This window comes from the organism of the source record quoted next, unplaced genomic scaffold, assembly GCF_019419815.1.
Source record: "Pyrus x bretschneideri cultivar Hongxiangsu unplaced genomic scaffold, Pyrus_bretschneideri_v1 Contig41, whole genome shotgun sequence".
Taxonomy (NCBI): domain Eukaryota; kingdom Viridiplantae; phylum Streptophyta; class Magnoliopsida; order Rosales; family Rosaceae; genus Pyrus; species Pyrus x bretschneideri.
This window is the reverse complement of record NW_025999735.1, coordinates 2,261,956-2,402,482: the sequence shown is the minus strand read 5'-3', so window position 1 is coordinate 2,402,482 and position 140,527 is coordinate 2,261,956. Positions and strand designations below refer to the sequence as shown.

General features: G+C 37.1%; 5 protein-coding genes, 2 long non-coding RNA genes and 1 pseudogene across 13 annotated transcripts; 5 read left to right on the top strand and 3 right to left on the bottom strand.

Annotated features, from left to right (window-relative positions):
* Positions 1–9,675: 9,675 nt before the first annotated feature.
* LOC125469246 (cyclin-B2-2-like) lies at positions 9,676–10,449 on the top strand. The gene has a single exon (XM_048566339.1). It carries the CDS (start codon positions 9,676–9,678, stop codon positions 10,447–10,449), a length of 774 nt encoding a protein of 257 aa, XP_048422296.1.
* Positions 10,450–17,995: 7,546 nt separating this feature from the next.
* LOC103961025 (transcription factor MYB8) lies at positions 17,996–19,653 on the top strand. The gene is made up of 3 exons (XM_009373527.3): positions 17,996–18,201; positions 18,321–18,450; positions 18,711–19,653. The coding sequence occupies exons 1-3, from the start codon at positions 18,072–18,074 to the stop codon at positions 19,168–19,170; spliced, it is 720 nt and encodes a 239-aa protein (XP_009371802.2). The 5' UTR covers positions 17,996–18,071; the 3' UTR covers positions 19,171–19,653.
* Positions 19,654–43,189: 23,536 nt separating this feature from the next.
* On the top strand, positions 43,190–45,746 carry LOC103961024 (uncharacterized protein At1g66480). The gene is made up of 2 exons (XM_009373526.3): positions 43,190–43,840; positions 45,524–45,746. The coding sequence occupies exons 1-2, from the start codon at positions 43,244–43,246 to the stop codon at positions 45,584–45,586; spliced, it is 660 nt and encodes a 219-aa protein (XP_009371801.2). The 5' UTR covers positions 43,190–43,243; the 3' UTR covers positions 45,587–45,746.
* A 17,869-nt stretch (positions 45,747–63,615) lies between these two features.
* LOC103961022 lies at positions 63,616–67,420 on the bottom strand. The gene is made up of 2 exons (XM_048566265.1): positions 67,249–67,420; positions 63,616–63,991 (listed from the first exon to the last, which is right to left on the bottom strand). Exon 2 carries the CDS (start codon positions 63,980–63,982, stop codon positions 63,755–63,757), a length of 228 nt encoding a protein of 75 aa, XP_048422222.1. The 5' UTR covers positions 63,983–63,991; positions 67,249–67,420; the 3' UTR covers positions 63,616–63,754.
* LOC103940486 lies at positions 64,209–66,395 on the top strand. Of its 4 annotated transcripts, none has more exons than XR_007251563.1 (6): positions 64,209–64,362; positions 64,989–65,086; positions 65,197–65,240; positions 65,354–65,435; positions 65,534–65,690; positions 66,331–66,395. It is a non-coding gene; the product is annotated as an uncharacterized LOC103940486 (long non-coding RNA). The 4 variants fall into 4 exon arrangements; XR_007251561.1 differs by lacking the exon at positions 64,989–65,086 and adding an exon at positions 66,042–66,124 and having other exon boundaries at positions 64,247–64,362; XR_007251560.1 differs by lacking the exon at positions 64,989–65,086 and having other exon boundaries at positions 64,249–64,362.
* Positions 67,421–85,413: 17,993 nt separating the features above from the next.
* Positions 85,414–89,756, bottom strand: LOC125469245 (annotated as a pseudogene).
* An 11,216-nt stretch (positions 89,757–100,972) lies between these two features.
* LOC125469233 lies at positions 100,973–104,301 on the top strand. Its single transcript, XR_007251579.1, has 8 exons — positions 100,973–101,253; positions 101,412–101,473; positions 101,549–101,633; positions 101,743–101,873; positions 102,842–102,950; positions 103,054–103,124; positions 103,936–104,008; positions 104,103–104,301. It is a non-coding gene; the product is annotated as an uncharacterized LOC125469233 (long non-coding RNA).
* Positions 104,302–106,053: 1,752 nt separating this feature from the next.
* On the bottom strand, positions 106,054–120,963 carry LOC103961021 (phosphatidylinositol 4-kinase beta 1). 4 transcript variants are annotated; one of them, XM_009373523.3, is made up of 17 exons: positions 120,735–120,961; positions 118,693–120,179; positions 116,908–117,099; positions 115,891–115,939; positions 115,030–115,162; positions 114,397–114,865; positions 113,429–113,509; positions 113,219–113,338; positions 112,003–112,072; positions 110,970–111,067; positions 110,778–110,882; positions 108,720–108,773; positions 107,862–108,005; positions 107,678–107,731; positions 107,504–107,578; positions 106,870–106,953; positions 106,054–106,781 (listed from the first exon to the last, which is right to left on the bottom strand). In XM_009373523.3, the coding sequence occupies exons 2-17, from the start codon at positions 120,133–120,135 to the stop codon at positions 106,680–106,682; spliced, it is 3,273 nt and encodes a 1,090-aa protein (XP_009371798.2). In that variant the 5' UTR covers positions 120,136–120,179; positions 120,735–120,961; the 3' UTR covers positions 106,054–106,679. The 4 variants fall into 4 exon arrangements, 3 of the variants coding, with proteins under 3 accessions (XP_009371798.2, XP_048422315.1, XP_048422316.1); XM_048566358.1 differs by lacking the exons at positions 106,054–106,781; positions 106,870–106,953; positions 107,504–107,578 and having other exon boundaries at positions 107,726–107,776; positions 120,735–120,962; XR_007251581.1 differs by lacking the exons at positions 106,054–106,781; positions 106,870–106,953; positions 107,504–107,578; ... (2 more) ...; positions 108,720–108,773; positions 110,778–110,882 and adding an exon at positions 112,570–112,670 and having other exon boundaries at positions 110,995–111,067; positions 120,735–120,963.
* Positions 120,964–140,527: the final 19,564 nt, after the last annotated feature.

The following is a 140,527-nucleotide window of genomic DNA, read 5'->3' as shown; positions in this document are numbered from 1 at the left end:
TGGAGGAGAAGAGGGAGGAGGAGGAGTTGGAGTGGAGGGAGAGGATGGTGGGTTTGCAAATTGAGCATGAGAAGCAAATGATGCAAATGCATGCTGAGGCGTGCCATAATCAAATGCAGATTCTTGGGGTCATGGCTAGGCTAGTTTGTCAATCTTTTGGGTCTGTGAACGATGGGCTGGGAGGCGGTTTAGGGTCATTGCCGCCTCAGGTTTTGCAGAATTTACAGCATCCAGGGGATTTGGGCGACAATGGGAAGCCGGAGGACAATTCCCCTTCTGAGTTCCTCTAAACTGTAATTTAAATACCTTTCCAGATGTTACTACTGTTATAGTTCTGATGAAATGTTAATAAAGTTGATCTTTATCATACGAGTTATCTGTACTGTTGCCAATGTCTATACTGGCAGTGCCTATTGTATGTTTGGAATGATGTATATGCGTTTGTCTTATTTTTATCAATATGATACTCGTTTTCCAAGCAGCAATTACTTAGGGTGTTCATGTTTGCTGAGTTTTCTGTCATATCAGTTCGAACTGAATAATGTTCATGTAACAAGTCATACAACTATGTATTCTCCAGAAAACGGAATCATGTCACCTTTAGGGTGTTGACTTCATAGGCTGTTCCATCTGTTCATACTTGTCTTTTTTAATTGATTATGAAAAGGTTTTAGTTATTTACAGTCCGCTATTGTTACTAGAAAAAACAGTGGTAGCTAATTGTTATTACACCAGAGTGCTGCTTTGCTTCAACTTTTGATTGTTTAGCAGGGTTTTAGGATGGTGTTATGTATTAAGAAAGGGCATTTGGAGAAGAAAACAGAAAGAAGAGAAGTATATTTCGCATGGTAGAAATCATATGCATTTTAAAAGATAATCAAATGCAGTTCTGAACATAGGATTGTCAGTAGCTGCGTATGCTACAAACCACATGCTGACCCCTCAGGTAATTTAAAAAATATTGCAGAAACAATATTTTTTGCCCCTTAATATGGGGCAATAATATTTTGTTGAACATTATATAGGCAAAAATATTGCACAGATTATATTATGTAAGACTAAATTCATCTTCATAAGCTATTAAAAAGGTAAAGCAGGGGGATACTACTAGTCTAATAAATCTTAAATTGCCGGGACCAGGAGCTACCAGATTACAAATCTGTTACAATAGGCTAACCTCCCTTGAATATATTTGAAATATTGCCTGGCCCAACAGGGGTATGGATTATGAGAATGTAAACCTTAGCTATACAACTAGGCTTCCCTTTACTACTGTTCAATCTACTAGATCCACATTTGTCAAAAGAAATGACCAGATAACTTGGAGGGGCGCTGTTGAATCAATCTTAGTAGACAACCAGGCCTTAGGTTTGGATCTCTGGTGGCGTCTGTTCTGGGAGTTTGGAGCATCCACAGCGATGCATTCTCCTTTTTATCTGAGAACATACGATACCAGGGAGGGGGAGGAAGGCCAAATTTTTATGGGGATGCATAGTATTGGCTGTTTTTTAGGCAGTTTGGCTGGAAAGGAACAAGATGATTTTTGTAGATGGTGGGACAGAAATTTTTTTGAACCCAAAAAAAAATTTGTCTGGTCATCTTTATGTCTTCAGTCTCTACAGATTTTAGGGGTTTATATTATTCTAGTCATTGGTTAGATTGGAAAGCTGTTGTATCTTCGTTCTGTGGTCTGTGTTTATGTCAGACTGATTTTGCTTCTATGATTTTTCTTATACTGTTGCTGTCCAATTTTGGCCATCTTGTCCACTCATTGTGTAATTTTTATTGTTTTATGCAATAAAATTTGTTTAATTTTCAAAAAAGAACTAATCCTTCTTTTATGGGTTGTATACCTTTGAAATTAGTCTTTGGAAATTCCAGTGATTCAGGGATTGCGCAAACCACTTTGATCTTCTTTCTTTCAGCGGTGAGAATTCTGAAATTTTAAATTGGCGGTAGTTTGCCCTTCATTGTGACTTGATACGATTAATTTAATACCTGTATTCACTTTGATATTCTTTCTTTCAGCAGTGAGAATTCTGAAATTTTAAATTGGCGGTCGTTTGCCCTTCACTGTGACTTGATACGATTAATTTAATACCTGTATTGCTCCAATGTTTGTAGCTGACAGCATTGGCTTCTTTTTTTCTTTTTTGTTTTTTGACTTTTGCTCCTATTTTGCTTTAGGTGGTTGAAACAGCCTGAGATCACAACCTCCAGTTCAGATGAGAAAGGGAAAGACATTTTGATTGGTTGGTATGCATGTTCTTTCATGTTAGATGAGTATCCTAATTCCAATATGTGAATTATTTTGTATACACCATCTTGAATTTACAATTACATGATTAGCTGTTCAAAGGATGACAGAAATTTAAAAATGTTTGTCTTACCTCACCTATACTGACCGATAATATTGTATCAAGAGTCAAGACACACCTTTGTGGACTATTGAATATGGAACACAATCATATTAACATCTTGTGATCCTTTTCTTTGCCCTCTAATCTTCTGGAGCGTACATTATTTTTTTCATGTCAACTTTATTTGAGTATATATGTTGATGAATGCAAAGATGTTTCTGTTCCTTTGAGTGCACTCGGAAAGAAATTCATATGGCCAGAATCCCACGACAGTTGTTCTTGTCATGGGTTTGAAGGCAATTAATCCAGAAAAATGAGTACTAACATTCAAGTTGGAAGAAGAAGAGTGAATATATGTTTTTCAAACAAAAGGTCTTTTAATGGTTTGTTACCAAAACACATCCACAGTTCACAGTCACACTCATGACGAATAAATGTTACTTAAGAGTTATTCGATGGAATTGGGGATAACTGAAACAATTCTAGAGAGAAGTATATATGTAATGTAAATAAGAAGATATGGATGATCTTTTAGGATTTCTCTGTTGTGCAATTTGTAGTGATCGGAGAGGGACACCGAGGTCATTATTTGTTATATAATTCACTGAGTGCAAATTTTGTTGAATGATCAGATAAGATGACATTACAGACACATGCCCTTTGATCTAGCAAGTTAAAGTTGCATGTTTGTTGAACAATTAGGCAGTCTGTTTCATGATAGGAGATTTGATTTAGAGACAATTTTGAGGAAACACATATCGGGGAAATTAGGTGGAAATTTATAGCCTTACGAACCTTTCCATCCTTGTATATTTAGGTTGACGAGATAAGACACATTGAATCTAGTTTCCGCAACAATGGAAGAACCTTGCTGGTTGCAAAATGTGTACGTGTGACATTTGTTGCTTCTGCTGGGGTAAATCAGGAGCACAGTGGGACTTAGAGCATGCATTAGGTGTTCCTCATTAATTAAAGAGAGAAGAAATTGTCACCATAAGACACAAAAATTGTCATAACTCATGTATCATACGCATGACTGGAAGTCTGGAACTAAGGTTTTACTTACGAACCTCATTAGCTTAACAACTGGTTGAGATTTTGTTTATAGATGATTGGTTGAAATTTCATGCGAGTTGTGATAATGTTTTAGGGAAAAAATCATTTTTCCATTTGTCGTTTGGCCCAATTTCATTCATCAACATCATGATTTCAATTCCACATTTTCCATTCGAACCTTTTCTTTTATTTGCCGCTATATGAAATGAAATGATACGGTTGATGCCGTGCAACCACCGTTTCATTTATTTGCATTTGAGTTATGATTTGTATGAATCTAAGAAATATATAAGGTCAAAACTAATGAACTTGACTTTGTAGCCGTAAATCATAGTTAACTACATCCTATGACTTTTGAACCGAGTTGAGATTTCCATAACCAAAGGCATTTTAGACTGGTTGTTCCCAACTGTTGGTCAAATAGTAAAGGTAGTTACAATGCTACTGGGAATTTCAGGACCTCAGCAAGTTCTATATTGTTTTTCCATGTTAGTGAATGCTAATGTTGTATTCATATGACTATGCAGGTCGTGCAGCGGATAATTGATTGAATTTGATGATTGTTAGTTCTGAATCTGCTTTTGACATCTTGTTGCATAACCGACAAGAAACAACGGAAATTGTCCGTTTTTCTATCTGCAGAAATCTGTGAACGCCTGACTGTTAGATGGAGCTGGTTTCATGACCGACCAGTCCACATGAAAGTGGATCATAGCCTTCTAGATACATTTGACAAGGAGTCATGTTGAAGTAAGCTGCAAGCATGATTAAATGTCTATTATTTCTTGTGCAATTAAATGGTGTTGATTCTCTGCGCTGTCGTTATTTGGAACTTTACATGTTCTGCTGTCAGTAACTAGTTGTTTGTGAAATTCAGGGGTAGGATTCTGAAACATTCTATCGTTGCAGCTCTTCTATCCTCCTTTGAAGGTAAAGCAGCTGGAGCGGCCAGAAACTTTTTTATAGGTAAACATCCCATCAATTCTACAAACAATATTTGGCTGAAGCCGTAATTTTAACTGGTTGGTGAGCTTTCGCATGTTGTATAATTATGGTTGCTTTAAATTTAAAAAGGCAGCATGCTTTTAAATTATATAAGGATTCTTTTATTTAAAAAAGGCAGCTTGGTTTTCGTCTTATCTTTTTCACCCACTGGTCTTTCATTTGCAACTTCAGTGTCGTTGTACCAATTCTAAAAGATTAAGTCCCTACAAAATGCAGGGGTCCTGCTTAAACCTCTGGCTGAAATATCTGTGGATAGGGCTTCGTGGTCATCCTAATCTTATCACTTACCTTTCGCTGCCCCCACCTTGGTGCTCCTCACCCCTCACTCCTCACTCCTCACAGCTTCTTAAAGAGATGGGTATTTTTTTTTTTCAATGTAACTTGGCAATATATTAAGATTTGTGTTTATTTGTAGCCTTGATTTTGTACTTTCATGAGTTCAATCCCTATTAGCAGGCATTAAAACCTTCTCAAGAATATAATAAATCCCCAGCTGTTGAATGAAACCTCTCTGGTACTTGTGTTTTGGATTGTTTCACTGACATTACAATTTCTCTCTTTTGATATGTACATCCATCACCAACAAGTGATGTTGATTAGCCAAGCTCTCTTTCAGTGTAACTTTGCAATCCTTACAAATTATATGACCCCCTTTCCTCATTAGTAAAAAATATATTTGTGTTTTTGACGACCCCATTTAGTAGGAAAAGGCTTTGGTGTTGTGTTTTTGATGACCTGCTCTTATATGGACATGTTCTTCTCTTCCCCAAAACCATGGCCACCATGAAAACCTCCATAGTTGCCTGTCTCCTTGCCCACATGTCCATATAAATCTCCTCCTATAAATATCTTCTCCGTTTTAGCGATTCCTTGCACCATGTCTCTGAATCGCTCAAATAGGAGGAGGTTCCTAGCAATGTTCAACAACTTGTATAAATAACTGACTTCCAGATACAACCAAATACCAATACAAGGGGAAATTCCAAGTTTTGAATTAGAAAAACAAAATAATGTTCTGCATAACAACCTCTTAAAAATACGCACAATAAATCCAACCGACGATTCAAACACTAATGTATAAGTCTTGCAAGACTGATCGCAGATATAAATGTATACGGACATGATACAGACGAACCCAGCTTCGATACTTCATCTCCAATGCACAAAATCAACAGGAGACAAACAAAATACAAAAACTGTCGCCATTGTTCATCCTTGTTTTCAAGTTATTCTATTAGTACAACAACAACAACAACCAAGAATTATCCCACTAAATGGGTCAGTTGTACGAATCCTAAAATGCCATTGCGCTCGGTTTTGTAACATGTCTTCTGTTAGCTTCAAGTACTTCATATTCTCTCTCTATAATATGATCTGTAATTAGTGATTAGCTTAATCACTATTAAAGGTTTTAATCTTGGGATTATTAGGCTTATTCCTATTTTAGTGAAGTTTGTTATAATTAGCCAGCTGGCATGATGAGTTGTGACTTGTATAAGAGCACTAGCTCTCACTATTGTAATCAGATCAGAATTTACAAATAGAAATACAAAACCAAAAAACAATTCAAGAGTTCTGCTCTCTTTCTTTTCCTTCCCTCTCATTCTCTATCCTCTGTGACTTCAGGTTGATTAAGGGGTTAGAGATTTGGATCCTATCAATGGTATCATCCTTCTCGAATCCTGGTTTCCCTATTGTGCATGCCCACCCGACCCGTCTTCCTGCCATGGATGCACGCCTTTCTGCTGCAATTGACTCATTTGAAGCTTCGATGCATGCTGCAATCCGTGATGTGATCTGCGAAGCTATGGATTTTGCACTCACCGTTATTCACAAGGCTGTGAATCCTGTACTCGCAGAAATCCGCAGTGACCTTGCTCAGTTACGTCGTGACTTGGCTCTCGATGTCGAGGGAGATTCTGATCCAGCCTCAATGTGTTCTAAGGAAGCTGAATCGATCGAGGTAGGTCACCAGAAACTTCAAAAACTTGAGACGCACGATGGAGACGGCAACCTATTGCGAATTCCATCAACAATCCACGACCATTCCATTCCGCCATTGCTCTTATCGTCACCGATGTTGAGAGCACTTGCAAGTTCTCCGGTCAAGCCCCAATTAAAAGAGTCTGTGGTAGCCACAATTCCACTGCAACATTTTGAGAAACCCATGCTTATTGCGATGGTGACCATAATGTCGTTCCCATTTTCAGTAATCGTTGGCAAAACTGAGGCCTTATCTCAACTGGCAGACCAGGACGCCAATGTTACCACCCACATTGAGGGGTGTTGTGACATCCCGTCCCAAAATTCATGTTAACGTACGTGTGAAATTACAACTTTGCCCCTAGTTCGTTTTCGTCATGTTTTTGGTTATTTGTCGTTTGTGTGGTGTTGGCATGTGTTGGGCCACACACACTCACACTCTCATTTTCCCTGTCACTCTCTATCTCCCTCTCCTGTGCTGCTATCCCTTCCTTTTCCCTTGAAACTGTATGGACGAACCCAAAACCCCTCAAATCTCAACAGATCGAAGGAACCAACTATACCATTCTGAGAGGAGTACAACTATACCATTTTGAGGTGAGAATCCTAACGTTTTCACGTCGATTCGAGGAGCTCCGTTTGGGGTACTATTCATGCAAACGTGTTTTAGTAAGTTTTTGGGTTTTTGAAGCTCGTAGGTAGCTTGGTGGTGTCCCAAGGAGCCTCAGAGTAGCTCGTTGGACGAAATTGGACGTCGAAATCGTGGGTTTTGAATTTGGCCGATTTTTGGTTTGTGTGGACAGGTATGATCTTGTGGTTTTTAGCCCTCAAAACTTGTTTGGATTTGTTCTACTAGTTCTAGGCTTCAATTTGGTGCAAAAATCACGAAAAACGGTTGAAAAATGAGTGAGAAATCATGATTTACAGGTTTTCCAGTTTTCCGGCGCCGGCGATGGCGTCGGAGCCTTGCCGGAGGTTCGCCGGAGAAGGTGACGGAATATTCCGTCAAGTCTGACGGAATATTCCTAACGCCGTTAACGGAATCTGTCAAAACTGACGGAATATTCCTAACGGCGTCAGTTGACGCCGTCAGCGTGCCAGGCACATGCCTGTGCGTGGCCGGCGCGTGGGGGCGCGTGCGGCGGTGGAAATTTTTTCTAAAAATATGGTTGTGATCCTGAGGTTGTGTAGGTCACGTTGGTATATTCAATTGTCCAATTTGAGCATTGTATGAGAAGTTATTACGAGAAGTTGGTTATGTGCTTTAAAATTGACGTTTTTATAGTTAATTCGCATATAGATGATACGTACCCTAAGGACGAGCGTGCGCACTCGAGGCAGGGGGGCTACGACCCTTCCACATACCAGTGAGTGGGCTTTTGGTTTTCCGTATATACCTATATACTATATTTTCCCATAAATGATTTAAATGTTTATTAGTTATATGCCATGCATACATTATCGTTGGTTGTGCACTGTGAGTACATTATTATTTGCATATATATATACATATGCATATTGGGTGCTGTGGACGCACAGGTAAGTGCTAGGTAAGTGTTATTCACGTTTATGTTTCAGTAGTGGTTTGAGATGCTTTGAGAGCCCATAACCTGCACCCCCGGTGTTAGTGCTCCCGCCCAGAGTAGGGCACAGTCCTTCACGTGATGTTCACCTCCCGCACCACACGCTCATCTTGGATCCAAGTTAGGTGCACAGTCCTGTCGTACAGACCACTATAGGTGGTTCCGACTCGTAGGTGACCCGCGATTATTCGCACAGCCTTCACGTGATCGTAGCACTAGAGCGTATACATGTATTACACCCAGGCCTGTCGTACAGACCACTTTAGGTGGTTCCGACTCGTGGGCAGGTTCAGTTATTGATTTTGAGATTTGAGCTCTAGATGCAGCCGTACAGGTCACGTTAGGTGACTCCGGCTGCCAGATTACTTGATATTGATATGATTATACCTGAGCACTTGCATATCATTATGAGATTTTGGCATGGCATATTATAGAGCACGTTTGGCATATTCTTGAGCATGTTTCGTATATATATACGTATATCTATTTTCTGAGAAGTATACAGGTTTTACGGCGAGGGGTTAGAAAGTATTTATAAATGGTTTTCGAAAAACTTTGTTTTTGCCCACTCACGCTTTTGTTTTGCGCCCCTCCAGGTTCTAGTTGAGTAGCAGGTTCGGTGGTTTCCCAGAGGGTTCTTCCGGCTTTTCTGACAGACAGTCACCAACGTAGGGTCACCTTCGGGTGTACTTTTGTCGAGTCATTCTCTTTTGGACTGCTGTAGACTTGCTCTGAATTTGTGCCTCACACGCTAGCACTTGTTTTTACTACTTTGTATGCTAGTTTTTAATTATTCGTACTTTTTATATTACTATCTTATTAGCTTCCGCACGTGCACATGGTTACGTCACCTTCGTGTGACGGCCAGCACGCCCTGATCTCGGTCGGGGTGTGTCAGGTGTGAAGATCACAAGAGCTTCAAATTGCAAATTCTATGCCTCTGTATGCTGCCCTCAACATATACGAACACCTGACATCCTTGCTTTCCAATTTTACAAAATCGGAAGAACAAATGGTATTGGATTTTGCAGTTTATTCTGGCATATTATACTGGTGTCATTGCGATCATGTGTGAAGACTTTTTTATTGATAAATGTGGATGGGTTAATTGGTATATTGTGGGAAAATTTGTGAAGAAATTTTTTTATGCATTAGAACTGTTCGAGGAAATGTCCAAGAGACCTTTGTGTGAGAAACATCCAATGGCAAAGTTTGTGTGGTCTGTAACTAACAACACTGCTATGGTAGAATGGTACAATGCATGCCAAGAGGCACTGAACAATAAGGGAACTCTCTTCAATTTCATGTTGCCTAAAACCTTTCACTTGACTACTCATGGAAATTTGGAGTTGCACATTGCCACTTCATAGTAGATGCTCAAGTCTTTTTGGAATGCATCAACCATTACAAACTACATACTGGAGATTGAATTCTTGTGGGAAAAGGATATCAAAGTTGTTCTATGGGGAGGCAATGCTACTTCTTTAATTTTTTTCAGCTTTGGAGTCTTGGCTTGTGGTAGAACACAATAAAAGGGACTTTGAGCAACAGTGGCTTTCATTGAATTTTCCTGGGCTACATCAGAGGCTGTTATGGCGGCAAGGTCTCAGTGGTATTTCCCATATCAAAAAACTCAAGTGTCCATTTTAAAAGCTCAAGTGAAGTCAAGCTCTGTCTCCCCAAACTACATGGCTCACCAACCTGACATCAAGAAGAAAATGAGGGAGATTCTCATTGACTGGCTTATTAAGGTCCACTACAAGTTTAAGTTTGTGGTTGAGACACAATTCCTTACCGTAAACCTTATAGACAGGTTCTTAGAGCGCCAAATGGTGATCAGAAAGAAGTTTCAATTGGTTGGTGTGACAGCCATGTTATTAGCTTGCAAGTATAAGGATGTTTATGGAGAAATGCTTGACAAGGGAGTCAATTTGGATGAGTTTACCTATGTTTTGTTGACGGTGAAAAAAATCACTAGGGACATTCCGAGCTATCAGTTTATAATAAAGACGTTGACTGATGCTGGGAAACTCGATAAGGCGCTTAATGTGGTAGATACAATGTTGGATGATGATGGGGTTGAACTCTTTAACAATCCAAATAAGAAGGCTATGTTGTTTTTGAACTTCGCTAGTGAGTCTTCTGATGCTTTCAAATCCACATATCGTGAAGTTGCTAAGAAATATAAGAAAGAAGACATAAGCTTTCTCATTGGAGATCTCAAGGTCGTAGTCACTGACAGCATCCAGGAGGACATCAAGTATGGAAAATATGTGTTGCTGGAGTTCTATGCTCCTTGTTGTGGACATTGCAAGAAGCTTGTTCCAATTTTGGATGAAGTTGTTGTCTCATATGAAAAGGATTCCAATGTCGTTATTGCAAATTTACAGGCCACTGCAAATGGTGTGCCAAGTGACTTCGATGTCAAATATTATCACCTGCCTCAACGCCTGCAGGATTAGATGCTTGCACACTTGTGTCTGAAGTACATAACAGATTCAGAAGATCTGCAGCAACAAGAACCCCTTGATATGGTGTACTTATTTCTTGTCGTTTCCAATGACTTGCTTTTTCAGATGGTCTCTAAGATGAAAGCTGAGTATTTTCCAAAGAAGATGGAGTCTTATCGAAGATAATACCCATAGATTCCTACATATTTGTCACTGATGTTGTGGATTTAGTGGTTTAAAAAAAAATAGAGTTGAACAGTGGAGGGGAGAACATCAACCAAGTGATTTAGAGAATAAAAATATGGAATGCGCCAATTGGTTGTTGTGTGCTAAGCCTCTCGGCATGGAGACTGAGAGAACGATTGTAGAACAAATTCAAGGTTATACTGAACCATACGCAGAGAAGCTTCTTCCAGATTTGCATTCCATGAAGAAACATGTTTTTTCCCCCGTACTAGATTTCCAGAAGGTATTACTGCACTATTTTAGGATGCGAGAAAAGGGCTGGCAGACTATCAAAAAAGATAGAGTTTATGCCTTCTTGGAACATCCTGCTCAGTTTTATGAAATCATTGTTTATTCAGACTACTCATATATGGATGTAGATCCTATAATGCCTATAATGGAGAGATTGGACACTAAGCATTATGTAACATATAAGCTGGGAAAGGCTGCCACTATGTATCAAATCGCAGAAGAGACTTATACCACCCAGACTGCTTCATTGGAAACTGCTATGTCTACACTTGTCTTCGTTCAAGGATCTCTGAATTTTGTGTGCAATCGGTATCAACTGCTCAGGTTGGCAATAATGTATACTGCTGATGAGGATTTGGAGTCCATAACCGACACACAAATTGAATTACAGCTAATGGAGTTAGATGCTCACAATTTTGTCAAATTCAAAGTGCAGAACAATCACTACCCCAATGAACCATTGCAGAAAAAAAGCAAGTTCTTTTTTTAACCTTGAGGACAAGGTTGTTCTTTAAGGGGGGGAGTAATGATATGATCTGTAATTAGTGATTAGCTTAATCACTATTAAAGGTTTTAATCTTGGGATTATTAGGCTTATTCTTGTTTTAGTGAAGTTCATTATAATTAGCCAGCTGGCATGATGAGTTGTGACTTGTATAAGAGCACTAGTTTTCACTATTGTAATCAGATCAGAATTTACAAACAGAAATACAAAACCAAAAAACAATTCAAGAGCTCTGCTCTTTCTTGCTTCCTTCCATCTCCCTCTTTATCCTCTGTGACTTGCAGGTTGATTAAGGGGTTAGAGATTTGGATCCTATCACTTTATTAAACTAAAACATTTGAATATAGCATTCAATTGATCAATGGCACTGACTCTCTTATTTTTATTTATTATTTATTTTGTTCCGACTCTATGATGGTTTTCGATCCTGCACCCTGTAAAGGACTTTCATCATACAGGTGGTGGCCATGAGAAAAAAAATGTATTCCAGGAAACACATCATGAATTATATACTAACTTCCTCATCATAGTGCCATTTTAGTAATACCCATGAGCTAATTTGTGCAATTTCGTTACAAATTCAATGTTTTATGCAAAGATTTTAGCAAATACAGACTAGGAGTGATTCCTTGCACCAAGTTTCTGAATCGCTCAGACAGAGAATGTATTTATAGGAGGAGATTTAAATAGACACGTGGGCAAGGAGACAGGCAACTATGGATGTTTTCATGATGACCATGGTTTTGGGGAGAGAAACGAGGATGGGGAAGCCATCTTGGATATTGCAATGGCATACGATCTCTTTTTAGCCAACACCTTCTTTAAGAAGAGAAAAGAACATGTGATCACCTACAAGAGCGGGTCGTCAAAAACACAAATAGATTTTTTTTCTAATGAGGAAGGGGGATCATATAATTAATAAGGATTGCAAAGTTATATCGGGAGAGAGCTTGGCTAATCAACATCGTTTGTTGGTGATGGATGTACATATCAAAAGAGAGAGAAAAAAGAACAAGACCTTGAAGTGCCTAAGGATTAGATGGTGGAATCTAAAAGGAGAAAAACAAGCCATTTTTAAAGAGAAAGTAATCACCCAATTTGTTTGGGATAGAGAGGGGAAAGCTAGCCAAATGTGGGATTCCATGGCTAGTTGTATTCGAAAAGTAGCAAAAAGGGTATTAGGAGAGTCCAAGGGATTTGCTCCACACCAAAATGAATCTTGGTGGTGAAAGGAGGAGGTACAGACAAAGGTTAAGGCTAAGTGGGAATGTTGTAAAGCCTTATACAAGGATAAGACCGATGAAAACGATGAAAGGTATAGAATAGTGAAGAAGGAGGCGAAGAAAGCGCTGTGAGAGAAGCTAAGCTAGCGACTTTTGACGATATGTATAAGAGACTAGATACCAAAGAAGGAGAGTTGGATATCTATAAACTAGCTAGAGCAAGGGAAAAGAAGACAAGGGACCTAAACCAAGTGAGGTGCATCAAGGATAAGAATGGAAAGGTTCTTATTACAGAGAACGCGGTCAAGGGCAGATGGAGATGTTATTTTCATAATCTTTTCAATGAAGGACATGAAATGAGTACTTCTTTGGGGGAGTTGAGTAACTCAGAAGAGTGTAGAAACTATTCCTTTTACTGCCGAATTAGGAAGGAAGAAGTCTTTATAGCATTGAAAAAGATGAAGCATAGAAAAGTAGTGGGCCCAGATGATATATTGATCGAAGTGTGGAAAGTCTTGGGAGAGACGGGTATAGCATGGCTCACAGACCTTTTCAATAGGATTTTGAAAACGAAGAAGATGCCAAACGAGTGGCGAAAGAGCACTTTGGTGCCTATCTACAAGAATAAGGGCGACGTACAAAATTGCATGAACTATAGGGGTATTAAGTTAATGAGTCACACAATGAAGCTCTGGGAGAGAGTAATTGAGCATAGACTGAGGCAAGAGACACGAGTCTCGGACAACCAATTCGGGTTCATGCTAGGGCACTCAACCATGGAGGCAATCTATCTCTTACGAAGGTTGATGGAAAGACATGAAGATATGAAAAAGGATTTGCGCATGGTCTTTATAAATTTGAAAAAAGCGTATGATAGGGTCCTGAGAGACATTCTTTGGAGGATTTTAAAGAAGAAATGAGTACGAGTAGCATATATCCAAGCTATAAAGGATATGTATGATGGAGTAAGGACTACTGTAAGAACTCTTGAAAGACAAACCGAAAGCTTCCCCATAACTGTAGGGTTACATCAAGGCTCATCTTTAAGTCCTTATCTTTTTGCATTGGTAATGGATGAGTTAACGGGATATATTCAGGATGATATCCCTTGGTGTATGCTTTTCACAGATGATATAGTGTTGATAGATGAAACTCAGGAATGAGTAAATGTGAAGCTTAACCTTTGGAAAGAAGTGTTGGAATTTAAAGGTCTTCGCCTAAGTCGGTCAAAGATAGAGTATATGGAGTGCAAGTTCAATGCAAATGGAGGCTCAAATGAGTTAGGGGTGAGGATTGGAGATCAGGAAGTACCAAAGAGCGACAACTTTCACTACCTAGGATCTATCTTGCAAAAGAATGGAGAGTTAGGATGGAGACCTCAATCATAGAATACAAGCTGGATGGATGAAGTGGAAGAGTGCATCTGGCGTGTTGTGTGACCGTCGTATGCCATTAAAGCTCAAGGAAATCTTTTATAGGACGGCAATAAGGCCAGCAATGCTTTATGGCAGAAAATGTTGGGCGGTGAAGCATCAACACGTACAAAAAATGGGTGTAGCGGAGATGAGAATGCTTCGTTGGATGTGTAGGCACATGAGAAAGGATAATATTAGGAATAAGGATATCCGAGATAAAGTAGGAGTAGCCGAAATTAAAGGAAAGATGAGAGAAAATCGGTTACATTGGTTTGGACATGTGAAACGATGACCTACTGATCCTTCGGTTAGAAGATGTGATTATGGGACAGAGGTTCAGGGTCGAAGGGGTAGAGGAAGACTTTGGAAGAGACTCTAAGAAAAGACTTAGAATACTTGAATCTAATAGAAGACATGACACAGAACCGAGCGCAATGACGTTCTAGGATTCATATAACCAACCCCATTTAGTGAGAAAATGCTTTGTTGTAGTTGGGAGAAAAACGGCCTTAGTCACTCGCTGAGAGAGATAAACTTATGATTATATCCAACCTGTAAAACTGAAATCTCGCTTGGATTGTTTCACTTAAAAATATCTGGCAGGTGTTGGTGTCTTAAATCCTCTTTCGGTTGGATTCTTTCACTTTAAAATATATCTGTATACAACAGTATTCTCTTGTCAGAAACTTATATACCTAGTAAAAGCTAGATCGATATGTCGAAAGGGAAAATTTTCTCTGCTGTCAAATTCTGTGTAGGTGAGCATCGAAAAATAGGAGAAAGTGAACATTTAAAATGGTTGTTGAATTTGTTCGTTGACCCTTGCCTGTGGATGAATATGGGGAATTTGGGAGAATGGTAGGTCTTAAGTTTTACTGAATGTAAAAAGTAGTGACTAAATTGAAAAAGATTGTTGCTTGTAATTGAACCTGAGCAGACTATTTAGTTCTCTATTATTGGCTCACCCGAAACTTCGTCTCGGCTTTCAATAAGACCATGTTTCGAGGCTTGAGAAATTTTCGAGCAAGAGGGCTGGACCACGTGGTGTCCGGCCTAAGACACGGTGGGGATGGTTGCACGGACTCAAGAATCTCTTGTTGTAGTTGACACCCTATTATATTTTCTTTGTACGAGGTACCTTATTCATCATTGACCGTTGTATTGAAGTAAATTTTTTTTAACATTATTGAGGTTTTTATTAACGAATTTAGCAAGTATAATCCTATTTATGAAATTAACGATATATTTTGGGCTAAACTATGGAGGATTTTGGCTAAGTCACACAATGCGTAAGTTATAATAATTTAGTTTGAACTTTCCTATAATCAAATTTAAGACTTCTCGCTTACAAGTAAACAAGAATATTACTAGATCGTAATTTTAAGTGACCAAAAGTATAATCCTATTTCAAGATTTTTACAATATTATTAAAAATGGTTTTTAATTCCGATTATTTATGATTAAAAACTATTTCCATGAGTAAACTTTTGGGTTGAAACAGAGATGACACTTTGCTGGGTTGACAAAAATTAGAAAATATAAAAAGTTGTTGGTATCCTAATGTACTAATGCAAAAAATCGTACACATGTTAAAGAAAAAGACGTGAAAATGTTTAGTTGGTTGTTAATTAAGGAGACACTTCAAACAAGAAAACATCCTGATAGATTTATCAAAGATTTGAATAGTAAATGCGCTTTTTGTGGTATATATATCAGATTAACACCAAAATGATACTTTTATTAAAAAAAAAAAAAAAAAAAAATCAACAATTATGCTAAGTATGTTTGGAGGTTAGCTCCAGATCACCATCAAAATGTAAACTCAAATGTAAGTGCTGCCAAGGATAGTAAGAGGAAGATTGTTAAGTCTAATGAGCTGACCAAATGGCATCCGCCGGAGGCCCCTTTTGTGAAGATTAACTTTGATGGATGTGTGGTAGGGAATAATGCGGCTGCTGGTTTTGTGATAAGAGATGGTATTGGCCAGCTTATCATTGCTGGTGCTTTGAACTTTGGTGAAGTAACTATCCTTGTGGCAAAGGCTTTGGCTTTAATGGAAACTCTTAAGTGTTCTAAACAGAAGGGTTTCCTTCGGATTTGTATGGAGGGTGATTCCAAACTTGATGCGGTTCAGGGCTTTTGTGGTGTTTTTTGGAGACTTAGACCAATCATTGATTCGGTGGCTGACTTCCTCCTTTGTTTATATTCAGTGGAGTTCTAATTTTAGAGAAACTAATTTTGTAGTTGATGTTATCGTGAATGCTAGTCATTCTTACCAAAACATGTATATTTGAAATAGAAGTATTCCAAATATGGCCTCTAATGCTCTTTTATTCGATTATATTGACATTGATTGTCGTAGAGGTTTTTTCCTTTGAAAAAAAAGGGAGACAACCACATACACTCCAATGGATACAATATTAGGGTCACTGAACTGTCAATGACAATGAAGTTTGAGACGAAAATGAAAAAAGGATATTTTACCACTTCTGTTTTAGGTTGTCAAAACTTTACCACTTCAAAGTAGAAGAAAACTAAAGGCACTTGGGCATGCACCGACTCACTTAAGACTCTAGTGGGTTTTGCCCATTTATCGTTGATCAATTTTTGTGCATCGACACCGATGGGTAATGAAGATCTGAATTTGACTAATTGGCTCTGGTCTTTTATATTCAAGTTTTAATCTTTTGAAAGACAGCCTTGCAAAAAAAAAAAAAAATTATGTGCCTCATATAAATGTGGTATACTTTCTAGTTTAAACCCATATTAGAATTTATAAAGAATGGAACTCACATTAATTATCAAACTTATCAATTGTCGAGTTTAAGAGCATCTCCTATTATGCTCTCTATTTTATGCACCCTTTTGTTTTAGGTGTGTCAAGTTCTAGTTTTCGAATTTAGGGTTTTGTGGCTTCATAATGGAGATCATAAATTAAACCAAAGGTATTATTGTACCATTAGCTATATAAAACTCTTATGATAATCAAGGAAAGACAAATAAAGTTCACATTTCTTGAATGGGTAATGCTAGAGAGACTAAATTTGTAAATTAAATGACAAGAAAGTTGACGATTGAGTTATTACTTAAGTGTTGATAAACGTACTCATTCTTATTAGTAACAAATCATTTAGTATGCAAATTTTGTTTACAAATTTTATCTACAAATTTAGTCTCTCCAAAATTATCCTTCTTGAATTGCGGCTTTCTCTTTGCCTTAGTGGGTTGGCTTGCGTCGATTTTTCTTTCCATGTCTAGCAATTTGGCTTGGCTCATTCCCAGCGTATAGCACTCAAGGACGTTCTCAAAATAAGACTATTTCGGAGGCACAATCTAGGATCCAGTTCGCAATATCATTGAGGGATACCAAAATCAGTGAAATAAAAAGGTTCTTATCTGCCTTTTTTTTTATCATCATTTAATGTTCATTATTATTTTTGTATATGTAACATTATATGTATATATAAATAGTATGATATTCAGAGACAATAATTGGATACCTTTTTCCCCTCTATAGACAATAATTGGATACCTTTTTCCCCTCTATAATACCAACAATAATATCCTTAATTATAAGTTCAATCACACATCTGTATCATTGCAGATGAATCTTCTGGACGAACAGAATATATATAATATAATAATCTCGAAGAAAATTTGAAAAGATTGATTAAGAACAAATGCTTTTCGTAAATTAAGATCACTAGGATTTACAGAAACATGTGGAATGGAAAGTGACGTATACTTAACGGTAAACAACTAACTATTAGGTCTACAGGAACACACACACGACCTTATCTTCTTCCAATCCGAATGACTTCGTGAGTGAGACCCACCTAAAAAGCCAAAACCACCAGTCCAAGTCAACCTTTTGTAACTCCCACCTCCCTCATCGATCGACTACTATATCTACGCTCATCTTCTGCCATTACCTGGGCCTTTCTCTCCCTCTTCTCCTCTATCTCTCTCTCTCTCTCTCTCTCTCTCTCTCTCTCTCTCTCTCTCTTGTGCAGAATGAGAAAACCTTGCTGTGAAAAAGAAGGCACAAACAAAGGAGCTTGGTCTAAACAAGAAGACCAAAAACTCATTGATTACATTAAGACTCATGGGGAAGGCTGCTGGCGATCTCTCCCCAAGGCTGCAGGTGGGTTCCCATTTGAACAACCGTCGTGCGATTATGTGCATTTTTATGTCTGTATGTAAAACTACTTTTTCTTCCTAATCATGAACTTATAAATGGCTTTGATATTGTGAATATATTAGGGTTGCACAGGTGTGGCAAAAGTTGCAGGCTAAGATGGATAAACTATTTAAGGCCAGACATCAAACGTGGTAACTTTGAGCAAGATGAAGAAGACCTCATCATCAAACTACATGCCCTCCTTGGCAACCGGTAAGTACCAATCATCTCCATCCTCTCGTTCTCTCTTGCCGGATATCTGACAACACGTGTCTTTATGTTGGTGAGATTGTCTGGCAAGAACATTTCCTGCATATATAATGTATGTATATAGATTGTTCAACTGAAAAAAATTGTGTATATGACTTATATTCGCATGTATTAATTAACTTTTAGCGCGTGATTATAAGGGTCAACTATATATATATGTACACCTAATGGTGTAACGTTACATTTCATGCATGGGCTGTTAGGTGGTCGCTGATTGCTGGAAGGCTGCCCGGTAGGACGGACAATGAGGTTAAGAACTATTGGAATTCTCACATCCGGAAGAAGCTAATAAAAATGGGTATTGATCCAAATAACCATAGGCTAAACCAGATTATTCCTCGTCCAAATCCGCAAAACGATTGCGTTTCACCTGCTGCAACATCATCTGGGTCAATGAGCAATATTAATGCATGTACTAAAATACCATTGAAATCCTCAGATGATCAAATTGATCATAAGGCCTCGGAAGCTGCGAGTATTCTTGAAGATGAAACATCTGGTCCATCACCTCGTGACTTGAATCTTGATCTCACCATTGCATTTCCTGAACCTTCACTTCACGTTGAGGAAGGGATGCCAAAGCTTATCAAGGGGTCGAACACTACTGCTAGAGAAATCGAAACAAAACTCCAGCATTTGCCTACCCTTGTGCTTTTCAGATAATACATATTATAGTGTGATCAAGGAGGTATATATAATTACTCTCTGGCAAGGTAGCTGATCTTTCTGGCCGGGAAAAAATGAGGAATGATTGTCTGGTTGCGGATCAAGAGTTGTGATTTAGTATTGACAAAGAGCTAGCCAGATTATTGACTAATTTATAACATGGAGGTAAAGAAGGACCAAACACTTCATGTAGCTGCTAGAATTCCTCTGTATAATGTAGATAGATAAATTCTTGGATGTAGCATATTCAATAAGTTGGAGACGATCAAGTACTGCAAATTAATCTCTAAGTCAATAAAATGATGAATGAGACAGGTGCACAACAATCATCAATCGTGATTGTAATTTTATCCTGGAAGGCGAAAAAATTGACTTCAGATGACTAGCTAGGGGAGTACATATGATCATATGTTATGTTTATAGTAGTATAGCTATCTATCAAGTTATGAACAATTGAACATACATATTTTTGTTGCTCAATTTAGTCTTTTCATTTCCAAAAATCTCTTTTTATTCTCTTCGCAAAATACTAATTTATAAGTATTTTGTTAATGATAGTTATGATTATGAAATAACCCTAGACGGACATATCAGTATTTTCCTTTGTTAATGATAGTTATGATTATGAATAACCCTAGACGGACATTATCGCTTCTTGTTAGCATGTGTAAATTAGGTACGCGAAGACTATTTGGTGCTTCCAGAAAAAAAAAAAAAAAGAAAAAAAAAAAGAAAAAAAAAAGGGGAATTGGTGAATACCATCTTTAATTAACACCAAATCAGGGTGCTGCTTATTTCCCGTCATACAGCAGTACAATCTGTCAGCCATATAGCAAATATATAGATGATAATATGTAAAGAGATAGAGATAGAAAAGCATACACAAGATGTACATGATTTTCCCTAAGTTGGGCTATACCCAAGGTAGAGGAGCATTAAAAGTGAAGAGTTTACATGATACAATGGTTTAAGCATAATCATCATTAGTGGGTTCTAATAGTGATTTAAGTACAATAATGGCATTAGGGATTAATTGTAGGAGGATGATCTCTTTTTATTGTTGAGGAGAGTCTTCGGCTTTCGTCTGTTGTAGATGTGGACTCTAGGAGCTTTATAATAACATTGACTATGTCTTGTTGTGATTGGCCTCATGCTTGGAGAGAAACCCTTATGCTTTGACATAGGTGCCTCAGTACAAATCCTTAAGTGGGTCTCTGAAGGTATAAAATTGACCGATGCTTGGTAATTTCGCGATTGGTATGATGTTTGCATAGCCTAATTAAGAGTCAATAGCATGCAAGAAAATGTTAAAGAACCGAAGAAAATACACGCCAAGATTTTTGCATAACCTAATTGGGATCTAAATCCAAACTGTCTATTTTGTAGTTTTCATGTAAGAATTACTTCTAAAAAAGAATAAATAAATGGGTTATATTATTTGAACATACAAAACAGACACATTCTCCGATATAAGAAAGACTCATATAATGACATATGACTCTTTTGTATTAGAGAGTGAGTAAATGTGTCAATTTTCTCTGTCTAAATAATTTTAGCATAAATTAAATTGAATTATCATTGTGTTGTTTTGTTTGATCAGAGTTTAATAAAAAATGATTTTCATTATGGTTGATTATTTTGTAAGAGTCATCATTGCATAAGTTACTCAAGAAACATATGAGCGATTTGGATCACAGGAATCTTTGAGGGATGGTCCAAGATGCAATCCTTTTTCATTTTTCTTCCATAAAAATGGAGATGCTTCATATAAAAGGGCTGGGGATTACCTGACCTCTTGTATATGTATTACATCAGTTTTTGTTCATATGGATTTAGCAACAGAATAACTGTAAGAATATGTGCTATGATTCGACAATGTGGCTCTTGCCAATTAATTGACATGACACATAGATATATTCGTTGCTTATTGTGTACTAGATGTTGATAATTTTGTTACATGAGGAGAATCAAATTCTTGACATGTTCAATAAAGATTCATGCAGTGCTCTCTTAGTGGTAATACCGAAGGGGTTACAAACCAAGAACTGTTAATATCTAATTCGTCTTTTTTTGTCGTGTAATGCTAGAAAAATTAAATTTATAAACTATATTTTGTAAACTAAATAACATGAAAGTTAGTGATTGAATTATTATTTAATCGTTGATAAATGTGCTTATTTTCTATTGATAACATCTCATTTAATTTGTTAATTTAATCTACAAATTTAGTTTCTTTAACTTTACCCTTTTTTTTTTTGCCATTTGGGGCATGCAGGTGTTGACCTTTGAAAGTGTGGATTATTATTTATTGGTGTCCTTAATTTTAAGGCTTGACGGGCTGTTGAGAACTTTAGGCAGCGATATCTATATCTATATCTATATCTATATACATATATATACACATACATACATATACATACATACATACATACATATATATATATATATATATTTGTCTTCACACATCTAACGCAATTGTCCATAAAACCCTGTGCTGCATGCAAAAGAAATTAATCCTAACCATCAAACCAACCTAACGGCCTAATTCACCTTTCACAATTGCCACAGGTTTTTTTAACCCAAAGAATGTTGTTTGTTTTGCGTGGTAAATTACTTTAGTGGTTAGGGGCATCTTTTTCAATGCACTACTACGTACGACTCAGGATGCCACGTTTTGTCTTAATTACCAAATTAAGTACATGCAAAATAAAAAAAAAAAAAAAAAAAACCTGTTGTTTGATTACTATCGTTCACATCTTTGTTTTTTAAGGACATGCATGGGAGAAACTGGGGCTTTATGCCCAACTTATGCCACATAATATATTTGGTAGAATATGCAATATACTGCGATTAAAATTTACCCTTCTTTTTTATTTTTCCTTTTACTAGTTCCTTGAATAAAGCCTCAGGGAGAGGACAAGTTTTGATAATTCAGTTCCATGATAACGCGCCCAGCTTGAGAAACTTGAGGAGCGTGATATGACTGCATGAGTTGGGCGGAGATATGAGTGGCGAGGATGCGTCTTATAGAGGGAAACGGATGAGATTTGAGAGTGTGAAACAGAGAGAGAGTAACGAGTGTGGAGGAGAGATAGATATACATAATACATTTATACATGGGTCGATAAGAAAAAGGGAGAGAAAGTGATGGGGAAATTGATCAGATTGTAGAGTGGTTTTAAGTTTTACCACCATTGGTATAAAAATTAGTTCGGGTGGGTTAGGTTTTATATATATATATATATATATATATATTTTTTTTTTTTTTTAATTTATTTATTACAAACAATATTATACAATTCTAATTTACATTAAGGGATAAGATGAGGTTTAAACTCACGATTATTGAAAAGAAAGATATCTTATTCAACGGGGCGTGGGCTAGACTTTGTTGCAGGAAACTGCATGCATATGTTTTAAACTTAGCGAACAAGCTAATGTTGTCTTTAATTGATGATGGACTTTCCTTAACACTTAAAAATGCAAGATTACTAAAAAATTTGTTAAAAATTTACAATTGTAAGGGAGGGTGCATGGCTTATCTACAACACCCCAACCACCAAGTTGGGGCTGACGACAGGGAACGATGGATGGATGTGTGCCTCCAAAAGTCAATCTTTACGGTACACGTCCTTGGCATAACTATCGACGTGTAAGCTCGTATTTGTATAATGTGTTTAATTAGGCCTAGAGATAGGGAGTTTCAACGGGTCAACATCGATTTCTTCATCCCATTCAAGTTTCAATCCTTTTTTCCAAAATGACTAAATACAAAATTATGTACGATAATGATTTAAAAAATCGAATAGATACATGCAAGATCGTACATTGAGCTTGCCTCGTTTTTCATCCTAAATTTTCGTGCGCCGAGCCTGACTCGTTTTGCATGCACAGAAGTCTGTCTTGTTTTCTGTGTGTAGAGAGCCCATCTCGATTGCTCGAGCAGAGTGTGCCTTGTTCTGCAAGTCACATTTTTCGTGCACCGACATCATCTTGTTTAGCATGACCGAACCCGTTTAGTTTTCTATGAGTAGAGTTTGTCTCATTTTCTGTGCGCGCGTAGTCCGTCTCATTTTGCGTGTCGCATTTTTCATGCACCGAACCCGCCTCGTTTTGTATGCTCGGCGATTGCATCTTTTTGCACCCACTGAGCAAGACTTTAGGGAAATATTTTGCATGGGAGTTAAGGAAAATGTTGCAAGACCTTTGGATGTGATCATTGATAACAATTATGCAATTATGCAGAAAACCCAGAAAAGTAGAGAGAAAAACTAAAGAACAATTGAGAGAAAACTAGAGAGAGAAATGAAATCTTTTGTATTGATGAATTTCAGTATTACATTTGCACAGTTTTGGTTGTTATATAGAGCTACGAAAACTTAGCAGCCAAGCTACTAATCTAACTAACACAACCAAATTCTAACAAACTTACTTAACAACCTTGCTGACATGACACTCATCACTAACATGCTGATTCTATTACATTCAATATCCTCCCTCAATCTCAACTAGGGATTTCCTAGCTTGAGATTGTAAAAATGTTTAACAAAAGAAGGATTGTGTAAACCTTTTATCAATATATTTGCTATTTGATCTTCAATGGAAATATACAAGACCTCCAAATCTCCGTGTTGTACATGTTCCCTTACAAAGTGATAGTCAATGTCTAAATGCTTGATTCTTGAATGGAATACTGGATTGGCATTAAGGGTAATAGCAGACATATTATCACAATGAATACTTGGTGAATTAGACAAAAATACTCCCAAATCCTTCAGTATGTTCCTCACCCAAGCTATATCAGCAACAGTGTGAGCTAAGGCTTTATACTCGGCCTCTGTGGAAATTTGCGACACTGATGTTTGCTTTTTAGATTGCCATGAGATAGGGTTGTTGCCTAAAAACACTACATAACTAGTGATTAACCATCTTGTGTTCAAGTTAGCTGCCCAATCAGAATTTGAGAAAACACTTAACTGAGAACATGTATTTGTAGAATACAAAATTGCAGTAGTTATTGTCTCTTGCAAGTATCTTAGAATCCTTTTTACAGCCCCAAAATGAAACTCAATTGGTGATGATATGAATTGACGCACAGTAATGCATATGCAATATTTGGCCTACTAAATGTCAAATATTTCAAAGAGCCTACTATACTCCTATATAAAGTTGAATATGTCAACAAAGTACCTTCTGAAACTAGCAATTGATGATGAGGTTTGCAAAGTGTTGGAGCTGGTTTACATGTCTCCATACCAGCTTTATGTATTAAATCTTTGATGTACTTTGACTGATTGACAAAAATATCCCTATTATCCTTGTACTGAATCTGTAATCCCAAGAAATATGTGAGCTTGCCCATGTCTTTTAAATCAAAAACTTCAGAGAGCTCTGGAATCACCCTTTGTATCTTCACAAACTAGAGCCAATTAATATTATCTCATCAACATATAATAACAGAATTATCATATCAGATCCATCTTGTTTCACAAACAAACTATTATTAGAAGCTGAAGCATAGAATCCCAATGCTCCTAGATAAGTTGTAAACTTTGAATTCCAAGATCTTGGAGCTTGTTTTAAACTATACAATGATTTAACTAGTTTGCAGACATGAGTGGGATGAGATGCATAAACAAATCCATGAGGTTGCGTTACGTATACCTCCTCCTGCAAATCTCTATGAAGAAAGGCATTTTTAATGTTCAATTGCCTAAGATTCCAGTGATTTATAGCAGCCAAAGCCAAGACAATCCTAACTGTAGTATGTCTAACAACAAGACTAAATGTATCTACATAATCAATACCATGTTCTTGAGAAAATTCCTGAGTAACAAGTCATGCTTTATACCTTGAGATAGTACCATCTGGATTCTTCTTTACTTTAAACACCCACTTGCTTCCAACAATAGCTCTATCTTTTAGTGATGGAACCAAAATCAAAGTTCCTTAAGCTCTTAATGAATCATACTCTTCCTGCATTGTTGTTTGCCACTGTGGAATTGTATATGCTTTTCTAAAATATGAAGGTTCTTGCATATCAACTAGCTCAGAGATGAATGAATATCCACCAGCAAATGGATATTCTTCAGTAATTTGCAAAAAATGAAGCTCAGGAAAGGAAGTTATTAAAGCATCATAGTTTTTTTTCTCAATAACATCCTTTTTTAACCTAGTAGTCATGGAATGTGTATTTGAATTTGTAACACATTGATTTGGTTCATATGTAGTGAGATAGGAAAAATTACCTCAAGCTGACTGGATGAATGGATAGGCAACATGGATGTTGTACCAGAGTGATGATTTGGAGAAGAGTGATAATCTGGAGAAAAATGATGACTTGGATAATGATCTTGTAGGCTGTTATCACTTGATTCAATCACTTGTGATCCACTAATCTGAGGAATGATATCACTACTTTCTGAATTTGCAATGTTATGATTGATACTGGAACTAACAGATTGAATGCCTCTTTCACTTGAATTCAAAAATTGACCCCTTTCAGACATTGATACATCACTTCCTTCTTGAACCACATTTTGAATGTTATATGTCTGCTGAGATGTCTCACTTGGTATATTAAACTGCACTATCACTCAAGAAGTTAAGCTTTTCTATGTATCCTTTGAACCATTGGTATCACAGAGATTCTTAAAAGAAAACACTTCCTTATCATGAATTACACTTCTAGAAATGATGAACTTCTTTGTGTGAATATTATACACAAAACTCCTTTATATCCGTTAGTAAAACCCAGAAAAACAAGTTAGATTGATCTTGGTTGAAGCTTGTTTTCATTAAAAGGTTTGAGTAGAGGATATACTGCAGTTCCAAAGACTTTAAGAGAACTAATATCAAGATTACATTTAAACAACACCTGATAATGGTTCTCATATCCAGATTCTTGCAGGACATTCTATTTATCAAAAAAAAGTAGCATGAGAGCAACTATGGTACCAGAACTGAGTTGGTAACTTGGCATATGACATCAAATTAATAGCTATTTCGACAATATGTCTATGCTTTCTTTCAGTTAAATCATTATGTTATGGTGTATGTTGGCAAGAAGTGTGATGTATAATTCCTTTACGGTCTAAAAACGGATGAAAAATGTTGCTTATATATTCACCCCCACCTTCTAATTGAAAAATACTTGATAGTAGCATTGAATTATGTAACAATAAATGCATAGAATTTGCAAAATAATGAAAAGGCATCTGATTTATTCATCATTGGGAAAATCCATACAAATATGGAATAGTCATCAATAAAGCTTATGTAATATCTAAAACCTTTAATAGACTTCACAAGTGAAGGTCTCCAGACATCTGAATGGATATTTTCAAGCATTACAGTTGACTTATCTTGTTTTACATGGAAAGGTAACTTACTTATCTTGCCATGAATATATGCAGAATATAGTGATGGACAAGAATATGAAGCATCATGCAACTCAGCAACATTTAACATTCTATTTAGTATTTCCTCAAATTGATGACCTAGCCTTTTTTGCCATACTAAACTCTTTATCTTCTTTCCAACAAAAGCAACACTATTCCCAAGCTTTGCAACAAAAAACTTTGAAAACACATTGATCGGGATCTTGAACAGCTCTCCATCATCACTCTTTCCTTGGTACAACACCATCCGAGTTGCCTTGTTATCTATAAAGAAAACCAAATAATCACAAATGAACCAACATCCATGATCTCTGCACAATTTCTTGACCATTAGTAAATTCATTGTTATCCTTGGAACCTACAGAACATTATGTAAAATTAGAGCATGCTGAGAAGTTTTAATAATAGATGAGCCAATGTTTGAAATGGGCAAACCTTCTCCACTACCAACATTTATTTTGGCATCACCATTATACAAAACAAGATTGTTCAAGACATCAAGATTTGATGTCATATGGTGAGTAGCACTTGTATCAACTACTCATGTATCAGTTGATGCAAAGTCATGAATACTCTGAACTCCATTTGTTGCATTAGAACCTTGAGCAGTCATTCAAGTAATTAAGGCCAGAGGTGGAGCACCTTGGTATGAAAAATTGTTCTTATGAAAACATTCCAATGCTATGTGACCTTTCTTCCTGTAAATTCGACACATCACAAATCCACTTGTAGGTTGACCACTATCAATTATGTAAACTCAATAAGGACACATCAGTCTTAACCCATACTATGTAAGCATTGGATATTTCATTTGTCACCCCTGTTTCAGGAGTAATACAAAACTTAGGTGGACACTGTGACTCTCAATCAAAGAAATCAAAAAGATCATACCTCGAAGAACTGACTGAAATTGGTAATTACATTTAACAAAATTATCCTCATGTAAATTCATAGTGAGCATACCCAAAAGACTCTTAATTTTGACCACATTAAACACCATATCTTTTTATCAAAACAAAGAAACACACTTCAATCCAATAAAAAAATATTGCTTGTTCTAATCAACACACCCTTGGCAATTGGCCTTTTTGAGTGAACAAAACTCAAATCAATCAAGAATTAATTTTTTCAATAGAGAAGGAATGATATTGGCAATTAGCCTTACCAAACATAAGATCTTGCATAGCATTTTCACTGCGACATGTAAACAAACAGATGGAGTGCACGAAATGAAATCTTTTTTATTGATGAATCTTTAGTATTACATTTGCACAGTTTCAATTGTTATTAGAGCTATGGAAACTTAGCAGCCAAGCTACTAATCTAACTAACACAACCAACTTCTAACAAACTTACTTAACAACTTTGCTGACATGGCACTCCAAACACTAACCACTTATGCTGACATGACACTCATCACTAACAAACTATCTTTTGTTGACATGACACTCATAACGTTTATTAGGTCCTGAAACTATCTTTTGTTGATTTTTTTAAAGTTGAAAAATATAAAAATAATGAAAACTAATAGCGGGCCCCCCCAAGGAGATTTGTATGTGTCCAAAATCTTGGGAATGTCCTAAATTAATTTTAGAAAATATGTTGTGCAAATAGATTGACTTTAACTTTGGCTTATAACAAATGTAATAAAAATTCTCAAAATCGATTGGAAAACTGTGGGTTATAACTCGCAATTTTTGGGAAAAATTTGAAATTTTAACTTTAGGAAATATTTTGCATCAAAGTTAAGGAAAATAGTGCAAGACCTTTGGATGTGATCCTACCGTTCACTAGGCCCCGAAGCTATTTTTTATTGATTTTTAAAGATGCAAAATAGAAAAATATCTATAAATTTAGGTTTCAAATTGTTGATTTCAAGTGTATAAATATGAACTTATAATAGATTTTACACAGAAAAATATATTTTGAAGAACATGAATATGGTAGTTTGTTGTTATGGTAAGAGAAATAAAAGAAAAATTAACCCAAAAAATAAAAAAAAAAAGTTGAAAAGGGAGGATCGATGACACACCTGACCCGAAATGTCCATGTAGACACCAGAATTGCAATGTGCTGGCCAACACCTAGAAAGTGATGAAGCCATAAAGTATAGTGAAGTGGAAAATGTGAATAAATTAAAACATTAAAGTGACTAATTAGAGTGCGCATGTGAGCGGGATTGAATCTATATCACACAAGTGATGTCAGAGCATAGATAAAATGCAGTAAAAGAAGAGTAAGAACATTTATACCGAAAGGAAGGATCATCTTACATGTCAACCCTTGCCATTAAAAATTGTCGACAACATGAGCCTGCTACTAAAACCTTGAGGGGAGAAAGACAAAGGTGAGTGTGCTTGAAAAATAAAGTTTTGTAAGCCGTTTTTGAAAATGTGTAACCCTTGCTATAAAACAAGTACAAAATTTCCTGAATTTTTTTATAATACTAGTATGTAATACAATACACTGCAGCAGAAGTGAGTAAAAGATGTAGGTACAACAACAAGGAATTTCAACATTAAATCTCAAATCGTTATTACAAGAAACCACGTAAACATAAACATGGTAATGAAGCTTTACAGTTTCAAGTGAGATTAACACAAAACTCACAAAACTACTGCTGTTGATCAACGAACAGCAGCAGGCAGTAGTAATATCTTCAACCTCGAGCTTCGACATATATCCAATTATAGAAATGTAAACAAAAGCTACAAAGCTAGCCTAGTACTACTCACTAAATAATTCAGCTGCACATCATCATCAATGTTTCTTTTGCTGCACTTTGCAAAAAATAAGCATAATAATAATACTATTGCAGAACTACTTCTGCTACTTACCATGACATGTGAGATCCAAAGTTTAACTACAACACGCTTTCCCAATCCATAGAAGTTACAAGCCAAATCAAATAGAAGTTAAGTGTACAAACTAAATGGAAATTGGAAATTCGAATAGAAGTTAACATTTCAAACTAAATCAACTTAAAACTTTAAAAAGTAAAAATGAATTGATCAATTCTTCAAGCTTTGAGATGTAGATGCATTTGGAGGAGGCATTGAACTTGTAGAAGATTGAGGTTGAGTTTGTGTCAAGCCTACATTACAAAGTACATATATATGTATATTAATAAGATTTAGAATAAGAATTAAAGTTGAATATTTAATAACAAATTTACTAAATAAATTAAAACATGTCTTACTTGTTTCCACTTCTTCCATTTCTTTGTAGAATTGAAGCATATCTTCCGTTGGTTCTTTGTAGAAGTTTACTTCATCCACCTTTAAGCCAATCACTAGTACACTCTAGTGCCTCTACCATTTTTGGAGTCAAGGATGCCCTAAAAGGGTCCACAACCCTCCTCCTAAGGCTAAATGCACTTTCACTAGCAACAATAAAAGTGGGGATTGCAAAGATATCATTGGCTATTTGTGAAAGGATTGGAAACTCTTTTGTGCTTGATTTCCACCAACTCAAGAGATCAAAGCCACCAACAGTAAAGCTAATATAAGGAGCGGCAAAGTACTTATCCACTTCATTGGATATCTCCAAAAGACATTGCTCCCTCCTTTCTTGTACAAGCTTCTTCATCATTTCAAATTTGTTCTCATCACCCCGACAAGCTTGAATTATGAACTCTTTATTTAGTTCCACATCTTCCAATGGAGCCCCAATGGTAGTAGAAAAACCCCTTCTATACTTGTTATACAAATCAAGCAAGCATTTTTTAATCTCCTTAAGCATCCAATCTACCTCCTATCATCTCATCCAAGTGCTTTGAGGTTGATGGTAATCATTTGAAGTTTATAACTAGGGTCAAGAACTTGGCCAAGAAAAATAAGTGGATTCACATTCTCAAAATTCCCCCAATACTTGTTAAATTTTCGCATCATTGTAGTAGCCACGCTTTGCAATGTAAGATTGGTAGCATCTTTCCTTTTTTTCTCAGTCTCTATTTGTAAAGCAACCACTTGAACCTATAGCAAAGTTGATGTAACCTTTTTAGTTGCACTAAGCTTCAAAGTAGCATCATGTCAGAAAGTGCGTAAAGGCTAGTGCTTTCTCCCAATCTTCCTCTTCCGGAGGCCCCACTCCCTTTACCAAATTCTTCTTTGAATCCATTTCCATTTCTTCAAAGTAATCAAGAAATTGCACATTCTCCTCCACTATCCTAAGAAACACCTTCCTAAACTTGTATGCAACGTCAAGCATTTTATATGTTGCATTCCACTTTATAGACACATCAAAAGACACATTCAACATTTTATCCATCTTGAATAAGATAGCAAAATCCCTAAACTTATCCAATCTAGCTGGCGAAGAATGAATGTACTTGACACAATTTTGAATCCCATCAACCGACTTAGTAAGCTCCTTTAACCCACTCTTGACAACTAAATTTAAGACGTGACAAGCACACCTCATATGCCAGTACTTCCCATCTACCAAAAGAGAATTCATTTCTCGTAGCCTTTTTTTCATATAGTCAACCGCAACATCATTGGCGGAAGCATTATCAACCATGATGCTAAAATCTTCTCTATCCCCCATTTGGTTCAAACACACCTCTAGAACCTTCCCAATGTCATCTCCCTTATGGTATGTGATCTTTATGAAGTTTATGAACCGTTTGTGCAACTTCCATTCACTATCCATGAAGTGGGCGGTAACTACCATGTAGTTGATGTTTTGAATTGATGTCCAAGTATCGGTTGTGATACTTACCCTTTGATTACGCATAACTTCATACAATTTAGACTTCTCTAATACAAACAAATCCCACACACCGGCCGCAATCTTCATCCTATTTGGAATCTTGAAACGAGGTTGAGGCTCTTTCATCATATCAATATATCCAACTCCTTCAACCACCTTAAATGGTTGTTCATCCTTGATGACAAACATCATAACCTTTAACTCAAGTCTCTTTTGGTTAAAGGTGTGGGGGACCAATCCACTACCCATGGACTCATTTGTTAAGATCGGTTGATCTTTATCACCTTTTATATAAAGAGGCGATTTCTTACAAACCTTTCTAAGGTGATACATTATGTTTGATGTCCTATTTTTATTAGGATCGGCCGGACACTCTTTCTTGCAATGTGAGCAAATTGCAAGGTGAATTTTTTGACCTTTATTCCCTTTTCTTACCACCTTAGCATGTGAACACACCACCGATCGCCCCCTATTAATATCATTGTCACCTCTCTTACCACTTCCCACACTTTCATCCACTTGTTCTTGATTTTCTTGTTGATGTTGTGTTTCAAGTGTTCAAAGTTGATGTTGGGGTTGGGGTTGAGTGGTGGAAGGTGTACTAGTAGAGCTATGGCTATTCCTAGACTCCATCTTGACCTATTAATCAAAATAAGACACAATGTTATATTAAAATATAGTAGCCAGCCCTGTAACTCATACATATAAATTGTATGCATAGTCATACGAATAAGCCACATAATTATGCAATCATTCATATAAATTGTATGCATAGTCATATGCAAGTGAATAAGGCATCAATTCCTAATTTTATGCATTAGTATAATTGTTAACTACCTATATATCCCAAATATTAATCTGCTTTAATTAATTACTAATTGATAAATCCCCAGTTTTATCAATTTAGTATAGGATGTAAAAAAATATACATTTTAATGTCCACCCTACCCTGAAACTGGTCTCTCACTCAGTTATAATCAATCCGGCGAGATTTGCATTCGTGGCTCTCAAATCATGAAGGGTATAATTGTTAACTACCTATATATCCTAAATATTAATCTGCTTTAATTAATTACTAATTGATCTCTGATCTTTAATTTTCCCCAAATAAGTAACCATACATTAATCTACCAGGATATTTGAATGATGTTGCGGCTACAGCAACCAAAATAAGATGTAAAAAAGTAGGCAGCAAACATAATAGGTCATATAAAACCAAACCAATTAATAAATCCCCAATTTTATCAATTTAGGGTTTCTGAAAGTTTTTATCTAATTATAGAGAAGGACATCCCATTCTTCAAAATTGATGACAGAGTACGATGAAAAAACTGATAAAAGAGTACAATGGAAAAACTAATGAAAGAGATTCCTAAACTTCATCTCTATATTCTTCAAAATTGTATGTAAATTACCTTGACAGACAGAACCGCAAAGGACAACCAGAGTTGATGAAGAAGATGATGAGATAGACTGCAGAGAAAGACAAAGTCGCCGGAAACAAGGGAAACAAAGATGAATCGACTTGAGAGAGCTGGGACGGCAGAAAAAAGGCCCTAGGTTTATGAGTTCTAAATTTCTGTCCAGCAAAGAGTGAGAAGTCTGAGAGTAGTTTGGAACTTTGGATTCTTTCATTCTTTGGTGATAAATGAGTCAAATGACTAGGAGTCTAGGATATAAAAATATTAATAAAAATTACATAATACATAATTATATATATATATATATAATATGAATAAATACATAATATAATATTAATGGTAGGTACGGTATACCATCGGTATTGATTTTGAATACCAGTACCATACCGAAATAGTATGGTACGGTACAAATACCATACCATTACCAATTGGTACAAATTTTTGGTAAAAATTTGGTATGGTATGGTACGGTATGTTGGTAAAAATTTCCACCCTTAACGAAAAGTCTATTTGTAAAGCTAAACGTGGCGTGTCACATCATAATATATAAAAGCAGCTTTTGGGAAAAATCACACACACACACACACACACACACACACACATATATATATATATACACATTTAAAAATGAAAAAACCCACTCACAAGTACATGCATGTCGTAACCGTCCAACTATTCTACTCGCGGTACACCTTTGGATGGTTCCTTTCCTAAACGGAAAATTACCACACTAATTATTTAAGTAATAATAACTAAAGTAATAAACTTAATTTCTGCTAGTTTGCATAAGAACAGTATTTTCATTGGAAATTTCTAAAATAACATAACAGAGTCATTTCTCAACCATTTTTCGCACAAGAGGTATCAAAATGAAGCTTAAGATGAGAGGAACGGTTTTATACCTCATTGGGGAAGCAAAACTTGGTCGGAGGTGTCGGGAAATTGGCTTGAAAGCCACTGCCATATTCAGGACTTTCTAGATATAGCAGGTTTCGAGCATGCAAGCTCAAATCCATGGTCTAGGGGTTGTGGGAAGTCGTTCAACACCTTTAAACTTGGTAAACTCAACAAGGTTTAGATGGGTTTAGCTTGGAAAAATCTTACAACTCGCTGGAAAACATGGTGCATAAGGAAAAAGCTAAATGATACATCCAAAAGCCATATACATGTTAAGGAAATGTTTGATCAACTTGAGTAAAGCTCAAAAAGTGAAGAAATCGAAGCTTACCAAGCCGGAGATGGATTTCTTTGTTGGGTTCCATTGAGATATGAAACGAAAATATCATATTTTCCCACGTTAGGCACGGCCACGAGATTTTGGATGAGTTGTAGGGCGTCCTTGGTGTTTTGAGAGTTTTTGGATGGCTTTGGAGGAAGCTTGGATGAGATGGTGATGTTTTGAGAATTTTTGGAGGTGGTTATGGTTAGGGGTGGGCACTTGAAATTGAAAACTGAAACCGAAACACAAACCAAATCGAACCGCATCGAACGGTTTGGTTTTGCGGTTTTGAAACTGAATTGCAATGTAGGAAATGGCTGGGTTTCGGTTTTGGCTTTTGAAAACCACACCGAAACCGAAACCGCACCTCAAATTAGATGTCATGTTTTAATTGGTTGTTTGTTGGAGTTCATACATTTAGTATGAACTTAACCACACTAAAATTTCATCCATGTTCACCCCTATTCGACATAATTTCAAATTATCCCTCAATCCTCATCGATCTCTCTCTATCTCAAAATTCATCTAAGATTCGATGACCTCAGTGCACTGCTCTCGCTTACTGCTTGTATCCCTCTCGGTCTTAGTAGAAACTCTAAATATCCTTCCCCTTTATAGAAGCTCTGCAACACCCAAACCCTAACACACAAAATGCTTAATTATATCAATAGATAAGCTTTATGCTGAAGCTAGAAAGCTGATTCATTTAATGAGGATACATTTATATATATGTACATGTTGATTATTTTTCCCAAGTTATAACCCTCATCAAGCATGTCATCTTCAATCTTTCAAATAATAAGCCATAACACTCCATTTGGGGTGCTATTTCCTGCTCACAAAGTTTATCATTTGTGCAATTAGCTAGCTAGGCTAAGATGGTTGATTATATACCATTCTCCTCTACCATTTTCTTGCTGTGATCAAATGTACATGAGAGAGTGGGGAGAGCAATAAAGAAAAGAATTCTCATGTGGTGTGGGTTGGTTAATGTATTGTGTAGAAAATGAGGCCATATTATGCGTAAATAGGTGTACATTTTAAATTATACATTTTTTTCACAAAAACCGAACCGCAACCGTTTGAAATTGCACCGAACCGAACCAAATGTTTTGGTTTCATTTCGATTTTGGCTTCAAAACCGCACCGCAAAAAATTTCCGCTTTGGTTGGGGTTTCACTCAAAACCGCACCAAAACGAACCATGCCCACCCCTAGTTATGGTGATGTTTTGACAATTTTTGGAGGTGGTTATGGTAGTGTTTAGGCGTGTTACCGAAAGGGAGAGAGTTACGAGAGAATGAGAGAGTCTGAGAGGGGTGGGAGAGAGTTGAGAGTTGTGAGGTTGAGTGAATTGTTAGAGAGATAGTAGGCTAAAAATGAGGAAAAGAGAGGGTGTAAGGCGTGAAAGAGCTAGAAATATGTGAGGGAATCGATCAAATGAAAGAAAATGATGAAGTGATGTGTGTAATGGAACAAGTGTGGGTTTCTAAAACCCAAAATAATTATTTGTTTAATGCGACTTGCATGGCCATTCCTCAGCATGAAGCATTTTTTAACGTTGTTTTTTTTTCCCAAGCTAGACCAAGTAGTGATGCACATTGCACAAGATCAGTTTTTAAAATTTGAATTTATCTCAGGTAAATTTACATTGTTTCAAACATAACTTCTTCGTTATACCAAATTGAGTTCCATCTGCAGCCACGTGTTCGTAAAAATGAGTACTATTAAAAAATAGTAAAACAAGAGTGGAAAAGTGAAAGGAAGATTGAGGTCCATGTGCAAGGCCTAGGTGGCATCTCAAGGGTATTTTGATAATTTCACTATTACTAAGAATAAAATACAATAAATTTCGGGATGGGATGTCACAATCGATACGAAGCTAGCAATATTTTTTGGGTACAGTCGTAAGCATTCTAGTGACTTCCCTTAAGAACGATTGGTAGCGAAGTACCGATCTTATCCTTTTCTATTTTTTTAAGTTATTTTCTCATTTTGTCTTCGTATGTTGCTTTATTTAGATTCAAGTATCTTTAGATTTATATCCTTACTTACTATTTTGTTTTCATGTGTTATAAGAAAATTTTCACCGAAAATACATATTTAGAACATAAAGATGATAGTTTGGTGTTGTGGTATGGGAAAATAAAAATTTAACAAAAAATAAATAAATAAAACATAAATGGTTTAGGGGAGACGCAGTCCAAACTCATGCCCTCGGGAAAACCCAAGGCTCAGCTGAAGCAATGAAGGTTCATGAGGTTTAGGGTTTAGAGGCGTGTGAATAAGAATGGATGAATAGTAATAGGCCGTAAAAATAACACCTTGAGTTTGACGCGTTTCAACGGCCCTTGCACTCGAATTTTTCTCTTGCCATGATGCAACGGACAAATCGTTTTTTCTTTTTTCTTTTTCTTTTTTTTTCCTTTTTTAGATAGGCTTACTATGTTAAAATTTATGACTTTAGTGTGGATTATATCATGGTTGATAACGGCTTATAAATGCCCCACCCTTGACAACAATGCTTTGTTCAGCCAACGATGGTTCACCCCTTGGATCCCTTGTTGACACAAGCCTATAAATGCTAACCTTCGCCACCAATGCTTCATACGGCAACTACGGTATACCCATGGGATTAAACTAAATCTACCCTATATAAATGCCTTACCCCTACACCTGTGGTTCGTACGACAAACCATGGCTGACACGTGCGGTTAAAATTAAACCCTAAACCCTATAAATGTCCTACCCATGACAAAAATTGTTTGTACAAGCAACAACGGTTGACCTGTAAGATTAAAACAAAACCTTGCCCCATATTGATATCGGCTTATATATGTTCCACCCTGGCACCAATACTTCGTGCGGGTAACAATGGTTGACCCGATACGCCCATGCCACATTATTTTGCATGCGTCGGCCCGCTTCATTTTGTTTACATAAAGCACACCTAGTTTTGTATGCTAGAAGCCTGTCTCTTTTTGGTCCTCAATTTCCTTACGTCGAGCCTGTCTCGTTTTGCATGTGTGAAAGCCTGTCTCGTTTTTTGTGTGCAGAGAGCCACCTCGATTGCTCACACGGAATGCACCTTGTTTTGCAAGCCGCATTTTTCATGCATCGACTTTGCCTTGTTTAGCATGATAGAAACCCGTATAGTTTTCTATGAGCAGAACCTGCCTTATTTTTTGTGCACTCGGGTTTGCCTCGTTTTGCTTGGGCATAGCCCGTCTCTTTTTGCATGTCACATTTTTTCATGCGCCGAGCCTACCTCGTTTTGGTGCTTCTGGGTTTCGTCGTTCTGCAAACAGAAAGTTCACCTCGATTTATGTGTCGTATTTTTTTGTGAACTGAGTCTTCCTCGTTTTCGCGCCAAAAGCCTGTCTCATTTTCTGTGGGAAGAGCCCTCCTGGCTTTTTTTTGCATCTAGGTTCACTTTGTTCTGCATGCGTAGAGTTCGCCTTGTTTTGCCTGAACCTAGACCGCCTCAGTTTGGGTGCGCGGAGCTCACATCGTTTTGCACCCACTGAGCAAGACTTCAGGGAATTTTTTTGCTAGGAGTTTAGAAAAATGTTGCAAGACCTTTGGGTGTGATCCTAACGTTTATTATGTGACATCCCACATCACCCAGGGGAGTGATCCTTAAATGCATATTCCCATCCTTACCTAGCACGAGGCCTTTTGGGAGCTCACTGGTTTCGGCTTCCGTAGGAACTCCGAAGTTAAGCGAGAAGGGGGCTAGAGCAATCCCATGATGGGTGACCCACTGGGAAGTTGCTCATGAGTTCCCAAAAACAAAACCGTGAGTGAATGGTAAGCCCAAAGTGGACAATATTATGCTACGGTGGTGGAGTGGGCCCGGGAAGTGGTTCCGCCCCGGGCCGGGATGTGACAATTTGGTATCAGAGCCTAACCCTGGCCGTGGTGTGACGAGGATGTCGGGCCCCTAAGGGGGGGTGGATTGTGACATCCCACATCGCCCAGGGGAGTGATCCTTAAATGTATATTCTCATCCTTACCTAGCACGAGGCCTTTTGGGAGCTCACTAGTTTCGGGTTCCGTAGGAACTCCGAAGTTAAGCGAGAAGGGGGCTAGAGCAATCCCATGATGGGTGACCCACTGGGAAGTTGCTCGTGAGTTCCTAAAAACAAAACCGTGAGGGAATGGTAAACCCAAAGCGGACAATATTGTGCTACGGTGGTGGAGTGGGCCCGGGAAGTGGTTCCGCCCTGGGCCGGGATGTGACATATTAGGTCCCGAAACCATTTGTCATTGATTTTTAAAGTTGAAAAATATAAAAAAAAAATGAAAACTAATAGCGGGGCCCCCAAAGAGATTTGTGGGTGTCCAAAATCTTTGGAATGTCCTAAATTAATTTTAGAAAACATGTTGTGCAAATAGAATGACTTTAGCTTTGGCTTATAACGAATGTTGTAAAAATTCTCAAAATTGATTGGAAAACTGTAGGTTATAACTCCTAGTTTTTGTGGAAAAAAATTGAAATTGAAATATTTTGGATCAAAGTTAAGGAAAATATTGCAAGACCTTTGAATGTGATCCTACAGTTTATAAGGTCTTGAAACTATTTTTTCTTGCTTTTTAAAGTTAAAAAAATAGAAAAATAATAAAAACTAATAGCGAGGCCCTTAAAGAGATTTTGTAGGTGTCAAAAATATTTGGAATGTCCTGAATTAATTCTAGAAAACATGCTTGTAAAAGTTCTCAAAATTGATTGGAAAATGCGGGTTTTAACTAAGAATGGGCAAAATATCCACGAGTATGGGTAACCGCACGTGGTTATCCACACAATTAAAATTCATGATTAAGATTATGAGTAACTGTTTAAACAAATAAACGGTTATGGGTATAACCGTTTACCTGTAAAATTTAAATGGGTAGTTATGGGTATTACTCTCAATTGTAAACGGGTACCTGTTAACCGTTTATTGATCCAAATGAACATTTTACTTATGCCTTCGCTCGCTTATATCTTCTTCGTTATAATGCCGATTGGTGAACTGTTTTGCCTACATTTCGTGTGATCGAGCTCTATCCAATTATACTTAGTGTGATCTCGAAAGATTACATGATTTGACAAAACTTAGAGGATCAAATGGACAATGAAACCCGATTTTCCTTGTTAATGGATATGCCATTGAGAGTTACTGGCTTCAAACGGAGCCAAATGTTTTGATCAAAGCTTCACTTGAAGAAGGGCATTAAACCTGGTTATTACAATCCAGACTGCACGCTCTTAGTCCTTCAAATACTTATACCCTTGAAGATGTTGGAAGTTTTGATATCCCTGCTGGTAAGTTATTAGACTTGACAGTCACACCGAAATTTTTTCTAATTAAGAGTAATGCTAAGGAGACTAAATTTTAGAGGAAATGTAAGTTGATAATTGATTTATTATTTAAGTGTTAATAGACGTGCTCATTTTTATTGATGACACATAATTTAGTTTGCAAATTTAATTTCTAAATTTAGTCTCCCTATATATCATTACTCCCTAATTAATATGTGCATGCATGCAACTTCTCGGCCAATAGCATTTGATTTCTTATTAATTCATTTTTCTCAGGTAACTTGCATCAATTAATAAGCTGCTTGAATTGCTTGGACCAAGCGTAAAGGTGCATGAGTTGTAAACTATAATTTTAATTATTGGAATGAGGGAACTTCAAAGATTAAAATACGGAAATCATGTTAAATGTACTTATAAACGGCTAAAAACCATGTAGGTAGGTAAAAAAAAGGATAAATGAGTAAAAATGGTAAATGGGTTAAAAAAAGGATAAACGGGTATGCGTTACGATTAAATAAGTACACTGTTAGGGGTATAGCTTTCAACTTGATGCCATACTTTCTTCCTCCTTTGCCATGCTACTAGGTTTTATTTTGTTTGTCCTTTTCTATGGTTCATCGCACACCCGAGGGTGGTAAAGAATCAGATATTAAAGTATTCATTTTATTCTTTGAAAGAAAAGCAATGCTACAACAAAGTTTGGAGGATAAGCAAAAACGAAATCTCCTCTTATTTTTTTCTTTTATACTAAAATTCCCTTAATATAAATATAAAAAAGAGTGAGATTGCTTAACTAATGCCATGTGTTCCATGAACCTCTCCTTCACAAATACAACCAGATCAAACTGTAGGGAAGTACACTTTGATAAAAATAACAAATCAAATAAAAATAAGAAAAAAAAAAAAAAAAACGGAAACTTTAACGAAAAGCTTTCGGTACTGTTCATTTTAACAAAAAACCACATTTTTATACTAAAAAGTCAATCCTGGTACTATTCATTTTACCCTTTATTTTGTCCTTATTGTTAAAACTCAAAGTTTTTAAACCATTTTCATTAGTTTTTCTAGAAGAAAAAAAAAAAAAAAAAAAACGAGAATTAGCTGGTAGTTTTGCTACACAGTTCACTCTGTTGGGAGTCAAAAAATGTTTCATCTTTTTCTTGGCCACCATCGGCTCCTATTGAGAAATATGATGTTATGCGTTTGAAAAAAAATTCCCTAGCCATAAAGATCACAGATTAATAGATTATTGTCCAAAAAACCCCAAACTTTTAAGTGGAAAAAGAATGACATGAAATATGAAAGGAATATTTGCCAAAAAGAAAAAGAGATATGAAAGGAATATAAGAAAGACAGCCACTAGTATTCTTAATTGTCATCTTCAGAACTCCAAAGCATCATAACAAGGATAGCCTACAACCCAGCAGGTTTTGTCGTTATAAAGCTTGAAATATTCCAATTTCACACACAAATCCAATTTAGATTTCACACACAAATCCAATTTAGGAATCTGATAGATTTTCCACACTTTCAGACTATTAGTATATTCATACATAATTTATGTGTGTTAGATGTCAAATACTAAAATTCAGCACACTAAACGATGTTAGGTTTCTAAACAAACGATATTATCTACATTAGGAGGTGGGGGAGTGGGCTAACTCTCACAATTAGTTAACAATAATGTGGTTCAACTTCGTCTCTGGCAAAAATCGAATCTAAGACCTCTCACTTACAAGTAAAGAGGAATATCATTAGATCGTAGTGAAGTGCCAATTTAGTCCCTGAACTATCAGCTCAGGGAAAATTAGGTCTTTGAATTATTTTTTTTGGTAAAATAAGTCCCTAAAATCATTAAAAATTAAGAATTTCATCCCTACTATTATATTCAAAGCTATTTTATCAAATTTTTCATCAACTTAAACAACTTGACATACAATTTAGAATAATACCGTCAAACAGGTGGCAGCTTCCCATGCAAAGCTTAATTGTTAAGTTTTTTCAACCTTTTCCGTGAGAGATTCTATCTCAGTGGCTTTCCACTTAATCTCCTTTATTTCTCGCCTACGAGCCCTTAACATTTCATATATGTTGCGAATCTAACGTCTAATTTACCCTTAAATTAACTGCACTATACTTTATGAAAAAAATTATCAATCTACCCTCCAATGTGTATCATATGCAAGTAACGTGACTTAAATTTACAAAAAAATGAATATAGTAACTTTGAATCTAATATTAGGGATATAAGCAAATTTTTATAATTCAATGACTAATTTTTCTGAAAAGTTAATTTAGGAATCTAATTTTTACTTAGACGATAATTTAGGAACTAAATTGCTAGTTCACTTGTAATATAGCACCTCTACCATATTAAATGCCGAACAAGCTGTTTTAGCCTCAACTAATTGTTTTTTTTTTTGTTAACATTTTTACAAATGGTATTTTAATTTAACTTTACAAATATCTTCACCTAAAAAATTAAATTCTGACAAAAGATGAAAGATCACAAAGATTTTATTTTCTTAGAACATCTTCAACTTTTGGATTAAAACCTAAAATTTTTAATCCAGAAAATTTAGATTTTAACCTAGAAACGTTTTTTTGGGTTAAATTTTTGCTCGAGATTATTAAAGAAGGAATTTAAGATAATTTTTTTTTCTTAAAGTAACTTTTTTTTCAAAAAAAAAAAAAAAAATGTAAACTATTCTAATTTAATTTTATGAACATTTTAACCTAAAAATATTTAGATTCCGAAAAATATAAAAATCACTAATCCAATACCATGAAGCACACTATGAAAGAATATGAAGCACATGAAAGAATTTTTTTAATTACTTTAATTGTTGGATTTAAAACTTTTTCTTTCATTAGTTTTGATTATGTTAGATCATAGTTGTTAGATTCAATGAATTTATAAATATAAAACTAAAAAAAAATGCACATATATGATGGCCCTAAAAATGATTTTAGGTTAAAACTCATATTTACCCCAAGAATTAGAACAAGTTAGAGAAAATTTCGAACTTAAAATTTAAGTTTTACTTTAAGAGAAGGGGATTCTTATTTGTACAAATGGTACTTCAAACTTGGAACGAGCATGAAAAATTTAACGATACTTCTTTATCTTTTGAGTTGTTTTGCTGGATCAATCGCTCAAGACCTTTGGTGACCCGATGAAGTAAGTCTTACAACAACAAACTACAAACATCAATCAACCAGCCAAGCCTTTTAGCTCTCATAGCTAAAGCTAAAGCAGCAAGTGGCCAACGTGTGGGGCCTGTTGCCAGCATTTTGCGCGCGACTATTTTCCAAGACGCGTCTGTTTGCGCGTTACATGCTAGGTCCAGTTGCACCCAAAAACCAGGTCTGACATCGTGACCCACACCAGGAATAGGAACACAAAATTCATTTCCAAAGGTGGGAACTTTGGCCATCTCCAATTGATCTGGTGAGAGAGTCAGATGGTAGAAAATAACCTTAAATGAATGATAAATTGACATTTGAGCATCAAGTGTTCTTGGGCTTGGAGAGGATTTAGTTACCAGATGTTAAAATTTGGGTTTGAGAGTTAGTTAAGATTTGAAGATACATGTTTTGGCACACATTTTTTACTTTTATGTTGTAGAACTCATTTTGTAATATATTTCATCAATCTTAACTTTATACATTTTGTTCATCCTTCATAGATCATCTTTGTAAAAAATTGACAAAATTCAAAACAATTAAGACATTCATTTATAGTGAATAAAATAAATAAATACGATTCTATAAGGAAACACTAAATATAGTTCAACGGCCCAATGTTTTTGAATTTGGATGATTTTTTATAGACATGCATATTTGAAGCTAAACAAAAAAAAATAAACGGTTAAATTATTAAAATAAATTATGAAGTGAAACTCACAAAAAGTATATAAAAAACATATGTCTTCAAATCCTAATCATATATATAAATATGGGGATGTATATATATTGTCATACTCTAGAATCAATCTTATCCTTTGAAAAGTATGGGGAACACAATTGGAGGAAGAAGGAAAGCAAAGGTAATGAAAATCAGCGGGGAGACCTTCAAAGTAAAGACCCCGATAAGGGCATGGGACGTAGTGAAGGACTACCCAGGTCATGTCCTATTGAACTCGGAAGCTGTGAAACGTTTTGGCGTGAGGGCCAGGCCACTGGAACCAAAACAAGAATTGAAACCCAAGAAAATATATTTTCTTGTCGAACTCCCCAAGTTTCCGGCGGAGGAAGAAGAAAAACAAGTGAAAAGAAGAGTGCGGTCGGGTATTCAAGTGAGTGCCAAGGACAGGCTCGAGTGCTTGATGCTTTCACGGCGGTCGGTGTCGGATCTTACGAGTGTTAGGGAATCGTCGACAACGTCGAGTTCATCATCGGAGGGTCCGGTGCGGATGAAGATGAGGCTGCCGAAGGCTCAAATGTTAAAACTGGTTGAAGAGAGTAAGGATGACGTGGAAATTGCTGAGAGGATAATAGAGCTTTATATGGTTAATAATGGTGGAAAGGTCGAAGGGCAGATGGTGGAGAAGGAAGAAGGCGTTTTGCAGCGGAGGCGTGGTGGTGGCAACCTCAAGCCGCGTCATGAGGTACAAGTCTGACCCTTTTTTTTGTTTTTTGTTTTGAAATATTTTGGAATTGGGTGTGCATCTTTTTCTGGTAGAAAGATAAGATGTTTCATCAATTTTGTTCTTTTTCTTTTGTTTTTAGTGTTATAAACTTTCTTCAATTCCCAATATTCAGGTGACCTATGTTAGGTGTTCATAGTTTTGCACTCTTGAATTTTTTGGTGAAAGTTTTGCACATTTAAAGGGTGGTTATTGAGTTTGTGAATTATTCTTACAAAGTTACACTTCAACAAAGTTGATGTTCTTTTTTCTTTCGTACAAGTGATGTGAATTATTCTTACAAAGTTACATTTAAAGGATGGTTATTGATTATGTTTATTTATTTAATTCGGGTGTATAGAGAAGCTAAAATAATTGGTAGATCGCTTCTCTTTCATTAGTACTTATATATAGAATGAGATAAATAGTCTAAATCAGCTTAATTGAGTACAAGTATTACGAACAATTTTAATTGTTTAATTATGGGCAATTTTAGTTGTTCAATTTACATATGTGCATACGATGACATTGTGCTGTTTGTAGAATGTTTTTTTTTTTTTTCTTGGTCAATTTTAGGCTTCGAATAAGAAATTAGGTCAATGTTAGGCTTGAGAGAAGGAGAGAGAGGGAAAGAGAGGGAGCGCATTTTCTAGATAGTGGACCTTATTGCCTGCCTTGTTTAATAAAGTTAATAGTGGATGCATGCCTCAGGCTTCTTACTGAAGATGTAAATACACAAATAAAAAAGAACACCTCTCAAGTGTCCTCGATTAGTCGATTACCTCACACCATAGATCAATAGCATGTTCCATACTGAATACTTAAACATGAATCTTTTATTGTTAAAGTTACGTTATCACATGGTTTTACCAATTCACTAATGATAATGTGAGACCCGATATGCTTATATCATAAATCTAGTTAAGTTGCACTATTAATCTATAAATACATATGATAATGAGTTGTATGAAGCTTCCGACAACACCATCTTTCAGTATTACAGTCTACATATTCAATATAAAACTTTTGTCAGCGAATTGTAATATTCCTCACATAAAATGGTCAAATGCGTTTCTTAGTTCTTAATTTGGTTGGTAACGTACCGTCGAAGTTTCTACAAAAAAAACAAAGGAAAAAGAAAACCACAATGGTTAATGTAATCCCCTTGCCGCATGACATTTTTTCCGAATTAAGTTCTCTCTTAAGATACAGACAGTCATGAAAGTTGCAAACAAATATAGGGTCCTGGAAGCAAAGTCGCCACAAAAAAGTTTGCTACCTAAAATACTAGTGATATAGAACAGTCTACAAAAAGTTTTATACTGTAAAGTTTCTAGTTGATGAGAAATTTTTTATTGTGGGCGGAACACGATGAGGTACATCACGTGTCATTATACAAATGGTGATATATGTGTGTTAAAAAGTTAATAACATGAAAAATAAAATTTCTCCCCACTTACATAAAAACACGTGATGTATCACCCATGTTCCGGTCACAATGAAAAATTTCTCCTAGTTGAGTGTGGAAGTGGAGTTTACATGTCAAATCTTGAGTGGAGGCGAAAAGAGAAAGGTAGATGGAAATGATAGCTAGCATTCCTCTTTCGGTTAATATCTCCATGTATGAATTGACAATATTCCTTCTTTGATAACATAATTTTGCAGAAGCGAGTGAGTTTTGTCCCTGTGGAAGAAGAAGAAATTCGTTTAGATCTAGCCCCTCAATAGCTAGCGCTAGCGCATGCAGTCAATCATGAAGTATCAAAATTTGCAGACTTCATTTTTGGTGCCTTGATTTGTATATATGTAACATATATATTTGCAATATATACAATATTAGCTCCTGTAATTGTTTTTCTCTTTGTATAATATAGAGACCGTTCTATGATTTTGTATCCTGGAAATTCAAGCTTCTAAAAATCATTTAGCTTTGATGGTGACCGGTGAGTGTCAATTTAGCTTCAAATAATGTAAAAGTTGGGACGTACATTATTTTGTCTTTTCAGTTTTTTATTTTAAATCTCTACTAGGAACCAACCTTTTGTCAGCTGCTCGTACGTTCATCCTAAACATGTTTTGGGATCATCTTGGCCCTCGCAACCGCTTTGCTACTGATCTTGCAATTTAACTTGGCCACAAACTTTACGTCTTTCGACTCGGAGTCAATGATCACTTCCTCCGTTTCTTTTTCCGATTTCTTAGTATTGTGAGAAGCACAAGGGAAGATGAAGATGGAAAATATGGAGAAAAATAAGATGGTGATGACGAAGATAAAATGCCAAGAAAAAAAGGCCGTGGGGAATTTTGGTAAAGGCCTTGCCATGGTTGCAGTGCTAGGATAGGAGCTAGCTTAAAGTCGTCTTTAAAAAAGTTTTCCAATTATCTTCAATTTTTGTGAAATGTTTATTGGGAATGGCCCATAGGTGCTTTTTCTATGCCTCACTTTGCTTGCTTTTGATACGGAGGAGGAAGTTGTTGGAGAGGCTTCTAACCAAAATAATACACTTACAAAATCAAAATTTTGAACAGTGGTGGGCACAATGCACTTACCATATGAGGATGCTGCATATATATGGCACCAACTATTTATCCATGTCCGCACTGCGAACAATTAAAAATATGAGTATGCTAGCTGCACTTGAAGTATTTGATTCATGCTTGTTTGCTTTGCAGTTTTATTTTTGTTCATGTTATTACTGCTAACTACACTGTAATCTAGGGTTTCGGAATGTAACAGAGGAAACGAAGAAGAAGAATTAGAGAAATAACAGGTCTCCATTAACTAAATAATAGAGTACATCAGCTCTATTTATAGTAAGAGCATATTACTTAATGGCTATGAAATACAACCGACTCCAGCTGATGTACGATTTACGATTTACCCAAAACTATAAGATGTTTAATTCAATGTAGTACGTGATATATTTAAAACACTGTATAAGATAAAATAAATATCTTTTTTTTTTGGTCAAACTAAAAACTTTCATTAATTAAAAAAACTATTACATGAACTAGAAAGCTCAATGACAATCCAGGTAAATGCCCTTATACGTAACGGATTTTTTAGTTAGTAGGGCAAAGCCGGTCAACATTTAAGGTTTACTCAAAACCTTTACAAGATGGAAGAGGGTCATATTGTCATAGGGCAAGTTTTTGCGCAAAGGGTAATAAAATGGCGTGTAATACCTTAATGTTTACGCGACAACACTTATGGTCGTTGACTAGGTCACCTTTATCCAACGGACTTCTGCATTGGTCCACTATTTCACGCCGTTGGGCAAAGGCACACAATGACGTGTTAACAAATCCAGCGACAAAGGCTTTGCTCGATGAACTTTGAAAAAGTTCCATCAAGCAAAAGGCTTAATTAGGTACTAGGTTTTCGGGTTTGGGGCGACCAATCTTTCCCGACGATTCTATCAAACTGCCACTACTATTTTCTTTAATTATAGAGATCTAGAGAGTAACACTGGTGGTACAAATAAAAGGAGTAAGTGGAAGAAGAGGAAGGAGTGGTAGCCAATTGTGGGGGTTCGCACAACGTAGCTATAAGATTTCCAATTGTAAAATTAGGACTAGTACTAGCCAACCATCAAATATGTTTGGATATAGTTTGAGATCTTCTATGTAAAAAGTAAGGAGTTGATTCACCTATTTATAGGCTAGAAGAAGTCGATCTAGGCTCTCTGACACTTCTCTAAGTCATCAGAGCAAGTAGGGGCTGGTGGCAGTACTTCTTTACTAGGACATGCCTTTTATTCAGAACAGGGCTGCCTATTCTTTGCACAACATGGGTTGACGTATCAGCTATACCAATCAGTCCTGCATAACACCCCATGTGGCTAAGTGGGTTTTGCTTAGATTAAAAAGGGCAGTCTAGCATGTGAGTGGGAGTTATTGGTATAACTTAGGTGTAAGAGACGCCTCACTCCTTCCAGAATGCCTTAACTCCGCAGGTAAAACGCATAAACATATGCCAATTATGGCAAGAGATGAAGCGGCGTGCTTAAGCAAAGTTGCTGCGCATGACTGAGAATTAGTTCGCATGTACTTTGCTAGGTTAGCCCAATCTTTGTCAGCTTTTGGCATAAGCTTGGGAATACCCAGACCGACCTTCAGGAGCCATTCTCCCAGCCACCTTAGCACCTACCTGAGTAATTTAAGTTTATTTGTTTAATTTTTTCACCATAATTGTACAAACAATTTTATTTTAAATGTTGTTTGTACGATACTTGACCAATCCTGAAACTACCAAGCATCAATCAATTTCATACCTTCAAGGATCCACTGAGGGGTTCATGCTGAGGCACCCCTGCCCAAGCACAAGAGTTTCCCTCCAACCAGGAGGCCAATCACAGCACAACACATGTCAACTTTAGAATAAAGCTCATAGAGTCCCACATCGATCGCGGATGAAAGCTAGAGATTCTCTTCAACTATAAATGAAGACCATTCTCCTACAATGAATCCATAATGTCATTATTGTACTTAAACTAGTCATTAGAACTTGAACCTATGTATTTGTGTAAACCCTTCACTATTAATGAGAACTCCTCTACTCCGTCGACATAGCCAAGCTTAGGGTGAACGATGTAGATCTTGTGTTTGCTTCCCCATCTCTATCTCTTTACATATTTATCCTCACTATACTAGTAGGAAAAACTATTTGCATGACAGATGTTTGGGCAACAAAGCAAAATTCATTGCGCAAGTGTGTTTTTGCAAAAAAAAACAATAGCTTCGTCGCGCAAGAAAGGTGCTACTTTGCGCGACGCACAACTTTGTTGCACAATACAGTTTGCACGATGAAAAAAAAACACTTGTCACACAAAGTTAATCAGACAAATGCGAGTAATTTTTTGTTTTTTTACGAGAAAATAAATGCGCTACAAAGTTTTTCTTGCGGAAACCTTAGGTGACAAAGGATTAGCCGCGCAAAGTTCGTTGAGTTTTTGGGTCAGAGCATTCAATGCATGCGAATCAATGGAATACTTGTGCGACAAAGGCTTCGTCGTGCAAAGTCCAGTCAGTTTTTGAGTTAGGGCATTTAGTGCATGTGAATATGAGGAATCAATATTGTATTTAGTGCAATTGTCTGCTTATTCTTCACAACTTTATTCGTGCTCGAATGAAAGATAAAAACCGAGAGCAGAGCATGTCCTCTGGGCCTTATGATATGAGGCAATATGTGGAGTTTATGTGTGTGATTGGTGTAGCAATGCAGAATAATTGTCCTACTGCTAAGTGGTGTTTTTGGAAATATGTGCCCGAGAATGTGAAGAAGGTGATGGATCAATTATTAGTAAGTGTGACAAATTTTGAAAATAATTAGTTTTGTGAAATTTTTTGTTATATATTGTAATTAATTATCTGCATATATGTGTAATAGTGTAACTATACTCTTGATGATACGAACGAAAAGTTGATGAAGTTGGTGGAGGAGGTGTTGAAGGGAGGTTACAAGCAGTGGCGCTATGACATGAACCGAAATGGAGGACAAGCGAAACAATAGTTTTAAATTTAAGTTTTTGAGGACAATATTTAATTTTAAGGTTTTTTTATAGGTTATGTATTTGAACTTAATTAGGCTTTAATTCATGTTTTGTTGTTTAAATAATTGAATGGATTAATTCAATTTATTTAAGCTTTTAATTATTTTTAGAATAAATATTATAATTGAATAGTTGTTTGTAATTATGACGTTTACGTAAATATAGATACTAAATATCTATGTTTACGTAAACTTCATAATTACAATCAATTACGTTCGTCGCTAAAAGGGCACAAAAAACGTGGTTAACTTTACCACCATATTTCGAATCTATATGTTTTGTGCGACGAACCATTTGTCGTGCAAGGTGGTTAAACCTTGCTCAACAAAGGCTTCATCTCGCAAATGTCGTTCAGTTTTTGGGTCAAAGCATTCAGTGCATGTGAATCAGAGGAATCAATACCGTATTTAGCACAGATGTTTGCATTACAAAGACTTCGTCACGCAAAGTCCGTAACATTCCTATAAATATATGCTTCTGCTTTCCTTATTCTTCACAATTTGTTTCGAAAACACTTTACAATTTTGCAGATTATAATCAATTTGTTCTTTGATTGTTGTACGATGGCCGACTATGGTTCGCGTTCGTCAAAGACAATGGATGGCGAAGGTTCCGGAAAAGGTTTACATTGTAAATTTTGCATTTTGTATAAAGTTTTATTTAGCTTCAGTGTTATGAATATATATTTTGTTGATAGACAAGAAGAAAAAAGCTGCAGTACGGGTCCAACACACTTATGGTGGGGAACTGTTTCTGAATCACTATTGATGAATTAATAAGGGATGTGAAGTCAGATATGTGCATCAACTTTTGGTTTGACATTGGAGTATTGGTGCGTGACAAATGTGCTGCAGATTGGGAGTCTTGGAGAGCCATCCCCGAGGAGCTGAGGATGCACCTGATTGATGAGTTAGCTATATGTGTTAAGTTATCAAGTAAATAATAATTATATTTGTTAAATATACTATAATAGTGAGATTTTAATTTATTAATTTTCACATGACAACCTTATTGGGACATTGACTAAAGTAACCAAAATTTGATGAAGGTTATCGACAACATGTTCAAGTCTCGTTTCTGGGAATGGAAGTTTGATAATCAACATGCGGCAGAACTACAACGAGAACCAGAACTACGAGTGGAGGAGTAGAATAATGTTTTTTATTTAAATTTTATTGCTTATTTAATAATGAGATCTGATTTTGAAGGTTTTTTTTTTATTATGAACGGTTTAATTAAATATGTACTTAATGTTTAATTTGAATAAAATTAATGCATTTTAATAAATATTTATATTAATTAATTATGCACAAATGATTCAATGAAATAAGTTCTTGATTTATTAATTATTTATGTGGTTTGAAAAAAATTGAAGACTGAATGGAAAATTCAATTTTTTTTTTCAAAAAAACGAAATTTATAAAAAAAAATAAAAAAAGGTAAAGTTCGTCGCGTAAAGTGTTATAAAAACGCAGCAAAGTGTAGTTGGATGGCGCCAAAAGTGGAAGCACCATGTTTTGTGCGATGATACTTTCATCACGCAAAGTCTTTTCACTTTTCACTTTACTGAATTTAACTAGAATGCAAGAAGACAGAAGTGCTGGAATTTGCAGCCATTCTAGATGTGCTGCCGTTAATCTCGGAAGTATATTTTCTTAACTAACTTATTTAATTTCCATTCATTTAAATTGTTTTGTATGTAGTTTATAATTGTTGTGAGTTTATGTATTTGTATGCAAACATTTTTGTATGGATGTAAAAAAAATGGTTTGCAATGTTCATATGAGCTTAGTTTCTCATTTGAGAATTAGTTGGATTTAGTGAATGGATGCGAAAGCATGACTGCAGTCCAATTAATTCTTAAATTGTCCAAAATTTTGGACAGTTTGAGAATGCACAGTTACATGTATTTTGTGGTTCACGCATTAGAGTTTGAACATGGGAAATTTTGTAGTATCTCTTTGCGTTCTTCAAGTGCATTGTAGTTTTTTATATCTACATCGTGCACTTGAAGAATTGTAGGTAGATGCTGCCGAAATTTTCTCACGATCGAACTCTCATATGTTGGAACCATCAATTACAGCACATAACTGTGCATTCTCAAATGAGATGAGACCCATACCGGAGGCATAAGGTGGCATGTCATAATTGAAGTTGTTGTAACCCTTGTAAATTTTTTATGTTTGCAGGTGATATGGACAAATAGTGGATACATAATCCTAACAGATGTACTGATGATAATTTGGATGGAATAAATTAGTTCATTGATCTTGCAATTGTAAACAACCGGGGTTCAACTCAAATTTGATGTCCTTGTAGAAAGTGTAACAACTCAATGGTTGATTATTTTGAAACTATTCGATACCATTTAGTCAGAAATGGGATAATGAAGACCTATACTACGTAGAATCATCATGGAGAATAAATACAACATGCTTCATCCTCACGCATTACCCGAGCAGTGGAGACAGTTGAATATGTTGTGGACCCAAATGAACAAATTATGGACATTATCAAAGATGGTTTTCCAAACGCTAGTTCGAGTACTAATGAGGAAGCAGAAGATGACATCCTTCCCACCATGGATAATGAAGCATTTGAAAAATATGAAAAACTATTAAAAATGCCAAGCAAGAATTATACTCCGATTGCGAAGGATTTTCAGTGCTCAAGACCATTGTTAAGTTGATGCATGGCAAAATAAAGTTTCGTATTTTGAATCAGTGTTTTGATTATTTTTTGGTGGTTTTCAAGAGGATGCTTCCAAAGGACAATTGCCTGCCTAAAGATCATAAAAGTGTAAAGAAGGTGTTGAGTGGTCTTGGATTGGGATATGAAACAATTCAATCGTGTAAAAATAATTGCATTTTGTTCTACAAAGAGAATAAAGCGTTCGATAAATGCCCTGTATGTAATGAGTCACAGTTTAAAAGGACCTCTCAGAATAGAACAACAAAGATTCCATGAAAAGTTATGTGTTATCTCCCATTAAAGCCCAGGTTGCAGCGATTGTATATGTCGACACATACTGCATGTGACATTGAGGTGGCATAAAGAAAGACGAGTAGATGATGATGTTATGAGACATCATGTAGATAGAGAGGCATGGAAAAAGTTTGATCAATGTACCCCGATTTCGCACGTGAGCCCCGGAATGTTAGATTGGGACTTGTGATATACGGGTTTAATCTGTTTGGGGTGCTAAACCAAAACCACAGCACTTGGCCAATCTTCGTAATTTCGTATAATTTGCCGCCTTCGAAGTGCATGGAAAAAGAATATATGATGATGACATTGTTGATAACGTTAGATTGGGACTTGCGATAGACGGGTTTAATTCGTTGGTCGATGAACTAAAAGAATTATGGGAAAACGGTGTTCTCATATACGATAAATCTACCGGGAAAATGTTCACTTTGAGAGTAGCAGTCATGTGGACTATAAATGATTTTCTTGCGTACGCTATGATGTTTGGGTGGAGCATTAAAGGTTATTACACATGCCCAGTTTGCAAAAAGAACACAACATCTTGTTGGAACACGGCAAAAGTTTGTTACCTAGGGCATTGTAGATGGTTGTCGTGGGACCACGAGTGGCGTCAAACGAGACAGCCTTATTCAATGGCACTGAGATTTGGCCAAGACCCAGAGAATGGTCCGGAGATGAAAATTTTGGCTCAGGTGAATTGTTTGGATTTTGCTCTGTTGGGCAAATCCGTAAATAGGACAAGACTAGACACACATCTAAACTGTACACACAAAACGAGGTTGTTTGAGCTCCCGTACTGGTCCAAATTAAAATTGAGACACAACATCAATGTAATGCATGTTGAGAAAAATGTGTTTGATACATTGGTCGAAACTATACTAGACATTAAGGGAAAAACAAAGGACATAATAAAAGCAAGGATCAATCTGGAAAAAATGGGCATTAGGCCATGTTTATGGATGGCGAGGGACGGAGACATAGCTAGAAAGAAGCTAGCATCATTTTTGGTGAAACTGGATAAGTGGAAAGAGTTTTTGCAGTTTTTATCTTCTGTACAGTTTTCAGATGGGTATGCTTCAAACATCAGCCATTCCACAAACGTGGATGAAGGCAAATTTTCAATTGACAGCATCGCAATAATGACGGTGGTGTAAGAAGTGAAAAACTTTATATTTTTGCCCAAATTGCATGACCCTTTGGCGAACCAATCAAAAGGGAGTTGTTTAACAAAATGGACATGGAGGTAACACATTGGTTTGTACTTAACAATTGTGATGAGACAATTACCTAACTAGATGAGCATGTGAGCATGAAGAGTTGATGAAGCAGGAACATCCTTCACATTTATATGCCAAGAAGCACCGTGAATTGTTTCTTCGTTGGTTTCGTGAAAATGTAAGTTGTTTGTGTTTTGGGTTATTTGCATAATTGTAAATGGTAAACTAACTAGTCAACTTTTTATCATTAATTTAGGTGAAGAAATTGAAGGATATGAATTCACCCGCTTACACTGAAGAATTGTATAACTTGTCTATTGGGCCCCTAAGCGCAGAATTGTAGTACGGTTGTCATGTAAATGGCATCAAGTTTTTGGCAGCTAATCACAATGATAAGCTATGTAAGCAAAATAATGGGGTACATTTCCCGGGTACAGACGACATTGCAGACATTAATTTCTATGGAAAATTGATAAGTGTTGTGCAATTGCTTTACAAAGACCGTTGTCAAGTTATCATGTTTAAGTGTTGTTGGTTTTATACAAACCCACATAGGGTTGGAGATTTTAAGCGAGACGATAGTTTGCTATCGGTCAACACTAACAGATGTTGGTCTAACGACAACCCCTACATTTTGGCAATGATGGCCAAACAAATTTTTTATATAGATAACCCTAAAGGCGGGAGGGGATGAAAAATAGTTCAGAAGATTGAGCACAGAGGGTTGTATGATATTCTAGATTGAGATCCTGCTAACGATGACTATCATGGTGACATTGCTTACCAACAACTAGAGACTTCAACGGAACTTGGTGCAGATACACTGCGGGATATGACTATTGTACAAGAACCGTATCAGGTAGCCGAAGGTCCTGAAATTGAAATACTGATCTACTCCATTATGACTGACCTCGGGGATTTACCACGATACAATGCACCCGAGCACGCGAACAACAATGTTGATGTGCCTACAGACGAGGAGGAATGGAAGTCTAAATATGACGAAAGTGATGATATTCTAGTTCAAACGAGGATGAATGAAAACTTGTGATGTAAATGTAATGATATTTATTTTGTATACAAACAAAAGTTTCCTTTAAAATTTGTAAAAAATTAATTAAACAAAAAAAAAAAAAAAATTTACAAATATGCACGACGACATTTTGGAAATGTTTGTTGTGAAAATATTTAAAAAATTATTTTTTTTAATATAAAAACTGGTTGCGGGATGAAAATTAGAACAGTCTCGTTGCGCAAACATATAAAAATTTGACTTTCTTTTGGCGAAAATTGGGCGTGTTTTTATTTCAGTGCCTTTCTTCCAGCTTTCCATCTCTAGCTCTCATTCTTTGCATGTGAAACTCAATCATCTTTTTCTCTTGATTATGTCTGAAGCTCACTCTGCTCTCTCTCTCTCTCCATCTCTTGTTCTCATCACTGCCTCTCTCTTTGTTTCTCTGTCTCTATGTCACTCTCATTCTCTCTTTGTTTCTCTGTCTCTCTATCACTCTCCTTCTCTCATCCGCCGCACTCCGATGCCACACCATCTCACCGCCGCCGCAACATTACTAGGTAAACACCCAGTATCCCTTAATTCAATTATTTATTAGTGCAATTTTTCAGTTTTTCTGTTGAATTGTTTTAATTAGAACATTTAGGGATTTAGGGTTCGAATTCGGAATCTTGGGTTAGGGTTTTCGAATTGAGAATACTGGGTTATGGTTTTCGAATTGAGAATTTTGGGTGACGATTTTTGAGTTGGATAGGATGCATGGTAAACCTAGTAACGTCACACCTTCCTTTTGTGAACTTGGAAATTATTAGGAATCACACCTTCCCTTTGTTATACACGAAACTACAATCTACAACCTTGAAATTCAGATATTTAGTAACGTCACTGTGAATCAAAACACGAACCAAAGCTCCGTTGGCCATCATGAAATGTCAAAATATGCAGAGAGGTTGTAAAGAATCAAATTATCAAAACAACATGTAGAACAAACTGAAAGTAAACCTAGTACTTTTAAGCAATCACTTGTCAAAAATATCAGCATTTAAATGTCAGCGTGAATCAGGACACGAACCAAAGCTCTGTTGGCCATCTTTGTTAATGGTAAATCTAGTTGCTTTATATGGAAGTAGGTCTAATATGTAAATCTAGTTGTTTTTGTAGATGTCGAACTTAATTTCAAACTGCCAGGCAGTTAGTAGGGTCAGTTAGACATCTTCTCCAGCAAGTAGTGCTGCTGCCACCTCCCCGCCTGATATAACCACGTAGGGTGTCCCTTCGGTCACGCCTTTTGGTCCAACGGTGTCTACAGGTCCTACGTCATCGACTTCTTTGGTGACGCATCCTCTACTAAGCGCCTGGTAGACTCATCGATGGCCCCATAGTTTTGAGAAGGCTGAGCAGTCTGGTGAGGCTTCTTTTGTCCATGGAGAGGGGTCCCAAACAGGTAATGCATCTTTCTCATACTATAATAGAAATTTTGAAAGTTTTTTTGGTTGTTGTGGAAATCAAACTTTTAAATTATTTGGTTGTTGTGAAATCTGTTGATGGATGACAAAAGAAGACCCCCAATCTTCTTTAGAAAAAGTTGGTTGATAAATTCTTTCATTACACTCCAAAAAACAGCTATCTTTCTTATTCTTTTATTTTCTCATTAGTGAAAATCTTCAGTATATTTTTCAAGTTACGAGTATGGTGTGCCAAAATTTCAAAGAGATGAGACTACTCACATCGATACCATTTTAAGGGGTGGATCCCCATTTTAAAAAATTAGTAAATAATTTTATTTTTTTAGTTTTTAATATTTAATTATTTTTTTAATATTTTAACGAAAAAATTGATAGAAAACTGACAGAAGGTATGAAATTGTAAAAAAATCGTAGATGAGGTATGACATTGAAACTTTTTAAAGATGAGGTATGAAACTGTTAATGACCCAATAGTTGAGGTAGTTTTATGTAATTTATCCTTTAAGCTTTGATTTTTTTACTCTCTATTACACAATTGGTAATATATATATATATATATATATTTTTTTTTTTTTTTTTTTTTTTTTGGGGGAGGTCAAAGTTTCCTGAGATTAACATGTTCAAGGAGGTGTATGTTTAGCCTGGGGATGAGCTGATGGAGCAGCTTCATGTAAGTTATTTCACTTTTTTAATATTCAATTAGTATTAATATAAATTACATGTATATTAAAATTAATTTGTGTGTTTTCATTTTTCTAGTCCACCATGGTGGAGAAGGGCCTGACTGTTTTGGAGGAGGTGGCTTCCCAGCTTCCCCTAAAGACTCCAATTGAGGAGGTGTTTCTTCCTGAGGATGCGGGTTTTCAGATCATGACAGACACACTCGATCAGGCCCTCGGTTGTAAGCAAGAAAATGTTCACCGAAGGCTTGGGAAAGCCCATCTTCGGCACCCGTCTACCTTATCCTCAAGGTAGAGAACATAAGAAGTTGAATCACTGATATCTAAAGTGGCGGACCTAAATGAGCAAATTACTCCCCAGCAGTCTCAGCGTGCGACCCAAAGCAATTCGATGAACCAAATTTGTCTCGCCCTTCAAATCTCTAGCATTCGGTTCCCCGACGTTGAACCACTTCTAGCAACGACCTCCCAGCCCCCAGCCCCAACAGCTACAACCTCCTAGGCCCCCAATGCAGAGGCGATTGTTACATGGACGACTATATATTCTAGGTTTTTTTTTAAATTGTTTTCAAATTTTAAAATATTTTTTTTCGTTGTATGTACACTTTCAATAATTTTTTTAATTCAATATTCTTCAGTACATTTTTTGTTTTTAATTTCATTAAATTAATTTATACATAAAACAATATTATCAACATTTAAACGGAAAAAAATATAATAATAAATAAATAAAAATTATTTTAAAAATTAATTTTAAAATCTTACTGTGACAACCTTATGTCCATTGCGCAAAGGTCTGGTGGTCGAATCCTAGTTTTGTCGCTCTTTGTTTCGCACAACGACCACCAAGTCCGTTACGCAACATTCATTTCGCACGATGAAGCACTTTCCTTTGTCGCCCAATGTCTGACGTCACGAACTTTGTGCAACAAAATTTGCGCAACGGCCTCTTTGCCACCGACTGTTTCCAACGACCGTATTTGCCTTTGCGCAATAGTTGTCCCTTCATCGCCCAAGCAGTTATGCTTAGTAGTGCTAGTGACTGGAGCAACCAAGCAAAGGACACAACCTTGACACTTTACATTGTTCCAAAATCTTCACTTATTTTGTACATCAACAAATGTAAGTAGATAAAAAAAATTGGGTAAATCTCAGTTTACTACCCTCAAGTTTCGTGGTTGCCAACATTTGATACATGAAGTTTTTGTCGTTCTAGAGTCATACCTAAAGTGTTAATTTTGGGATAGTCTCATACATCCATTAGTCTGGTTGTTAAGTCTTTCGTTAACTGATGACGTGGCACCCATGTAGACAATGATTGGGTGCCATGTGTCATTAAGGGGTTCATGTGGAAATTAAAAATTCAAAAAAAAAAATTCCAGCCCAAATTTTTAACCCATAATTGTGTACTGCCTTTTTTTTTCCCGCCAAAATTTTTTGTAAAAAAAAATCAAATTAAATAGGGAAAAAAACCACAACTTTCTATTTCAAATCTGCAAATTCAATTCCAAGCGAACTTTCAATTCTAAATCTGCAAATTCATCCTTTAAACTACCAACTACCAACAAAGTTTCAAGAGTTCACAACAAAGTTCAATTGTCAACAACTTTCAATTCACAACAAAGTTCAATATTCCAAGTTGTACACCCTCCAATTCACATGAAAGTATCAAAAAACCACAACTTTAGCAACTAATGGGTCAAGGTGTTCTTCCAAAATATAAGTACACAACTAAACCAAAATAAGAGTACCAAAAACACGAAAAATCTATCCAAAAGTTGTTTCCGAAAAAACTAAGGGCATATTCAACTATAACAAAATCAACCCTTAAACAACCTAAAGCGTTAAAGCAGCATCATGAAATATTCCTCCTCCTTTTCTAACCTCTTGCAGTAGACTTTGAAGTGGTTTGAGAGGCATGAGTTGGCTGAGATGAAGGTTGTGGAGCTTCCTGAGTGCATGGTTGTGATGACTGAGAAGGTTGTGATGCTAATTAATGAACCTATAAAACATTAGCACTCACATATACTACACTTCACAAATAACAAATTCACTTAAGAAATGAAAAATCAACAAAAAAAATATCAAAATTATACCTCATTTTTCTTGTTTTTTCTTCATTTTCTAGCAGCTGGAGGAGGATAAGTGGTTAGGCATCTAGCCTTGTTGTGTCCCGATCCCTTGCAAACACTACACTTCACACTTTTTTTTTCCCTTTCTTGCTTAACTTGAATTCACTTTCATCACCCTCTTTATTTCTCTTCTTTTTTGGTCTCCCAAGCTGCCTTTCAAAAGTTGGAGGAAGAATGCATTTGATTTTAGATGGCTCCTAATATTTCATGCCTTAGACGGGTTGAATCAAGTTTTCGTAAGCTTCAAAGTACTTCTCCTTCTTGTACCAAGAGGAAACAAATTCCTCAAGCTGTCTCCTTGCATAATAGATGGTCAAGCAACCATGTATTCAAGGAAAGCCTGTCAAATCCCATCTTGTGCATGAGCAAGTGCACCCATTCAAATCTACCATATATTGCCTTAGCCTTCATCCACTTCAAATTTTTCTCCTCTAAACCATGTAGTTATAGTGTATAAGCTTTTTAGCTTGTACTCCTCTAACTTCTTCTGGATTTTTGGGCAAATAGTTGCTTTATCCTTCCTCATTGCATCTTTTCTCAACCATATCCTCTTCATCAATAAAACTCTTATAGTTTCCAGCATGGTAATAACCCTAGCCCTCAAGATAAAAGAATTGAAGCTCTCACATAGGTTGTTTAAGAGAATGTCACACTGAGTGAGTGTCTCAAAGTGTGACCTACCCCAATGCAAGGCTGGTCTCTTCACCAACCATTTATAAGCTTCATTATTCAGCCTATTCACCTCAACCATACTCTCTACAACGATGGTTGTTGACTTGGCAGCATTCCACAAGGCATTTTTTAATCATTTCCCTTTAAACTCATCTGCCTTATAATTGGTGTATAAGTGCCTAACACATAACTGATGATTACAATTAGGCAGCACCTTCTCAAAAGCTGGTATTAAACCCTTTTGTTTGTCATAAATGAAAGTCCAAACCACGCTGGTTCACAATTCCCAAGTTAGCAACTAGCAGTTCCAAAAACTAAACCCAATTGTCCTTGTTCTCAAGCTCTACTATGGCATATGCAATAACCCAAGTTTGGTTATTTGCATCCATTCCTATTGTAGATAGTAACTTGCCATTGAACATTCATTTCAAGTGACAACCATCCAACCCTACAAGCTGCCTACATCCATTCTTAAATCCATTTATGCAAGCCCCCAAACAAATATAAATCTTTTGAAATATCACATGAGCATCATCATAGGGCATCACCTTCATCTTAACTGTACTACCAAGGTTTACCCTCCTAAGCTCATCATAGTACCCCCATAACTTTGTGTACTGATCCACGTTACTCCCCTCAAGGATTTTCAAACACTATGCTCTCACTCTATAGGCTGTCTTCAGGTGGATCCCAACCATTCTTTCCTCCTTCACTGTCTCCATAAATGTAGTGATGGGCATGCTTGGGTTGAGTCTGAACTTGTCCATATACCTTTTCACAAGCCATGCCACTTTGCAGTTAAGATTTTCCCTCCAAATCCTCGGACATTCATGTTTCCCAATATAAGTTTTCACTTGCATTGAATCTTCATTATACATCCTGGAAGCATAGAATTTCCATGGATAGTTTTTCTCACACTTTGCACTAATCTTCCATTTCTCATTCCTTTTTAGCTTAATAAAAAGTGCACCATGCTTAATGGAGTGAGACCACACTGCCTCTCTCAACTGTACAACATCTTTGAACTTTAATCCTTTTTCAAAGTTTAGTTCATCCTTGTTGGCTTCTTCATTGAACTTAAGGTAGATGACCTTCTCATCACATTCTGAACTTGAATCGTTAACATTGTGTAGGCCATCTGAGTCTTCTCTCTCATCATCAAGTGGAACGTCTTCTACATCATTTGCATCAATAATTTCTTCTAGATGTTGTTTCCCAACCCCTTCACCCCTTTCAGCATCTCCAATCACAGTGTCTACAACCATATCATCTACTGCACGACGATCATCATCTTCCAAACTGCAGTCACTATCCACAAACTCACTATCAGTAGTGTCATCCCCTGCATTTACTGCCACAAACTATGCATATTTGTTAAAAACCTAAACTTTGCAAAAATAATTTAATATAGAAATTAAAATTGCAAAAATAAATGTTTCAAAAATTTTACCTTCATTAGCTTCTAGTTTAGCCCCTTCATTAACTTCTTCAGCTTCGTAACCTTCTTCACCTTCATCGCATTCATTATCAGCATTGAGAGGACCATCTTCAGCCTCATCTCCACTTCCCTGTCCTCCCTCAGTTCATCATCACCATTGTAGCCTATGTCATTCAAAAGACATAGCCGTTTTTCTAAGTGATCAACACCCTCTTTTGCTCTACCCTTCTTTAGTTTTAATCCACTTCCCTTTGTAATCGAAATTGACAACCTCAATTCCTCAATATCTTCTATAGTGACACCTTTTTTTAATATGCCACTTTCATCTAGATTCATCAAAAGCTTATGTTTCATGGTAACGTTCTTCAGACTTAGATGTTCTAGGTACATTTCTATTTCCCTAGTCCCTAGAACATACTTATACATTTTACCCACATCTTGGTCCCGTTCAATAAGACTTAATCTCCCTATAAGACATCCCAGGAATCCTATAATGATACAAGATAAACCTGTCGTCATATCCTAACTACTTAACCATTTCATCAATCTCGAAAAAAGACATGAAGTCTTTGTCTATGTAATCAAATCAAGCCTCAAACCCTCCCGTATATGCATTTTTAGACCACTTCCCACCGTAGTTAATTTTAAGGGTAAATAATTCAGGCATGCCTGCAAAGTCAAGGAAAAATGTTATAAAACCCAAAAAGTTAACCCAAATCACTAACTTATAGGACCATGAGGACAAAAGGTGAATAACAAAACCATGGGAACCATGAATATAGGGTTTTTTAAAGGCTGTAATTGAGACCACGAATGAAAACAAAACCACATGCACATTGAAAACAATTAACAATGCAAGAAACCCACTACAAAACACAATTCCAGAAACCATAGGAAAAAAATGGGATTGGAACTCACAAATCCCTAAAATTCAAAATTGAAAAATCGGAAAACCTAAACCCATATTATCTACACTTCAAAAAAGGTAGGTTACTTACAATAAACTGGTGTTTCAGCTACTTCAATCCTCCTTTTTTGCCACCTCATCGCCAGCAATGGCTTCACGATAACCTTGCCCATAAACGTGTGCGCAACGTACAACGGCGTGCGACCGACAGCGAGTTGGACTGACGACGAGGCGGAGTGAAGGCGAGGTTGAGCGACGGCGAATTGGTAGGGTTTCAGACGGAGATAGGGGATCAAGATTTCTGGGGGTGTAGGCTTCAAGTAAAAAGTGGTTTTCACTTTTAACTGATCCCATTCTAAATTTTGAATTTTTAAATTTTGGTCTTTTTTTAAATTTTTTAATTTCCACGTGGACCCCTTAATGACATGTGGCGCCCAGTCATTGTCCACATGGGCACCACATCATCAGTTAACAGGAGACTTACTAGCCAGACTAACGAATGTATGAGACTATCGCAAAATTAACACTTTAGGTATGACTCTGGGACGAAAAAAAATTTATGTACTAAATGTTAAAAACCACGAAACTTAAAGGTAATAAACTGAGATTTATCCTAAAAAAATTTATTATTGTCATCGATTATATTATTTTTTCAACATTATCTAAAAAAAATTTAAAAAATTTACCCAACCAACTGTTTCATCAAGCAAACATTATATCATTTTATAATTTGATTTCATAGAATTGGCCCGACGACTTTTTCGTCGGGTCAAATTTATAACATTATTTAATTTTATGCAGACTGACGAAATATTCTTCTCTGACGAGATAACTTCGTTAGATGAATATAGCCAACACACTCTTACTTGACGAGTTTATTGGTCGGCTCTGTTTCTTCCAATGAACGGGCAAATTACAATTACGTCGGATATGACTTTGAGCGACAGACTTTGCTCTACTAATCTTTTCCGACGAATTTGTGTTGAGCAACGGACTCTGCTCTCCTAATCTTTTCCGACTTTGCTCTCCTAATCTTTTCTGACGAATTTGTGTTGAGCAACGGACACTGCTCTACTAATCTTTTCCAATGAATTTGTGTTAGCTAAAAATTATGACGACGAAAACAGCTTTGACCCGAAAATACCTTTCTGTTTGGCGAGTTTTTTTATTTTTTATTTTTTTTTTCATTTTTTTTTTTTAATTTCTTTCTCTGTAATGCGGGTAAAACGACTAATATATCAACTTGGTGTTTACACGTCAAGTGGTACTAAAATATGAAATATGGTAAGACTAGTTTATTCTTACATCATCGCCAAATAATTCCGCACCGAAAGTTCTGATTGAAGCACTTGTATACGACGGACGTAACAAAAATCAACTTCCCTGTACAATGTGACATGCTTGACGAAAAGAAAAAAAAAAAAATCTTTTTGAATCATGTGCGCTGTGTTACGAATAAGATTGAGTTTGTTTGGTGAACAAAGCAATACACATTCTGGAGCTAATCAAATAGCAGTTTTCTAATACAGTTTTACTTCCCTCGTTATTTCTCATGTGCAATTATTTTAGATTATAGCAGTTTCTCGAAGAGAAGACTACCTATGAAACACAACCTGCAGGTAATGATCATAAAAAGTTTCAGATAGATAGCATTGTGCACAAAATGATAACTCTCAATATAAAATCCAGGAAATACAAATAAACCATACACTGTTTTATTAGATAAGTAAGGAGATTGAAATTGCAGACACAAAATGCTTAATATTACTTATTCAAAGCAAGTTAATCAAGAAACAGCAACACCAAGGCTCTATCTTTTCCAGAAACACTGATCAAACAGGAATGGCCCTATTGACCGATGGGTAAACAACGGTTGCCGGATGAGCCATGATTCTGCGACCCTTCACGTGCCTGAAGCAGTAAACAAGAGCCCCAACAGGCCACTCCACAATGGCAGCTCCAATAAAGGCCAAAAACCCTAGGGTTGGCCCCACCACCTTGCACCTGCACGGGTTGCTCCTAGTCCCACACTGCACGCATATTGGAATTCCACCAGCCATTGCTACAGATTCTATATATACTAAAAGCCGGTGGAAAAGCACTGTTCATTAACAGTGCCATTCCGGTTTCGTCTCATTTTCTTCATGGTTCTTCGGTTTTGGTGGGATTGTGCAGTAAATTATCCATTTTGCCCTTCATGATACGTGCTGCGCGTGCGTGGATGCCGGCTTATCTAGGGAAGATGCTGGAAGCATCTTTCATTTCTCTCTTTCCTCTTCTTTTCTTCTCTCAGCTTTTCCGTCTCTCTTTGTGTTTGTCTGTGTTTCTGTGTGTGTCTCGCTGTTTTCATCGCGATCCGATCGTTTAGAAGGGTGGTTGGACTGTTTTTTTTTCCGCTGTTTTCCGCGGAGGAATCGCAACGGTTTGGCTGCTTTGGTCGGTAAGAAAAATTTTCAATTGGTTGTTGTAAAATTCGATTCTTGCTAAGTGTTCTCTTTATTTTTTTTGCTGATTTGCATGTGGATCTTTTGTCTAATTTCGTTTTTGGCTGCCGCAAACCTATATCTTCCAATTTTAGGGTTTTGTTGTGGGAGTTTGCAAATGCTTTCTGGAGAATATAACTTATCTTTAAGAGTTTTTTTTTTAATACTTTTTGTGTTTTAACTAAAATTGAAAGATTGTCGACGAATGGATATGGCTACGGTTATATTATTTCTCTTTAACCTTTTTATAATATTTTTTGTGTTTTAATTAAAATTTAAAAATTGTTGAGGAAGGGATATGGCTGCTGTTTAAGGTTTAGACTAATTAATTTTATTGTTGTTCAGGTTATTTTTTTGGCAAATTTTTGGGTTTGGTTGTTCTGATTATCTGTGGTTTGATTTTTGTCCGGAATTTAAAAGAAAAATGGCCATGATTAACTTTGGGTTTTCTTTGTCTGTTCTACATTTTAAAGTTTGAATTATGGATTTTTTTTGTATGTCAATCCTTAAATGATCACTGTATGGATTTTTTTGGTGTTTCGGCATATGCCCTTATTGGAATTTTGTGATTTGAGAATTGTAGAAGTTAGTAGCAATTCAAAACCCGTTAAATGGGATGAGAATTAGAGTGATTTGAAATCGGCGAGCAAGGAATTGTAGGTGGTAGTGATACTGATAATGGTGAGGATAGTATGATGATAACACAAATTCGCTATTTTGCACATAGTTGTGAAGATTGCTGTTTTTTTTTGTTCTGCATTTTGATTTTTCATTTTTGTATTTTTGAACAGGTGGTGTTTTGGTTCTTCATTCCTTCTCATCACTTCTACAAGAGGTTAGTTTTCTTTTCTTCATTTAAAGAGTGTTTAAAGAAAAGTTGTATGTAATTGATTTTCAGCTATAATATTTTAAAATTCCTTATTTATATATATAACATGGATTGCTCAGGTTAGGTAGCAGAGGATGGAGGTGAGGAATCCAATTTGGAAAGATGTGCTGAGAGGTTTACAAAACACCTTTGAAGCTGTGGGTGAGGATTGTTCTGTTTAAAAGTAGGAATTTTTTAATTTTTCGTGGAATCGATGTTTTGTTATGACAATTTATAATGGATTGCTTGGACAAGTACAGGGTGTTTGGGATTGAAAAGTTGGGAGAGGCCACAAATGGGTTCAGAGAGAGTAGCTTGATTAAAGGGTCCGTGTATAAAGGTTTCATTAATGGAGATTTCTATGCCATCAAGAAGATGAAGTGGAACGCGTGTGAGGAGCTCAAGATCTTATAAAAGGTATTTTCACCTTCTTCTTCTTCTTTTTTCCCTGTGTGTTTGTTTTTTAACTTTTGGGTATTTGGTAAAGCTTTCATCTTTTGCGTAGTACACCATTTGTGGACTTAATTTTGGCTGTTTGATAATTTCCTTTCCAAAATTCTGATTATGTTTATAGTTCTGGCAGTCATTATATTCTTTATAAGTACACCGAATTCACATTGTATTTCAATAAATTTTAAACGCTTTGTCTACACTCTTAAAAGTTTTTACTTACAAATGTGTTGATATTTGTAATTACTGAATCAAATGATCACCATTCCATTTAGCAGAAAAAAAAAGTCCAACATTAATTATTCTTATCATTCACAGATGTGTGTTTCTCAAGCTTTGTTCTATGCAAATTTAAATGTACTTGACACTCACTTCAGGATCATTGACATTGATCAAATAAGGTGACCAAATTCTTATTATTGGTCATTCAATACCTTTTCTCTTTGCTAAGTTTTTTTTCACCCCTCTTAGAACTTATTAACTTTGATATGCTTCAAATTATTCCTTGCTATAGAACCCACCTCAACTGCTTTCAAAATAATCACATGCTCTTTTACATAATTATTGAATTTTCACAAGAAATTGATTTATTTATTTTTATATTTAGGCAGGCAAGAGAAAAGGGATTGACAAAGCAGAATGTTTTAGAGAAAGTTAGAAAGTGTCAGGTAATAATCGTGAATGTATTTTGGGTTATTCTTCTTTTCATAGGCTCAAAATGCAGTGCTTATTTTGTGGTTGATAATTTTTCTGAAAGGTATTAAGATAGCTTCTTTTGTCAAATTTTCCTTCCTTTTTGGTTAATGGTGGGAATAATACAGGTAAAAAAAAAATTGCATGTTTCAAAGGAAAAAATACACTAGCGCACACTTGGAAATATCTGGAGGTATTGGCAAATCTCACTTTGTATATAAATGCTTCACAACTCATGGAAAACCACATGACTCCTGAAAATGATAGTAGCAAATATGATGTATTGAGACTAATATGTTAATAACATGTTTCTTAGGGTGTAAGAGTTATGCCAGTATGTGTAGTTTACCTTGGGTGTGGGCTGATGGTTGTACGCATGTTACATTTGTGTTACATGTGTAGTTTAAAAATATTTTTTTCTTTCCATTTTTTCTTGCTGAAGTGTTAAGCAATATAAACTAATACAAATTTGGTTTTTTCATCGTTAACCTACTCATGCTAGGGATAATTTGAGCTTTTACATTCTTTTGAACATTTTTCATATTTAACTTGCAGGATCAATGTCACTATACACTTTTCTGCAACTGTTTGTTCTGTCTTTCTCCCTTCCTTTGTGTAATTTTAGACAATTGAACTACTCTTTTTAACTTAAGATTGAACTGAAGTGCTAAGAACTTAGTTAAATAAAAGTTTACATTGGTTTGATGACATTTAGGTGTTCAGTGTGAAGTGCATGATTATTAGCTCCACGACCATTAGATACATGATCTTTCATATGTTTTTACTATAACATATCATAATCCCGCAGCATCGCGCGGGTAGCACTTTCTAGTTAATGTCTAAATTCAAAACAGGAGAATTGTACAAACAAGGACAAAGTGGATCAATTCAAAGCTTCCGAAGATCTATCGGTTTAGTGAATTTTTGAGTTGTGGTTGTTTGGAGGATACTAGGGCTTGGTTTTATAGGGGTCTTGATTTTAATTAAAGTAACTCGAAGGCTTGGTTACCAGGCATTTCGTGACCATGACAAGGTTTGCGGAGATGACAGGAGGAGTTACGTGTTGCTTTAAGCAAATGCATGTCCGACACGTGTTCATGTTGCTTGATGGTTTGGAAACGTGTCAGATCGCTAGAACTGGTTGGTGCGGTCACTTATCCAACTTGGTCTAATGAAACCAAGACAATATGGCGGCGTCGATGAGATTATTTCTGTTAGTAATTTCCTGGGGTATTTTAATCCCCTTCGCTTTGTGTATTATTGTTTAGGAAATTCGGGTGCAATAATAAGAAACAACTCATTGTAACCGAATCCAAATCTGGATAGTGAGGGCTTTAGCCAGTATTTCAAGACAACTCAAGATTGATGGAAACAGTCAAGACAAAGAAGATTGTACAAGGGACATTAATTGAATCTTTAAGGCCATTTGTTATGGTGACTGCACTTTTTATTCTATCGTTCTAGCTTTCCATTCTACACTAGGTAAATTTATCTTTTTATTTGTTTATTGTTCTTATCGTTTAGTTTTTGTTTATTCAGTACCTCAATGTAGTAGTTTAAAATTTAGTTTCTCAGGTAGTTAATTTAGTATTTTAATTCTGTAATTCAGATTTATTTTCAGTTTTTTACTTTAGTTTATAATTATCAAAACCAATCCCCACGAATAGTTCCTTTGGATTGATGCAATTCACCATACACACTCACATTACCCTATCGAACCATCGATAAACAAAAATTCATTTAATATTTATCATATCCATCACATGCAAGTGTCTCAAATTTAACGATTTCTCGTCAATCAAAAGAACATTTGAATTCACCCATCGCGTCAAAAGACTATAGTTGAAGATTAAGAACGTCTTTCAAGGTCCTTACACATAAGTCGCGGAGAAACCTTTGATCAAGACATGTTCCTTTCTTGGTCATATTCGTATTTGAAACAAGTTAGATCAAAGCGCAACTACAGTCCTTACGTGCTTGGCTTGAGGCTGCAAATTGGCATGCCTACAACAAATCAAGGACTGAGAGATCCCCAACTTGATTGCCAGGCCAACAAATATTTCTTTTTGTGTAATGATAGGGAAACTAAATTTGCATACAGAATTTACAAACTAAATAATATGTTACCAATAGAAATGAGCACGTTGAACAATGTTTAAATAATAATCAAATCATCAACTTTCATGTCATTTAGTTTACCAAGTTTTGTCTACAAATTTGATCTAACTAGCATTACTCTCTCTATACATACTAACCTTTGTTAAGTATAACCATATATATACGAAAACATACTACGTATATATGTAGAGAAAAAACAATTGTAAATCGAGGGTATCTCATGAAAAAATAAATCGTACAGGTTTGGTAACAATACAAGAAGTACTCATCAGTAGTACTGCATCACACATGCCCTTGCCGAGCTGAACTAACTCGAGGCATGGACAAGATGAATGTCACAATATTACTAGGGCACGTACAAGCTAGCACATTCACATAACATGTCCTCACTGACGTAACTCAAAGCAAGGACAAGCCGGTGTGGAGCGAAAATAATTCAATTTTTATTTGAAACTGACACGTGAATTTTCATCTGCAATTGACAAGAATGTCCTTATTAAATTAGCAAAGCACACATTCGTTCTGCTTGCAGTTTAGACTTGAATTGCTAACTACAATTTCTTCAAGCTCCTCTGCTCATGCCAAGGAGAAAATTCAAAAGAAGTAAAAGATAAAATTAATTTATAACTAATATCCTATCTTTAAGCTTTCCTTATTGAAGACCAACTCAATGAAGCAAGAAATTACAATCAAATCCAATAAAGAATTCTACGAGATAATCCCAAGACATTATTAATTAAATAATATCATCAGAATAATTTTGTCCTTCATCCAATTGATGACACATCTTGGTCAACTAGATATCGATACATGGCATAGAGAACCTATTGGGTTGTCGATTACTTTAGTCCATGTGTACGGAAGCGTGGCAATATGATGTAAGCATATATAATCCAATTTACATGCATGGTTAATGAAACTTTGGATTCCATTTAATCTTATTAAATTAATCAACGTGGTCTAGGTTAATCAACATGCTTGTTTTCATGTAAAACAATTTACGAACATGTGCATAAACTTAAATTAGTTGAGAATTCCAACATTTAAATTTCATATGAATGAATTATTTATTGTGGCTCTCAAGTGTTAGCCCTCTACTAGTATCCACATGAATAAATCTCCAATTAGTGAAGCATGAAGACGACGAACTGCTAGGTCCTTCTTCTCCAATAAGTGTGGCAGCAAGGGTAGTGTTGTGTGGTGCTTTTTTTTTTTTTTAATTTCTCTAAATTATAAAATATAATTCCCTTCTCTCTAAATTTGGCATTGGACAATTTGATCCTCTTTCCCTTAAGACTAATCTTCTTTATTTTATTTTAGTTCATTAGCCAACAGATAGAAGACCAAACCAGTTAATAGAAAAACAAAAAACATAGTATAAACCATTTATATCAAATTCAACCTTCATCAATTTTATTTTTCGATATCATTCTATTGTGTGTGATCTTATAGGTTCCAACTAAAGCTGGCAGTGGATAATTTGACTAATCAAATTAATCTAGTTTTACATCATTAGAAACCATTCTAATTCAAAGTTGTAGGATTATCCACAAACCGAATAATAACATCTATCAGTGACTTTCGGCTATCCAGATTAGTAAGAATATGTTGAATTCATATAACATATGTTTGAATTCATACAACATATTATATTCCAATCATATTTTTTAGAGAATGGAACATTTGTCAAACTGTAGCATGAATATGATTGCCCTGATGTATATCATGTATTTTGCTTTCAGTAAGGACTTTTGGAAATAAATCGTCAAAAGACTTGTGGAATATCAACTTTCATGATTACCTAAAAAGTGACAAAATTCCTTGTTAAGTGACAAGATTCCTTATTATGCATTCATGTATCTCCATATTAACTCAAAGCAAGGCCAACAGTACTAATGCCCCTGCATAAGTCTACATAAGAAAGTTCATCTGTTTTTTATTCATATATCCGCAGGCATATGAAAAATGGTCCCCTTGAACTCTCAACAACTTTACACTTTTGAGAAAAACCTTTCGAAATCATGACTCAATACTTTAGGAATAATAATAAATTTATTTAATTTATGATGAAAAAAGGGAAGTAAAGAAATTTGTGCTAATTGCATTTTACACGCTACATATTTCAGTTATTTTCAAAATGGACGACAAGGTTTCAATCTCAGCATTTTACATCTAAATATTTTTATTTTTATTTTTAAGACTGGTTCAATGGTTTTAAATCGAACCAAGCAATGCAAGTGGTGGATTATTTACTTTGGTGGTTAGACCTTTCCTTTTTGTGTCTTCGGTTCAAACTCTTCTCATTCCCTTTTAATTTCAAATAAGTGTAGATTATTCCAGATTCAAATTCTTCACATTCTCCTTAATATAGAGTAAGTATTCTTTGTAATAAAAAAACGAAGCAAAAAAATGAAAATAAAAACACATAAAAATTGAACCAAGGATAAGAACACAGATGAAATTGATGTCAATAAACATAGACTCGAAAAAACAAAGGAAGGACGAGGAAAACGATAGAGAAGAAAAAGGAAATAATTCCAACAAATAACAAAAAAGAAAAGAAAAAGGAAAGACATAAAACAGAGTATATTTTGACGTGGCCTTGTAATAAAGGCCATTATTCTGTGGCCTGATTTTCTAAAAGGCAGACATCTGTTTTGGCCCAAAAAACAAAAAGGGATTTTAACTTTAGTCGTCAAAAGAAGAAAGGTATTTAATAAAAATTTGGTATTAGATTACATATTGATTATAATTTTTTAATGTGTTCTTAATTCAAATTAATTAATTTTTATTTTATTCAATATTTCCCATTAAATATTTAAATTTATTAATATACACATTTTATTTTATTTTTTACCAAAAAAAGTTTTAATAATTTATTAAATTTATTAACATTCTTCAAACTTGAAAGAATTTTTTTTTTTTTTTCCGAAAGAAAGACTCAATTAATGTACCTAAATGTTAGTACCAAAATGCATGTACCAAAATGTATTATAGTAAATTAATGTACTTAAATGTTAGTACCGAAATGTGTTATATTGAATTAATGCACATAAATGTGTGTACTGAAACGTATGCACTGAAACATATGTACCGAAATATATTATGTCACATCCCGGTCCGGGGCGGATCACTTCCCGGGCCCGCTCCACCACCGTAGCATGATATTGTCCGCTTTGGGCTTACCATTCCCTCACGGTTTTGTTTTTGGGAACTCACGAGCAACTTCCCAGTGGGTCACCCATCATGGGATTGCTCTAGCCCCCTTCTCGCTTAACTTCGGAGTTCCTACGGAACTCGAAGCCAGTGAGCTCCCAAAATGCCTCGTGCTAGGTAGAGATGTGAATATACATTTAAGGATCACTACCCTGGGCGATGTGGGATGTCACAATCCACCCCCCTTAGGGGCCCGACGTCCTCGTCGGCACACCACGGCCAGGGTTAGGCTCTGATACCAATTTGTCACATCCCGGCCCGGGGCGGATCACTTCCCGGGCCCGCTCCACCACCGTAGCATGATATTGTCCGCTTTGGGCTTACCATTCCCTCACGGTTTTGTTTTTGGGAACTCACGAGCAACTTCCCAGTGGGTCACCCATCATGGGATTGCTCTAGCCCCCTTCTCGCTTAACTTCGGAGTTCCTACGGAACTCGAAGCCAGTGAGCTCCCAAAAGGCCTCGTGCTAGGTAGAGATGTGAATATACATTTAAGGATCACTACCCTGGGCGATGTGGGATGTCACATATTATATTGAATTAATGTACCTAAATGAAGAAAACAATGTATATCGAAATATATTGTATAACAAAAATTAGTTTATCTAACTGTAGCAAAATGTATTACGATGAATGAAATGAAAATTACAATTATAATGAAGTATAATTAATACATTAAAATTAGGAAGAAAAAGAGAAATACTTAAAACATCAAAATATAACTAAAAAATTAGGTGATTAATGTATCAAGTGACTAAAATTAAAGTTTGATCTTACTCATAATTTTAGTCTAAAAATCATCTTTGCCAAGGATTAGAATGAAGTTTCTTAAAAAAAAGAAACAGCATGTCACTAGTATCCTATGTTTTAAATAACTGGCCGAGACTATACCATTTAGTCAAGGGTTAAAAAGCAACTTTTCGTCTTTTCTTCCTTAGGCTTCTATCCTAGTTCGTTCTTTTACCTGCTGCCATGTACATATGCTTGCAAACTAATTTCGGTGTCACTCAAGATTTGGGCCCTGTGCGGCCGTTCTGTTCGCCTTGCCCAGAGTCGGCTATGTTCGGCTCCAATTGGCATATTCGATATGGGTTTGGAGCTATAAGGCGTGAAACCTGTCAGGTAAAGAATTAGCATATAGTAACTATGGTTCTCTTCAGGATACCTATATGGAAAGGTGGCCTTATTTTGTCCTTTTAATTATGACTATATTTAATAATTTCCAGGGACTTGATAGAAGTTTGTTGGTTTGATTGCTCTATTTAGGAGAGTTCAGTTTCGTCTTGGTGTTCAAATCTATGTGAAAAGGGTGGAGTTGTTTGATTTATTGGATCTATTTCACTTGGTGTTATGGAATCATGGCCTTCATTAGGTAATACGGTTAGACCTATGATCATCGTAATCCATATCCCATTACAATTTGACGGTTTTTGTTCTCATATCTCCACATAACACGAGATTCCATTGATCATTGTATTCCTGCAGTTTTCAGTTAGCCCGACTTTCAAGAAAGTACTTGAAGTTTGCTTATTGCTTTGCGATTAGTCATGAGTATTGTAATTTTTTAGGTTAGTTTGCAACGACTCTTTTAGGGTTGAGTTATTCATGAACGTCTTCGTAATATTTATGTTGGAACTAAATTTGCGCACCGCTATAGATGATGGAGATGCTCAAATCCAAATACCTGCAAAAGAAAAAATAGCCGTATCAAGACAATGACCCAGGCTGTTTATGTGCCGGTCAAAAGCTATCCAACTATCAAGTTAGCAAGTAATATTAAGAATCAAACAGCAGGCAAGAGAATGAGTATGCACAAATTGCATTACCAAAGATGACTCCTAGAAGTGTGTATTTAGACTAGTCAAGGAGAGGATCTTTTAGGATAGTAGGATCCTTATTAAACTGGAGAATCCTAGAGGATATCTACGAAGTATGTGTTGCATCCCCTTAGGAGTTGATTACTTACAATGTACGTCCATTCCGTAGATTCTAAGGAATCTAGGATTATAGGAAACCCGATGATTCCTTGTTGGATTAGGTTTCCGTATCTTCTGGAACAAGTATAGTCAATCTCAGTGAAGTAGTTGGACTCTGCCCACTGATTCCGGAACAGGATGATTGTGGCATATCGTTGCTCCGTTTATTTAGTTTCGTAACGGAGGTTGTCGAATTCATGATCAGACTTCTTAAATGTAGGCATTTATATTCACCTTACTCTGACCATGGAAAATCATGATCCCACAACCTTTATTTAAAAAAAAAAAACATAATGTCTCACAATTCAGTTACTCGTTTCAATTTAATATGACAATTGTTAAACATTTAATTCTTCTCACATGGACACGAGGAAGCACATTCAGTTTGTCAGATGAGGATCATAAGGATCTTCACATCCTATCCGTTCATCGTACATCGTGCGGCCATTTTTCGTTAGATACTGTTTGTGTTTAATTTTAAATAAAAAATTCAAAATGATTTCTGGCTGCACGATGTACGGTGAACGGATAGGACATGAGGATTCCTAAGATCCTCACAAACAAGATCCAGATAAGATCCAAATCTCAATTTGTCCTATCACGTGAAATATAAAATGAGTATTTTACAGTAAAGGGTTTAATCCTTCACGCATGGACTGTGGACAAGGGTTAATTGTAATCAATGAAATTTCATTACTTAATGAGAAATTGAAAATAATTTGTTCAAAAAAAAATGATTAATTTGGACTTAATAGACATGTGCAAATAATAGCCAATTAAAAACTATGATTTAGTATATTATTGTACGTACGTATCGTTATGCATCATGCTCAGGAAAATTGTCAAATAATCTTTGATCTTATGATTGTGATCCGATCAATATTTAATGTAACAAGCATGATTGAAATCTAATTGCCTTAAAACCAAGAGAGGTAACAAGCTGAAGTTGGCGCCCTAAAAAGGATAACCTCGCTCTTAAAAAGACAGCAAACATTCCAAAAACACCAAATCAGGAACTTTCAAACACCAATAATCTTTCTTGAGTTCCAAACTACTAACTTACCTATTTAGTTTCCGAAATTTTTAGGGTTCAGAGCTTATTGCTGTGCCTATATAAAGTGGGGTTAGGGCTAAACCCTATTATATATTCATTCAAGAATTCTCTTCTCTTCCCCCATCACATACCAAAGTCTTTAGAATTCTTCTTTCTCTAGAGCACTTTTCCAATATCTCTAGTGCACTTTTTTGCTCCTCCTGCAATCCCAATGAATCCATACTGGGCTGCTGGGCTATTTGAGCGACGAAGGTACAGCTAGTGACAGTGCAGACCATTATGAGGTTTTGAATTTACGAAAGGTGGTGGGGACTTTTGTTGATCGTCCTCAACAGGTCACCACTGTTAATGATGCTACCAAAAGAACACTCGTACTGCATGTTCGGGCAGGAAATCTCGCTGGGTGGGGTCCCTGGTTCGAGCACATAGCTCTCCGAGGAGTTGGCACTTTGGTTGATTGTTGGCCTCCGGCTTGCCAAGATGCTGCAAGAGAAGGACAAAGTTAGTTCTGAAATGTGCCTTTGCGGGGCCTTAGGTATAGGCCTTGAGGCTCACAATCAAAACTAACTGAGTGCTTATGTGTGCCACTGCCATCTCAGTATGGCAGATGTAGAACAAGTGTCTTTAAGCCGATTACTTGCGCCTCAAGTTATTCTGACTTCTTGTTATCAAAGGATTGTCGTAGATGGGTTAAGTCTACATTAAGTTCTTTTCTATGCCCAAGGACTTTTAATTAGTTATCTTGTATGGTTAAATAGGTGGAGGTCCATATCTGATCAAGTCATCAGTTTAAATCATATTTAGTCTTCTTACGACAGTAAAACCACTAAATAAACTAGATAAGAGAACTAATGGAACTTTGGTTCATCAAAAGACTGGAAGTGACTTGAATATATACTGGGGAATACATCATAACACCAGATCTATTAACTTAAAGACAAAACAAAGAAAGTCGGGCAAGGTTCAAACGTCTTGCGGTCTCTTCTCTTTGTAGTTACAAGGGGTTGGGTATTAAAGCAGGATGAGTGGTGAACAAGTTTACACAAGAGAATCGATACTACAGCATTTAGAAACGGTAGCAAAGCTTTTACACTAGACAAAAGATGTCTTTTTAAGGGGAGTGTAAGGCTAAAGGGTGCAGAATCTGGACAAAGCACAACTTTATGGGTATTTTCTTGACTGAGAGGCAAGTTGTATGTTTGTTTGTTTAATTGGTTGAGTGTCTTTATCTCTGGGCCCTCTTCCCCCTTTTATAGGCCAATTAACCTAACTGTAATACTTCTGCTCTTACCCGAAAGTGACTGAAAGGTAGTGAGTTATCAGCATTTTACATGTTCTGCCATTCAGAAAGTGCTTTTGGGCCGGGAGTAGGTGGATTTCCATTGGTTGTCACTTCTCTTGTAAACACCTAGCCTTTGCATTAAATGGGGAGTCGTCATATTGTCTCGAGATGGGTATTTGGGCTTGACTTTGGGCCTCTGGCAAAATCTCCTTTATTGAGCTCTTTTGAGCTTTCTTCCCATGAAGTCCAAAGTTAAATATTAACACAAGCAGTGCCCCCTTCAATCGTTGTTAAGCTTGCAACTCAAGACGCTAATAATGATTGAACAACTGTTTCTCAGTGACCACCGTCGCACGCCTTTACTCGGAACTTGTGCCATTTTTAATACAACCGTTTATGAACCAGGTCATTTGCACTAACCCACATATTCCAACCATCACTTGATCATTAGCTATAAAACTCCCTTCAATTCCATTCTTTGGCCAAATATTTTAACCAATTCGAGTCCTTTTGAATTATCAAAATTTCCCCAGAATCTCTTAGAGCCTTTAGACGCTTTCAGATTTCAACTTTTCTTCTCGTTTTCTTCTTAAAGGTAGCCAAAGCTACATGAATCCAATTTTCCATTAAGACCAGTGAAAGGATTTTCACCATGCATCGTCTTCTCAATAGCCTTCATCGTCCTCGGGTAGATTCCACTTGTGATGATATTCACAAGCCCAGATTCCCCATATCTTCTGCTTTCTTGATCGCTTCATCATCATAGGTTTATGCTTCAGGATCAACTACAACGACTTTATTGGCCATACGACTTAGTCGAGCTTATGGGCGAAGACGTAGAAGATTCGAACGAATTGAGATAACAAATAGAAGTTAGATATGCAGAAACATACTTAGCCAATAGTAACAATGTTTTAGGAAGAGTCGGGAAAAATGTAGACTCATTATATAGGGATGTAAAACCATTGAGCTAAATCTGATATGTCACATCCCGACCCAGGCCCCCACCACATCCCTGACTCGACTTCATCATAACACAATATTGTTTGCTTTGGGCCCCAACCACGCTCTCACAATTTTGTTTCTAGGAACTCACACGAGAACTTCCCAATGGGATTGCTCTCGCGCGAACTCACTTAACTTTGGAGTTCCGATGACCTCCGAAGCCAGTAAGCTCCCAAAAAGCCTCGTGCTAGGTAAACATGGGAATAAACATATAAGACTTACAGGATCCACTCCCCTAGGTAATGTGGGATGTTACAATCCACCCCCCTTAAGGGCCCAATGTCCTCGTCGGCACACTTTCGATCAGGGATTGGCTTTGATACCAAATTGTCACATCCCGGCTCGGGCCCCTACCACATCCCAGGCTCGACACCACCGTAGCACGATATTGTCCACTTTGGGCCCCGACCACACCCTCACGATTTTGTTCTGGGAACTCACATGAGAACTTCCTAGTGGGTCACCCATCTTGGGATTGCTCTCGAGTGAACTCGCTTAACTTCGGAGTTCCGATGAACTCCGAAGCCAGTGAGCTCCCAAAAGGCCTCATGCCAAGTAGAGATAGGAATATACATATAAGGCTTACATGATCCACTTCCCTGGGCGATATGGGATGTTACATAATGCAACTTCCAACATTTACTGAAATGAACAAGATTTCTTTAAATCAATTTGTCTTGCATTTTCTTGAGATCCATACATAATAAGCACAAAACTGCCTTTAGATTTCAAGTAATGCTTGTTCTTCTTCCTCTATGTAACAGTCCCTAACATCCCACAAGGTTGGGTGATATTTCTTCAAGAATTTAACATTGATTGGATGTTTTTGTAAGCCCCCTTCCATATCTGCTAAGTAATATCCACCCTTGCCCAATACTTGGTTAATAATGAAAGGACCCTCCCAAGTTGGGCTCCATTTTCCAAAGCCTCTTATTTGAGCTCCTAAAGGGAGAATTGCCTTTCATACTAATTCTCCTTCTTTGAAGTTCTTCAACTTCACCTTTTTGTTGTATGCTCAAGCAACAGCTCTCTTTCCTTCTTCAATTTTATTTAATGCTTCAATTCAGGCCATATCAAGGTATTCAATTCCTTGACACATAGCCTGAAGGTATTCTTCACTGTGTAGCCCAAATTGATTTTGAATTCTGATCGAACTCACATTAATTTCCATAGGAATCACAGCATCTTGCCCAAAAGTCAGAGCATAAGGGGTAGCTCTAGTTGCTGCCCTTTTAGAAGTCCTATATGCCTATAAAGTATCTCCCAACTTCTCATGACATTTCTTAGGATTCCCGACTGTCATTCTTTTAATAATGTTTACCAAGATCTTGTTGCTAGCTTCGACTTGACCATTTGACTGGGGGTTATAAGGACTAGACTGAACCATCTTTATCTTGAACTTACTGGCAAACTCTTCTACTTCTTTTGAAATAAAACATGGCCCACAGTCTGTGACAATTGTCTCGGGCACCCCAAATCTATGTAAGATTTTGGTTTCAATGAATTTCTTGACTACAGTTAAAATGATAGTCTTTACTGCTGACGCTTCCACCCACTTGGTGAAGTAGTATGTTGCCACGATTATGAACGTGTGTCCTTTGCTAGAAGATGGATGAATTTGCCCGATAAAGTCAATTACCCATCCTCAGAAGGGCCAAGGTTTGACCACGGGGTTTAAGGGCACTGAGGGCACATGTCGGAGAGGTCCATGTCTTTGGCATTTTTCACACCCTCAGGCATAAGCTTTGCAATCTTTCCCATTTTAAGTCAAAAATAATCGTATCTCCTAAGTAGCCACCTCATCTTGATTCCCGCTTGATGTGCTCCATGGATCCCTTCATGTACTTCAACCATTACTCTTATTGATTCTTCTTGGCCCAAGCATTTTAACATTAGTCCATCTAGGGTCTTTCTTAGTGGATTTTCTCCCCACAAAATGTACTTAGTTGCTTGTTGTTTATTCCTCTTACTTGTGGGCAAAGATGGATCTTTCAAATACCGAAGAATAGATGTTCTCCAATCTTCAATCTCCACATCCTCGATCATCACATCTAGGCTGAATCCCCTTTCCAAGATTGAAGGGATATTTCTTCTCTAAACCTCTATGTCCCCTTCAAACTTTCTTTCCTCGATCTGTACTTCAGAGCCATTTGTGCCATCTCATTGGCAATTGTGTTTGATTCTCTAAGGATGTAGCTGGCTGATATTTCAATACCCTAATAACTTAACAATTGAGCGGCCGCTAAGTAATAACCGGCCATGGTGATGTGTCTGCACTTGTACTCTCTATTCAACTGATTTATCACTAACTCTAAATCACCGAATACCTCAACTTCAGTTGCCCCTAATTCTATCAAGATCTCCAGGCCAATTATCAAAGCCTCATATTCTGCCCGATTGTTAGTAGTTTCTTGATAATCTAGGAGGAATGAATAACAATGATGAGTTCCTCTAGGATCGATGATGGCAATCCCTACTCCCGCAGCATTTTGAGTATAAGATCCATCAAAATATAGCCTCCATGGGGTAATCCAAAAGCTGGATATCCTTTTGACTTCCTGTTGAATCCATTCTTCCTTGCCTGAGATGGCTTTGCTTGGTGGGATCCAAAGGTTAGCCACCTTCAAAGTTCCAGGGATGTTGATAAGCTCATCTCCTGTTTCTTGATGTTCGGCTAAGAAATCCACTATTGCCTGCCCCTTTATCACCTTTTTATGGTACATAATGAAAGCTGAATTCTGACAATGTGAGAATCCATTTTCCAATCCTTCCTGTCAACATTGGTTTTGACAGCATATATTTGATTACGTCAGTCTTGGCAATGATGTGGATGAGGTAAGGCAACATGTAATGCCTTAGCTTGCAAGCAGTAAAGTATAAAGGCAAACATAATTTTTTCACTAGAGTATACTAAGATAATATATGGCTTGTTCCTTCCCACCATCATTGTTTTAGGTCAACAAGCTTCCAATTGACCTTTCTGCGGTAGAGATATAAAGCTTCAACAATTTCCCTCTCTGAGGTGGAATGAGCACTAGCGGAGAGGCTAAGTAAGCCTTTATGTTGTGGAAAGCCTCTTGGTGTGGTGGGCCCCATTCAAACTCTTCTTTGTCTTTTAGTCTTAGCAGAGGAGTTAGCGGCTAAATATTGCTCGCTAAATTAGTAATGAATCTCCTTAAGAAGCTGACTTTTCCTAGCATTCTTTGTAGTTGTACCTTATTAGTGGGGGGAGGTGACTCCATTATTGCCCGAGCTTTGTTCTTGTCAACCTCCACTCCTTTTTGATGGACAAGGAACCCCAAGAAGTTGCCCTATCTTACCCCAAACGCACACTTCTTTGGATTCATTTTTAGCTTATGGATCCTCATTCTTGTTAAGGCTTACATAAGGTCCATCAGATGCTGCTCTTCAGTTTTGGATTTTACTACAATGTCATCAATATATACTTCCATGCTATGACCAATTAAGTCATGAAAGATGGCGTTCATTGCTCTTTGATAGGTTGCACTAGTATTTTTAAGTCCGAATGGCTTTACCAAATATTCATATGCTCCAACATGACCGGGACATCTGAAAGTTGTTTTATGTATATCTTCTTTAACCATTTTTATCTGATTGTATCCAGCATTCCCATCCACAAAAGATAGAACTTTGTGTTTAGCAACTGCGTTTATGGATAGGTCCGCCATGGGCATGGGGTACTCGTCTTTAGGCGTGGCTTCATTAATGTTTCTATAATCAACACAACATCTAACTGCTTTAGTTATAGCTTTTAAAACAGGTACAATATTGGCCAACCACTCAACATATTTGGCAAGCCTAATAAATCCGGCCTTCAGCAGCCTATTGATTTCTTCTTTGACCTTTTCTTCAATTTCTTTTGACATCCTTCGTGGTGCTTGCTTGACAGGTTTAAACCCTTCCTTAATAGGCATTCTATGTTCTCCCAAGGTTAGATCTAAACCTGGGATCTCGGTGTAATTTCAAGCAAAACAATCTTTAAATTCATGCAGAAGATCGATAATCCTTGCCTGATCCTTGGTTTCCAATAAACCACTAATTTGTATAGGTCTTGGATCCTCCTTAGTTCCCAAATCAATGGTCTCTAAAGGGTCTTGCAATTCTGGGACTGGTTTGTCCGACTCTACACACAAGAACTCAACTAGTTTTGGATTCTCAGGCAAATCCTTTGGTCCATCTAAGTTATATATATACTCAACCATTTGGATGGCTATTTCTAACTCTTCCCCAAAAGATTCTTCTTTATTCACCTGGCTGCTTGAAACCTCTCCGCTCCACTCTTCTTCTTCTTTGGCTGAATTCTTCCTCCCTTGTCTTTTCTCTCTCCCATATACCAACAATCTTTTTATTAAGGACCTTACCGCAACCACTTGGTCCTTCCTTTTCTATTCTGACATTAATAGTGTTGGGGAGTTAAGATGATATAGGGTCGATCTCATTCTTCCCTTGTAATAGATAACCCTTGCTCTAGAAGCTTTTGGGCCGTCACCTTAGTTGGGCGACCGTTCTTATCAACTCCTGAACATTGAAAATTCCTAACACTAGGGTTGTAGAAGTTGGCTTCGGCGATGTGAGTTGTAGAGTAGAATGGCCATGATTCGACCTTCACCATTTCCCAGAACCCAGGTCATGTTTCTCCTTTTTCATGGTAGACACCACTTGTTGATGTAAGGTAGATGGCTGAGAGAGACTCTGATGAATCCAATCTCTGCCCAGTAAAGCCCCATAAGTGGAAGTACTATCTACAATAAAAAAAGGCCAGCATGATCTATTTCGAACCCAAATTAACCTCTAATGGCAGTATCCCATGTGTCCTGGTAATAGCTCTTGAGAAATTAGAAACTGTAAGATCTGTGGGGATAAGATCTTCCTCACTTCTACACATTCTCTTCATCTGCTTGTATGGCAGCACATTGACTACGGCCCATCTATCAATCAAGACCCTCTTGAAAGGTACTCTCTCCAGGTGAGCAGTTACATATATGGGCTTGAGGTGGTTGGCCAGGGCCAAACTTTGACGAACGAAGACCATTTTATCCAAGTATACTCTCTCAAGCTTCTTTCCTGATTGCTTAGGCAATCCTGTTTGGTTGGGTTCTCCTTGTCCCGTTTCTTCGACACTAACATGCATCATCATAAATTCTGTTGCCAAGTAATCACCTTCCATTGTGGGAGGCTGATTATGCTCGGCACAAAACATGGCTGATAAAACATATGTCATGTTTACATGAAAGTTGCTGGGTCTAGGTAAATCTTTCCCCTTGCCACCAATGTAGTTCATAAACTCATCCAACCAAGCCTGTGCTTCTTCGGGCAGCATTAACTCAGGCAACCCTTCTTCCTGGGTTATACCAATGTTTGGCATCTGTTCTGAAACCTCACAAATGGTATCTACCAACAATAGTGCGGGCAACCCTCTTTCAGGTGAGATAGTTCCAAAGTAGATTGGTTCTGGGCTCCATTTTGGGGTAAGTATCATCACCATATCTTCTTGAGCTCTCCTTGAGATTCTGTATTTCCCAGAATGGGGGCTTGGCGGCACATGGTCTCCCTCCCCTTCGTTTTTGCTATTTGCGCTCTTTACCTCTTTTTTACTCCTTCAATGAGGTTGATTTTTTCCCGCATGAGGTACATTTTCGAACTTTACATTCTCCAAGGTTTCTGAAGTAGTGGGAACTTTTAACAAGTTCATGTGGGCCTTATGCTGCCTTTGGACCCTCCTGATCATAGAGGCTCTTATCTCTTTAACAGGTCTCTCATCCCTTCCTATTATGTACCATTTTCGCCCGCATTGGGCAAGATTCTTCTTTGTGACCAGATTTACTGTCCTTCCTTTTATTCTAACTTCTCTTCCAGCATAACTTGGCTGGGATAGCTTTACATCCACCCACTTTGGTATCTTAGCCTCCTTGTCTTCCACTTCTTCTGAAGCTTCATAGTTTCTGAATACTTATAACAAGTTTTTAGGTTGAGAATCTCTTCCCAACCTTTGGAAGACGTTCCTAGAGGTTTCTCTTTCGGCTGCCCGCATGATGCTCATGCTGTTTTTATGTTCTTCCTACTCTTGATCTGCTCCTAATCAATGATGGCTCCTACTATTGATACCTCTAGTTCATACTTATATTGGCATTGACTATATAAAACTACCTCCTTTATTGTGGCTGCTTTGGATTGTTCGGGCATCTTGAGAGTTTCCCCTGTAGATTTTTCATTCTACTTTTTCCCCCCACGTGGCTTTTCCCTTTCCTTTCTTGGCTCATATTAAGTTAATCATGTTTATTGGGGCTTCTGGGAAGAGATCCGTATCAATCATCATATTGGCCTAAGGCTTTTCTAATAGAAACTTTCCTTCAATGATGAGATCTTGTATCCAATCTCTAAACTGGACACAGTTGGTGATAGAGTGGTTGAAGGTACAGTGCAGCTTGCAATACTTTTTTCCTCTTAATTCCTCGGGCTTAGGTAGCTTTTTGGTGTTATCAGGCACAATTACTCTTGCCCGTACCAATTCTTCATAAATTACTTTGGGGATTTCATAAGAACAAATCCACCATCGTTCATCACCACCTTTTGATCTTTGACCGTTTGGACCAATCTTTTCACCATCAAAGGTTTAAAGGGAGTGGTCATCTCTGCTGCACACATGTCTATCACTTCTCTACCATGACCATCTTTTTCTTCTGACTTTCCTTCAAACTCCACTTGGTGGATGGCAGCTTTACTTTCGTAGAAATGTGGTGTTTTTGAAGAATGTTGCAATTGTTGCTCTTTGAGCAACAACTTCTCATACTTAGTGGCCGCAATCACCAGCTCTTGTAGCTCATTAAACTGCACGTCATAAAATTTCTTCCTTAAGGGTAGTCTTAAGGCCCTTCTGAGCAATAGCTATAAGCTGGACATGGTTGATAGGAAACTGGCATCTCATCCTTGTCTTCCTAAACCTCATAATGAAGTCTTCAGTAGATTCATGCTCGTATTGTTTTACCTCGATGAGATCGTTGATGGTCATTTCTAGCGTCATCCTGTAAAACTGCTCATGGAAAGTCATCTCCATTTGCCCCCAGTTAGCGATGGAATTTGGGGGCAACAAAGAGTACCATTGAGATGCGAAGCCCACCAACGAGTTCCTAAATAACCTTAACTTATAGTTGGGATTTTCTTCAAACGCCACACAATGGTTAAAGAACTTGAAGATGTGATCCCTGGATGGCACATTATTATCTTCTCCGCTGAATGTTAGAAATGCGGGCATCTTGAAGTTAAGAGGAAAGGGATTTTGCTCATCAATGAACTCCAGGTAGGGCTTTTGATAGGCGATTCTAAACAGCGGGCAAGCTTGTGGCTGGACATTCCTCACCACCATCTTTCTTAACTCAGCCAACTCATCTTTGAGTTGTTAATTGGCTGTATTATTAGGCAGGGTATGATGAAGTGGTTCCCAATTCAGGTTACGATCGTTGCCCGAGTTAATCTCCTTTCTTGCCTCGGGCTTCCTCCATTTGACCTTTACTCCTTTAATGGGCATTGGTGGTGGCCTATAAGGAGGAGGTTTGTCTGCTTTGGTAGGATCCCTTTTCCCACTGGATTCCTCGATCAACTGGGGCATCCTATATTTTGTTCTTTCTTGCCCACTCTGCCCCCTATTGTTTAGTGAAAATAGGGGATCAAGCAACTCTTCTTCCAGGATTTCTTCCAACACTGGTTGACTGGTTCTGAATTCTTCTTTGTTCTTTCCTTTATTCCTCTTTTCCTCAAGGAAAAGAAACAAAGGCATAATTGGCTCCTCCACAGGGCTAGCTTTTCTCATCATTCCTCTAACTTGTGCTACATCTGCCATACTGAGATGGCAATGGCACGCCTAAGCACTCAATTAGTTTTGATTGTGAGCCACAAGGCCTATACCTAAGACCCCACAAAGGCACCTTTCAGAACTAACTTTCTCCTCCTCTTGCAACATCTTGGCAAGTCAGAGCCCGACAATCAACCAAAGTGCCAACTCCTAAAGGAGTTGTGTGCTTGAGCCAGGGACCCCTCCTAGCGAGATTTCCTGCCCGAACATAATTTTGGCACGCCCGGTGGGATCACAAGTCTTGTATGTCAAGAAGACGAAGGAAAGAACAAACCTTCAGGAGGAAAACAGAGCAGAAACCACCCCAGTATACTCAAAGATCTAGCATGGCAAATCTCCCCGAAGACTTGCAAGGGCCTGTCTTGACGGGAAGCCCAACTTCTTCTGAGAAATCAGGAGGGATAATCACAAATGAAGGTAATACTCAAAGTACTACTCAAAGCCATCCACTTCCATATCTGGGTCATAGGACATCTTCAAAATTTCATAAAATCACGATAGAGAACTCCAATCACTCCGGATGATTCATAGGTGCATTTGTTTGGCTTTTCCATGAAATCCGGATAGTCCCTAGGACGTAGATGGTCGGGTATTTTAGTTGGTACCCCTGTTTTTGCAAAGTCAACAGCACATGAAAATAGCTTTGCAAGCTCTATGCATTCATCACACTGGGCCTTCATAGGATGCTTGTCTGCAAAAATAGCATGTGCATTGGAAATTCTACCTAAGCTATCACTGTCTGTACAGTCCACAAAATACTCTGCAATTTCCCGCAATAAAAAAATTTTAATGGAAACAAAATTTCTACATCATTAGAAGAATGTGGAGGAAGATAATGACACCTGACTTGAACTGGAAATTAACATAGGTGCATATATACAAGGAGATGGCTTGAAATCCAATTCACTATTTCTTTTTTTCCCGTAACGATAGGAAATTTTACTAGATACAGATAGAGATATTTACATCATCTACCAACATATTAAGTAACCCAACAAGGTTACAAACAAAATCCAATTGTTTGGACCTCTATTCCGAGACACAAAGGTGGCCAGCTAGTTCGCCACTCTATTGTAAGAACGCGGAATGTATTGAATCACTACGGTCCTCAAGTGTTGCACCAACCGTTGAATATCACGGACAAAAAAACAATTTAGAAGAAAACAATTTTAGATTTGAAGTTCCATACTTTCCACAACAAACATAATTATCCAATAGTTTTACCTCAACTGTGACCTCATGATCCAATTCTTTTGTTTGCATTGGGCTATAATCCATAGGTGGGAATTTTCTGGGAGGAATCAGTTCTGGATCGCAAGACACAAAGTCGATATCTCCATCAAGATCACTGCCTGAACATTCATCTGGATGAGGCCTGCGGTATGAACAAAATTCGAAATCATGTTTATATGAAATATTTTGAGCTAAATTATGCTAGCAAACAAAGAAAAAGTACGACTTCGTAAACAATTATAAAAGTCAGAAGAAGAAAAACAAATGTCTTACCGTGGTCCTTTTTGTGGGAAGACAACACAGTCCACCATATGATGCAGAGCTAGTACATCTACAGCCATTAAAACTCGGACATCGCCAGGGTGTAAACATGGGCTTTTTCCAACCACTACTTGTTCCTCAACTATGAAGCGCTTACCACTAAGCGTGACCGAATCATAAAAAAAAACTGGCCATGTCTAGTGCCAGAGCATTGCAAAAATACCTGTCCATATTCTAAAGTTCCAGTTTCATCTAGACATCCCATTAGTGATCTTCCATCTGGTATCAAAATCCTTGTTTTAGTCCGCAATTCCATCAACTTTACTTCCTTGAACATTCGCAGCATCATTGCAACATTAGGTTCAACATTAGGTTCATAGCCACAACTTAAACAATTCCTTGAGGATATTTGTAATCTCTCCTGAAGAAATTAAATCTAGAGCGTTCTGTGCTTTAAAGGGATCATTCAGTGTAACCTCCAGCTCTCGTATGCAAAATCTCTGTTTTTACTTGAAAACATCATCCTGAACTCCAAGGGTAGACAAAAGAGTAATCAACTGGCGATTTAGGAAACAAGGACACAACTTACTCCATGCCAAAACATCTAGCTTTGTGGTTTTTGATTCAAATGTGCACATGCTTTTTCTCAATGATAATTTCGTTGATGAGGTTGGATTAACTGCTACTACACCTTTGTATCCACCGTATCGAATCTGAAAGGCAGAGGGAATGCACTCTTCCAAACCACATTTTGAGGCCACTTCCTTAGCAAAATCAACAGATATTTTACCGAACCCATCGGAGAAGACATATTCCACTCCATTCTGAATAATGGACACATCATTAATAACCTCAATTTCATCAGTGTCAACATTCAGAGTTTCAATAGAGGAACTAAAGGATTGACCGAGTCTGGCTGCACACTTTGCCACATTTCTAATGGGACTAAAATTTCCCATCCACGCTCTTACATCAGAAGCAGTGAATCCTTCTCTTGGAACGAACATCCACAATGAACAATCACGAAACTGACAAGGTGAGAATGCAAGAAATTTGAACTTCTTTTTCCCAATTACGATCCCTTTTTTTAGAATGCCAAGGATCCTATCTTTGATGCCTAGAGTGGGTACATCTGCCAGATGGAGTTTATTCAAGTCCTCGTCAACAAATGAAACACGAAGAAAGTTATCTATATCCTCTCGATAGTTTCGTAGAACACGGTTTGACAAGATAAGCTCCGGACCACAAAAATACACTTTGAACGGTGTTATCATGACTTTGTGTACATAAACGAACCCAGAATCTAAGGATTCCCTTGGTGGAGGTTTGTCTATTTCTGAGGTCGTGTACTTCTTAAGCAACTTTGAAGGTTCATAACAGATCTCTTTTAAATGAAATAATTGGTTGAGGGCATACTCTATCAAGTGAGAATTTGTTTGGCTTGAATCAACCAACACATACAAGTCTTCATCAAGTGTTGGCCATGAAAGATGACCATGCTGAACCAATATTTTGATTTTGAACAAAATAGAATACGGCAAATCAACGCTTGGAGGAGAATCAACAATAGGGACTAAATCATGGTAGCAAGAAAGAGCAGAGCTAGTCTGCAAGATGAAGTTCCCTATCCTCACTTTATAAGAAGCAACGCATTTTATGAAATCTGGAAGTTGGCAACCATAAGGAAGCTCCAAACATATTGCAGAAGATTGACCAATACAGTATGATGGAGTGAAATCAACACTTCTAATCCATTGGTCATTAGGGTTATCCTTGAAATACTTCATATCAGGGTCTTCATAATCCTTATGTAATTTTTTTGCATATATTCGAGGAGCGCCATTTAACTGATAATAAAAGGAAAGGACACATATATAGTTCAATAAGAAAAAGATACTTCTTACCTTAGAAAATAAATAGTGCGGCTGAAAATAATTAGATTACTCAAAATCATGGAAACCAGACAGTAGTTAACAAACACTTCTGAGTTAATAGGGCCTTTTTTCTAGTTTGACAGAATATTGTGATTTCTAAGAAATTAATTGAAGTTTTAAAAGTCACCAAAACAAGACCTTGAGTTTTTATAACTATAAATTATCTAATTCTCTCTCCATCTGCAGTTCCATAATCTAGGTCAACATAAGATTTTGTTACCTTTTTCATAAAACACTTGGGGTAAGTCAACAACTCCCCTATCTTCTACCTCCTCCGTGGCTCTGTCCTACATTAATAAACCGAAATCCTGAAGTGGTTCTTCAACAGCTTCTGATCAAAAATTAGTTGTGCTCTTGTTTCCGTTGGAATTGGAAGAGGGTGATTTTCTGGTGCTCCAATCACAGGCACTATTTGTCAAAGAACAAGGGAGGAGGAGCTTTCAGACCAGTTTGTCTCTAATTTATTACATAGATAATCATGTAATTCTTTTCTCTTTTCTTTTATTTGCATTATTAGTACAAATACATAAGTTCTAGTCTGCAGCGACGGCCATATTAATTTTGAAGGGAATTGTCACGCGAGTTGTGACTATAGGAGAAGAAGAAGATGACGATGACATAGGAGTTTCTAACTTACAATGAGTTTTGATGCAAATTAAAGAAAAAAGGTGAAATTTATCCTGACCCGAACTAGTGAAAACAGTTGGATATATAATTTCAGATGCAGACAAATGAACACATGCATGGTGGCATGGTGCGTACTAGCTAGTAATATACATTGTATTCACGCTGTTAAACCTTAGAGTAAATTGATCTCAACACTCCAAAGGATTAGTTTTCGGGAATGTGTGTACCTGAATCAAAAGATAGTCCATAAGGGTGTCAAGCGGACGATGCAACTCAATTTGCCCGATGTTCTCATAGGAAAGGTCGAGCCTATACTCCAAAGGATATGGCAGAAGAAAACGTACTTCCTTGTGTAATTGAGACCCAAAGTCCACTGAAACATCTCCTGCTGTCCACAAAATATGAAACTTTTCATTGGCAATCTTGCAACCAAAATGCACTAATATTAATTCCAAGTCGGGCACGAAGATTCTTGGCTTCGGTATAAGATCATACTTCATCTTTTTAGCTGTCATATAGTAGGGAGCCTTGAAAGTGGAACTATCATACCGGAGACCTTCGCTGGCCCTGGCCAAGGAGATAATAGACTCGGGATTTTCTGTGGAGTCAAACTCAACAGTAGCATCATAAATTCCTTCATTTGTAGGGTCTGCTAATATAATAGCATAAATACTGTCTTCTCCAGTAAGTCGTTGAAGAAACAACTTCACTTTTTGCACAGTCGCATCGGACGGGAATCCAAACAACTTTATCGTCTTAGCCATCTTTCTTCATTACATTTACAAATAAACTCACCCATCAGAGAAAATGTAGGGAGAAAATATAGAACTTTCTATGCTCCGATGTATATGATACACTAAAGCATAGTAGAATTTCAAAAAAGTAATCCTTTGAGAACAAGAAAAGAATACATGAGAAAAGGTAACTTATTCAAATGATTTACCACTTGACCAAAGATCATCAACAGAGCTTAAAAAACTGATATAAATACTAAATATCATTATGGAATTAAAATAGTTTCTAGCTTCTAACCAAAGATCAAAGCCTCTAGACACCAGTTGGTGTGCAAAAGAACCACCAATGACTAGGTCATGGTATTAAAACTTAGGAAACATGAGTTATCTTAAGTGCAAGTATGAAAGCTTAGAGTATAACGCTTGCACCTCAACTAGCTAGTAGTAGGCTCTGGCTATTTTAATTGTTTTGAGTGATTTTTATCATGTTTTATATACATATATAGGTGAAACAATAGTAGTTTTATTAACATTAAAAAATACATATTCTTAAAAGCGGCATCCTTTTATTAGATTTGAAAACTCCTCACACCAACAAAAATCAAAATCAGAATATAACGCCAACTTGCCAATCTATGAACCACCATATATATTAGCGGTTCTACAAATATAACAAACTCGGGATGCAACAAAAGCCTCGCAACCAAGCCTTACTATCCCCAGCCATAAAGCCAAGCAAGGGACTGTCGCCGTGCAAGCTGCCATTCAACTGGACTACATCGACGGCATCATTTTCGAGCACAAGTTGAGACCACTGTCTATCCAAAGCCAACTAAACACCATCCCTAATAGCTAAGAGCACCACCACTCTGGAGCTTGTTACGTGTGATGCTTAAAGAGCAAAACCCCCAGCATAGTTAATTACTAACTTCCTCTCGAAATACCACGGCTGATGTAGAATGGCTAGTAGAGACATTCATGGAGCAACATGACAAGCGTTAACCAAAGAAAACTCTATCTTGACGAAGTTCTGCTATTTTAATCTTATACCCTGTTTTTCAGAAACTTGGGTTCTATTTTACGTGTTATTGCCTTGAGACTCATTTTCTAGAAACTGAGGTTCTACTTTCTCTATTATTAGTCTTGAGACGTTACCGCAAGACACCAGTGCTCCGTATTGTTGATATTTTTTTAAGTGTTTAGGATTTTATTATTTTTTCTATTTTATTTTTCTTTTGGAGCTAGGATTTGGTTAGACCATATAAACAACTTTCAGGGTTGTATTTTGATAATTTTATATATTATTAAATTATAACTTCGAACTTTTCATATTTTCTGGTGGATTCCAATGTTCATGTTTTTTCAAGAATAACGTTGTTTATTCCATTGATCAGGAACTGGCTCCTTCCAATTGCTTTGAGCGGGAGAAAAGGGTAGGTTGCTGACTACAATCCAGATCCTGTGTAGTCTAGCTTGCCTAATCATTTATGACCAAGTCAAGTTTTTTTCCATATCATCGCTTTCATTTAAAAATTTAATCAGAGTTTAATCATAAATACACAAAAATAAAAACCTTCCCACCAAACACATGCACAACATGACTTTGCTATAATAACTAGATTGTGTAAATTTGTGTCATACTGTAAGTTGTTTCTGTTCATTTTTCTTCTCTTTTACAAAATTGGCACAAGCATCACATGTGCCAAAGTTGCTATTTTTAATTAAAACGTCATTATTCACATTACTTTTGTCATACTGAATTATTTTTAGAATAATGTCATCATTTGACTGATATTCAACTGACATAAAACTAATGTAAAATAGTTTCAAAATATCATAAGGTGTTTGTGTAATTTCTAAAACTTTGATGGATTTCTTGAATGCAATAAACTCTATGCATGCGTGTCAATGTGTTAAGCCATCAAGCTACCTGGATGAATCGATCATCCACTTATAAGCGAAAAAGTGGATCCCCATGACGTCTCATTTAACAAGACAGAAAGTCTCCAGATCTTGCTTTCTGAAGTCTAAAGATCAAGCAATTCATTGGCCAACATCTTCCGTTGAGTATCATTCAAATTGAACGACAATCCCCATTAACTCATTTTCCTGGCCAACCTCACAAACATAAGGCTTCTATCCCTCTTCACACAAACCAAAAGCTCAAATTTCCTAATCCTTAGGCTCCACACAATAAAGTCCAAAGAGGATCCAAATTCCATTCAACAAATATTTTGACGAACAACTAAAGGTGGACCCAAATTGTCAACTTCGCAACATGCCCTCGGCAACCTTAGCAAGCCTCTCCTAGAGAGAAAAGCTTACATGTAACAGACGTTCCGTAATGTTGCATTGCAATAATGCAACATAATGGAACATTACCGTAGCAATGAACTAGTTCCATATAATTAGTCCTTATCCTTTCTACGCGTAAGTAGAAAATTTTGTTTTATATATATGAAAGAGCTGCTGACATCAATTGCTAGAAAATCCGCTCCTTCAGTCGCTCATTGCTTGGTTGATTCGTGGCTCTTATTTGAATGTTTTCAACGTTAAATTCAACTCACAGATATTTAAAAAATAATAATTATTATTATTATTATTATTACTCACTTACCATTCACAGATTTCTCGTCTTTCCTTGTAAAAGGTTCCCAGAGCTTCCCAACCCAACGGTCCCAACCACTAGAGTGAGAAACAACAAATAATAAGAGAGACAGAGAGAGAAGACTTGAATCAAACATGGAGAAGATAGAATGCTATGTATTAACAAAAGCTATGGCAGAAAGATAGTAACGAAACTCACGAAAAATGAAAGGGGGCTGTATGAATGGTGGTGGAGCAGGAGAGAGCCGGATCGATAGTGGAGTAGGAGAGACGAGCATGTGATATGTATATATGTACTGTGGGTTTTTGGAGGGTATTTACTTATTTTCGTGAAAGCAATCTTAAGGGTATTTTGTGTGAGTAATTAGTGTTTTTGTTTCTCAAGGGTGTTAATTTGTTTGTAAGTGAATCTGAAAGAGGGATCTGAAGAGAGGTTTGGTGTTTTTTTTTTTTTTTTTTCAACATAAACTTCTACTGTAAGTATACCAATCGATATTTTTTTATTTAAATCTGATATTAGAGAGAGACAAACACCGAATCATTAAGCCTCTCTCTAATATTTTTTTTTTATTTAAATTTCATAATCATTCGATATTTTGATTCTTAATGATGATTGTTAGCTCCGGCTTAATGTTCAACCTCATATCTTAAGGCGGCAAATGTTGTTCTCTTTTGAGACTATAGTTTTTGTGGCTCTTGTAGTTTGTGTGCTTGGTAAAACTTTATAAAGATGAAATTCGACATTAATTTGTGGAGGTGACTGTTATGAGAAGTTCTCAGTTGACGATTGCAAGATCATCAGATGATTGTGCGGTCTTTTCCTCATCATACCTTTACAATAGTTCACCAACTTACAAGGTTTAGTCCTCATCTCGTGAGTTTCATCTTTCTTGTTATTGTGGCTAAGTAATTATATTGTCCCTAATGAGTTTGTAATTGTGAAATGTGTGCTTTTATTCCCGTTCCAACGCTTTTCCATTTGATTTTTCTTGAGCAAAGGTTGCTCTGAAACCCACAATTGACGTGCATGTCTTTTAGAAGAAGATCTTGATTGTTCTTAATAAAATTTTAATTGATCAAGAAATGTAATTTTATAGTGGCAGCTATTTCAATATTAAAATGTGTATAGGAAAACAACAATCTCGTTTTCGGAAAGTATGTAAATTTATGATATACCAAAGCAATATCATGACCTATAAAAAGTACGCGATTCCTTAGTAATTAAGCAAGGAAGAAACTACATATAATGTGTCATAATCTAAACTACCTATTAAAAGATTATTTAGTTTTCTATCATACAAAAACTGACAGGTAATAATGTAATTTCATAAATCCTAATTTTATTGTTTTTTCTTAAAATCTCAACTACAAATGATGTTAAGATATATTTAATAAAAATAATAAAAAAATTAAAAAAATTAAAAATTAAAAAATTAAAAACCTCCCACTCCCATTCTCACCCACGTTCACTCCTTTCTTCCTTTTTTTAAACAAAAATAAAAAATGTTCATAGTCGCATATGCTAATCTCTATTAATTAATGAAACCTTTTTTGTCAACTAAAAGATGGTGAAAAGACAAATTAGTCTTCTATCACACAAAAAAAATGATGGGCAATAATGTAATTTCATAGATTCAAATTTTATTATTTTTATTGAAGCCTTACCGGCAGGTGATGTTAAAATATCTCTAATATTTAAAATTAAAAAAGAAAAAAAAAACAAAAACCTCCCACTCCCCCTACCCCTACGTTCTCTCTCTCTCTCTCTCTCTCTCTCTCTCTCTCTCTCCCTATCTCCTTTTCATTTTTTAAAAAAAAATGTGTTCATACACACAAAATATGTAGGCAAATGCTAGTTGAATATTAAACAAACCTTTCTTTTTGTTAGGTTTTTCATTCTCTTTTAAGAGCTCTTTTTATACTTGACACGTGAATCAAATAATGAAATATCAAGCAAAAAGTTAAAATTAATTGTTTTCTTTGCCAACATCATGAAGTCTAAAGCGTGATTTTGTAGACTCGTTTTTTTTTTTTTTTTTTTTTTTTTTTTTAGTACAACGATATATTTTACACTAAGAATGGAAGTTCAACTAAGCCATATAATGGACAACCTAATTTGGTATCGAATTCTCCATCCACGAGATTCAAATATATGACATCTCACTCACAAGAACCATTAGACCGTATTATTGAGTGGCTGATTTTGTAGACTCATTAACTTTGGTTTCATCATGGCATGCTACTTCTTCTTCTTTTTTTTTTTCTTTTTTTCTTTTTTGTTAACATTAAATTTTGTTAGATTAGATTTTAGATTAGTCACCGACAGAATTTGAACACACGTCATCATGCAAGGACTCAACAACTTTTCAACACTATGATAAAAGAACACTTGCATGAGAAATTTTTAATTGTGATGGGAACACAAGTGGTACAACACGTGTTTTAATAGAAGTGGTGGGAAATTTTATTTTTTAAGTTATTAACTTTTTAGCACACATATGTCACAATTTGTATAATAACATATGATGTATCACCCTATATACCGGTCATACTGAAAAATCTCTCCACTTGCATGGCACGCTGCTACAATGCCTCCTTAAATGCACAATATGCAATATTGAAACTTTCATGAGATAATGATCCATGCTCATTCAATTTTGTAACTTGACAAACTACTAATTCATCGTAAATTTTCTACTTTGATTGTACATTTGGAACATGTCTTATGGAATATTAAGTCATAGTTAATAAAATTTGTGTATAATACTTGTATTATATGTGTATGCACATATTTTTAAAAATAAATCGATTTTCCATATACTTCTTAATAATTTGTTAAATTGCACGTTATTTAAAACTCTAACGGATAATACAGGTATTTATGTACTTATTATGTTTGATACATATTATTTAGGCACATTTTCAATAATATACATAAAATTCACATAGCCTATATATACGTTTTTTTTAACATATTATTATAAAAACGAAAGTAAATAAATATTAAATGGTAAAAAAAAACCCTTTTTTTTTTTTTTTTTTTTTTTTTGCGTACTATACCCATTCCATATTCGACGTACTAACTATGATAGTTTGTCCCTATCTTTGATATGTAATTGTAGAGATTGAAATTTCGGTGAAATAATTAAATGTTCATAAACGCATTAAAGTTTCGACGTGTCAGGGCATATGTGGCATCCGCCACGTGTCCCATAAATCGTACACATGATGTAACTCATCAAAATCGAACGAGTCATCAAGAATGGCACGTGTCAACATCTAGTGGAAATGAATTATTTGATTTTAATTTAATTTAATCAAATATTAATTGATAAAGACAAATCACAAACCGGCCCACAAATCGAGTCATGGTTCTTTCATCAATTAATCAAGCCCACAATCAAGGCCAAATCCACCCATGGGCAAGAGTTGGAGATTCTATAAATATGAGGCTCCAAGATAAAGAAAAGGGTACAGAAATCATTTCACGCCCAGACGCTGAAGCTTTGAAATTCTGAAGCTCTCAAGCACTAAAACCCTCAAACACTCAAACACTCAAGAATACTCGGAAAATCCTTCGTGTTCTTCGTCAAATCCCATTAGGAACCACCAAGCACCCCTACATATGCTGACTCCCCCATTGCCAAGAGCTAAAACCATGCGGCATTCGTTCATCCAAGATCAAGTCATCGCGACCCTTGGATCAACAACACTACACATCTACACATTTCGAAGATCGAATCAGATGATCAAGTTATAAGGAGATTGTAACCCTACAAATTCATTAATACAAACATTTACTTTGTACACGTGTTCTTATCTCATTTGTCACAGGAAATTCGTATTTACAGTAATGAGGAGTGATATTAAAAAAAATACATTGCATGCCAAATAAAACTCAACGTAACTCCACTCCGTCCAGCTTAAACAGTCTTCCAAGACAAGCTAAAATCTTCAGGTTGCTAGCTTTAATAACTATGGTTGTGCTGAGCCTGAGTCAAAAGGTAACTCTTTTGACAAGTAAGAAGAAATAAGGCTTAACTGTAATTGTGAATGGAAACTTGACAAGCAAGAGGATCTGTTGGAGGTTCAATGTTGTACAATGAAATGGAATATAATAGAGTGATTTTACTTACACTCAAAACATATAAAATGTACGTATTTATAAGGACACTAAATTTTTCCAAATGATTCTTCAAATCGTTCAGGAAAAAAAAACCGCTCCCTATCTAGAGAAATATTTAAATTACATAATATGGTCGAGGGTTATGATGTTTGTATCTATATATTTTCTTAGGCATGGGCATTAGAAAAACTATTTGAGATAATTAAGGTCCCTCACATCATTTGCAACTTCCAAATGGAGTTTCCGTTCGAGCATTTCAAACCCTCTAAAGAGGCTCACAATGCCCTCTATCTCCTCCAGACTATAAGTTCCACGAATAACGTAAAATTACCTCACAATTTCAAACCCTCTAGATGTTGGAAGGAAAAATGAAAAGTTATAGCTAAACGATTCTTTTTTTTCTTAATCTTTCGAGAGGGCATACAATTCCCTTCTGATGAAATGCAACCAGAGATGAAGTGCTGCTTTGGGAATTCACTTTTAATGAATGAAACTTATAAGGAATACAAGCTAACAACTTTTGAGCAGACGAAACGTGTGTGTGTGTGTGTGTGTGTGTGTGTGTGTGTGTGTGTAGTATATAAGTTAACAATAGTAAAAAATAATAAAACCATTATTATAATAGCTAGGTTAAACCCACACACACACATACATGTATATACATAGGCTCTATCCAAAGGGATCTTCATTTTTGGGTAAAAATGGAGATTAGTTGTAGGGCCCACTTTACGTCGAATTTCAACAATTTGAACCTTCTATTTTGTAAGTCTCAATTCATAGATTATACTTGCAAAAATTCAATTTAATCCAAAATCATTTGCCTATTTAATTATCACAATGAAATTCCATTGTTTCTTATAGAACGTATTCATCAATTTCTTTAAACTCAATTAGATATCTCAAATATTTTCGATTGGCTAATATTTTGTAAGAATGATCTATGAGGTCCAACTTGAAAAATAGATAGTTCGGATCATTGAAGTTCGATATGGTGTAGACCCCACAACTAATCCTCATTTTTTTTTTAAATGAGAATCCCTTCCCTTAAAAGCCTTCTATACATACAAGCTCTTTATACATATACTAAACTGTGGAAGTTACAATAATATGTTCAATTATTGAGAGTGGCCAAGGTGGAAGAACAATACCAGCCATAGATACTTTATGAAGGTCATGGGAATGGAAGCATTCCTGCATATAAAGCAATCTTAACTATCAAGCTCTTGACTCTTCTTCTTACTCAAATCAAACCTCACCAATTTTAAATGCCTTATGATCTTACAATATGTTTGACGAATATCTTACTCCTTAAGTACGCTAATTTGGATGCAAAGCAATTTTTTCTAATAGAATGTTATTATGTATAATTAATGGGTGGAGAGATAGGCTAAGTTACACAATAAGACAGCCATAATAATTTGGTTTTTCGTTATTTATAGAATCGAACCTAAGACCTTCCACCGACGAGTGGATAAAAACTCTAGTATTAAGTAACATCAATTAGGTATCAGTCTAGCTGTATCTTAAATTGCAATGCTGAAAGAGGTTACCTACTCCCCCTTTATAGTCAAGGGCGGATCTGGCGTATAGAATCTTGGAAGGAGAGGGACAATAACACGTTAACATTTTCGAGTATAGTTACATGCAAGTTCAAAAATGTTGCTAACCAATTGACATGGAAGTGGTGCAATGCTCTTCTACAGATTAATAAGATGTCCCCTTTAAGAGAAACATAATTAAGTTTGTTGGATTCCTATGGATCCGACTTTAAATGCTTCTTCCCGCATTTTATATAAGTTTAATAGAATATTGCTTGTCTAGAAAGAAAAAAAACTATATGCCCATCTTGAATTTTAGTTTACAAGCTAGTGACTGGAAACACTTGATAATTGATCCCATCAATTTGTTTAGAGAACTTTAACGATACGAGGGAGACTCTATGCATAAATTAATCGACAATCAAAGAGATGGCTTAATATCTGACCCCAATTACATTTGTCTTCTGAAAACACATCTTGAATAATATCATATGGCTCTTCAAATCCTTAAAAACAAAAGCTCACTACCCAGAGAAAATCTAAATTAAATAATGTGGTCAGGGTTATGAAGTTTATATCCCTATATTTTTATGGGCTTGGCAGCTAGAAGTAGTAGTTGATATAAGGTCCCTCTCATGCATTTACAACATCCACATGAAGTCCCTCTCGTTCCTTCAACTGTATGTTCCCTCGTTCCTTCAACTGTATGTTCCCTGAAATAACTAAAATTACTTAACCGCATGACTCAAGCCATTATACCATTTCCATGCACCCAAACGTAAGTCACAGGCTATCCAGCTAGCACACCCTTATTACAGTCCTTCCTTTTCCCACCCACTAGTACTCTCTCTCTCTCTCCCTCTCTCTCTCTCTCTCTCTCTCTGTGGAAATTAATGGCATTGCCACCACATCAAGCACTCGTTATCATGCTTTTGATTTGTTGTTCAACAAGTGTCTCCGCCGCTACTTGATGGTCATCAACCTTTGGTGTCTAAGGAAGTAGACGCGGGGATAAAATGTGGAACGTGCCCTTGTGTCAAACCTTGTGAACAGAAACAGCTGCCTCCACCGCCACCTCCAAAGGCTCCAACGACAACTCAAGATTGCAACCCTAATCCAAGCCAATGTCTGCCGGTACCGCCGCCACCTTCAAGGTTTGTTTACGTGACAGGTCTACCAGGGGATGTGCAGTACCAAACCGACTCATATGCATATTAATCATCTGCTCCACGTCATCACAACAAGGAGTTGCTGCTCTTGGTGGTATGTGGGGGTCTCTTAGAACTAATCATGGCTTTTGGGGGACTCTAAAAATCATATTATCTAGTTAATTAATTTGCCATGGTCTATTAATTTGTCCATGAGATCATGGGATGTATATCAATTAAAAGGCTAATTAAGCATTCGATCCAAGTTTTATAGCTAGATCTGTTTAGTTAATTAGTACGGTTCTTATAATGTTGATATGCATGCAATCAATTTTTAATGCTAAGTAACTAGTTAATTAATCTTTGCTTATATATATATATATATATATAAAATATATATCGTATCCCTCTACAGACTACAGTAGGAAGCTCATTGGTTCGTTTACAGCTGCTGAACTAGCTAAAGCATTCATTAGTCAGATTAAACTACAGTAACAACGTGCTTGAATTCTTTTTGTATGCAATTTTACTATAAATTCGCCAAAGCAAAACACCATCTCTTTCTCCGTTTTAACGTTTTTAAAGTTTGGGGGCTCAAAATATATTTTTTTTTTCATGTAATAAGAGAGAGATGCATAAATTAAGGACATACAAACGGGATACAAGAAAGTCGTTTGTCACCTTTGACACTTTTACATTTATTATTTACGGTTTTCTCGCTGTGCAAAAACTGTTATTGACACTTCATCAAAGTCCCGTGGCCCTTTTTTATTATAAAATTATAACAAATTAAGAAATTACACTTTGAAGAGAGTTTGAATAAAATGACTCTTTGAGTGGCAATAGCACTGGCGGAGCCAGAGAGAGACAAGAATAGCCGGTTCTATCCTGAATTTTCACCCTGCATGTTTTTGCGAGGTTGTAGCTCAAATTGGTTAGTGGGATTTTGCATTTCCAAGTTGCCATGGTCTTTGATATGTTATTCCAAATCCTTCAGATTCCTTTTCTAGGCCATCAGGACAGAAAAAAAATAAAAAAAATAAAAAAAAACATTATAATTAGTCTTTTGTATACCATATAAAAACTAAGCCCTCTTTTTTGGTCAGTTTGATATAAAACAAGGCTTGTAGCCTATTGTCTAGAGGACAATTTAATTTCTTTTTGGTCAAGGGGGAAGATCCAATTATATTGAAAGAAAAATTTCATAGTAAAAGTTTTAAGTCATGACTTTAAATTTTTGTTCGAATCTAATGTTTTAATTTTTTTTTTTTTTTTTTTTATCAAAGACTGTAAACAAGTTTTGTTCATATGACATAATTAGTTCAATATTGAGTTTTTCATCTGTTAAAAAAAATATTGAGTTTTCACATAAAATTTAAAGCCCACCACTCCTATTTAATTTAAATTTGCCATTCCAGTGAAAAAACCTTTAATTTTTTTCCCATTTTCCCATTAATTGTATTGCTATATTTTGTTTAATTTTCTTCATATGATTTAAGGGCCCAGTTTAATCTGAATTTCAGACTTCACCACTAGACAATAGTAGCTATCCGAGTATTATACTCATGATTAATCCATATCACTTATCATTAATTTAGGTCTATTGACTTGTCCACGGCTGCTTTCACATTATATATACTAAAACCCAGTTGTGTTCCAGCACTGTTCAGCAATAGTAAAAGGGCGGAAATGCCCTCGGTTTCTTCCTTGCTTCCCGTATTGTTTACGTTTTGCTACAGTATAAAGTCCATTTTACCCTCATTTGCCACGCGTGTACTTCGCGAACCGCAACCTTTTTCCTCTTCTGGATTCTTCTTTCCATCTCTCTCTCTCTCTCTCTCTCACACACCCTTTTGTTTCTCTCAAACCTCTCTTTGCCTCGCTCGCTCTCCGATCTCCAGAGAACCTCTCTTTGCCTCACTCTCCGATCTCCAGTTCTCTCTGTGTCTCCTTTCTTCCAGAAAACACTCAAGTTAGTCAAATTTGTTCAGATCTTTTTGTCGGGGGCTACAGATGCCAGCGCTCTCTTGCTGAAAAATAGTGGTCTCGATTTAAAGAAAATTTGAAGCCCATAAAAGATCGTGTTTCCTGCTGCCGATTTGGTGTGGGTAATTCTCTACTTTGAATGTTATGTGCTTGGGAGTGTAAATTTGGATTTATAAATGGGTTTTTTTGTTCAAATTTTTTGGTTGTGATTTTGGGGATTTTGTTTGTAGCTTCGGATTCTGGGTGATGATGGTTAATTTGGTTTTGCTTTCGGTTTCAGGAGATCGGGTTTTTCGAATTTATGACTTTTCTTTGAAGCCTGCGAAGACCTCTGTGTTTAAGGTGAGTGCTTTTGAAATTCCACGGTTTTGATTCGACTTGCAGGCTGAGGTGTGATTTTAGATATGAAATTTTCAGGCTTCAGATCCCTTTCCACCGTTACTACCACCAATTCACCCATACCTCAGCTTTCTTTCCACGATTCCTCAAAACGTTCATATCGGTACGTACACTCAAGTCCGATTCTATTTGAAAAGATTGATTATTTTCCTTTTTTTTTTTTTTCAGCAAAAAGCACCATCTTTGTCTAATTTTTTTTGAATTTTTCTCAGGAATTCTGGCCCATCGTTGAGATTTTCTGTATGGGTTTTGGTTCTTTTGGATTTGGAAGGAGATGGAGATCGGAGTTCGTTGCTATCATCTATTCAACTTAAATTTTTGGGGATTTGGTTTGAATTTTTGGGTAGGCAAGTGTCACCTTTGTTCAACTTAAATTTAGTTTTTTTTTTTTTTCCTCAAATTTATTTGATGGCATGATTTTTTGATCCTTACTAAATAGTTGTTAAGAAATGTTGAAATTTTTAATAGTTCTGAATCTTCTGATTTCTTCTGAATTTGTTTTTGTGTTTTACTATCATGTCTCATGCTTTCGAATATAATTGGGTAAATTTTCCCAAGAAATGGGTAATAAATGGAAGGCTCATAACATGTAATAGAAGAGAGTTATCAATGATGATAATAATATTTTACTATTAAGTACTTCAGTTGGACATCTCACAAGACATAAAAGCCCTGTAAGTTTTCTTCTTTTGCAAAGTGCATGTCTTTTTGGTGATTCTTTCAATGCTTGGACATCTGTTAATTTTGTGTGATTTTGCTTTGGATGGTTGTTGGGTTTGATTGGATTGCACACTTATTTAAAAATGGATAATCATTCTTCGAGTTAATGGCTGAATTGTAGGCTTGGCTTGATTTTGCCTTTTAATTTCCTCTAAAGTTGTAGGTTATAATTCAAATTATGGCTATCTTGAAGCATGTATAATTTTTGTTCTCTTTTATGAATTCAGAATAGGCGTGTGTGTGTGTGTGTGCATGTGTGATTAAAGCAATGATGTTTTTGTTTGAAATTTCGAAAGTGTTTGTTTTCCAGATTTTTAATCACTAATCTGTTAGAAGCCAAAGGATTCATATGCAGACAAAATGTTTGGTGTGTAAAGTTTAAAAGAATTCATTTTTATGAAAAAGATAAATAGGTAACTATAAGAACCTGCTTTGGTTATATTAACGGGGGGAATGCAACTATAACAATTCATTAAATGCGATGATATAATCTGATAGTATGGATTCTTTTAAAGATTTTTTCCGATTATTTTACAGTTAGTATGTTGAGTAATTTTCTGGAGAGTAAACCTTTTAGATTTGAATATGCAGCAATTAATGCACTAGAAGGATTCCTCTTTCAATGGTGATTTGTCTTTTTGACATATTCATTGCAAGGACAAATGAGAAGTAATCGGAGGCTGTTGTACCTTACATTAAGGTTCATTCGTTGTGTTATATTTGGATTTTATTATATAATACTGTCTATGTATGGTTTTTGAAACGGTGCTCAAAATTATCCTGTGTTCTTTTTGTATATACAGAGTGAACAGTTCATCTTTTGCGAAGGACAAAACAGGAGACAAGGTTTTTTTACTCCATATGGGACGGAGAGGTTAGTTTGATTGTGGTTACTTTTTTGGTTTAGTTGAATTGAAAATTGGTCATATTGAGTCGAATTTAATCATTTGCTTACATGGATTGAAATTACTGGTTCTATTAATGCTGATGACGGAAATCAACCCGAGTTCAAATTAAAACAATATGATAATTTTGGTTATGGTAAGAACTAAAAACTTAGTACCCTTTTTTTTTTTATCTTTCCCCTTTTTGGAATTAAGAAATTAGGTTACCTTTCTATACCTTTTCTGTGATCGTTCACTGAAAATTTGTTAATTTTTTTAACATATATAAGGAAATATTTTTACTTTCTAGAATCCATTTCTAATGTTTAGAGTTTGCATGATTTTACATTGTCAAATAGTATATAAGTGTCCATGTTTAAGTGTGTCAGTGTGCTGTTGCACTACTTTAATTGGATGTGATAAAAGCTGACATGTTTTCGTCAAATTGAAGTTTTTAGTAATGAGTTTTTTCAATGCTGTTATTTTTTGAACATATAAAACGATATCGTTATGTTCATTACGGTGAGAACTGGGAACTTAAAACACTATTTTTTTTAGCTTTTCATTTTTTGAAGAAATTGAATTACTTTTTTTTTTTTGTGTTTATATATATCTTTTCTTCATTCAATTAAGTATTACACCATTTAGTTTAAATTGCAAAGACAGATGTATGAACCGTATTTGATATAACGTTTTTTCAACCGTATTTAGTTTAAATTGCAAACAATATTTTCTCCTATTTTTCAACCATCTTTTATCTAATATAAATTTGTCTTTTTCAATCTTTGTTATACATCTAAGATAGTGAGCCAAAACAAATCACAAAGGCAAACACACAACAGTTTGATGAGGTGCTGTAAAATTGCTGAAAAAGGTAACAATACAAAATCCTTATTTTCTTCACGGTATAATTCTACTGTCATATAAATTCATTTCATGTGTTTCAATATTTTTCTTTCCTTGCCTAGGCTGCTTCCTCAACAATCAACAGTACTGGAGAAAACCTTTTAGCGTTGCAGTAAACTACTTTTCTCATATTTTGTTATTCTAGATAATACAATACAACTTCTGCAACTTTTGGTGTGTCTGCTGCATGTATAAAATCTTTCATATGTAAAAATCATCATTTCCTTTTCAATGTAAATAATATTAATCTTTTATCTTATAGTCTTTAAATCTTTCAAACATAATCTTTCTTACAATTTTTAATCCCGCAGCAACGCGCGGGCACAACTTTCTAGTATTTGCTAATTTCCATACCAAATTAAACCCCCCATGCAGCGCATAACAAACAGGATTTTGGATCCTCATTCTAACAAATAATCCGTATTTAGTAATGTCTGTTTGTTTCCATTTTATTTATATAACCCGTAGACCAAAATTAAAGAGTAGTACTAAAACGGAAAAAGATGTGAAATTATCATTTCTGAACCATATATACTTTTAAGAACTAGATTGGAGCTTGACGCCAACCATGTTTTGTTGACTTTCCAGATGTCTAAATCCACCTCTCGCCTTTTTTTGTTTTTCTTGTCATGCTTTATGTAGTGGTAGGCATCAAACTAACCAAACCAACCAAACGATGGAGCGGCCGGTTGGGGATCTAAGGGAGAAAAACTTTGAGAGAGAGAGAGAGGGCGGTGATGTCGGGGAGGGACAGAGTCGAGTTCGAGGACTCCAGTGACAGGGTCGAGGTCGGGGTGGTGGAGGAGACAACGAGGCGAGACGGTAAAAGAGAATCGAGTCGAGTTCGAGGACTCCAATGACAGAGTCGAGCTCGAGGAGATCTAGGACCTAGGGTAAAACTAACGGCTCATATTTGTTGGTAGGTTCCTTTTCAATCTCGTATGTCCATTGCAATTACAAAAGGGCCGGTCCAGGTACCCATTTTTCTATACTTCTAGAATCGGCCCGCCCCTAAAATTTCAAAGCCTTGCCCCACCCCGCCCCATTTCTTATTTTAAAAATTAGGAACCGGTCCGTACCCGCCCCAAACCTTGATTCCCATCCCCCCCCCCCCCGACCCACGGTTCTTATACTCGTTTGCCCACCCCTACTTAGGGGTGTTGGTGTAATTAACCCTAAACTGAAAAGACTCTTAAATTAAAATGTGTGAGATGTGTGGACCAATGTTTAGAAAAATAAAAACTCATGAAATGTTGGACCTTTTTGTATATTGATGTGCTTGAATAAGATTAAACCAACCGAACCATACTAAATTAAACTAATTACAACTGTTTGATTTGGTTTGGTTTCAATGGTAGCATGATCAAATCGAATCAAATCAAACCGTTGAATGTTAGTTGGTTCGATATATTTAATATCAAACCAATTCAAATTGAACCGCACCCCTTCTAGTTTTATGACACGAGACAAACGATTTTTTAAGTAAGGATGGACTACTTTGCAAACCCTACCACCACCTTGTCCCAATAAGATTCAATAAAACCTCTGTAAACTGTACTCTAGGATAAACCTCAAATCATACAAAATTTCAGTCCCAACTTGGGACTGATTATGTTATGTATTGGATAAACTCCATATTGTAACAAGTTATAATTTTTCTTGATCTCATCTTAAATAAACACGTTTTCACATGGTTATAATTGTCAATTAGTACAAAAATATGTAAGAAATACAAATTCATTCAGAATATATAATTCCATAAATAATATTTTTTAATTACACCTCTATTAAGTGATAACCACCCTAAAATTATAGTGATTCGGTCCCGAGTGTATAACTTTATAAAAGTTTCCATGAATTCGTTTTTTTTTTTTTATTGTGTGAGCTTGTGGATTGCACTTGTGCTCGATTGATATGAATAAATTTCAATTTTTCGTTTACGAGTCCAGTGGACGAAAAATAAACCTGAATGTGTCACACAGCTTCAGCCACATTCATCACGAAATCTCCTTCAACAAGACTACAAATTTTCACTATGTAAAATCAGATCAGGAACACATGATACAATCACATACAGCTTCTCGAGAATTTTGCTTTCACAAGCTTTCCGATACAAGAATAAGAAACAATCGGACCCTCGCATATGGATACCGTCCAACCGTCACCGGAATTGGAAGAAAGGCCACTTTAGGGAGATTGGAACCATTCCACACTTGGACCTGAAGACTTTCTTTCATTGGAAATGGAAGATTTACAAAATGAATAGTGCAAGGTTCTTCAGATCACAAAGAAGTGTAAAATGCGTTGCAATGGCACCTGAGAAAATATGGCTTTCGTAGCCATTGGATTTCTAAGTCTCCTCAATCGCAATCACGCTGTACAGTATGGGGAGTCCGACAAGGGGGAGTAAGGTCGAACATTCCCCCAAGAATAAGTGAACTCCTTCTAGATGCTGAATAAGCTTCTTTGCCCATACAATTACAAATTCCTCACCCAGAAAAATAGGACAAAACCACTATAAGCAAGCCTTTTTTCACCTCCGATGAAAACTCGGCCAGCTCGCATATGCACTTTTGATCAAACGCTCACAGAGCTGGCTTTTCCGGATAAAACCATGTGAATATCAACAAAAACTAACCTCACAATATTCCGTTCAAAACCCTCTGATAATAATCATACTGCCTTGTTCGCCATGCATCCAAGCTGCTGCTGATCAAAGAAAGCACCAAGGATACGCATTGCTGATAGAAAGCATCAAACAACAATGTTACAACGATAGCAACGAAATATAGTGCACTTGAAGTAAAAAATAAGAACACTAAATCAAACCTCTTCTGTCAAACTCAAGTGAAACCGTTTCCGCAGATTCTGTATTGTTCGTGCACCACCTTTAAAGCATGGAAAACCAGAGTCCTGGCAAAAGACATTTTAACAGTAGCCTGAGTTAACCAACCATTATAAAAGCGGGCATTTTGATAAGAGATTCTCCCTAGACTCTTGCATGCTCATCAATCGACTACACATGCACACTGTTGAGTTCCATCTCCTTCATGAAAAACATCATTTTTATTGAATTGAAATGGAAGACAATACATCCAACAGTGGTGAAGATATCGGCAAACAAACAGTATAACACAGACGAACAAGCTCTACCAACAATCGCGAACTAACTACAGCTCTCCAAACCAATAGGGTAAAACAGTAATTCCCCACAGGGTAGTGATTGCAACACACCCTTTTTCAGCTTGTGCACACTCTCTGTTAATCATGACTTGATTTTACTTAAATTGTTCAATCTAACGGCTACAAAACAAAAGGGATTGTGTATGAGGTGAGAAAGGATGTGTGAAAATCATTTCCCTTCCTGGAATTCTGAAGACACCACACCCTCAATTTCTTTTCATTCCACAGTTGACAAAAAGAAAAAAAGGACGAGCGCATTGACAGCTAAATTTGGTGTTACCTGCAACATCTCAACAAGAAGAATAATGCGTTCTGCATGCTTCCGACATGTAAGGAACCCTTGAATGCACAAAACCTGAAAACAGCGCGAGAGCTTACCCCCAGAGAATATAAAAACATCCAAAGACATCGATGTCCATGAACAAAAACAACTAAGTTTTTTTTCTATTGTTACCTTAAAATAATCGAAGAACTCGCTAGGAACTCCCTCAGCATCAGAATCCATGACCTAGCATAATCACACTTTCAACTTAGAAGGAAAAAATGATTCACCCTAAAATGTTAACAAGCAGCAAGGAAGATTATTGGACACAAAGATGGAAAGTGATAAACAAACAATATAAGCGTATGTCTCTTACCTCAAGAAGTTCACGTGTTAATTTGAATGGAGCACTCTCAAAATTAACACCCCCAGGCGAATTGGAGAGCATGAAACCGAAATCAATATGTACAATATGACCTTCTTCATCCATTAAGAGGTTCCCATTGTGCCTATCCTTTATCTAAACAACAAACACATCGGTGAAAAATTATTATATGACCTTCAAGGACTAAACAAGGAGAAAACCGAGGATCAAAGGTATTTGATAAACTAAACGTGCCTCAAGTACATGCTACTGAATGAGAACAAATGTCAAACATACAGTAAATAATTTAAATCTTCACTAACATTTGAAATCATACATATACGTATGCAACATATGGCAGATTCCAGGGTTAACTTGTAAATGTTTAGGAAAGAGATCATTTTATTGTACCAAAGAAAAATAATGATATTTAGGGAATGACAATATTGAGTATAACAACCAGGAGCCATACGTGGTCAGAAAGTCAAGTAATTTCTTAATTGCATTGTTGTTAAAAAACTGTATCCCCTTGTACTAGTGACGTAAATAAGAGTTTGCTAACAAGTGCATTACAGGTTAACAAAGCAACTAACATGGTCAGTTTTTCAACCAGTAGTAACATGAACGATTTTTTGTCCTGAAGCAACATGATAAAACATATAAACACAGTGGGATATACGTAACGTATCTCATATACACACAAAATGCCATTTTTGAAATTAACATCTGCATTGAAGCTTAATTTCATTAGAGGTTTACCCATTCAGCGTAACTCCATGACAGAATTAACACATTTTCATGTTTGAGTTATAGAAAGATAGAGCGAGATGGATTGATACATAGAAAGATAGAGAGAGGGGGAAACCATACCTGCAGAAGGTAACAAACTAGAGAATACCCAGCCATACTTTCAACAAAATTCCTCTGTAAAACAAATTAAATAAATAAATAAATCAAGCCTTTCTATTCACAAAGAACATTAGATTCAGTGAAATTAATTAAATGTAACTAGGAGACAATATAATTGGCTCATTGCACCACTTGAATCTGGATTCTGGACAATTTTCCCTAGTGTACATTTTTCTTTAAATTCATTTAGATGACCAAAATATTGATGGGTTCATTAAGTTGGTATGGGACTCGGGAAAATCTGGTACTCAAAAAAAAAGAGAACCGAGAACGTCTTAACATATAATTCATATAAAGAGACCAAGATGGAAAACCTATTAGGGAGACACATCAAGGTATCTATTGTTCTTTTTCTGCCAAGACTAATCAAAAATCAAAATCTAGAAGCTGATCCATGGAATTATACACAACTCGCAAGTCATAAGTGAAAGGGACCTTCAAAATCAACTTCATTCGCATCTAACCAAATAAACATTTATGAGTATGCCAAAAGCTTACTCTCATCCAGAAGTAACTATACAGAATTTTAGAAAGGACAGGGTAAAGGCATCATATTCAAAAACTTCAAAACGATAGCATGGCTTCAGATACTGCAGAAAGTGACCCAAACAGATATGCAGTACTGTAAGCGGGGCAATTGGTCAAACGACATTACAGAGAGCCACTACAGTATAAAACCATATGACATGCTCTTGCAATTATATAGAATGCTAATTAATATGAATCACATTTCTTATTTTCACAGTATATTAATATGCTTCAACCATAGTTGCCAGATACGGGGTATGGTTCGAGTACGTGGTTCAGTTCGGGTACGGAATTCGGTAGTAACCTAAAGTACCATTCATCAGAGGGTACACATAGACAGTACGATATTCAGTTCAATTCGTTCTTAATTCGTTAAAAACATAAATTACAAATATTCATAATACACACTTTACAATAATATTTATAGTTATTGTAAACAATTATTTTTGTTTAAATTGATTATTTGTAAACAAATAAAAAACAATTAATTCACTTAGTATTATGGTCTAGTGGTATTCCTCTTCACTCGTAAGTGATAGTACTTAGGTTCGAGTCTCATCAAAGGCAAATTTGAACCACATTATTGCTAGCCCATTGTGAGGCTAAGCCCACCACACCCCCCCCCCGGGGCCCAAAAAAAGTGTAGAATCTGTGGATAAAATTGTTTGTTAAAAAAAAAAATATATATATATATATAACTATTAAATTAATATGGAACATGGGAAATGCTATCGGCCTCCGACTCTTTTACTTCTCTAAAAAATAAATACTCCAGATGGGTCCCCCCACTAACACAATAAAAAAATTAAATAAACTTAATATTTTCTCTCTCTTCCTCTCCCTCGTCTTCCGTCTACCTGACGAAAATCAGATGCACAGAGCTTCCTAAAATTCCAGTTGTTTCCATCCTCTCTTCCAAACAATTACAGCTTTTCTGTAATCTGATTAGAAATTATTAGAGATGATTAGATGAACCACCGAATCCAAAAAGTACCGGTACATCCGTAATACGGAATTCAGAGGTGATTTCACCGAATCCGACAGCTATGGCTTCAACAACCAAATTGATCCAAGTCCTACAATGTCTACAAACAACCTCAATCTGGTAACTCTATATACTCGGAACCTTAGGAATCTATTGTCGACTAATTAAATGTCATATTACTAGAAAAGGGTAGTGACCCTAATACCCGCTTGTCCTTATTAAACGTCATTACTTCTAGAGTTGCCAACAACTAACCCTAATATCCAGAAACAGAGAAGGAAAGAGTCATTATAAGGCAATTCTTAAGCTCCCAATCTCACCAAGAGTTTTCATATCCTTCCTACCTTCACCCCACCCCAGCACTTCAAAAAAAAAATAAAATAATACAAATAGAAAAATCAGTGTCCATTCCCCCGTTGCAGTTATAACAATTAACCATGATGAGGATAAAGCTGAGCACTAGAATACATTTTGTTAGACACCTGCTTCATGAAGTGGAAGATTACCTGAGCAAGTTTAAAACTTGGAGAATTTTCTTGGTACTTAGCAGCAAAGAAGTCTCGCAAGCTCGTGATGTTCGGATATCTACTTTTGATAGAATGAATTGAAGCCTATAACACAGCAAGGTATATTATGGAAGAGGTGGTGAAGTTTTGAAATTCTTAATTCACTTAAATAGAACAAGAGAACAGAATTACCGTATCTGGAATTGTTTCAATGAGAGCTGTGTAAGAAGAAGTAACTAAGATTTCATAAGGGCGCAACCAGAGAGGAAGACCAGCTTCTTGGAATATATCTGCCATCAAATCCAATGTTATAGTCTTCAACTAGTTTTCAGGAGTGGGTTCAACTACTGTGAAACAAAATGCAACAAGGAAATGATTTTGATAAATCTGGAAAGTAACATAACAAGTTGAATTCAGTTCAATTAATATTTCCAGCTTGTTTAATTTACTGTCTAATATGGGACCACGAGATAAACATTTTGAAACCAAAAAGAGACTAAAATATTGAGGATGATGAAACAGCGAGGTTGATAAAAATTAATAGTGGTTTGTATTAGCAAACATATCAACATTGGTTCAACAGAAAATGATAGTTAAATCACTCATTTAACACGTCAATTGAAGATTACAATAAATAACATATCTACAATAAGGGCGGATTCCAAAATTACCTATTTCAATCCCTATTTCAGTCCCACTGCAACAGCTAGTTTTTCCTCTTAGTATCTTCCTCTATTTTAAGTGCTCTTATAAGAATATAACTCGGGCTTGGGAGATCTATGTGAAGTTGGACAGTTTTATTTGTGCCTTAAGCCCAGCCCAAACACTTGTGGCAGCAGACTCAATTTAATACCAACAGAAAAGAAAAAAAAAAGAAAAAAAAAAAAAAAAAGGACAACTCTCATCCTTGATTGCACAACACAAATAAAGAGCATTTCCTGACACACAATGCAATCCTCGGTTAAACTGTCAAACAGACATAGAGGTTCAACTAGCTTTCTTCAAGTAGATTTTGATTGGTTCTCCAAGAATTCTAATAGAAAGAAACAAGAGGCAGAGTTCAATGTTTCCACAATGCATCTTTTTTTCCATAGGTTTTAAGAAAGCATCTTATTTGACCTACTCAAACCAAAGATTGAGTAGTAAGCGAGGGAGAAGGAGTCAGAGAAGGTAGACAGAACTGCCTTCGACCAAACAGAACAAAAGTAATTAGAAAGATACCTACCATAAAAGTGAGAAATAAGTTGCACAGCAAGATGCTCCTGCCTACAATCATCACCACTCTTCACGATAACCTACACCAAGTATATATGAAGCTAAATACAATACAGTACCAAGAAGTCTTGAACATACAATTATAGAACCGATAAATGGATAAGAATGTACAGAAGAAAACCAAGGCCATCCAAACTTAAACTTTATTTAGTTTAACATAAACACCTCAAACATTTCAGAAAAGAAAAGACAACCAAAATTAAACCTTTCCACCCTTTCAAAGGGTGACCAAGTTAGTTTGACATGCATTATTGTGTTATCCCCGACAGCTTAAGCGTTTCAGGTCCAATGGTAATCTAATGTGGTGATGAATCTCTGGTTACAAAATTCCTGGAATCAAATTATTTTATTCCCAATCCCCAAATTTGCAAATATATAGCAGGGCTGCACCTATATGTTTCTCGTTGTCTATCTCTGCATGCACAAGATAAGGATGCAAGCCACGGCTGGTGTTAGCTCAAGATAAATCATTGGCCAGTCCCTAAATGCTTGAGCCTTTGGGGTCTAGCAGTTTTACCTGACAGCTTGACCGGATCTTCAAGGATGTTAGGGGATTGGAAGTGGAGGAGGTGTGAAAGACGGTCCAGTTTTGGGTGGTGCTTTACACTTCTGTTTTTCCTGTATTTAGGGACACAACTCTGTTTGATATTATTCTAGATTGGAAAGTTGTAGTGTCATGATTAATTCTGGTGTCTTAAGCTAGAAGTAGTTTGTTAAATGAATATTCTTTTCTCTTCTACTCATGGTGGGTTACTTGTCCCCTTTTCTGTAGAGTTTCTATTATAAAATAAAATTTCATAATACAAACTAACATATTGTTAGCTGTTAAGCAAAACAATTAACAGTTATGTTTTAAGTTTAACCAGCTTCATCTGAAAAATGAGAAGATAAATTTAAGAATGTAAATTCTCAAATTCATGTTTCTAAGCAATCTCACTCAAGTGAGAAAGGGGGCTGACATAGTCACTCAGTTCCCAAATTTCCTCAACTTTACCAGAAATCTAGTTCATATGTGAAAACCTTACCAACACTCTCTTGATCAGACTAGGTTTTTTTTTTTTTTTTTTTTTTTTATAATATTTTTTTTTTTTTTTTTTAATAAGGAAACGATTATATTTAAAAGAGGAAAGAAGCAGAAACAACAGTGAGAGAGAGGAAATACTCACCGAGTACAAGTCCCAACCAGGTAACTTTCCATGAACTGAAGCTTTTCTTAATCTCTCCTTCTTTACCTCCCAAAGTTCGCCAGACAAGGCATTGCTGGCTTTGGGAGTACCACCATTAGCCTGGTGAAAATTTTGAATGTTGTCAGATAATATAATCAAGCATCTCCACAATACAACTCTTAACACAATTTCAAATTCTAGAAATGTCACCATTGGCTGTGCATCTGACGAATCCTGACCAGCCCCTTTCAGAGGAAGTCCAGGAGGTGCTTCTCCTTTTGCTGCAGCAGCCTGAAGAAAGTTAAATTTATGAACAAAGCAAGAGATAATTAGAATATAAATTCATGAGTAACATAAAACAATCCAAACTTACACAGATAAGTTCATTATTTCAGAAAGCATCAATCTTATTTGTTTAACTTGAGGCTTCAATGCCATTACAATTAACCTGTGCATGGATGTATAAGCATCTACGCTACTGCAATGTCAATTTATGAAGCAAGAAAAATAATGTGTGCACAACAGAAAGGAATCAGTCTGTCTCTCAAGTTGACAAGACAATACAGGAATGTCTGTGGTGCCAGATTAGGTTCTGGTCCGGAAGCATTCTTAAAAAATAAAGTAATTAATTAATCAACAACTTTTATACAGGAACAAGTTTCTCATCCGTTTGAATCAAATGTAGAAGACTGAAATACATTGTACGCGAAATCATCTCAATAGTATTACACCTCATGAGAAAATGATTAATGTTCAGACAATCTAGAATGTTATGTGGTTAGACAACCAACAAAACTACAGAATCAGAAAAGAAAGCACCTGATCAATGTTCCAAGTACAGAATTTGACAATATAATATAGCAGAATGACTGGGAGGAGAAGATTGCCCCACAGAAAATCTGTGTGTGTGTGTTTATCAGCCTATTGATACTGGTGAATAAACGAAACTTTGACAAAAACATTTCATCGAGACAAATTTCATGCTGAAGACAAGAAAAGAATATTATATGTAAGAAATGAGACAAACATATGCACACAAGCCTGCTGGAAACAGTTACATCAAACTTGGAGGATATTAGTACAAAAAGGATAAGCAACAAGATAAATGTGGTTTCATTCAAACATCAATAAATGCCAAATTAACATCAATTTAGTGCTGAAGACCAAACAAGGCCCACCTTTGCTTCCTCTATAGCCACTGTACTTGGAACACGACGGTGTTCCTTCCGCCGAGGGGGGCCTTGATCCTCAATGTCCTCCATCCTAACACCAGGATCTGCTGTAAGCACCACCCTCACCCACTCCAAATCACTCTCTTGTGCTTCTTTTGATGCACAAGTCGCAGTCTCTCTACGTTGATAATTCCTTGATATATTCTCTGCTTTTACTGTATGACTATGCAATTTATTCTCCACAGATATTTTTACAGTAACAAATGTCGCTTTCGCCTCGGACGTATGTGACATTGCCTGGTCAATTGCTTGAGCAGTTGAACTCGACATCCTATCATTACTATTGCGATAGACCTCCTGGACAGTCCACAAAGGATATGCCCACGGAGGCGGTCTTTGCAGAAGTGCATCCCCATTTGCTAAAGGAATTCCCCCTCGAGAAAGCTTTTGAGAACCAGATATGTCCTTTGCATTGCTTAAACAAGTTTTCACAAAATAAAGCAAAAACAAAAGAAATAGAATATATCTCAGCTTCAAACAATTACAAGGGAAATTCGATTATCAAACATGGAAACTTGTTTTGATCAGGGGAAAATTAGACTATAATGAAATGAAAAAATTAAGCAACTGTAAGCGTACCCTGTAATTTCACTTTTCAGGACTTCGACACATATGAGATACGGTGCCTTTTCCCTAGAATTCAAAAGAACAGCTTCATCTTCTGGTATATAAACCACGCGATACATCCCCTTCCCCATTGGAAAGCAAACTCCTAATATTATCATCAGCAATATTCAATTAAGAGTATCGAGGTAACTGTAAATACAGTTGCCCCAAAGGCATAAGACTGTCGACTATCACTAACTAAAGGGGTAAAATAATATTCAGAACAGTAGGTGACAAATTCCGTCCAATTTTTCATGTGTTAGTTGCATTGGACTCCTTTTCAAATAAAATTATACCTAGATTCTCATGGAATCCAGGCTTTCATATTAAAATAAAAATTATGCACAAGGCAAACCACATGAATGCGCACAGAGTAGTAACACCTTCCAGGAACAGAAATTTGGGAGGGAAAATGTGAAAAAACAAAAAACAAAAACAAGATCAATTTATGCTGCATGATTCTCAGACGAAACATGCATGGCCACATTTTCAAAACTGACATACGGAACATTTATACAAAGACCAAACAAATCTCAAATTTACGAAAATAATCCCTTCCAAGTATCGCATTCTGCAAAGCATTTCCAACATCTTTGAAATAATATTTTTAGGAACTAATATTATGGTACGTATATATAATATAAGTTTTCCAAACTGCTCAGAAATCGAATTCACTGAATTTGGAAAAACATTTCTGCAATCTTTTCAATTTCCAAAACATAGTTTGGTAAATAAAACACAAAGGGCCCAGAAACTCCTAAAAGCATCTATCTTCAATTTTAAGATGTAAGTTGGGAAACCCTTTAAAAATATAAATATTGACTAAAGAAATACCTCCACTATTTTGAGCTTCAGCAATGTGCAAATTGATCTCCGCAAGTGACTAGATATGCAAGAATAAAAAACACATGTCAGACAAAAGATTAAAAATAACAAAACATGCACATTTATTTGTGATAGAAAATAACGACTTCGATTCATTGAATTAGGTAAGTTAGGTTCCTTGTAACAGTTAGTATGGAGCTAACTATTATTACAATGAAGATAGAATTATTAGAGATATCAGATTGACTTGAAATTTTACGCGTATGGTGAGCATGATTTGAGCATTAATCAACCTAAGGATTGATGAAAAAGAAATCAATGAAAAAGTTAATAAATAGTAAAATAGTTTTTCATCGGTGTCAATTAGCCATGCCCACTAGCAGACGGAAGGTGGGGTCATTGAGATCATACGACCCCAATAAAATCAATTTTATCCCTCTAATTTTAGCATTGACCCCAAAACAATCTAAAAAAAAGCAATGCATAGAACACCATGTTTTTAAGTGTATGCATTGCATTTGTCAAGGGAAGAGAGCACCTTATACATTGGTCTTCACCTAAATAGTCAAGAGTATGCATTACATATTGTAAATGTAAGGGTAAGGTAGCATTTACATATATAGGAAGCGATTACTGTGAACACCACTATGCACCATATGCACACTGCCTTCTAATTTTGGCCCTTAATTGTTCTTTGATTTGTTCAATATCAAGTGGCTAGAAAAAAGATAAGTGTATGCAGAAAGTGAAAACAGTGGTGCATAAATTATTTCCCTATGTATATGAGGGGTGCATTTTTTTCTTAGAGAAAGGAAGAATTCAACAACATTTGTGTAGAATAATTTGGTCTCAAATTTTATATAGGAAACTAAATTTGATATAAAGGACATCTCTAGCTACATATAGCGTAACCTTCAATATTTTTAATGCCCCCATTGTGATTAAATTCTGACTCAGACACTGGCCATGCCCATAAATGCTGTGTGTGCAGAGTAAATGTAAATGATAAGCCAGATGAACGTCAACCTCACGAAGAGCACTCTTGCGATCCTCAATTGGAAATATATCCACTAAGCCATAAGACGTGTCACATAGTGACTGCACAAAGTCCAGCGACTCATGATAAGCCCCTTTACGGTATTGGGATGTTGTACCATTTGGAAGTGGGGGCTTCACACTTGACTTTTCATTTTGTTGCTTTGGTGAACCAGGGCGTTTCTGTCAAAACAAAATAACAGTGAATAAATATGATCCATCAAATAAGTTATGCATCTCTTTGAAATGAACTTTTAACCCCAGCAAATACAATAGAATGGAACTGTATTGCCTATAATTCCCTCATCTTGCATATGAGTGTAGTTTAAGAGGCAAAGAGCTCAAAACATGCCATGATATGTTGGTAGGATTAGAGGTAGTATTATGTCAATGCATCACTAAATATCAGAATACAAAATATAAAACTAACGGAAGGTAGAATTAACTGCTCTTCTGCTACTGAAGTTGGGGAAATCAACTTCTCGTTCAACCAGTCAAATTAGAGAAAATATCTGCAAATGACCCTACCCAGTCAAAGTTCAAATTTGAACAACTCTAGAGTTTGTACATTATATTCAATATACATGTTTTGAACTTTTAATTTTTTATGGAGATCACATGACCGGTTTAAGTTAATTTCACAAAATATGTGGACATCACCATACAGCTTTAAGTTACTCTAAGCTTCCGCTCCCACAATTCTGAATCATCCAAAAGTTCCATGTCATTTGAATATTATCATATTCCTGTACTTCTCATCTCATTTTTTAAGAAAATATATTCAGCTTCTCGTCAAACCGTCTACTTCTAGTCCCTTCCTATGCTATAGTTTTACTCTCATAAATCCCCTTCTCACCTCTGTATTCTTACCATTCAACTTCACAATAAGAAAAATATCTATTGTCCATATGATCCACGTTTTAAATAACCAAATACTTATCACCCTTTCTTTGACACATTTATATGTTATTACAAGGTTTATATGAAAACATTAAGCTTTGAATCACTAAAACAAATATAAAAAATAAATAAACGTGGATATCTTTATGCATTTGCACATATGTATATATCAAAACTACACTTCACATGAACGTGTAAATATCAAAGCCACAGAAGTACTACCACAAATCAGTGTTTACTAACTTCAACACTTGAACATGTTTTGTATTCCATGCCATCTCAGCCTACTTATTACTGATTAACTTCTAATTACCTACATTCAGTGGCCTTCTAGAACTACATTTCCGTGGCAGTGCCTAACTAAACCTGACATTCTAATGTTTAACTTTCAAGAAAAAATAATTACTAAAACATAAAAATCACAAACTAGATTAAAGAGATCATACTGGATTACATACACCATTGAAAGAAAAAAAAATTTTAATTCAAGAATTTGACAGTTGAGGAATTTCACACATAGCAGCTAAGCATTTTCAAGAGCTAATTATAACATATCTCAGCTCATAACACCGAATCTAATAAAACTGAAGGAAAAAGTTATTCAATTAAACAAATTTAATCTATGGCAGGCAATGATCCTTTAGAATTTGTTGGAGTAGTGGCTATTAGGCTCCAGTTCTTGCTGTTCTGTTATTTCTATTAGTGGTCTTCTTGACCTCTTTTGTTTGGCCCTTATTGCTTTATTGTCTTTTTTTTTCAATAAAATAGTCTGTTTCCCAAAAAACAAAAATAAAATAAAACAAAATAAGCACGGACTGCAAGGCCATACTTCCACTAAAAGCGAAGCAACATATAGATAAGTAGTTACAAGCTTACCTCTTTGTGTTTTCTTGAACCAAATAGCTCCGAGTCTTCAACTGAACGGTCACGATCTCTAAACAATTTGCGAAAAAAATTCTCAGTCCCTGGACTACTTTCTGGCAAGCCACCAGTACTGCTGTTTTCATTTGCAGCAATACTTTTCGCATCTTCAGGATGCACACGGAACAACCTTCGAAACAATGAAAAGTCAGACGGCTCTTCTTCATCTCCATTGGCACTCCCTTCCTCAGTTTTATCATTCCCATCTTTCTTGTCATCAAACTTATCCCTGAAGAATTTTCGGAAGAACCCCTCTTTTTCATCATCTTCAGCAGATTTCGGACCTTTTTCTTCAGAGTATGGTGCATCTTCATCCTCATTCCTATCAATCCGGTCCTTCTTGTCCTCAGACTTATCTTTAAAAAACTTCCGAAAGAAACCTTCTTTTTCTTCATCTTCCACTGATTTAGAGATTGATTTATCATCAGAATCACTCTTACTATCACGAAACAATCTCTTAAAAAACCCCTCTGAGCTTGATGTCAATTCCTCATCGTCGCCTTTACTATCCCTTAATAGCCTCTTAAAGAAGCCATCCTTCCCTGCATCATCATCCTTCTCTGAGGACTTCCTAAAGAGCAAAGAATCTCTAAGCTTAGAACCTGTCTCATCATCACCTCTACTGTCTCTTAAAAGCCTCTTAAAGAACCCATCTTTTTCAGAGTCATCGTCATCTTTCTCCACTGACTTTCTAAAGAGCAATGCATCCCGAACCTTCGGCCCTGGAATGAATTTTTTAAAAATTTTGTTCTCATCGGGAGAGAATGGAGCACCATCCTCTTGCAGATTGTTTCCCGATGAAGGCGAGAAAGAAAAAGACCTCTGGGCAGGTGGTGAAGAAGTTAGTGACAACAATTTCTGTTTTGATGACAATATTCTATTCAATACCTGGTTCTTGCTCCCAGGGCTAGCTGACTCGTTTTGAGGACGTACCAAAGGTGGCCACTCACCCATCAAAGTGGCTGCAATCTGACACTTCTCCTGAATCCTATTAATTCCTTCATTATCATCTGAGTCTTCAAGCTCCGCCAATAAAAACCAATGCACCTTCAGTGCTATCTTAAGCGACTTAGAGCACATATCAATAACAAACTTATCCAAAGATGGGCTAGGCTTGTGCACTGACATGTAACATATCTGAAACAAGTAGCTCTCGATACCTGATAAGGGAAGAGTGTACATTCGATTACAGAGGTAGTCACGCACCCCCGCGTGATCATGCTTGTACAGGTAGCTAACAGCGATCCATTCACAGAAAAATGCTGAGTCAAAGAACCGTATGAGCCACCCATTCTCACCGGTGTCACTCTTCAGGTTCGTCCGAGAGGTGATCTCTCGGGGCGACTCTCCCTGGACTTTTGAGGACCCAAGGCGGAGTTTTAAAATGGTGCCATCCATTCACATTCAACTTTTTTTAAGAATGAAAAAAGTATGGTAATTACCTACAAAAACTCAAACAAAAACAGCCTCAAAATATATACTTGAAAAGAGTCTATAGGAAAGAATATTAACTTCAAATTATTTCAACTACTAAACCTTACACCGTCCACATGCTACATCACAAGTATAAATTACAATGTAAATCCATTCGAATTAAACCGTCAAATTTGTACCGTATCGGAATCATAAAAAAGATATGAAACTGGTACTGCATATCCAATAATTCGATTAGCTACTACACACAACACTAAATTTCTTAGCATTGAATTGAACAGCAATGCGAAACTATTCGCTAATTTGCAGTACAGGGTTTAAGTGAAAGTCCTACACAATAAACCAATGTGTTTGATATCAAGATCAATTCTTTTGCATTAAAGTTCTTTTCCCCTACAGGAAACCCTAGAATACTACAATAGTCAAATTCTCCAACCCAATCAGTGCATCCTCCGATCTAACCCTCAACATAATTCGAGAGGGTTTTGATTATCAAATAGCTGAAACAATGCATACCCAAAAAACAACAGAAGAAGAAGGAGAAGAATCTGAGCAAAATTTACCTTTGAATCAGAAGCCCAAAAATTGCTATATTTCCTTGGAAATTTCGGCGGCGGAAAGTCGAAGAGGTGAAAGTGAGGGAGTGCAAATTGAATCAGAAGGAGAAATGGGGAGTCTTGATTGCTTTAATTGATCTGGAACATCAAAATTGATGAATGATGAACCCCCAATGGACTCGAGACATAACCCACGAGACGAGAGAACGTCAGAAACGTTGGGGGGGTTTCTTAGTCTATTTTTCCCATTATTTTTTACTAACTACATTTCACACACTAATTTTTAAATAAGCCACTAAATTATCCTAAAAGTGTAAAATTATATCAATTTACACTTCTAATCTAATAAATTATTTGCATTTTCAAGAAATTGCTAATATGGTGAGTGTAAAAACACGTAGGTGCAGTAATATGCAAGTCGTATTTATACCACATTGATTAAAAACTCATTAACTTGATTAAAATGTTGATGCTCAGATATTCAAAAAGTGTAAATCAAAATAATTTCAAAATTTTAAGAGACAATGTGAAAAAATGCTAGCCTATTTTAAAAATCCTCTCAAATTTTAAGGGTGTGGAATATAATTCCATATTGTTGTAAAATCGACGGTGTGTGTGCAGTGGAATAAATAAAATAAGATACAAAATTTACGAGGTTCCTCTATAGTCAGTGTGACTGGAGTACGTCATCGAGCAGCAGTGATGCTTTCATTATAATTTGGAATAATAGAAGTACAAAGATAACTCTATGTATTCTCTCCTCTCCTCTTCCTCTCTTTCTCTTCCCTCATCTCTTTTTCTCTGTGCTCTATATGAAAGCATACGGAGTGCTCTATTTATAGAGCAACTCCAAGTACACATCTTTGACAATATAACTTCCTTCACCTACCAAGTCAAGATTAATTTTATGGGCATTGAAAAACTACCCAATGTCTTCAGTTTCTATGTGAGCATTCAATACCCACTAGACTTTTCAACATATATATATATATATATATATATATATATCTTAATAATTATCTTCAGGTAAATAGGGTTTGACATACAAAATTTGGGCCTTTCTATTGGGTTGGCCTAACTGAAGCTTTTCTTGTTTTTAAGATGTTTACATCATGATATGATCATCGATATTTTTACACTAAACTACTTGAATAAATATATTTTTTTTTTTAGTTCATCGATATTTTTATATTAAAAGGAGGAAAAGTTCGGATAAATCCTATGACACACCTCGATCGAGATCAAGACATGTTGGCCGTCACTTGGAAGTGACGTAACCATGTGCACCTTGCGAAAGCTAATAAAATAATAATAAAAGTAGTACGAATAAATAAAAACCAGCTTTACACAAAGTAATAACATACATGTGCAAGCGTAAGTGTGAAAACAAAGTTCAGAGCACGAAGACCTAATGCAGTTCGGGAGAAAACAACACTACAAAAGCACACTCGAAGGTGGTCCTACACTGGTAATAATCTGTCAGATATGCCGAAGAAATCCTCAGGGAAGCCACCAAAGTGCTAGCCAACTAGAACCTGGAGGGGTGCAAAACAAAAATTGTGAGTGGGCAAAAACAAAGCTTTTCAAAAACCATTTCATAAACAAGATTATAACCCCTCGCCGTAAAACCTGTATACTTCGCAGAAAAATAGAATATATATATATATATATATAAATCATGCTCGGAAATATACCATGTCAAATGCCTCTAAATAGAATGCAAGTGCTCAGGTAAAAACAAATCAATGTCATGTAATCTGTCAGCCGTAGTCACCTAACGTGACCTGTAAGGCTGAATCTAGAGCTCAAATCTCCATCTCACTAACTATACCTGCACACGAGTCGGAACCACCTAAAGTGGTCTGTACGACAAGCCTGGGTGTAATATAAGTACGCTCAAGTGCTACGATCACGTGAAGGCTGGGCGAATAATCGCGGGTCACCTACGAGTCGGAACCACCTAAAGTGGTCTGTACGACAGGACTATGCACCTAACTTGGATCCAAGATGAGCGTGTGGTGCGGGAAGTGAACATCACGTGAAGGACTGTGCCCAACTCTGGGCGGGAACACTAACACCGGGGTGCAGGTTATGAGCTCTCTATGCATCTCAAATCATTACTGGACATAAATATAACCATAACTTACCTGGCACTTACCTGTGCGTCCGCAACACCAACATACAAATATATATATACTACTAATAATGCATAAACAAACGGCAACATAATGCATGGCATATAAACGTATAAACGTTTCAATTCAATTTCTAGGAAAAACATAAGTATTTAGGTATATACGGAAAACCAAAAGCCCACTCACTGATATGTAAAAGGGTCGTAACCCCCTTGCCTCGAGTGACCGCGCTCGTCCTCGGGATAGGTCTCACCTATATGCGAAACAACTATAAAAACGTTAATTTTAAAACACATAACCAACCTTAAGAAATAACTTCTCATACAATACTCGAATGGGGTGTATGAATACACCAACGTGATCTACTCAACCTCATGAACATCCCCATATTTTTAGAAAAAAATTTCACCGTCGCACGCGCCGGCCACGCGCAGGCACGTACCTGGCACACTGACTGCGTCAGTTAACGCCATCAGGAATATTCCGTTAACTTTAACGGATTCCATTAACGCCGTTAGGAATATTCCGTCGTCTTCTCCGGCGAGGCTACGACCAACCTTGTAACTCACGATCTCGACGTCCAAAACCTTCAAACGAACCACTCTGAGCCTCCTAAGGACCTCACCAAGCTTCCTACAAGCTTGAAATTCCCAAAAACACAAGAATTAACGTGTGCATGAACAGTGATAAAAATCGGGTATCCCGAGTTCAACGTGAAAACAAAGGTATCCTTACCTGAAATGGGTATGGTTGAACTTCTACGGACCTCACGAGCAAGAATATATACTTTGTTTCCTCGATCTGTGAAGATTTGGAAAGTTTTGGGGTGTGTCTGTACAAATGGGATAGGAAATGGGGGAGAGAAAGGCTCGAGACAGGGTGCAGGGCAGGGAAAGGGTGAAGGTATGTGTGGGGAAATGTGTGTGGTCCACAACCAGCCAAACCAAGCTCAAAAACAACCACACAACGAAAAATCACCCTAGGGGCAAAATCGTCATTTCACCCTTACGGTTCGAAAATTCTGGAACGGGCTGTCACATCCTACAATGGGCAGCCTAATTTAATATCGAATTTGAAAGCAAAAAAAAATGTGCCTGATATGTTGAATAATTATGGATGACTGAATTTGATTTGGAACTCATGTGTCATGGGACCTTGATTTTCAGACCACCATATTAAGGTGGATGAAGCAGTAAATATCGAATCTCTAAATTTGAAAAAATGGATTACCTTAGATCAAACCTCGGACCTTTACGTCTATGTGGTCAAATCTGCATGGTAATAGTCATCTATATGATCCAAATTAGTTCTTAAAGTATTATCAAAGTAATTAATTTTAAAAATGATATTCTTACCACTTATTTGTATCATCTCTCTAATAGAAATAGAATATACATGCGTTGACGGACCTACCTCTATTAAAAAGATGTATAAATAATGGTGAAAGTAGATGATAAATGTAACACTACTCAATTAATTCATTAGAGCATGTACCGGGATGGTAGACAAGGCTTGCCTTTATCAATAATGATCTATTTGACCCTCAAGAAACTATCATCTAAACTCATGTTTATTAGGAAAAAGATCTTTAAAAGTCCTAATATTATGGGTTTTTTTTTTTTTTTTTTTTAACAAACGATATTATTCATACTAAAAGAGAGAGTGTAGGCTTAGCCTCACAATGAACTAGCAATAATGTGGTTTAAATTCGCATTTAGCAAAAATCGAACATAAGTGGCCACCCTTTTTTTCTTTTCTATTTGGCATTTTGGCATCATTGGGCTTTATAATTGAATTGGAATAAGAAATTGTTATTGGCACTTCAAAAATCTCATTTTATACTCCAAATTTTCTATATTTGGAAAGAAAAATACACTTGTGAGAAGTGTAGAATGAGATTTTTAGAGTGCTAATAACACTTTCCTTGGAATAAATGTCTTCTAACTTTGAGGTACATTAAAGGTGAAGGAAGTTGATTCTTTTTATGTTGAGAAGGTAAGAAGGTATCAGACAAGAAAGAAACTTCTCCACTTTAATATCTCCTTTTTGGAGGGATTGCAAATGAAAAAGTTTCCTTCACGAGTAAATTCATCTTTGAACAAATGATATTGTCTACATTAAGAGGGATGGGGTGCACTTAGCCTCGCAATGAGCTAACAATAATGTGGTTCAAATTTTCCTTTGACAAAAATCAAACATAAGATCTCTCAATTAGGCCATCTCCAACCGAAGGGTCCAAAAGGCTGAAAATAACCCGAAAACCGTCTCCAACTAAGGGTCAGGGCAAAGAGTTCGTGGGCCCCACTAGACAAAAAATGGCTAAAAGGCTAACCGGCTGGCCATCTTCAACCAGCCAGCGAGCCAACAATTTTCCTTTTTTTTTTTTTTTTTTTTTTGTGTTCTTTTCCATTTCCCCAGCCCATTTTAGGGTTTAGGGCTTTAATTTTTTTTTTTTTTTTTTTTTTTTTTTTTGTCCCAGCCCATTTTTTGTTTTTTTTATGCCCATCCCACTTTTCTTTTCTTTTCTTTTTTGGATTTTTTTTTGTTTTTTTTTATTTCTAATTTTTTTCCTACACCATTTCTCACATATTTTTCATCATTTCATACTATATTACCTCATTTTATTTCAATTCTTCACATTCCATACTATAGCCCTTTGACCCTCGGTTGGAGATGATTTTTTGTGACAGGGCTAAAACAAGTCTTATGGCTCTTTGGCCCTCGGTTGGAGATGGTAAGAAATATGGTCATGCATTGTTCATTAAAATATTAATTTCTTGAAGGGCTAAAACAAGCTCTCTGACCAGTCTTCGATTGGAGATGACCTTACAAATAAAGAGGAATACCACTAGACCATAGTATTAAGTGGCACTAGTAAATTTATCTTATATCTCTACGTTGAACACATTTTCGTTTCTACCTTTAACTCTCGTTGGATATAATGAATGTTAGGAAAACTAATGAAAAGGGTTTGAAAACTTTGAGTTTTAACGATAAGGACAAAATAAAGGGTAAAGTGAATAGTACTAGGATTGATTTTTTAGTGTAAAAATGTGGTTTTTCGTTAAAGTAAATAGTACTGGGAGTTTTTCGTTGAAGTTCCCAAGAATGTTTTCTCGATTCTATTCATATCAAAAAAGGCCTTCCTTCTTTGTTCATTCTTTCCGCAAACCATCAACTCAGGCCCAAACAATGCAGAATCGGGCTATGCCCATTGACCATTGCGGTGTTTTCGTACTCGAAATTGTATTTTTTTAATGTCGTTGCGGCAGCACTAACAAACAAAGAACCAATAATATTCAAGATCAATAGATATTTTTAGGTGTGGTGAGGAAAACAGTCTGGTACACCAAGTGTAATAATACAATTTGTTGGAAACCTAAAAAAAAATATTCAATCAATTCTATTATCAAAGTTTGTATACTAGACTGTTTTTGAGCACACTGAAAAATTTTGCAAGATTAATCATATGGATGCAATTTTCCGTCGTCTTCAATCTTGACGAAAATGCACCTACAAAACAATCAACACCTTTGATCAAAGACCTAAGCCTCACGCACCCACGAGGTGGGGTGGGGGGTTTAGATCAATGGATCTCCGATGCCTAAGTTAGTTTCTTTGAGAGAGTAAAGTATTTAAGGCTTTTTAGGGTTGCAAAAGCCTTTTCAATTTGGTAGAATGTGGGGTATTTATAGGGCTAGGGCTGGCCATATAGGGTTTAATGGAGAAATATTCTCTAAATATTCACAAGATATTTAATACGAGATAATATCTTGAGATAATAGGGTAATAATCCTTAATTGAATTAAATTAGGATTACTTACTTGATTGGAGTCAATCTTCAATTAGAAATGTATTAAAGATAGGATTTGGACAATTAATCCTTATCTTTAATTCCTTGCCAAAGGCAGGTGAGCTGTGGGCAGTTGTGTTCAGCTGCTGAATCTTTCAAGGATGTGAGCTGCGCATTGGTGCATCTGAGAAGCCTGCCCATTTATTGAGGGCAATCTTGTCCTTCTTGAATAAAAGTCCATGTGTCACCTCTAGAATTTTTGGGATTATTTTAGGCTCCACAAATGCCCCACACCTACTGTGCTGCTCGTATAGAAAAGGCAGTAGGTGTAGAAGTCCCAAGCAACTTGGGTTTATAGAGTTGTTACCCAATTTGAACTTGATATTCTTCCTTGATTTGGAGATAGACTTCTTCTAGGAATAGGAAAATAATTGCCCCCAATACCTATTTAATTTTGCCTTAAGTAAGGGATTAAATAAATTTGGAGAACAATCATTATTCCAACAAGAAAGAGAAGCCAGAGGATATTTTTTTCTTCCCCTTCCCCTAGCATTCTTCTTTTCTTGCCCTTGCAAAGAGTCATTTCTCGTTGTTCTTCTTCTTTTCCATGCCGCACCAAGGTAAGAAAATTTTGAATTTTTTCTTCTTCTTGAATTTTTGGGAGCCTTGAGGCTTGAAAAATTGGCTTGGTGGGTGCCAAGGATGCATGAATGGCGTGGCAGGGAGGCCATAGGCTCCAAGTGGTGCGGCAAAGGCGTTGGCTGGCGTAGCGAGACTGGCTTAGGCTGGGTCTCCACGGCTGTTGTGCTGGTACCTGGGCAGTGAAAAGAGAAGGAGAGAGACCGACATGGGTTGGCCCTCATGTGCGCTGGACCTGGGCCGTGAGGCCTGGGTTTTCTTCCTGGGATGCCCTGCACATGGAGGAGATGAGAGGAATGAGGCGTGGGCCTCCCTTCCTGTTAGGCTGTATCCGTGCCACTTTTCTTGGGCATATATATATATATATATATATATATATATATATATATATATGCGTAGATCTTTTTTTTTTTTTTTTTTCGAACTACCTTCTAAATATATATTTTTTTTCTTCGTGTTTTTTTTGCAAAGACTCTGAGATGTCTTCCTCCAATCGTAAAAGTGACAAATATCCTCCACCTTTGTATCATCAAAATGGTTCTTTCGGTAAGGTGGGTTACTTCAAGGCTGCGCATGTCAAGATTAATTTCGACAAGTTGTTTCGAGATTTTCTTAAGGCGTACAAACATGCGATTCCGTCTGGGGTTTGCGTCAAACGGGTGAAGGATGATAGTAGCCATGAACCATGTGGAGAGGGTGCCTCTGCCAGGAAAAGAGCTATCAAATTCCATCCATATTACTTTGTATTGGGATTTACTTTTCCCATACCTCGTCTTTTCCAGGAGCTGATTTGCTCTATGAAATGCGCGCCTGCTCAGTGCTCCCCAAATGCAGTTCGTGCGATGGTAGGATTCTCAAACTTGAGCAGCTTATTTTAGCTTGGCTTGACGATAAATGAGTTTTGGTACTTCTTTGATATCAAACACAAAAAGGGCAAGGGGCAGCTGAGATCTCGCCATAGGTTGTTTGATGCGTCTAGCAAAGGTGACCATAAATAGGCGAAAGATACCTTAGAGGTGAGTGGAGAGTGGGAGTCTAACTCTCTTTTGAGCTATGTGTCTTAACTACCTTTATCAGTGGTAAGTGAACTATTTCATTATTGTCCTGCTTGAACTTTCGTTGAGTTGTTCCATCACTTCAATTTATTGATCGTATTTCTTTGTGTAGATTCGGAGCTTGGCTCAACTCCAAGGACTTCATCGGATATGAAGAAAGTGCACGTTGCCTTGGGCATTCTAGCTGAGTACCATGAGTAGCGCTGGCTGCTCAGCCCTCTTTGTCGGGAGAAAGGTGACCTGCCCCCGAAGGAAGAGATAAAGCGGATAAAGGACGAGGTGTTGGTTTGCCTGATCGCTGCTGTAGAGATTGCTGTCAATAGTGGTGGAAAGAAAAGGTCTTCCTCATCTGCTTATGAGCCTTCGGTTGAGAATAAGCCAATGACTTCTTCTGCTGCTTGTGGGAGCTCGGTTGCTACCAAGAAGCTTGTCATTAATCTAACTTCCCCCAATGGAGCGAAGATGACCGTTAAGCCCGAGCCTGTGAAACCTGCTGCTCCGAAGGTGACTGGATCCATTGCTGAGAGACTTGCTTAGCGGAAGAGTTCGATGGTGCCTCCGATGTCCAGGTTTGTATCGAAACGTTCATCGGGAGCTAAGTCTGGCTCTGCTTTTAAGAGGCTCCTGACTATGAAGAGTGGGAAATTAGATTCTACTGCTAAGGTGGCGGCCTGATCATCCTTCTACCGTGACTGACTCGTCTATTATTCCAGAAATTTGTGCGATGCTGAAAGCTGACCTGCTTGAGGACGTTGATACATACGCCAAGTTTGTTGATAATGTAAGGAAATATGTCGTTCGTTCAGACTCTTTTACGAAGCATCCTGCCAACTCGAGGAGGTTATCCCTAATTGCTACAATACATAAGACTTTGATCCTGGCAGCTGAGTCTATGCACGTTGATCAGGATGCTGTCAAGTGTGCTAAGAAGGCTAAAGTGACGTTGATGGCTTAACTTCGCTGATCTACTGAAAAGATCGAGAAGGTCGAATCTGAACTCGCCGTTTTGCATGGGTCTGATGTCTCTGCCTCGACTTTTTTGCAGTTGGAGATCGCTCGTGAGGAGGCCGCTCATTTGAATGCTAGGCTTAGTGCGACTCAGAAGATGTTGGAAGCCGCAGAGAAGGAAATCAGTCGTGTTTCTCTAGTGGTCGAGAACCTTGAGCGTGTCAATTCGAAGCTACGATCTGCTTGTTTTGCCAAGGATGAGGAGTTTATCTTCATGTATGCTGAAGTGTCTCGTCTTAAGTAGATTGCAGTAAGCTTAAGTCCAAGGAAGTGGATCTGCAAGGTGTGATGTCTGCTAGTGTGAACCTGAAAAATGAGTTGGATGAGCTGCATGGTGCTTATACTGGGCTTGTTAAGGAGAATGCGCAACTGAAGAATGAGAAAGTTGGTCACGAAGTGGCGCTAACTTCTTGTCAGGGCAATTTCTACAAGCTTGGCTATGTAGACCATCTTTAGGGCAGGCCATCGGATTATGAGTTTTCCGAGAAGGACTTCGAGACTTTCTCCATTTCTCCAGTTCATCTGCTTGATTTTTCATTTGAGGCTGGCTTTGGTGGAGCAGCTGAAGGTCAAGCAGTCCAGGCATGGGCGGCTGAGGATGAGCTGATGGAAGAGGCGTGGCAGTTGAAAAACCAGTGGTTGTACATGCTGCCAATGAGTAGTCTTTTTTCTTAGACTTAGGAGTTTTCTTATTTCCTTTTTGTTATGTTTTACTTGGATTTTGTTAGCCTTCGAGCTGGTTTATCGATTTGTTAGAAATTTAATAAACAGTTTTCCTTGTTTTTGCTTCATCCTCCTATATCGCCATGTCTTTTGCAAAACTTTACTATAGGACAGGCGGCTGGGTGAACTTACTTCAATGAAGCAATTCATCCCACGTCGTTACTTAGGTTTTAGTTTCAGCTTTGAGCCTTCAGGAGCCTTGCCTGCTTGAGGCGTCTTACAAAATTTTGCCGTATGACGAACAGTCGAATGAGCTAGTCTGATGGAGCAATTGATTCGCGCGGTCGCTTTAGGCTTTAGTTTTGGCTTTGTGGCTTCTAGAGCTTTACCTACAAAAGGAAGAAATACGGGATTTCCAACTTATAGAGCGGGCGGCTGAACTCGTTGTCCCTATATGAGGTAAGTAAGTTTGCGTAGCTACTATAGTTGTGAATCTCGGCTTTAGGTAGCTTCGTGAGCTTTAGCCCGTCGATCGGACTCGTGCTTTAGGTAACTCCGAGTTATAGAGCCGTCGCTCGGACTCGTGCTTTAGGTAACTTCGAGTTATAGAGCCGTCGGTCGGACTCGTGCTTCTCGTAGGAAGCAGAAGAGGTCCGCGTAGCTGTTATAGTCGTGTCACTCGACTTTATTGGCTTCTTAAGCTTCTACCCCTCCCGGGGTGTGTTGCGAGATTTTTGACTTATAGAACTATTGGCCGGACTCATGCCTCTCGCAGGAAACAGAAGAGGTCTGCGTAGCTGTTATAGTCGTGACACTCGACTTTGTGGCTTCATGTGATTTAGCCCTCCCAGGGCATGTTGCGAGATTTTTGACTTATAGAGCCATCGGTCGGACTCATGCTTATCGTAGGAAATAAAGAAGGTTCACATAGCTACTATAGTCATGACACTTAACTTTATGGCTTCTTGAGCCTTAGCCCTCTAGGGGCATGTTGCGAGATTTTTGAGTTATAGAGTCATCGGTCGGACTCATGCTTATCGTAAGAAATATAGAAGGTCCGCGTAACTACTATAGTCGTGACACTTGACTTTATGGCTTCTTGAGCCTTAGCCTTGTAGGGGCATGTTGCGAGATTTTTTTCTTATAAAGTCGTCGGCTGGACTCGTGCTTCTCTTTGGAAGCAGAGGAGGTCCGCATAGCTACTATAGTCGTGACACTCGACTTTGTGGCTTTTTAAACCTTAGCCCTTCCGGGGCGCGATGCGAGATTTTTAACTTATAGAGTCGTTGGCTGAACTCGTGCTTCTCTTTGAAAGCAGAGAAGGTATGCATAGCTGCTATAGTCGTGACATTTAACTTTTTGGCTTTTTGAACCTTGGCGTTCCCGGGGCACATTGAGAGATTTTTGACTTATAGAGCCATTGGCTGGACTCGTGCTTCTCTTTGGAAATAGAGGAGGTCCACGTAGCTGCTATAATTGTGACACTCGACTTTGTGGCTTCTTGAGCCTTGGCCTTCCCTGGGCATGTTGCGAGATTTTTTACTTATAGAGCTGTCGGGCGAACTCGTGCTTCTCTTTGGAAGCAGAGGATGTCAGTGTAGCTACTATAGTCGTGACACTCGACTTTGTCCCAGCAAAACTTAACCATAGACTATTAGCCAGAAGTGCTGCTTGCAAGTAAGCAAGCAAGTCTGCGTAGTTATAGCAGGTATAGGTATCGGCTTACGAGCTACCTTGGGCTTGTAGCCGTAGGGTTATCGACCAGGCATCTTACTTACAAAAGTAGATATCCCGCGTGACCACTTCAGGCATCATCTTTGGCTCTCGGAGGTGTTTTTTGGCGTGAGGTGTAGGCGAAGTTGCTTCTCAGAGACCATATCCTTTTGAGTCGCAGCTTTAATTTTGCAGATCGCTTAACTAGTATTGTAACACTTTAAAATCAAGTAATTTCATGAAAATTTGCACGTCAAGGACGGACCATCTTGTTCACGTGACATCTTTCATGTGCAGGGGTCCTACACTTAATTGTTTACTCCGGTTAAAGACCCGGGTCCCATGGAATTGAATCATTCAGTTGGCTTAGTCTATTCTCGTGGAAGAACTATTTTGGCCAATTCTAGGAATCGTCCGGCTCAAGTAGTCGCTAACATCAAGGGAAACTGAGCAGTCGTACTACCCATCCACGTCTGGATATTCCGGATACGCCATGTCTAAACGTACAGAGGGCGTGTTCTGCTTGTCATAAGGGTGGTCATGCTATGTTTGTAGAGCAAAGGGCATCTTACGCCATGTTCGTCGGGCAGCGGGTGTTTTACACCATGTCTGTTAGGCAGCGGGTGCCTTACACCATCTCTGCTAAGCAGAGGGTGTCCTACACTATGTCTGTAGGGCATCGGGTTTTCTGTTTATCGTTGGAGATGGTCAGTTTGTTTATGCATTTGGCCCAAGCTTATGAATAGTTCCTTCGATCTTTATTGAAAAATATAGGCTCTTATTGACTTTGCTCATAGGCAATAATGTCATAACAACTGATAATCCTCGGCGTGCGAAGTCTCTGTCCGTCGAACTGCTTAAGTCTTTGAACTTTTTCATCTTGAACAGGGTCCAAGGAATAGCAGGAGGTCACACGAAGTACCTTCTCAAGTTGAAGGCATCCCACTGCCTGTCGATTTCTCTGTCGTTCATAGTGGTGAGGGTGTAGCTACCCCTTCCGCCTACTCAGCTGATTTTGTACGGACCTTCCCAGATAGGAGCCATCTTTTTGGAGCCTTTCTATCGGGCGGTGATGAAGGCTTTTCTAAGGACTAAGTCTCCTAGCTAGAAGACTAAGTCTCCTAGCCATCTTTTTGCCTTCTTGTTATAGCTGGAGAGGAGATGTTGTTTATAGGCCGTAATGCGGGTGATAACCTTCTCACGTTCCTCCTCTGCCAAGTCTAAGTTGGTGGCCATCTCCTTTTCGTTCTGCTCAAGGTTCGGCAGTACAATGCTGATGATTGATACTACGATGTTGGGAGGAATGATTGCCTCAGAACCATATGCCAAGGAAAATGAAGTTTCATCGGTTGCTCACCTTTTGGTGGTGCGATATGCCCATGGAGCACCAGGGAGCTCGTCTGGCCGCTTGCCCTTTTTGTCTGAGAGGGTCTTCTTGAGGCAGTCGAGGATGGTCTTGTTAGATACCTTGGCCTGCCCTTTGCCCTGTAGATATCAGGACGTGGACATGTGCTGCTTGATGCCATACTTTTCGAAGAACTTCGCCAAGTTTTTGCCCACGAATTGTGGACCATTGTTGGTGACGATAGAGTGTGGGATGCCGAAGCGGCAGATGATGCTCTTCCATATGAAGCGTTCTATGTCCGTCTGGGTAGTTGTGGTCATGGGTTCAGCTTCGACCTATTTTGTGAAGTAGTCGGTTGCTATGATCATCATGCATCTGCCCCCAATAGCAGGTGGCATTGGTCATACCAAGTCGATCACCCACTGCATGAATGGTCATGGGCTCGTCTGCGGGTAAAGTTCGATAACAAGTAGTGCGGGCACAGACTTGAAATGCTGGCAGCTGTCGTACATTTGTGCATACTCCTTGGTGTCTTGATGCATGGTTGGCCAATAATAGCTAGCAATGAGAGATTTTTGCCCTAAGGAATGGCCTCCAGAGTGGTTTCCACAAACGTCTTCGTGGATTGAGCTAAGAATCTTCAGGTTGTCAGGAGGCGATAAGCGACAAAGATGTGGTCTTGAAAATGATCTTTAAATGAGCATGCCATTCCACATGTAGTAGCGTGCTGCCTTCATTTGGAGTTTCCTAGACTCCAATCTATCTGCGACGAATGTTCCATTGACTATGTAGTCGATGATGGGATCTTGCCAACTCAGGGCTGTGCTAATCTGTACCACCTCGACTGCTAGTTCCTTATCTATGCTTGGCTTTTCCTAGTACTCGACAGGGATGGAGCGTCTGAGCTGATGGTCTAACGCAGAGCCTAGGCTTGCTAATGCGTCTGCATAGGCATTTTCTGCTCATGGAACTTGAGTAAATGTGTATGTCTGGAACGTCGCTAGCTACTCTCATACCTTTTCGAGGTATTAAGCCATCCTTGGAAGCTTTACTACGTACCCCCTTAAGGTTTGGTTGGTGATTAGCTGAGAATCGGAATCTATCGCAAGCTTATTCACTGCTAGGTCTTTTGCCAATCGGAGACCTGCTAGTAGGGCTTCATACTCCACTTCATTGTTTGATGCTTTGAAGCTTAGAGTAATCGTCTGCTTGAGCATCGAGCCATCTGGGTTAGTAAGAACTAGCCCTGCTCCCGATCCTTGATGGTTGGATGATCCATCGACTTGCAAAAGCCAAAAATCTTTATCTAGTGGGGCAGGTACGGCTATGGTGTGCTTTGCTACCTCTGGGGTGCTTTAAGGCTATATTGCTACATCTTTCAAGCTTGGGGTGAATTCTGTTATGAAGTCCGCCAATGTCTGGGCTTTTATCTGAAGGATGATTTGTAAAAAACAAGTTCATTTGAGCAACATCAACAACATGCAATTAACAATTAAAAGGCGGAATCATGTTTATATGCACTCAAAAACAAAACTTAACCCATGAACTTCAAAGCCTAGTAGATAGGTGAACCAAGACTCAACTCAAAACAAAGTGAGTTGAGAAATCAATACCTTTGTAGATTCCTCTTTGCATAAGCAAAGGCTAATCACCCAAAGAGAGGGCCTTCATTCCTTGCATCTTAGATCCATGGATTTGGATGGATGAAAAGGTTTCTCCAAGTTCCCAAAATTGAGAACCTCTAAGTCTCCACACCAAGGCATATTGTAGAAGAAATGAGTGACCTTGGAGGAGTTTGATTGCTAGATGATCCCTCCAAGGTGGCCGGCCTCTTTGAGAGCAAAGGGAGGTTTGTGTTCTCATCTTTACTCCTAAGAAAAACCCTTAGGATGAAATGGTTATAAAGATGTCTTTATACCACCTCACAATGGAGTGGCAAACTTGCAATTAAGCCAAGTTCACTACCCTCCTCTAAATGGCCGGCCTAAGGGGATTTATTGGGCTATTTGGGCCTTTGTGAATCATTATTCATTAAGTTGTCATACAACTTAAGTCAATGGACTTGACGTTCGAAGCTCATTGGTCTTAAGGTCCAAAACTATCCCGAGGTCTTTAACGAACTTATTCGTTTGATTAATTAACATATTAATTAATCCTTGCCATAAATAATTAAACCATTTAATTATTCTTACTCATCTTCGTTGAATCTTCAATCTCTACCTTACACGGTGTATGATCCATTAGGTTCCTTTTAGCGAGGCAGTGGGCAATTCAAACTCTTTCAAATCGATTGTGAATTGAAACTTACTTTCAATTCTCCCGTTAGTGATAATACACTTTTAGGGCTTCCACAAACCATGGTTGACGCCTAGCAGCATGTCATGGTTACCCAAGCTAATCAGAAGAGGTGGAGAACCTATTCAGTTTTAGGATTACAAATGCAATACGGTCTTTCTCTAATACAATACTCTTGACCACATTGTTTGGTTTGATAGTTTATTCATGTCTACTATCCAATGTGAGTCTTGTGCTTATATGATTACTTTGAATGTGATTTGGAACACATTCCTAAATCTCATTCATACTTTGGCCAAAAATTCTTAATCATATCATAGAGTATTCTCCCTCAAACAGTTTGAAGGTTAGAGATCCCTTGTTGCGCATTCACTTGCCTCCATGGCTAAGTGGCTTAACACCAACGATGTCGTGGACACCCTTCTGATGGAGTGACTTTGACATAATCAAATATTAAGGACCTAACCACAAGACAACTGTGATGCCTCAGGTCAAAAGACTAATTTGCATTATCCCAACCATGAGTTCTCATGTGACATGAATATGAGAACTCTTCGTTGATCGTGTTCAGTGAACTCATTCTCTATTGAGCACCTACGTACTTGTCTTGATGTCACACACACCAATGACTCGAGACTAGTCACTCTCCCTGAGAGAAGACATAGCACGTACTGATCTTAACGGACTGTCAATGCCCAATTGACAATCCTATGATCAGGAACATTTAGGATGTGTCAACGAAAGAATGGTCTCATGAATCTAACTTCTTTAGATCGCATTCTTCCAATCACATATTCCTTGGACTTATCGTTTAAGCATATAACATTTATATGAGACGGCTCAAACAATAATGTTTGCCCTTAATATTAAACTAGATTAGTTTAACATGTGAAATGTCCATAAAGTATCATCATATGATTGGTTTTAGGGCACATTTCCAACATTATCGTCGTGTGGGGTTGGTATGCTAGGACGTATTGACCAAGTTCCAACGCCCACTTCATGACTCGTTGAGAAGCGTTTGGGCTGTCCAAGACTGATCGCAGTGGGTACTAGGTCATGACAATGACCGGATACCCTTGAAAGTAGGGTCTAAGCTTCCGAGCTACAATAACTAGCGCCAAAATTAGTTTTTCAATCTTCGGGTATCTGGTTTCCGAATCGATGAGAGCTTTGGATGTGTAGAATATAGAAAATTGGGCCCCTAGCTCTTTTCGTATAGATGTATAGGCTCTCCACTGCTTCCGATTTGGATAATAATAGAGGTGATGCTAGATATTGTTTCATGTCTTGAAATGCTTTCTTGCACTCATCGTCCCACTTGTCTTTTTGCGCCTTTTTTATTGCCTTGAAAAATTGCTTGCATTGGTCGGTAGATCGCAAAAGGAAGCGATTGAGTGTGGCCGCTCGTCCAATCAGACTTTGGATCCTTCAGAGTTGTGGCCGATTTCATGTCCAAGATCGTTTTGATCTGCCTTGGATGAGCCTCGATTCCTCGTTGGGTTACAAGGTACCCTAAGAATCAGCCTGAGAAGATGCCAAATGTGCACTTGGCTGAGTTGAGCTTCATATTGTATTCTCGGAAAAGAGCAAAAGTTTCTGCCAAGTTGCGAATGTGGTTTAACCACTGTTTGCCCTTCACCATGATGTCGTCGATGTAGACTTCCATGGTGACTCAGATATGCTTCTTGAACATTATGTTTACGGGTCGCTGGCAGGTTGCTCTTGCATTCTTAAGGCCAAAGGGCATGACCTTATAGCAGTATGTGCCTCGCTCGATCACAAATGTGGTATTTTCTTTATCAAGCTTGTGCATGGCAATCTGGTTGTAGCCTGAGTATGCGTCCAAGAAGCTGAGCAGTTGGTTACCAGACGTTGAGTCAACGAGCAGGTCGATTCGAGGAACCGGATAGTTGTCTTTAGGGCATGCCTTGTTGAGGTCAGTGTGATCCACGTATACTCTCCATTTGTCCTTTTTCTTTTTTCATTACTAACATAACATTAGCCAACCATGCTGAGTGTGCCACTTCCTCAATAAATCCAACCTCTAGTAACTTGTTGATCTCCGCCTCAATAATCGCTACTCGCTCGGGAGTGAAATGTCACCTTTTTTGGATCACAGGTTTGGTAGTGGGATCGACGTGTAGCTTGTGACAAGTTATCGCTAGATCAATGACGGGCATGTTAGAGGATGACCATGTGAAGACATCGCGATTTTCCCTAAGGAAAGCTGTGAGCTCTTCCTTCTCTACTAAGCTCAGATGTGAGTTGATTCTAGCCGTCTTTTCCAGTTGGTAGGGGTCAAGAATAATGTCATTGGCGTCTTCTTTGGGTTTCCATCCTGATTCATCTTCTAGGGCATTGTTGACCTTGACGCCATCTTCTTGACCTGCCTGCTATAATTGCTATTTGGCAAAAATGAAGTCATCTTTCTGCACTTCAGCTGTTACTGCTGGGGCTAAAGACTTCTTCTTCGACTCATTGAGAACTTGTGTAGTGCATCGCCTGGACATGGCCTAGTCTCATTTGATTTATCCGACTGTTCCTCCCAGGATGCGAAATTTGATTTTCTGGTACTTGATCGAGGTTACAGCTTCAATCTTCACTAGCCATAGTCAGCCCAATATCCCATTATGGGGAGATGGGTCGCTGACGATCAGGAAGGTCTGCGATGAAACAATCGGTTGGTTAGTTACATCGAGTGTGATAGTGTCATTGGCATTTGAGGTGAGTCGGTTGAATCCGGTCAAGACCTTTGCTTTATGTTGGATCGTGCTTTCCAGGCCCATATTCTAGATGACTGACAGTTATAGGAGGTTGACTAAGTTGTTGTTGTCTACCATGACTCTGTCAATGATGACATGGGCCAGTTGTACAGAAATCACCAAGGCGTCATCGTGGGGAAAGTCTACTCCCTCATCGTCCTGCTCGATGAAGCCGACGATTGGTCCAGGTACATCATCTATGGCTTGATCCTGATTGACTGATCTAATCTGCTGGATCTTCCTCTTCTTGGAGTTATTGGTGGCCCCCAGATGCTCGGATTCGGCAAAGATTCTATTGATTAGGATTGTCTTGGTTGGGGGTTCGGCATTGGCATCTGCTTCTCACCTTGGCCGGGCAGCTGGGGTCTGTCAACATACTGGTCGCACTTGCTTTCCTTCACAAGTTGATCAAGGTACCTCCTCCATGTGGTGCAATCATTGGTTGTGTAACCAGGACCTCTGTAGAATGTGCAGTATTTGGTCTGGTCCATCTTAGAGGTGTCGCATTTTAAAGGTGGCAGCGGCTGGAACAATGGCTTATCCTTGAGGTCGCGAAGGATTTGGATGACTAGGACTGAGAACTTGGTGTACATATTGAGTGCTGCGCCCCCTTTAGCTGGGGTCTGGTCCCTGCGTTTGTCACCTGGCTTGCCTTTGTTATCGAGCAATTTGTTACTCACCTTCTTTTGAGTCGATTCTGCGTCTTTGCGCGACTGCTTAAGCAGCTTTTGGGAACACTTTTCTTCATCCCAAAGGGAGTGCTTTTCTGCTAAAGCATAAAAGTTTACCAAGGACAGGTTCTCTCCCATAATCAATCCTCTAAAAAGTGGGTGATCTGCTGGGAATCCTTTTTGGAAAGTTGAACATGCGATGCTATCATCGCATTTGACAATCTTTGTTTTTTCTGCCTTGAATCTCATGACATAGGTGCAGAGTAACTCATTCAGATCCTTTTTCATGCTGAAAAGATGGTCAGACCTCTTCTTGATCAAACGATAAAACGAATATTCCTTAGTGAAAACAAGGAAAGTTAATCGAAGTTCCGAATTAAACGTGGCGGTAGGGTGTGGAACTAGTGTTGTGCCTCGCCTTGTAGTGTCGTGGCAAAGATCTTGCACATGAGAGCATCATTGTTGGCGTAGAGGGTCATGGTACTTTGGTAGTGTATCAAGTGTCTGTCTAGATATTCATTTCCTCTAAACCAGGTGAAATGTGGCGGGTTGAACTCTCGCGGTGGCTCCGTCTGCTCGATTTTGTCTGTAGAGGGTGACTGCTCAGGTTGGCCATGTCTCTACGGAGGGCATTGTCGATAGTGTCAATATGCTGGAATCCGCGTAGCTGTTCTACTATGAGCCTTTGTACTTCCTCTTGGATTTGCGCCTGGTAGGGCAACGGAGCCTCCAGCTACCCTTGGTGCTGACCTGCTAGTCCATGTTGTTCTTTAGCATGTCCTGTCCATCTGTACCACGGCTGCGGTGCACATGGTTCTAGTTGTGCTGCTCACCATCACGTCTGGCGGGGGGTGTCAGTGGAACTTGAGCTGGACTGCTCACGTGCTCTTTTTTGTGCGTTATGCGGCTACTTACTACATTGCCTCGTAGAAGAATCTCTTTATAGGCTCCTCATGTGGATGATTTTCCTGGAAAGTCTTGAGTGCTCGTCGAAGTGTGGACCCAACCTCGAATGCACACTGATTCATGAGCCAAGTCAAGAATGAACACTTCTCTGCGTATCTAGTGGGAGAAGACGTTTCCCCAAGGGCCTAAACGAGAGTGTGCATTACCTGAACCCTCGGTTCGTGGCGGGCTGAGTAATTGATACTAGTAAGGGCAGAAAATACATCAAGAAGGTAATGTATCTACCTGGATTGAAGGAGAACTTACTGAGTGTGGGACAGATGGATGACCATGGGTATTATTTGCTGTTTGGAGGTAAAATGTGCAGCATTTTTTATGGTCCTTCACTGGAATGCCTTGTAATTAAAGTAGAAATGAAGAGGAATAGATGCTATCATTTAGAATTCTTGCTTGATGATCATATAGCTCTGAAAACAAGCTTGTCTTAATCTACTTGGACCTGGCACAAAAGGCTAGGCCATCTGCATCTAAGAGGATTAAAACAACTCAAAGAGAAGGAAATGGTGCATGGACTTCCATATTTAAAAGAAGTTGATGAAGTGTGTGAAGGTTGTCAGCTTGGAAAACAACAGAAACAGTAGTTCCCAAAGAATCAGGCATGGAAAGTAAACAACCCAGTAGAGTTGATTCATGTGGATCTATGTGGACCTTTGCAAAATGAGTCTATAGCCGGTAACAAGTAATTTATGCTTCTTGTAGATGACTGCACAAGAATGATGTGGGTTTATTTTCTCAAATACAAGTCAGATGC

What these genes read in the sequence shown, in the direction of transcription:
- LOC125469246 (XM_048566339.1), top strand. Translation starts at nt 9,676, where the DNA reads ATGGCTCACCAACCTGACATCAAGAAGAAAATGAGGGAGATTCTCATT.
- LOC103961025 (XM_009373527.3), top strand. Translation starts at nt 18,072, where the DNA reads ATGAGAAAACCTTGCTGTGAAAAAGAAGGCACAAACAAAGGAGCTTGG. An exon ending in ATCTCTCCCCAAGGCTGCAG is followed by an intron (nt 18,202 to 18,320) that starts GTGGGTTCCCAT and finishes TGAATATATTAG; the next exon opens with GGTTGCACAGGTGTGGCAAA. An exon ending in CATGCCCTCCTTGGCAACCG is followed by an intron (nt 18,451 to 18,710) that starts GTAAGTACCAAT and finishes ATGGGCTGTTAG; the next exon opens with GTGGTCGCTGATTGCTGGAA.
- LOC103961024 (XM_009373526.3), top strand. Translation starts at nt 43,244, where the DNA reads ATGGGGAACACAATTGGAGGAAGAAGGAAAGCAAAGGTAATGAAAATC. An exon ending in ACCTCAAGCCGCGTCATGAG is followed by an intron (nt 43,841 to 45,523) that starts GTACAAGTCTGA and finishes ATAATTTTGCAG; the next exon opens with AAGCGAGTGAGTTTTGTCCC.
- LOC103961022 (XM_048566265.1), bottom strand. Translation starts at nt 63,982, where the DNA reads ATGGCTGGTGGAATTCCAATATGCGTGCAGTGTGGGACTAGGAGCAAC.
- LOC103961021 (XM_009373523.3), bottom strand. Translation starts at nt 120,135, where the DNA reads ATGGATGGCACCATTTTAAAACTCCGCCTTGGGTCCTCAAAAGTCCAG. An exon ending in GTTCAAGAAAACACAAAGAG is followed by an intron (nt 117,100 to 118,692) that starts GTAAGCTTGTAA and finishes TTGTTTTGACAG; the next exon opens with AAACGCCCTGGTTCACCAAA. An exon ending in TTCTTGTTGAGATGTTGCAG is followed by an intron (nt 106,954 to 107,503) that starts GTAACACCAAAT and finishes GTCTTTTGCCAG; the next exon opens with GACTCTGGTTTTCCATGCTT.